Genomic DNA, 143,690 nt, shown 5'->3' with positions numbered 1-143,690 from the left:
TCAGTCTATACTATACCAGCAGTTGTCATGTGATATTATTCTAAAAATTTCCCATATATGAAAAAATGTTTGAAAAAATATTTATTATTTAATCAGTTTTGTCATTAGTTAGCATATATCTGTTCTTACAGAACTACAAAAGTTAGCAAGGAAGAAACTTGCCTTTCAGCATCACTGGGAAACAGGCATGGTGACTTAACATCAAGAAAGTTTTATATTATGTATGAACATAACTCACTTGAAAGCAGCAGGTGACTTAATATTATATATATTTTGTTTTGAATCTTTTGCACCAAACTGGCATAATCATCTATGAAAAGCAGAGCACAAAACATTTCCAAATGCTTGCATTATATCACAGCTTCATTAAACATTTATTAGCATTTCATTTACTCCGTGTCATATACAAAATGGCCTGAAGGTTAAATAATGGAGCACTGCATGAAATGTTCATGAAGAAGCACTCTACTGTGCACCAGACCCACTTTGTACTTGTATCACAGAGAAACTGAACTGACACTGAACTTAACTGAAAAATTCTAGTCTCATGTTTCACCAATAAGGGGCACCAGCTGACCAAGACATGCTGATGAACACTTGACAGTTCCTCAAAGTCAGCACAAGGACTGCAAGAATGTGGGGTGTTGTCAACAAATGATGAAAACAGGCGGTCTTATGTAACTCTGTTGAGTGATGAGTCATGTGTGATACATCTGGAGAGAGAACATTTCATGTTTGATCAGTCCTTTCTTACGCACATTAAAGAGTATAAAATTAGCACCGTTCCTTCGCCAGCCTCCGGAACTGAGTCATCTTGTTGGCTGTCATCTCCTCCTGTAAGGATATAATATAAAGTTACCTGAAGGAAAAGAACCAAATGCTTTTAAAATCTTCTTTGCCTAGAATTTCTTACAGTATTTTTAATGACTCTCTTTTTCCCCTCTCACTTTTTATTGGAGAATGGTATATGTTTGATAAACATGCACACCAGGTCTTCCAATATTTATTTATGGCCTTACAATTTTTCGAATTAGTTATTTGAGCAAAGGATTAAAATGCCTATAATTCTACTTTACACATTTCCACAGAGTTGACCAACCCACCAGAAGCAAATGAGCTTATTGCTTGTGTGTGAGAAACATCTCAGAGATGAGTCATTTCAGCTTTCAGTCTGTTGTTGACATCAAGACTGACCACAACAGACTGGCTCGCCTCTCCACTATTCCTCGCTGTAATGCAGTCAAGCCAAAAGACAGTGCTCAAAAAAGCATTATGACATTTTTACAATGGAAAGACAGCACAGAAGCTGCCTGAAGAGTTAGTAGTCATGCCTAGTAGTAGTCATGACAAAACTTAATTTTGACGAACATTTTAAGACGTGCTGAACCGTTGGTACCCTCAATGTGTCGCTAGGAGACTGTCACTATGAAGGTGCTGACAACACTTGTCAACCAATCAGAGCACGATAGTGGAACTTTTCAACCAATCAGAGTAATTTCCAAGAACATTTCAGCCAAAAGACCCCTTTTTCATTGGAGCTGGTTCCGGAAGTATTTTCCATTTTCCATTCATTTTTCCCATAGGGATTTTTAAAAAGGTCTTTGTTAAAGGGTTAATTCACCCAAAAATGAAAATTATGTCAGTAATTACTCACCCTCATGTTGTTCCAACCCCATAAGACTTTCGTTCATTTTTGGAGCACAAATTATTTTTGATGAAATCTGAGAGCTGGCTCACTACTTCATAGGCTGCTGGGTAATTGATATCTGCCAGCCCAGAAAAGTTAGTAAAGACATCGTTACAATAGTCCAAGTGACTACAGTGGCTCAACCTTAAGTTTATCAAGCACCGAGAATACATTTTGTGCGCAAAATAAAAAAATAAAAAAATAACGACTTTATTCAACTAATCATTTTCTTCTGTGTGGGCCTCGTAGTGAGTTCACATAGTGTAACAGCGCAGCGCTTCTGGATTATACGTCAGAACGTAGGCTCACTATTGGCCAGCATCACACACGACCAGCGTCAGCGTCGGTCAATAGTGAGCCTACGTTCTGACACAAAAAGTATTCTCGTCGCTTGATAAACTTAAGGTTGAGCCACTGTAGTCACTTGGACTATTTTAACCATGTCTAACTTGTTGTTTTGTCTTTACTAAATTGTTAGTATATTTGCAATGTACTATTGAAAAAGGGAATATATTTAAAATATAATAAAGTATACTTTTTTTCACTGGGGTATATATATAACACAACAAGGCTTTAAAAGCAGACTAGTGAGTTGATGAGTCAGTGTTATGATGAAGCCTGTGCCTTTGACCACTCAGCCCAAACCAGAGCCTGAGCCTCAACAGCGTTTCCGCTCCACCAAGCACTACCCCTTTCCTAAGCGCCAGGGTCCCCATCCTAAGATAACGGTGGATCCTGTGCCACAAGAGGAAGAGGAGGGGGCTAAGTCCCGCCACGGCCGGACCACCCCCCAAACAGCCCCCAAACAGAGTTTGCCTTCCAAACCCCTGTTCAGTTCCCTGTGTTGGAAGCGATGTGTTTTTTGCAAGCATTGGGCCATGCCCTTATGAAACGCCGTTGAAGCAAATCCTCTTGCAAGTATGCCAGGGGGATTGGTGTTTCTCAGTGGATCTGAAAGATGTCTACATTTATATCCAGATAGCCCCCCATCACAGACTGCTCTTGAGATTTGCGTTTTGAGGGGCTGGCTTACCAGTATACTGTTCTCCGATTCGGACAATCTCTGGCTCTGCGTACTTTCACAAAGTGCATGGATGCGTCCCTCTACCCTCTGAGACAGAAGGGGTGCGCATCCTGAATTACCTCGACGACTGGCTTGTATAATTAAAGATTATCCCACTAGATTGTGGATGTGATTGTGCTAGCTTATGCTTTGATGGGCCTCGAGTGCCACATCGGAGTAAAGGCCCAGTCCACCTGAGGCATGGCCTCGTCCTGGGCTTGGTCAAGTAGAGTATCCATTGGCGACATCTGTGCGGCGGCCGGCTGGTCCTCGCCATCCACCTTCACCAGATTTTACAACTTGGACGTCCCAGCTCTACAAGCACGGGTTCTGTCTGTTTAGCTTGGCTTTGACCTCTATGCGAGCTCAACACACTAGAACTCTTTACCTTGTGGCTCCGACATGGCGGTCTGAGTCCCTTAGTCTCTGACGAGTACCTTGCCCTTAGAGTTCTCAACGGGCCTGAAAATTACAACCCGACCCGACCCGGCCCGTGGCTTTTAAAGCCGGGACCCGATCTAACCCGACACATCAACATAATTATCTGCCCGAACCCGGCCCGCGGCCCGACCCGTTGAGAACTCTACTTGCCCTATCTTGGCCTAAGACACTTGAGGATAAGGGCCCTGAAGGCAGCAAGGCTAAGGCCATAAAATGGATGTCACTCTGCAATTATAGCACGGCGCTATTGGACTAGGTTCCCAATGCATCTAGCTACACAATACAAGTGAACCGTATCGATAGGGAACGTACTCGGTTACTTACGTAACCTCGGTTCTCTGAGATAACTGGAACGAGTATTGCATAGCTGGCCATGCTATCATGCTGCACGACTTGGCGAAATGCCAATTTAAATAGATGGGTAGCCCTGCCCATTTTTGGCAGGCTTTAGCTGCGTGATTCAATAAGGTTTCAGTATTCTGAGAAAAAGGAGTTTTCCCCAATGCATCTAGCGACGCAATACTCGTTTCCCATTATCTCAGGGAGCAGAGGTTACGCTATTAACAGAGTACGCTTTCATGTTTTTGTTCCATTTAATGATGTTTTTCAAGGGTCGGAGTGACTGACCATTCTTGTTGTGTAAGACCATCTACCAAAAGGAATACATGAACACATAAGATATGAATACCGGCCGAGGTTGAATGAATAAACAAAGAGAGCCACATAAACAGTCCTCACACGGCTTCTGCTGTGAACCACTGTCCTTGTTACATTGCTCTCTCTGCTTTATTCTGTTTGTTTTTTCTACTTTTCCTCTTTCGTTCTCCGTCTTGCGCAACTAAACTCAATAGTTTGATTGTATATGCAATCCAAGCATCCACAAGATTCCACTGCTTGTGGAGCCACTGCTGAATTAAAAAGGTACTGACGAGAACCCAGGTTTTTTTTTTTTTTTTTGCCCTCTGGCCTAGAGCGGATCAAACCCTGTTTGAGATGTTATATAACCCATGTTCTCTCTCATATAAGCACATCTTTTTACACTAATCCACTGTCAAAATGACTACACAAATGTAATCTCCTAATACATATGCAGAGATATATGCTATGTGGATTAAAAAGTAACCATAAATAGCTGATTTAAAATAAAACCAGATATAGCAGGGTGAATTTTGATTGGCTGCCAACGTTTTAATCGTTCATCAGCTGTAAAAAATAAAAAATCATTATGAAAGTGCTTCCAACAGTGCCATTACTCATAGTTATGATGTGTACCCGTCACATTTAGAAGTTTTTAAAACAATATATTTTTATTATAGTTATCATCCTTGGTGTGAATGGGCCTTTAGACAAGTATGATATGCACTGCTCTATAATATGCTATTGTGAATCTGTGGTTTACACTGGCACAGTTCAACAGAGACTGAAAGACTCATAAGAGGGAACATAGCAGTGCAGATTAAGTAATGTGAAGTAAGGTCAACTGCTCTGAGCTGGGAGCATTTTGGGACATCAACCACCGTTGACCAATCACAGCATGAAATGCGAATTAGCTGAAGGCTCTGGTATTTGATTGGCGGTGGGATCAGGGCCAAGCACCACTCTCAGCTAAACTCTTCTAGGAAACTGTTGTTCTGAGACAGCATGTTTTTTAGTATACACGAGGGAGTAAAGGCTAGTCTAGAAACAGGTTTAACACCACAAGTCTGTGGCAGACATTTCAAGAAATCTCTTTTTAAATAATATGATAATTTCACACTGCTTAAATTTATTCTACCACTTATCTTCCTTATGTAAGTGCTCTTAATGCTGCTCCATGGGTGTAAAGACAGCACAATGGGAATACTAAGAGTCAAGAGCAACACTAATATGCTGTAGGCTGTTTATAGTTGCTGTTTCAAGGAGAGATCCACAGAATATTTTCTTCAGGTGGAAAACAAAATGTTTACTACTTATCTTTATATAGGGTGCACTCAGTCTGCAAATTGATTCAGTGGTTACTTAATTTGACTGAATGAAAATTTTATTTTCATAAAAAGGTAAAATAATAAGATTTTAAAAACATAATAACCTTGGCTTCCTCAATGTTTGTTAAACAACACTGACAATGATTTGGCTGACACCTTTTTCAAAAATGAATTTTTACTTTAAAACAAAATGTTTTGCTTTTTTTTTTTTTGCAATGGAATAATTATAAAAGTTAATTACGTTAAGATTCTTATACCAGCATTCCTTTTTTTCAAGAATCATTATTTTTTAATAATCTCAAGTTTCACCACTTAGATTTTTTTGGGCTTGACAAAAAAGTGTATTAAAGTAATTTTTGAAGGAATTTCTTTTTCAGTGTATTTTGAATTGCTTCAAAAATAGATAGGTTGGCAACTACAAACACAAGTTACAATAGTATTTTCTTCCTTATTATGACTTATTCAATTGAAACGGCTTCTTGAACAAGAAAAAATGTAGGGCGGGGCTTGATTTTGTCCATCTGGAATTGATTGGCTGGTTGGATGGTTGTGGTTTGCTATTGGTTGAACTCATGTGAGTGACAGGTTGTCCCGCCCTCACACCAGTTAACACATCATCAGAGACGAGAGATGAGCTGAAAGAGGGAGGGGAAGTTATTTGGATTAAAAATAATGAGGGCACATGGATCTCATGATTATGGGTAGTGGAGTTTACCACCAGAAATTAAACACAAAAATAAAAAATTAAATACAAAAATGACTTCTACAGAAATTCATTACCAAACAATCTCAGAGGTCATGGTAGATCTGTCTTGAAAGCTTTATACATAACTGCTAAAAATCAATTTTTTAATTTTTTCCCCCCTTCTGGAATCCGACTGTTGCGCTTTATACAGGTCTTAACAAAAAGTTATATATTCAGTAAGTCTTAAAATAACCTCATCATTGTCTGACGGTCTTGGTGGGAACAGCAAATCTGAAATGAAAAGGTCCATTGTAATGAAATGAAACATTTAATTGCATCAGCAACGAACAGAATGTTCTGAGCCTTCCGGACAGTGAATCCTCAAACATGCACATGCGGGAAAATTAGGTCATCTATATCTGTCCTACCCCACTGATTATGAATGTATTATGCAAGTTACACAGCGCCTATTACGTAACTGCAGTCGTGCACTCATATAGTCCCTCTGTCTCTTTTGTTCCCCCTCTCATTCCCAAATGCAAGGGGTAATGAGATTTTGCCGGCTTTTTACGCACAAAACACGAGTGACAATAATACCTTCCATAACCCAAAATGCCATTCGGCGCCAACAAAAAAGATTAGTATTTAAAGGAAGAAAAAAGTCATAAGAGGACAAACAAGAGCCTTAAACCATAAGCAGACATTCCATGTATGATTTATTTCATGTGTGAAATGTGATGTGAAAGATGAGAGGATTATGGGAACACATTTACAGCTTATCCTTTGAGAATGCAAATCTTAATACTGTACATATATTCAGTATTCATATAAAATATGAACTGCAAACTCAGAATATTACACAAACCAATTAAATATGTTTCATAACACAAATATACTTTGTGTTTAAACTCACTTTATTAACCAATGTCTTTACTGCTGACCTTCAACCACACTAATTAGCAAAAATGACTTTAGTTAAACATCACATTTGTGTTACTTTTTATTATTGCTGAAGTAATAGTGTTTAATTGTCTTCTGCGATCCAGAATGGCAGCACAGCTGAAAGGCTTGTTTGAGCTGCGCTCTCTACTGTACAGGAGTGAATTTGCATTTCCTTTAGCCTGAGGCTTATTTATTTCACTTCTGGGGTGAAAGGGCCTTTGCACTTGCCAAAAATAAACTTTTTTTAAATTATTTTTTATAAAAAACAAACAAGCAAGCCCAGGTAAGAAAAAGTAATGCAACAGTAATGTAATGCATTCCTTTACATAAAAAGTAACCAAGTAACGCAATTAGTTAAGCTTCTTAACTTCTTCAGATAATGTTATGTTTGCATTTACATTTATTCATTTAGAGGACGCCTTTATTCAAACCAATTTCCAAATGAGGAACATCACAAGCCTTTTGTCATATGGAGCCAACAGTAATCATTGGATACAATGCCAAGTTGAATGTATGAGCTAAACCACAAGCTAGCAGAAACAAAATGCAGAAAAGAGAAAAAAGCATTTTTAAAATGGAGGATATTTATGCATATCAACTTTTTCAGAAATATTTGTTTAAAATAAAACCATAAATCGCCGGACAGGTGTAGAAAAAACTGCTTTCAACCACTTTGCAATGTCCTATCAATCACCAAGAAACCATCTATTACATTCAAACTAACTATCAAACTGGTTTAACTTCTCTTTACTCATTTACTTTTAGATTGCTCAGTTTGTAGTATTTGCTTTGCTTGTATTATATTTTATGAGAAAGGTGGCTTTGATCAAAGGATGCCTTGAGGAACATCAAAAATGCCCTCCATAACATGCCGTTACGCAAACCGAAAAGCCATCAAGAGTATTTTTATCAGCTCCACTTAAATGTACATGACGATACTAATGTCCCCTTTTGAGTTGTTTATGATTATTTCATAACGCTCCTAGTTCCAAGCAACTGGCGATGGTTGCCATAGCAACATGTTGACGTTTTTTGGATCCAGAAATAGAAAGATAAAGGAGGGAAGGCGTCTCAGGCCGTGTCTTCTCCTCAGGGTAACAAACTTTTTTTGGGGGGTGGGGGTGGGGGGGAAGCATCTGCTCTTAACGATGAAATGAAATGCCTATAGAGAAGATATATTGATTTCAATGCTTTTTAGCGTGTTGTTTGGTCATTTTTGTGAGTATGAGATGATATAGTGTTAAACAGTACAGTGTTATGTGGCAGAGGATTGAGAGAAAGCAATTTAATGTCTTTGTGAACTGAGACTCTCTTGTACAAGCTAAACAACAGATTGAGTCAGATTCTATTTATAATCTGAGAAATGCAACTCAAGCCCTGCAGAGAATGCTCATAAATTAAAAAATATAGGGTACATAGCCCATAAATATATCTCTCTGCCCACTCTTTAAACCGGACGTTTGCACATACTGTGCATACTGCAACTAAAGTGTATGGACACTTAATATGAAAGTTTAAATAAAAATATATATACGTATATTCTGTCATAATTTATTCACCCTCATGTCGTTCCAAACCTGTAAGCATTTTTGTGTTTTATCATCTAATAAAACATCATCTAATGCAATGACAATAGTTTGTAGAGCCACTCTTGTTGTGTATCTGTATTGTGTGACCAATCATTTTCATGAACAGATAGTGACTGTTAAGCTGTTGTCATTTAACTCCATGGCATTGCATCCAAGGAGAAACATATTTCAAAGTTCAGATCCTTATGCAAGGAGAAATACAAAGAGAAGGAAACAATCAGTGATTCACACTCTCTTCCAAGAACAATAGAAGTTCACACTGCCTTTCAGTGGCAAGCTGAATTAAAGCAATTGTTTTTAAGGTGTTATATAAACTGAGATAATGTAGAACTTACAACAGGAGGCTTTGTTTGTATGTCTGTGTGATGTGTGTGTGTGTGTGCGTGCGTGCGTGTGTGTGTGTGTGTGTGTGTGTGTGTGTGTGTGTGACAAAACCATACTTATGTAATTTATCACAATTAGGATTAGATGAAAGTGTGTATGTTTATGTGTTGATTTTTACTGCATTTGTTGCAAGATTTTTTATCATCGCTATAATCTTATATATAAGATCACCACTATCATCTTACAGATGTATGAACGAACCGCTCGTTTTTAAAATCTTCCGTCAACTGGCATTTGTTATGACATCCGCTTCAAACATTATAATAATATAAATAATAATTTGTTACATTTATATAGCGCTTTTCAGGGTACTCAAAGCGCTTCACATATGGAAGGGGGCAATCTCCTCAACCACCACCAATGTGCAGCATCCACCTGGATGATGCGACGGCAGCCATATTGTGCCAGAACGCCCACCACACACCAGCTTATTGGTGGAGAGGATAAAGTGATGAAGCCGTTAGGACCCACACAGACCACAGGGTGAGCACCCCCTACTGGCCTCACTAACACCTCTTCCAGCAGCAAACTGGTTTTTCTCAGGAGGTCTCCCATCCAGGTACTGACCAGGCTCTGCCCTGCTTAGTTTCAGTGGGCAACCAGTCTTAGGCTACAGGGTGATATGGCTGCCGGCATTACAATGCTCATGATAACTTTCGTTAAATCTACAGTAAGTAAATCCACTTCACAAGTTAATTGCTCTTCGACAGCAATGCCATAGAAATATGAACGACCGCAAAAACGGAAGTTTAAAGACAAAATTCTAAAGATTCTAAATTCTGCACACTTGAAACTGGTTGTTCCTCTGGCACATAAGGTCTATAGACCTTATGTGCCAGAGAAACGAGGGCGCCGCCATCTTTAGAATATTGTCTTTGGACTTCCGTTTTTGCGGTCGTTCATATTTCTATGGCATTGCTGTCGAAGAGTAATTTGCTTTTGAAGTGGATTTAAAGTTAACGAAAGTTATCATGAGGATTGTAATGTTTAAAGCAGATGTCTTAACAAATATCAGTAGACCGGGAAGATTTTAAAACGAGCCGTTAATTCATAAATATGCAAGATCGCTGTGAAAATACAGACCGGAAGTCAAAAGACAAGGAGCGGAGCGCTGAAAAGGGGCGGGGCTACATAAGGTCTATTAGCACAACAGTTCTGAAAGAAAAATATTCCATTCATTTTCTCCATAGAGAAATTCTAAATTTAAACAATAACATAAAACCTCAAGAAAGATTTATCATGAGATTTTGTTTTTACATATTTACAGCCAAAATAACGATCAGTAACTGTTTTGCACGTGAACTGCGCCAAATAGCGAATCTGTGTCCACCCACTATTGTGAATGACGTAATCGAGTTCCCAACACTCTAATCTACTAATGCCTATAGAGCTCGGCAGTGATGATGTATTTAAATGTCAACCCAGAAGTTTGCACCACCTTCTCGACACAAACCCAATATATTTTGCATCAGCTTTCGGATTTTTGCAGAAAATAAGCTCTATGACCAACAAAAGTTTATGATACTTAGCCTACATGTTAAGGTCATCATGATAATCTTTACAATTTGATCACAACTTTTGTAAAACACATTTATTCTTATTCTTCATTTTATACTTTATTTTTAAATGTATTGATTGTTTTAAATGTATTGATCATCTTACTCTACTGGCACTCTATTCATTTTGCACATACACAATACAAATTTTCGGGGGTTTTCCGCCATTAAAGAACAGAGAAAGGGGTTTGCAGTTAAGCCGCTCCCTCACATGAACTGGTAAAACCTTGTGGAAGGTTAAATGAGGATGTATTGCTTTTATTCTTGCGGATTCAGTAATTCTTTGCCTTGAAATCATCTAAAAGAGCAGCACTGTCATTGTCAAATATGTGACCCTGGATCACAAAACCAGTCTTATGTCGCACGGGTATATTTGTGGCAATAGCCAACAAAACATTGTATGGGTCAAAATTATAGATTTTTCTTTTATGCCAAAAATCATTAGGATATTAAGTAAAGATCATGTTCCATGAAGATATTTTGTAAATTTCCCACCTTAAATATATAAAACATTTATTTTTGTGAATGGATGCATCATGCAGCACTATCGCCAATAGAAATGGACAACTTTAAAGGCGATTTTCTCAATATTTCGATTTTTCTGTACCCTCAGATTCCATTTTTTCAAAGAGTTGTATCTCAGCCAAATATTGTCCTATCCTAACAAACCATACATCAATGGAAAGATTATGTATTCAGCTTTCAGATGATGTATACATCTCAATTTAAAGAAAATTACACATAAGACTGGTTTTGTGGTCCAGGGTCACATATAGTGAAAGCTTATTGATGAAATAGACAACCTGTCACACGAGATCCACCAATAGCAAACCACAACCATCCAATAAATTCCTCATGGACAAAATCAAGCCCCACCTTACTTTTTCTTGTTCGAGAAGACGTTTTACTCATATACAGTATATGTCATAATAGGGAAGAGAAGACTAATGCATACAGACCTAGCTAAAAGCTAAAGTAGCTACTAAAAGCTAAGTAGCTAAAAACCTTTAGCTAAATAAACTGACCATTTTCCACAATTAACAAACACAAGACGTCAAGTAGAGGCCTTCTACTTGTTTGTCATAAATTATCTAACTATTTGCTCAGAAACATTCCTTTTGCTATATGCAGACCCTCTTCTTTATATGTGATGAGTTAATGCATAACCAGACTGGAATGTCATGTCAAATGGAGTCGCTACATCTGGACCTGTTTCTGCGATGACCTGGATCAATAAGAATTTTCACATATGCTTAAGCAGAGCGTGTTTGCCATGCCTCAAGCGTTCAGCGCACCTCTTTCGCCACACAGTGATAACCCTGCCCGTGTGTCTGTTTACTAGGTCCGTTTGAAGGGTAGACTGAGGTTAAGCAGCGAAGTGTGTCAATGTGTTAAAGCCTGAGCCGGTCTGGATTAACTCAGGGCATCTGCTACAGCTCAAACACACACTCATACACACAAACACAGATACAGAATTCGCGGAACAGCCAGCTTTTACTTAATTAACGGATTGTTCTTCCTAGAATTCTTGGTATTAACATTTTCATGAAGAACAGAATGTTTATGAATGAACAAGCATTTTTTTAGGGCATTTAAAAACTTGCATAACTAGCCCATTAAAAGGTAAAAACATAATTATGTTGTGTGATAGAGATTAAATATAAATTGCAATATTGTAAAATGTGAATGTAATGCGGTTAAAGGTTATTTAAGGAGACTGTAACTTGTTCACTGCATTGTCTCAACTACCACAATGTTAGATAGGTGCCCTTTCCCCCAGTTTTTCTGCCTGAACAGCACTGTTGTTATTGGACCAATGACAGTCAACCGTGGTCACAGGGAAACATTCAAGTTTATCATAACACATGAACCATCGAGAGTACAAAATGTAAATGTTTTAGCATCAACACAGAATATTTATATGAGTTTAATCATAATATTGCCAACTAATATGTATTTACTGTATACACTACATATACAAAAGGTAAATATGTGTAAATAGCTTTACAGAAATATATGATGTAAATTTTTATAATCTTATAATCTTAATACCTTCCTGCCTTATAGTCGCATTTACCAGATTTTGTTGATCTTGGAACAACATTCCAAACAACCAATCAGATTTGAGGGACAAGTTCAGAGTTTGTCAATTTTAGGCTTAAAACCAGGGTTAGGTGCTTCTAAACATTCTTATTCATTTCTTTTCCCTCTGATTTTAGGAATTTTAGTCATGCGTTAGGTTTAGGACAAAATTTCAGACATTGTTGTTCCAGGATTTAACTAAATATGTTGATCCACGAACATGTTGCACTTGGCAAAATCACGATGCACATATATTGCTTCATGTATACAGTATACTGCATATGCACGTATATTAGGATGTACTAATCCAACTTTTTTTATTATTATTTTTTTTATATCTTTTTATTGGAGAATCAAGGATGTTACATTTTACAGGAAATGAAACAGTTCTCCAGTTTCATTTTATCTTAAACAACTAAACCCCCGATAATAAATCGCTGTCATTAGCAATTTACCATTAAAGTGACTTACATTTTTTCACAAGAAACTATCTTATGATTTCAGAAGACTTGGAATAGAGTCATATGGAGCACTTTTATGGTACTTTAATCATGTTTTTGGCATTTTTTAGCTTTTTTAGAACACAGAAACTATTTAATTTCAGTGTACTGGACATTCTGCCAAACGTCTACATTGCTGTTCCACATAAAAAAGAAGAAAAGTATGGTTTGGAATGACATTAGCGTGAGACAATGACAATTTTCATTTTGGATTCAAAATTATTCAATCACAACAGTTGTATTGGGTGGGTGAATGGATTTATAGATACATGTGTGTGTGTGTATGGAAATCCCATGTGTTCCCATGAGTTCATATGGTGCCAAAGTGTTTTAGAGATGGCCTGAGTCAAGTGTTAGTCAGCTTGTTGCTATAATAAACAGTTTGGCAGAACAAAAATGCATCTTTACATGAGAACATTGCCTAGATCAGGCCATGCCAAGCACAAGCTACAATAAATTCTCATGTACAAATCTGCCTCGTATAGTGTCAGTTGCGACAGCGGATAGACCTGAGTTGATCTGATCACTCTAATGCAGTGTGAAAACACTGTGGCTTCTCGCAGATCAAGAGCAAGAGGTTACACACTGCTTTAAGACAGGGCCATGCTATAATTAGCGGAGTTGTTTGTTTGTTTCAGCAAGACGAACATACTGCTGTTCCTCACGGCATGCAACACAAACATGCATGCTGTCAGTTTTGCTTTCCCTCCAGTTTTTCAGTGCTAAGAGCTGTTGTGTAAGCACAAACTGTCTGAACAGTAGTGCGTGAGTGTGAGGTATATCAGGGTCAATGAGATTAAAGAAAACAAATTTGAAGGATTTATTGCATCATGTTGAACTGTCACATTTTAGGTATTGTTGTCTAACAAACCCCAGATTTTACTCCAAATAGGCCTGTAAGAACTCAACTTGTCTGATTTCACATGCGGTCTTCATGTAAGAAAAACAAGCTTCACAGTATAACATATAAAGGAAAGTAAATTATGAAGCACAGACTTTTATCAAATAAAGTCGTCACCTTTCGCCTAATATAATTTCTCAAATAACTTTGAATGTTGTAGATGATGATGCCTCTATAATAAGCCAATACTTTTATGACTTGATTATAATGAATGATTGCATTACTTGCTATATTAGGAGCTATATTTCATTAAAAGTGTTTTCTTTCTCATTATGCTTTCATAAAGGTCTTTAAATAGGCTACCATTGTGTATGAAATGTGCTATATTTATATATTTATTTATAAATAAACTTGCCTGCCATTATGGCAGAATTTCTGTATGCTTTAGAAACCAGTTTTAAAAAAAACAAAGAAAATAACCAAAATTCCTAGTACTGGGGCAGTACCATGGTAAAGTGACAGTAGCAGATTGTATTTTGAGATATATAAATATATATATATATATATATATATATATATATATATATATATATATATATATATATATATATATACAGTGAGGAAAATGAGTATTTGAACACCCTGCTATTTTGCAAGTTCTCCCACTTGGAAATCATGGAGGGGTCTGAAATTGTCATCGTAGGTGCATGTCCACTGTGAGAGACATAATCTAAAAAAAGAAATCCAGAAATCACAATATATGATTTTTTAACTATTTATTTGTATGATACAGCTGCAAATAAGTATTTGAACACCTGTCTATCAGCTAGAATTCTGACCCTCAAAGACCTGTTAGTCTGCCTTTAAAATGTCCACCTCCACTCCATTTATTATCCTAAATTAGATGCACCTGTTTGAGGTCGTTAGCTGTATAAAGACACCTGTCCACCCCATACAATCAGTAAGAATCCAACTACTAACATGGCCAAGACCAAAGAGCTGTCCAAAGACACTAGAGACAAAATTGTACACCTCCACAAGGCTGGAAAGGGCTACGGGGAAATTGCCAAGCAGCTTGGTGAAAAAAGGTCCACTGTTGGAGCAATCATTAGAAAATGGAAGAAGCTAAACATGACTGTCAATCTCCCTCGGACTGGGGCTCCATGCAAGATCTCACCTCGTGGGGTCTCAATGATCCTAAGAAAGGTGAGAAATCAGCCCAGAACTACACGGGAGGAGCTGGTCAATGACCTGAAAAGAGCTGGGACCACCGTTTCCAAGGTTACTGTTGGTAATACACTAAGACTAGGGGTGGGAAAAAAAATCGATTCTTAGATGAATCGCGATTCGGGACGTGGACGATTCTGAATCGATTCACAAATGTCAAAAATCGATTTTCTAAAAAAAAAAAAAAAAAAAAAAAAATCTAATAACGTAACATTGAAGGAACGCAAAAGGCGGAACTCTGAAGCGGACGTGCAGTGCGCGGACAGTCTGGGACGCGCACATAACAGACACGCATGATGGCTGAGCGCCAAATTCGAACGGCACCAGAGAATGTCTTCGTTAAAAGCTAACGAATGGAACATTGGCAATTTCATTGTGATCTATTTAGTATTTTTTTGTATGAGAGCTAATTTCTGTATTGTTTAGTTTTCACATCAATATGCTGTGTAAACCGATCTGATCTGTATGCAATATGTGCAATGCCAGTCACAAAAAGTTACATTTTGACTGTAAGTTACTCTCTGCAGAATGTTCATTCACTTTCTTTGCTATTTTTGATTGTGGTATACAGCAAACATTTCAAGTCATAACTCTTTATTATTTAGTTGTGTATAAGTCAAGAGCGACTTTGTATGTTACTAATTATTCAGAATATGCATAAGTCCACAAGCATTATACGTTATGATAGCTTCTGGTACATAATTCTATATTTTTGAACGAAAACTGTTTGTGATTTTGCTACAGCAAAATGTTTTTTTTTTTGTCTGAAGGATTATATTGCTCATTGGAAATAACAAGAGGATGTTGGTTAGAAGTCTATTATTAAATGCTAGAGATTCAGAATATGCTGAAGTTTGTATTAATTTACTACAAGTATGCTGCTAGTACAGGCACACATTTATTTTCCTGTTGGTTCTCAGCAATGTTGGGACATATGCTGGCAAATGTAACCTTACAGTTGACTTGCCAAATCACTTCCATTTGTTTTATTAATACAATTAATATAGGAAGTATTGGAAGTAAGTTCGTTATGGGTCATCATAAATACTTTGCTTTAAAAGTACCAAGTAAAAATATTTTTTCAATGTTTTTGATAAAAGGCACTTCCCTGAGAATTGAACTTAAAGACACTTTAATGTCTCCGTTTGTCATTCTGTATTGCAAAGCAGATGAGAGTAGATCATGATCAGAAACCTGATTAGAAATCATTATGAATAAAATCGAATTGTTTTGAATCGAAAATCTTTTTGAATCGAAAATCGATTTTGAATCGAATCGTGGCCTCAAGAATCGGAATCGAATCGAATCGTGAGATGGTAAAAGATTCCCACCCCTAACTAAGACGTCATGGTTTGAAATCATGCATGGCACGGAAGGTTCCCCTGCTTAAACCAGCACATGTCAAGGCCCGTCTTAAGTTTGCCAATGACCATTTGGATGATCCAGAGGAGTCATGGGAGAAAGTCATGTGGTCAGATGAGACCAAAATAGAACTTTTTGGTCATAATTCCACTAAACGTGTTTGGAGGAAGAAGAATGATGAGTACCATCCCAAGAACACCACCCCTACTGTGAAGCATGGGGGTGGTAGCATCATGCTTTGGGGGTGTTTTTCTGCACATGGGACAGGGCGACTGCACTGTATTAAGGAGAGGATGACCGGGGCCATGTATTGCGAGATTTTGGGGAACAACCTCCTTCCCTCAGTTAGAGCATTGAAGATGGGTCGAGGCTGGGTCTTCCAACATGACAATGACCCGAAGCACACAGCCAGGATAACCAAGGAGTGGCTCTGTAAGAAGCATATCAAGGTTCTGGCGTGGCCTAGCCAGTCTCCAGACCTAAACCCAATAGAGAATCTTTGGAGGGAGCTCAAACTCCGTGTTTCTCAGCGACAGCCCAGAAACCTGACTGATCTAGAGAAGATCTGTGTGGAGGAGTGGGCCAAAATCCCTCCTGCAGTGTGTGCAAACATGGTGAAAAACTACAGGAAACGTTTGACCTCTGTAATTGCAAACAAAGGCTACTGTACCAAATATTAACATTGATTTTCTCAGGTGTTCAAATACTTATTTGCAGCTGTATCATACAAATAAATAGTTAAAAAATCATACATTGTGATTTCTGGATTTTTTTTTTTAGATTATGTCTCTCACAGTGGACATGCACCTACGATGACAATTTCAGACCCCTCCATGATTTCTAAGTGGGAGAACTTGCAAAATAGCAGGGTGTTCAAATACTTATTTTCCTCACTGTATATATATATATATATACACACACAGTACAGGTCAAATGTTTGGAAACATTACGATTTTTTTATATTTTTGAAAGAAGTCTCTAATGCTTATCAAGGCTGTGTTTATTTGATCAAAAATACAGAAAAAAAACAGGAATATTGTGAAATATTATTACAACTTAAAATAATAGTTTTCTATTTGAATATACTTTAAAAAAATAAATTATTCCTGTGATGCAAAGCTGAATTTTCAGCATCATTACTCTTCAGTGTCACATGTGACATCCAGAAATCATTCTAATATTCTGATTTATTATGAGTGTTGGAAAGTTCTGCTGCCTAATATATTTGATGAATAAAAGGTTAAAAAGAACTGCATTTATTCAAAATAAAAAAAATATTTTCTAATAATATAAATCTTCTTTACTATCACTTTTTATCAATTTAACACATCCTTGCTGAATAAAAGTATTGATTTATTTCAAAAAAAGAAAGAAAAAAATGACTGACCCCAAATGACTGACCAGTAGTGTATATTGTTGTTACAAAATATTTCTATTTTTTTAAAAATTGCTTTTTTTTTCTTTCTTTTTTTACTTTTTATTCATCAAAGTATCCTAAAAAAGTATCACAGGTTATGAAAAAATATTAAGCAGCAGAACTGTTTCCAACTTTGATAATGAATCATCATATTAGAATGATTTCTAAAGGATCATGTGATAGACTGGAGTAATGATCCTGAAAATTCAGCTTTGCATCACAGCAATAAATGATAATTTAAAGTATAATAAATTGAAAACCAATTATTTTAAATTGTAATAATATATCACAATATTACATTTTTTTCTGTATTTTTGATCAGATAAATGCAGGCTTGATGAGCAGAAGAAACTTCTTTCAAAAACAAACAAACATCATGTTATATGGCACTGAATGGTGTTTCTGTTTACCCATTGCATAACACTGTGTTAACGCAGTGCACGCAGTTCTTACATATCTTTACAAAGCAATTTAGTTTTTATCCAGCCAACATTATAATTGTTTTATAGCTTGTTGTGGCATTAACCTCAGTGCTATCTTGAAAAAGGATAGCAGGTCGCGCGTCACTGGTCTAAATATAGTTTCCGTACCTTTATTGAGGACAACAGTCGCTTTTAAGGACAAGCGAGGAGAGTGAAAAGGGCGGGGGGAGATTGAGCAATATTACTTAATGCTTTCGAAAAGATTATTCTGACGAAATCTGTAACGAGGGAGAGATTAGAGGGAAGAGGAGGGTCCTGCGTGCGTGCGTACGGAGGGGGGCGGTCCGTTCATCCACTCACACACACACATGTGGTTCAGTCGGGGTGATGGAGCGTCCTCGACTGAACCTCATCAAGCAAAGGCACAAATAGGGGCCGCGCGCGTTGCAGGCGGAACAGACGCGGAACGGTTGAACGACGCGAACAGTGTGTTTGACTTCAACCGGCGACAAGCGAAACCGAACACCGTGCGTTTTCTTCTGAGGAGAACCAACCAAATTCTCTGCGGATCTTGATTCACTGAAAACGATTTCAACTGAAGACCTTTTGAACAATTAACCACGCGGCGATTTATAATGGTAAAATCCGTTTTTGTAATTTCATATGTTTGAAGATATTTTTATATTTGTGTATAAATCTATAGCACCTACAGTTGCTGCCATTCATTAAAAGTTGTATGACTTGTGCTCGATTAGTTTTATTCCTTTTTTTTATTTATTTATTTATTTTATTTGTAGATTACGCCTATAAGTCTAAATGTTTAATATGGACAAATTATAGATGTTGGGAATGTTAGTTGGAAAATCCTGTTCCGGTGTTTTGGGACACGTACCTTATCAAATGATGTAGTGAGTTATCATTAATGGTCCAAGTGGAGGCTATCATTTTATTTACTGGTCCAAAGATGACTTGGACCATCTAGACCAGTTAGGAACCAGCTTACATGTTCCAAAACAGCTACCAATTTAACATGGACTTTAATTTATTTTTAAATAAATTTTTATTTATTTTATTTATTTAAAAAATGTATCATGGATGAGTAAGAATGTTGATAATGGGATGTTAACATGATGCAATTCTAGTGCGGGAGGCTCTGGATATGATTGGTAAACTTGGCCTACTTTTTTTTTTTTTTTTTGGATATTTACAATGCATTTAATATATATTTAATGCATTCTAAAATATAGTTTATTTTAGCTAATTACAAAGTTATTGTGAACTTTTCACTTTTTTTACTTTATATTGGAGAAAACAATTGACTTATGTTTAGTCCATTGATTTAGGTTTTCTTAATTTGTTATTTATTTTTATAGGAGTTCTTAATATATAGCTTTGTGTATATTAAACTATTTTTGGTAACACTTTATTTTACAGTGTCCTTGTTGCATAATGTTACATGTACTTACCATAGTAATAACAGTAAATTATGCATAATTACATGCAACTAACCCTCAACCTTATCATACCCTAACCCTATAGTAAGCATATGTTGTTAATATTACTCAGTACTTAAATATATAATTACACTGTAACAGTGACATCTTAAAATAAATTGTAACTATTTTTTTTATCTGTAACAATGTAACAGAACAGAATGTTAAGTAAGGCAGGATTTCATAATGAAAGTGACTCACTGGGACAGGAAGATGATAAGACTCACTCACGCACAAGCTGTTCTGCAAATAGGTCAACACAGGAATTCTTAGAGGCGGCACTTCTGGTTTACATAAAGTAGCTGCTTACTGTTGTTAAAAATACTGTTTTATGTAAAGAAATTCAAGTGCGATGCCTTACATGATACGTGCGAATGTTCATTTTTTGACGTCACTTTGCATAAGATGGCTATATAACTGTACAGTTGTTAACCTGATATATTATGCGGTGTAGTACATACTGTGCTTTGCCACTGGGAGGTAATGAAATTACATAACATTGTGTTGTAACTGATCTTACGTAACTGTTCTTGTGTTCTTTCTGCCACCAGGTGGAGCCACTGCTGTGTCAATAACATCTGAAATTGACCTGAAAACCACACGCTCAGAAACACAACAGAGACTTTTAACACTGCAATTGAGAAAAATAAATAACTTCAAGATGTATGAAGAGTCATCTCAGGAGATGAGAGAGCAGAACGCTGGAGTTCTGAAGGCTGTTGAACCCTCCACCAGCACAGGGTTGCTGGGATTAAATGTGGCCGCTCCCAGCAGCACAATGTCTTTTACTGATGAAGCCGTGTCCATCCTGACCTCAAGTAGTTTGCTTGCACGCTCGCTTCTGGGCCGAACGTCGGCTCTCAAACGCGAAGAGGCCGCTTCAGCCAGCGCCAACTCAGCGAGACGTAAGCGGGAGTTCATTCCTCATGAGAAGAAAGATGAGGGCTACTGGGACAAGCGCAAGAAAAACAACGAAGCCGCGAAGCGTTCTCGCGAGAAACGGCGTGTCAATGACATGGTGCTGGAAAACCGCGTGCTGGGTTTGCTCGAGGAGAACGCCAGGTTACGAGCAGAACTGCTTGCACTGAAATTCCGCTTCGGCCTCATTAAAGATCCCTCGAATGCTTCCATACTTCCGCTCACGACAGGAACCTGCGTCCCACATCCTTCAGCGCCGCATTACTACCTTCCACGTGGGGATGGCGCTCACCATGCGGGTCCAATGTTGTCCAATGCTCAAAGTGGGCCGCAATCTGGGAGAAGCATCAGAGATACAAACAGTATGTCAGAAGATTCGGGTTTCTCCACGCCTAGTGGGTCCAGTGTCGGTAGTCCCGTCTTCTTTGAGGACAGACTGAGCGATCAGGGAAAGTTGTCCCCACATCAAGCTGATGAGCTTGGCTATGAGTCCCATCACTCTCCAACTGATGTTTTAACAATGGGACACGTGCCCATGTCATCCAACCGGATGGAGTCGATGGATAGTATGAAGAGCCTTCCGCACAAGCTGAGGTTCAAAACTCCAGGCGGCGGAGAATGCGACAATCTTGGAGAACGGCAAAGTCCCGTGCTGCCCAGAGTTCACAGCCTTTCGGGGACCAGCGAAGGAGCGAGTTACTGGACACAGCAGGAGGGAGAAGACACCCGAAAAGTCACACCACCGCCACAGCAGCTGCAGCACAGAAATTACAGCCACAACATGAACCCGAACGAATCGCAATACCAAGCCGAAAACAGCATGCTCAAATCTCAGCTCAGCTCTCTCAGCGAGGAGGTGGCCCAACTCAAAAAGCTCTTTTCCGAGCAGTTGCTCACCAAAACTAATTAAGACATTGTAAAAGTTTGAGCAAACTGGAACATTGCAAATACTCTCAGTCGAAGTCATGAACAATGAACATCCGTAGATCAAAAATCTAAAGAAAGCAGCATGTGCATCACTACCTCTTCACACTCGGTCATAACCAAACGAACCTTGCATATCCACCTTATTTTGAGAGCTATTTTCCGTGAATGTGTGACATTTTTTATTCGTTAGCCACTATACTGTAAGTAAATAAATAGAAGAATCATAAGTACAAAAAACAAGCAGCGCAGCAGACTGTTTTTGTACAGCTAAAAGAACGAAGTGAATGACAACGGAAACCTCGCACATTCAAGTTACAAATGGCCGCACCCGCTTTTACGTTAAAAATAAGGTGGATAATGACTTTTTTTAAACCCATTTTTCTTCAACTCTCATTCAGGACCGTGCAAGAGCATTCCAGTGGCATCGGGACACGTCAGCTACAACACCTCACCTCAATTTGTTCAGTTCCTCTTTTTGCCTCAAACACTGTGATCTTGCTCAAAAACACCTCAGGCGGTAAAACAATGTCTGTTACTGTACGTGTAAAATGAAGCATAGCATCCTCCGTCGTAACGTCATTCCTTTATTATGTGCCAACACTACTTAAACACCTGTCAGTCAGCGAGAGGAGATACGCCGTGAGCCTGATAGTCTTCACACTGTAATGTTCCTCCTGTGGTTTGACAGATTTATACGGTGACTGCTGTGGGCTCATGAATGAAGTGTAAGAAACTTTTTTTGTATCCTGATTAATGCAGAACGGGAAACACCAGGAAGAGGCAAATAGTGGAATCAATTGTTTATTGTCATCGTCATGAACCAGTAGCAACTTAGCACTGAATGACTGCATCATTTTTATTTTTTTCATACAGATCACTTATCTGACGTTGTCCAGATAAGGATATTATCATTTGTAACTACACTGTTACTTGTATTTTGAAAGTGAAAATTCTGTTGTCTTGTGAGTTCTTGTGTATTTGTACGGTAAATATACATTATATGTTTGTGTCAATAAATATTTTAACTGTTCTCTTGTGCATTTGTTATTAAACAAGATTAGCCTAATATATTAACCTCTATGTGGTTGTATATACATACATACATACACGTACATATTATTTATATATATATATATATATATATATATATATATATATATATATGCATATTTTTTACAGTCTATGATACATACACTGCCTGGCCCAAAAAAAAAAGTTGCTGTTTGGATTTAAATAGGCAAATGATTAGATCATTATTTCAGTGATTTTTATGTTTCTAGCATGTTGTATATTTGGCAACAGTTCTTATAACCCTAATTAATGGAGTGTGTAGCTTTTCATTTCTTAAACGGAAGAATTTCTAAAGGAAGATACATCATGGCCATATTCCAGGATGACAATGATTCATCAGGCTCAAATTGTGTAATAATGGTTGGGAGGGAACATGAAGAATCATTTTCACACATGAATCGGCACCTCTTGAGTCCAGACCTTAAATTCACTGAAAATCTTTGGGATGTGCTGGAGGAGACTTTACAGAGTGCTGGACTCTTGCATTGATGGTGCATTGACCTCCATCAAGAGGTGCATACTTTTTTGGTCAAGATCTTGTATTGAAAATGCAAGAGTCAAGCACTTTGTAAAGTCTACACACTTTACAGTCTACTCACAATTTTTGAGCCTGATGAATGTTGACAATGTCATCCTGGAATACTGTCTGTCTGTGTGTGTGTGTGTGTGTGTGTGTGTGTGTGTGTGTGTGTGTGTGTGTGTGTGTGTGTCTGTGAGTTTGTTTTCATGACAACTGAGGACATTTTTATGATAACACACCTGCAAATGAGGACACTCGGGAAAATACGTGATTTATGAGGACATTTTGGGGGTCCTCATTTTTCAAATGGCTTTAAAAACATACTAAGCAGTGTTTTTTTTTTAAATGTAAAAATGCAGAATGTTTCCTGTGATGGGTAGGTTTAGGGATAGGGGCAGTGTAGGGGGATAGAATGTACAGTTTGTACAGTATAAAAACCATTACGCCTATGGAATGTCCTCACAAATCACATAAACATGGCTGTGTGTGTGTGTGTGTGTGTGTGTGTGTGTGTGTGTGTGTGTGTGTTTGTGTGTGTGTGTGTGTGTGTGTGTGTGTGTGTCCTGAAAGACAACTAACAGTGGTTTCACAAGTAATGTTCTTTTGAAACATCAAATTCTCTTGCATTCGATTACGAGAACCGTCTCTGAATTAGTCAAATTCCCAGAATCAGCCAGATAGACAGGTTTTGACATGTACACATAAGCAATACTCACAGAATATCACCTCTGCTTGGTATTCATCAAGATTTAACAGTAATAGCAAAGCCCTGGAGGCAATGACATCTTAGATGTCTCAATATACCAGCTCAGATGTTGATCGTGAGAAAGCTGGTTCATTTTAAATTTATTTTTTTAAACGCATTCACAGTTCCTTATTCAATAAATATATATTGTACATGTGCTGTGGATTGAGATATGTTCGAGATGTTTCTTAAAAGATTGTTGGGTAAAATGATCTGTAAAAATGAAGCATGCGCAACAATTAAAGGGGCATATATAATAAAGAATTCATGGCTTCCTGAATAAAAATGAAATAAATCTTATTTACAGCAAATCAAAAGCAACAAATATATTTGTCTATAATTCAATTATATTCATTTTCTTCTGTAACTCTTATTTTTCAATATACAGTATTTACAGGTCTATAACGCGTCACACATTTATTGTTGCAACTCTAACACAATCCACAAGAGGTCAGCAAATAATTTTGTATTTCCAGTCAGCGCATACGCACGGCATTAACCGAACTACATCGACACACAGATTTGTACGACAACATCACCTGATTCAAGGTCAAATTACACCTTGACATTTCCCTGTACTTCCTTTACTCTAAAAATAAACACCTGACACCAAATATACCCAAATCCCCTGAGAACTGAGCTCCTCTGAGACCTTTCTGGTGACGTAAGAAGATATAAATAGCTGTGAGAGTCTATTTAAGGAGCTGGACTGACACAAAGCTTTTCTTGAGCTTCAGTGTTTATGAGCCTTCTTCACTTCCAAATATCCCTGCTTCCCTTCCAAATACCCCTGCTTCCCAGTTAATTTCCCCTCCTGGACAGCCCTGTTCCACTAATCCACTGACCCCTGACTGGTTGATCTTCATCACTCTGCCAGTCAAAGGGAGGCTGGGCCTGACGTTAGGGGGTAGCGCGACGGTTGCCATGGAAACCTCCTCCAGACGATGCTGGGAGGGGTGGGATTGGGCGATGAAGGCAGGAAGGTATGGGGGGAGGGGACAGTGAGCCAAGTTCAAGGTCATCCTCACAATACTATTGTGTTTGTGACTTCCTAAAATAGTGCTAAAATAAATAAAATAAAAAAATAAAAAATAAAAAAAATAAAAAAATGATAAATTAAAATAAAATAATAAATAAAATAAAATACTATTTTTTGGACCATTACGGTCCAATTTCATTATATATATATATATAATAATTTGAGGTAAAAGTGCCCTAAAATAGTGACAAGATATCTTAGTACTCTTCAAAATGGCCTTTATATTCTTGCAACAAAAAAAAAACAAAAAAACAATTTTTTTTTCTTATGATTTCGTGGTGAAATTTGACCCAGACATTTCTTAACATTCTGTACAAATTATTTATCCTAAAATAGTCTAGCTGTCTCTGGATTCACCCAGACATGCAGCTAAATAAAATCAGCTGTTCTGTTTATGGAAAATTGGGTCAATCAAATTGCATAATGCTTGTATTTGTTTAGTAACTACTTTAAAAAAATCTGGAGGGGATAAACATCACAATTAAAATGTGAAGGAAAGTGTTATGTGCAATTTCCCGATTACATTTTTAACATATTTAATAGTGGAAGTGGAAAGTTGCATGCAACCTTAAGTAACAGCTACATGTTTTCTAGCCTATATGTCAATCTTATTAGGAATATCACACTGTCCTATATCCGAGAGCAGGTCGGGCGGACTGCCTGATCCCTCCCAGTTATGCACTCACAGGCTTTCGGATGGATGAGGGAGGGACGGAGGTGGGGGTAAAAGAGAGAAACAAAACGTGACGAGGCACCCGAAGCGTCCTGTTATGCAACCGCTGACCTACTAACATACATTTCTAAACAGAAGCAGCTAGCGGCAGGATACCGGAGCGCCTCGCCAACACAACACAAGGAACCAGGGCAAAAACACACGGGCTGCGGAATCCATGCGTTCAGGACACAGCGTGTAGTGCGTGTGTGTGGATCACCTCGCCTTTCCATTCAAGTCTTAGGCTGATACAAAGAGACTAATAATAACCATTGGGCGCCAAATATTTGGACACACACACAAAAGCCACAAAAGGTACGTTTGCTTTACTTCTTTTAGATGCGCGCACACTGTATGTTTACAACTGCATGGCTGATGCTTCTGCGTGATCTTGCGGTAAATTTACGCGGCTATGAATTAGATGACTGGAAATAATCAGAGAATTATATTTGTAGTGAAACGGCTCAAGCTCACATCCAGATAAATTCATTAGTTTATGTTTAGTGTTTACGCACGCACGTTACAGATTGGGGATGTTGCTCAGTGTGCGTGTTCGCAATGTTAAGGCGAGGCCAGGACCCCTCGCGACTGTTGACAGGACATTTAGCACTTGATGCCCATAACATATTTTAAATGTTGCCCATGCACAATCATTCACCATTAACAAAAGTTTTCGGAATTGTTGTTTATTTAGGGTTAGTAATATTACCCTATTTTATGATTGGTAAGTGCATTAAAAAAAAAAAAAAAAAAAGGCATTTTTTTACAGTTAGAGTTAGCCTACAGTTAGTTCAGGGCGCACCGCTTATGACTTTGATTAAAACACCAACAAACATAATTACATTATATCGCCGGAAATGTCTTGATATTATGTTATTGAATAATGTTCGACAGTGACATCCTAATGAAAGTGTTCAATCCAATTGGGTTAGGAGGTTAATGCGGCGGTTTGGGAGGAAAAATCCAGGACACACTTCTCGCTGTCACGTGTAGCCGTGCTCGGTAAAGGTTAACGCGGGTGTTTACGTTAGAGGAGTCAGACCTGTTAACTCTTTCCTGGTATCCAGACAGGAGCAAACCAGTTGGCAACCAAATGCAACTTTCTTGCATGTAAAATGTAAATGTCCAACTACAAGTCGGAAAAATTAACAACTCTCGTTTAATGTATTAAGATTTAATTTTGGTACACATTGTGCGAATTCTTTGACATTTTGGGGCATTTTCTGCCGGAAAGCAAGCGATAGCGGTTATTTAGTAATTTTTGTGGTTACTGTTGTATTTATCGTGGTCAGATCACCTAATGCCCTCGCATGGTATAAGCTGTAGCCTACTTAAACTTTATACTATTGTTATTCATCAGAGAGTTCCCTGTACCTGGGTGTAAACTGATTTACCGAGGTCCTTGTCTTTGATTAGGCCTACATTTTTATACAGTACAATTTACATGAGCAATATTAGGTTAAGTCACAATTTATTTTTACCCCGATGACACCCGGTCTATGCTTCAAATAGTATGCATAATATAATGTTTTATATCATAAGCTCTAGCATCACATATTTTAGATTCAACAAAAGTGTGTGTGTGTGTATATATATATATATATAGATAGATAGATAGATAGATAGATAGATAGATAGATAGTAAGAAAACATGCACCATATGACACGCATGATCAGCTTAAAATTTGTGGATGTGAGATTGCTTGACATCTAGCCTTTTTTTCTGACATAATGCAGTCTTTGTGTAAAGAGTTACATAATTGAGAGAAATGAGAAGTCTAAATCTAAAAACAAAAACAAAGGGTCTTTAAAGCATCAGGGGGCATCAGACGAACTGCTTTGTGTGCCAGCGCAGAATGTAGGTCATAAACCTGGAGAAAGCACTCCCTCGTCTGCCATAACAAAGAACAAAGCTTCTGCCAGTTTACTGATCCGTGCAGCTAAATCTTGCATATTGGGAACTGCTTTAGCAACAATATATAAAAAATAAATAAAGAAAACATTGGTAGAGTGTTAAATTGTGCAGATAAATCTTTCAGATTGCTACACATAAAAGCATATTTGTTTAGTGCAGTGTCATTCTTGATTTACGGTGTTTGAGTGTGACCAAGTTTACTGACCTCTTTAAGCTATAAACACTCAATTGGTGGATTTCTCAAGATTTTTTTCTAGTGAAAGAGAAAGGAAGATAGGGATGAGGCGTGTCGTTATTGTGCCGATGTGGCTAACAGGGAGAGGCGAATTACCATTTAGTTTTGTGGGGCAAGAGAACACATGTGACTAGTGAAACACATGGACTCGGTCAAAGCATTTATTTTTTTTCAATAGAGGATGATATGAGTGTGTTTATAGAAAGAGTTGGCCTGGAACTCCTCCTGCTTGTCCAAGGCCTGCCCTCCTCCTACTGGAGAAGATAAAGACAAAAAAAAAAAAAGAGGGCTCCCATCCCACGTGCCGAATATTACATTCCGCCCCAGGGTCAATTACATGGCCACAATGAAATCCAGCTCCCCGCCTTCACCCATTATTTCCATTACTGAAACGGCTGTAAAGCAACACATGAAACATTTGAGCTGAATTATAGTTTCCAGGCCTCGCCCAAGTTAAGTCTACAGTGGGCCAGACATGCTATTTCTTCCCTGATGAAAGCGCAAATATAACCCATGTCCTATATATAGGGCAAGAGTGAAAGTGAGTTTTATTGGCCCATTACAGTTTTAAGTTTATCTAATTGCATGTCATCAGTGAAGTCGGTTATTAGAAATGATTTCATTGATCCATGTCACATGATAAATAATAGCAGTTTTGAACAACAGACAGACAGGTGTCTCATGTCAGAGTCTTTATGATGGTTTGATTGTTGGTGATGTAAGATTTCAATTATTAGTTGCATTGTTGTTAATGCGAGGAGATACTTTTTAATGACTCATGGGTGTGGTTGACAGAGTAAATAACTCATCCACCTACTATTTTTTTCATAGCCTCTTCCTTTTTCTCCGGTTTAAAGGAGGCACCGTAGCATTTACATTTATAATAATTAAATTTCTATTTAAATTAAATACCATTTATTTCAGTTGCATTCGAAAAATGCATGTAACAGTAATAGTGCTCTGCTCACTGTAAGCCTGAAATAAGTATTGGCATTTCTGAGTAATCTGAACTGATTCAGTGAGAGAATGAGTTGTCTGATTGATCCCAATCCATGAATCCTGTGCTCAGTTCAGTCTGATTCAGCAGTCGATTTGGCAATCACTAAAAAGAACTGAATCAAGTGATTCATTCACAAGTATGACAGTATGTTTCATAGTATAATACAAACATCCTAGGAAAACTCTGAATACTGTGCCAATATTAATACATTTGTTTACATTTGATTCAGTCTTTCTGTTTTCCCAGATAATTCGGAAATTGGCACTTATCCCTGATGGATTTTTTTTTCTTTTGTTAGGTGTCTTAGAAAGCTCCTATGTGTTTGTGTAGCTGGCATTCAATAAAATGTATTCTCTTTTTTTTCTCATACTACTTCATTTAGTTTATCCTCAATCCATCCCTCACCTCTCTATTTTTAGCAAACACTTCAATTCCCTTTCTGACTTTATCTCTCTCTCTCGTGATGCCTATTGCACTCCTGACCTATATTTGAGCACAAGGGAAAAGAGCCATTTTTTTCTCGCTAACCACCCAGTTTCTAGGTTAGTGGGTCATTCAGGGAGGGAGTCTCTTTAAGCTTTGCACCTTACCTGAATGACCATAAACCTGTTTAATATCATTTACATTTAATTAACAGTGCACTTTATTGACATACTTTATTCATATCGTACAATAATTAGGAGATGAAACATCACAGATTTGGCCATATTCATTATGCATTACCAGACTTAACCAGAAAGTGTTGATTGAAGCCATCAGAAGAGGTTTAAGCTGTCTCTAGTTACGTAATGTTCCCTCAGATGTCTGGGATGAGGAGACCATAACCCATAAAAAGGGAAGCCAGATCACAGGATTACACTACATTAGTGCGTAATTTCTGGTGCAGATGTCATACTTATTGCTACGGAGTCATTGTGCTATTTTAGATATGCAAGTATCTCTCCTTTAGAAAAAGATAAATATAATGCTTTTACTCTCAACTACAAATTGTGATAGTTCACTTCTTGTATTATTAGAGAACAGTGGCCTCATAAATTGGCCTTATGAGTTTAATATTACTGGGATACTGGGACCAGTTATTGCAGCCAAACTGAGCAAACTTATAGAAAAAAGGAAATCAGACACTTTAAGTTAAACAACAATATCCTGACATTGCAACAGGGAGTTGTGGCTCAGTTTAGGTCATGAGGGGATTGCAGCAAATGTGGAATTACCCACTGGCTGCTGAGTTAATCATCACTGGAGACTCCGCTTTTCCATTAGTGCCCACTTTTAAATGGATGAAACAGTTACCTCCCCTGGATCTGAACTCATGTTGATGGAATGTTCCCTTGGCTCCCCTTTTTTTCCAGAAAGGCCTGACCTATATTGCAAAGCTCCCAATCCCCAGATCATAAAACCTGACTTGCCTTTTGCCTGACCTCGGTTTATCTCCCATTATAGTAATTATTGTTATGAGGTTTTCTTGGCTTCTTCTCATTTTTAGCTCAAGTATGCTTCTTTCGAAAGTTCTCCTTGAAAGTCTTTTAGTGAAGTCATTAAAAGATGAAGTGTTAATGTTTTTAAATTTTGGTTTCTCATTGCACATTGGGGCACCAGGCTCCTCGGGCTGTGCAGCCAAGAGGAGATGTGTTGTAACATTTTATGTTAATGTTTCAAAAGCCGAAACCTCTCGCACTGATTTCCTCTGAGAAGATGATGTAATACGGGATAAGGTTTCAAAATGTTAAAACAAATCATGCGTTCATTGCTAATGTTTACCATATGTGTAGTCATGTTTGCGGAACACATGGATGGAATTCTCTTGCTGGAATTCTGTACAAAGGGTGATGCTGAACTAGGAAACTAATTTTAGGTCAGTTTCTTTAACCGTTGGTCCTCCTTGACCAAAATAATCACTGACAGCGTTCTTAGCCTTGGTCCCCCTTGCATCACAAGAGTCCAATGTCTAGTCAGTGAGGTAAGGTCAAGGGTCGCAGACAGACAAATCAATAGGAGTGTTAGCAGGTCAGACAGTGGTTACTGGGCAACAGAAAACATTCTGTGGTTGTCAAGGTTGAGCAGATGAAGCAAGAGAATATAACAAAGGCACAGCTGAACATTCCTCTTCTAAATCTTATGATTACCCAGCCATGCAGAGAAGTGTGGAGAGTTGAATTAAAAATGAAAAACTACAACAAATTAAAAGATTTATTTAAGTGCCTAAAGGCAAACTATGAATTGCTTCAGCTTTCGAGAATTAACAAATATGTATTTTTCTCTTTTATGTTTGCAGCCTTTCGTCGAACAGCTAGCTGGAGGGCTTTGAGAGCAGCAGCACCCCCCCCCCAAGAGGCTGGCAAGCTGGGGCAGACCGAGTGACCTATATCCTCCAACACGCCCAAGGCACTGGGACACTCTGTGGCATGATAGAGCCCTGTTACATAAAGGAACAAAAGTGAAAACAAAGAAAAAGGGGGTCAGAATCTTTTAAGTAGTTTTGGCCACCTTCTCTGTACTTTATTGCCCCTCGTTTGGCTTTGACCAACATTGTGTGGCAAGAGAGTAAAAGATTTTACTCACTGAGGAATTATTCGGGTTTGTTAAATGCAGGAGACTCATAATAAAGTGCACCTGTTCTTGCTCTTCTTAGCCAACCTGGACACTTGATCATCAAGGACTATTTCCTTGCAATTCAAATCAATGAGGTTCAGCTTTTCAGAAGCTAAAAAGCCTCATAAAGTATTTGCTGATCCAGCTACTTAGTTGAAGATTCTCCAATATACAGTACATCAGGATATCCTACAGGGAATCTTGTAACCACCTTTACCCCATCCCCGTTTCTTCTTTAATTTCCATTATCGGTGGTGAAGCCGAGGATGGAAAGTTTGAACTTACAAATCTCAACAAATTCCAGTTCTAGCAAAACCTTAGAGAACACAGACAGCTTTTCAGACTACAGCGATCTTCTCCATTCACCTCAAAGCAACCCTCGCCAGAGCCGCCTTCTCAAACCAAAGTCAAACAACATGAGCTGTCGACGCAAACGTGAATTTATCTCAGATGAGAAAAAGGATGCATCCTACTGGGAAAAGCGACGTAAGAACAACGAGGCAGCCAAGCGTTCCCGGGAGAAGCGACGCTTTAATGACATGATCCTTGAGAACAGAGTTATGGCACTGAACGATGAGAATGTACGCCTAAAAACTGAACTTTTACAGCTTAAGCTCAGGTTTGGTCTGATAAGTACAGCCTCCTACATGGAAAAGAGTCAGCAGATTGGTGGAGCAGTCAATGGAACTTCTGGGGGCAACTCATCATCATCCTCTTCCTCCAGTTGCTTCTACCCTAATGGTTACTCCAGTGTTTCTCAGATGATGATAAACTCTGATTCTTCTGAAACAGAGCAGTCTGTTCGAGGGGATGGGCATTTGAAATTGACAAAGTACTCCCCACGAGGTTCCCTCTCTGATATGTCTGATGGCTCCTCTCGGGACAGCCCAGAGCCAATGGCGTATGACATCAAGCAGGAAGGGATGGGTCTAGAGATGGACATTGTCAATAGCACCACCGCACAGTTAATGTTCAACATTCATTCTAGACTACCAGCAGTTCTTCACCAGCGGACTTTTGAGCAGGGTTATTCAGCCAACCAACAGAAGCAACAACGTCAGGAGACGGTTGAAAGTTCTGACGTCCCACAATCTGCTCAAAGAAGTGTCATCTTATACCGTTCTAGCAGTGCCTCGTATCCTGTAGAAACTCAGGAAATGATTCCAAAAGAGCAGCAGAACCTCACCCAGCTTACAGAGGAACCAACCGAAAAAACCTTGGCAGAGGTGTCCAGACGGCTAGAGAGGAAGACTTTGGACTCTCCTCATGACTACACAGAGGCCGCCGAAAGGCAAGCGTACATTGCTCAGCGACAAAGGGTCGATGCTGCCGCCCCAAATCTTCTGGTGAGACCCGAGGATGGAGATGAAACACAGATGTACCACTGTTCAAATAGCCCCAAGGAAAACGACGAGCCACCGGTGCTGACCTACGAAGGAAGCTTGAGACAAGAAGAGTACTATGAGGCTCACTCAGGAAAGGACACTCCCTCAAGTGACGGGGATCCCCGCAGCTCTGATAAAGAGGGCTCCACAGATGATGAGTCTCCCTCTTCCTCTTGCTCTGATACAGGCAGCTACCACCCTCACATATTCATGACCCAGAGCTCCTTTTCACCAAGCCAGTGCAAAGATGGCCAAGCGGAAATCAAAGGCACTGCCCTACCCCACAAATTGAGACTCAAGCACAGAGCTCAGAGTGAGGGCACAGCATCATCTCAAGACTCGCCAATGACGCCACCTGCTAATTTCCAACCATTACCTCAGCACCCTTACCTGGCCTTGTCTCAATCTGGCGGTCAGTCGAATGCAGGGTTTAGCAAGCAGGACACTTCGGTTGGAAGCATCGAATGTGGGAAGAAGGAATCCAGCTTGCGTAACAGTTGCAACAAGAGACATGACTGAATGGGAGACCATAGGACTCACTTGGGTCTTGGTATAACCCCAAGAGACATTTTATAAACCCTTTGAGGTCCCACCTTCATCCTCTATCCTTCGCCCATTCCCTGTTCGTATGGCTAGGAATAATAGAAGTGGACATTACCAGAACTACATCAGGACAGAACCTGATGCATTGTACCATAATGTATAGACTTACCTTTTGTTGGTTTGGTTTGTTTGTTTGTTTAACTTCCTCTTAAGGTTACAGTGGCAATTTTATAACAATGAAATAGGATGACATGCTATTGATCGCACTTACCTGTATTTCCTGTGCTGCACCAAGATGTCAACATAAGAGTACATTCAATTCAATAGCAATATCTACAATTTGTGAGGCATTGTAACGGATTCTTGTTGTAAATAGGCAATTTCAAGTGCCCCTTTCTTAGTTTTTGGCCACAACGAAACAACAGAACATTTGCAGGTGTCTGTGCACCATTTTTAAACATATCAAACATCAGAAGATTCAGGGAACGTTCCCTTGACCAAAGAAACATGGCTTTAATTTCATACCTCTCTCTGCTCCCTACCTCTGTCTGCTTTTCTAACTAGTGCTGCCCATCTCTTTTCCCACATTCAACAGCCTAGCCACTGCTCCTTCTTGATCAGGCACTTGGTTTGTATGTATAAAATGTGATATAAATATTATATATGAATATATTTTAAAAAGAAAACAAAAAGATTACATGAAAAAATATGGAGTTCAGCGACTAAAGAATTTTTCTTTGTCAAAAATACTGTACAATATCAGTGTGTTTGCAGTGCCACTTAATATAAACTCCTTTTTTTACTTTACCAATTTGCAAATAAATATTTTTTTGGAAACTCTCCTTTTATAGGAAAATGACAAAATGCCCCAAAGCCTTTACAGATACATTAGCAGGTTAATGTAGTCTCCATGTCATAGATACAAAAATTTTTTTATTGCAGTTATAACTAATTGAAATGTCTAGTCTTGAAACACTGTTTATCGTTAGATGTATTTTCCAGATTTAAAACATTAAAACTACCCCAAAAAAATTACATTTACCTTCCATTTTATGTAGCCTTTTTATTTATTGTTTTCCTAGTACATCCACTGATGTAAAACATCAATTAGCTTCATAACCTGTTATAGAGTGAACTATAAAACAATTTTTGTTCTGGATGTAATGCAAAATAACTTTCTCTTCCTCTCTGGTTATGAACGTGAATGATTTGCTCTAATGAGCATGGAGTCTACAGGAAAGCTCCACCCTGCTTACATCAGTATAAATGGATGATTACTAGCATAATGTCTCAGATCGTTTGCCATTGAGGCCCCCAGTTTAGCAATTAAGCTAGCTGATACTGCAGTTTTTTCACTCTTTAACTGGTTTGCTGACTCACTCACTAGTCAGCTGCTGCCCTGCATATGCTTTCCTGCTAAAATGAGGTTTAATTAAAGTTGTTGTTTTTTTTGTTTTGTTTTTTTACTTTTAGAAGAACGCTTGTATTTTTTCAGGTAGCTCAATTTTAGTCACAACTGCCCTTAAATATTTTTCAAAATAAGTCTACATGTCATGTTAACTTATGGCACTTGTGTATAAATGTAAAATATTTTTTTTTTCTCAACACTGTATTGTGCTTTTTGAAATGTTTTTGGGGGCCAAGTGTTGTCCTTTTTATCACTAACTGCGTCTTTACTTCCTGTTTACTGTGATTTTGTAATTGCTCACCACAATGTCACCATATCCCCCTTCGTCCTTTCAGTATGTTTCAAACTGAGTGATGTTTGATGTTTTTTTTTAATTATTATTATTTCTTATGGTTTTATCAAAAAAGAAATAACGAGCAAGGCTTGTTTGCTGTTATTGAGTAGACCATGGCACTGCTTTGAAATAGATGCATATTGTAAAAACACTAATATTCAGTGCTAGGTTTGGGTGCATTTCAAAAATTCAACAAAAAAAATTAAATAAAAAAATGTTGTTGCATTATTCATGCATTTGTCTTTTTTTTAATACTGTATTTACTTAGTTATATAATTACATAACTGCATTATATTTTGCAACATGCAATTATAGCCTTATCGAATCAAATTTATTGACACCCGATTACATAACTGTTTGCTTTCTAAAAAGGATTTAACTCAAGCTGAAAGAGATTAGTAAACAAAGGAAATACTTAATTTCCTATATCCTGTTTTATTCTGGCTTAACATTACGAAAGGGCAGAAATGTTGAACATCTTGCTCCGGCCTATCATGAGATACTGACACACTGACACACATCAATCTAGCTTTACCACAGGCTTACGTGCCTTACGTAACTCTGACCTAGTTACTCGATGTGCTGCTTAAACATGTTATGCAGATGTGTTCAGCAAACTGATATGTACACGTTGCACATTGATAGTTTCTCATAATGTAACATGATATGCAGAACACAATGTGCGTATTTGAGACAAGCGCTGCATAAACATACACACAAACAATGTAGTCAAACGGGATACAATCTGTATCTTGCCGTTTCTGATTGGCTCTACCAGCAGAAAAGACTTAATTAAACCCTTATTTCCCTAGTTCCTTCATGTTCGTGTTGCATGAATGTACAGAACAGCCTGTCCTGCTGATGAGAACATGCACAGGTCAGCAGATCTATCAGGTGTTTTTAGTTTTAACACCTCCCAAGCCATGCCAAAGACAAATCCATGGTGAGCTAAATCAATTAAAAATCTCGGTTTCCCAAGAAAAAGATTTTCCTATTTTTATGCAACTCCCTCAAACTCCTCAGAAAATATGTTGGATTTATTTTCAGGTGCTTTATGACTTCTGCTCAACAATAAGGACGGCCCGGGGTCGGTGTGAGACAATATAATAAACATAACTAATATAGATATGGTTGGACAAATAATTTATAGGGTTTGGAGGCATCAGTTAAATTTAAAGTTTGTTAATGAAATCAGTAAAATATAACAAAATAACACCAAAAAATTACATACTTGTAATAATATCATATTTAGATTTTAAAATATTCATAATCAGACAACAGTTAAATTTGTATTGATAACATAATTAAATAATATTCACAAATTGCCACTAAATTATTCTTAATTCACTGACTCTTCCATAATTCTTCTGGTGTTCCTTTTAAATGTTCCTTTCTAAAACAGCCTATTTCTTATATACGTTTGTAAAGGACATAATTATATGTAAAATTAAGAGGCCATGCACACGCATAAACAAATAAAATGTAATCTTTTTATTATTTAAAATATATTTTTTTAAATAAATACAAAACTATTTATTTAATTTTTTTGTTTTAATTATTACTTTAATTTATTAATTACTTAAGTCATAATTAATTTTTCATCAACTTACGAACTTCTAGCAGTTCCTTCACCAAAACCCTGATGTAATGTAGCCTAATGTTCAATGCATTTCATGTTGTTGATAACACATTTAACATTTTCTTTCTTCTTTTTATTTGTATTTTTATATCAGTATAAAGATTATCCTATTCAAACACATTAGGTCAAAGGATCTAAAAGTAATCAAAAAGTAGTCAGATTTTATTATGTAAAATTTGTAATGTCGTCACTAACCACAATTTTCATCATGTAATTTGTATTCAGTAATAGACTACCGAGTCCTGGTTTACTTTAGCTAAATGAAATAAACATACAGTGCCAGTATCAATGAAGCATCAAAATGAACAGCTCTCGTTGACTTGTGTTCTCTGAATCCATTGTCCTTAAATAAAACTGAAGCCCTTGATCTGATTACATTTCAACAAGGAAAATGTTACACAATCTGTGAGGACAGACATAGAAGCAGAGAGCCTGGTCCCGAACACAGAGCTGACATAATGAGTCTGGCAGCGAGAGAATGAGGGATTGGGCTGAGGGGATTTAGATCTCTCCTGAGACACACCGTCTGATCAGAAACACTCTGACCCGGTCCACACTAAAAACAAGCGGCGCGACACAACAAAACTAGAACACTCTCATTACAATGAAGGCTTGTTTTGTAGATGAGGCCCAGATAAGGTCTGTTTTCTTCACTAGAAAGACAAGGCAAGGCTATGGAATATATGTAGAGAGAGTGATTTTATTTTGGGAAAAAGATCTGTATCTTTTCACATTCACTAAAAGTTTAAAAGTTTTTGGGTCGGTGAGATTTTTTAATGTTTTTGAAAGAAGTCTCTTTTGCTTTATTTGATCAAAAATACAGTAAAAAAAATAGTGAAATATTATTACCATGTAAAATAACTTTTCTATGTGAATGTATTGTAAAATGTAATTTATTCCTGTGATCAAAGCTGAATTTTCAGCATCATTACTCCAGTCTTCAGTGATCCTTCAGAAATCATTGTAATATGATGATTTGATGTTCAAGAAACATTTCTGATTATTATCATTATTATATGTTGAAAACAGTTGTGCTGCTTAATAATTTGTGAAAAAACATTGTTTTTCAGGATTCTTTAATAAATAGAAAGTTCAAATGAACAGCATTTATTCAAAATAGAAATGTTTGGTCACATTATAAATGTCTTCACTGTCACTTTTGTCCTTTCCTATCCCAAACTTTTGAACAGTAGAGTATATTTTAAATGGATTTCAAAATCTATGATGGCCTAGAAATGTTAAAATATATTAATGCAATAAATATATAATTTTAGTTAGTTTGTTAGTTACATAACAAAACATTTATTTTAAAATTATACTTAGCATATATTTGCAAGTCGAACTCCAAACTGTAGCTATTTTCACTGCGTGCTAATTATGATGTTCTTTTATAAAAGCCTATATTGCAAAAGATCATGTTAATAAATAGGATTACAGTGCTTGTTAATTTGGGCAATGAAAGAAACATGTGCTGCCAAAGTGAGCCACGTGAAATAGGCCGATGCAACCAATGCCAGCAGCCTCATAACTACATGACTGCTATTAATAATCACCTCTTTGAAGTCCGTGTCGTAACCTGCTTTGTGAGGTTAGAAACACCATTGCAGTGTCGGAATAGAGGTGGGGCAGCAGGTAATGTTCCCCGAACAACAGCAGTGGAAACAGTAGCACAAGTCCTATACAGATTCGGCTTCCCCTTTGTCCCTCTTTTTGTGACTGGAGCGCATGGAAGCTTGCATAAACAGGTCAGTTGAAAAGTAGGTCAGCGCTGAAGGGAGGGAGGAATGAGAGAGAGAGAGTTGGTGATGGACATGAAGTGAAAGTATTGGTAGGAAAACAGAAGAGAGAGAGAGAGAGAGAGAGAGAGAGAGAGAGAGAGAGAGAGAGAGAGAGAGAGAGAGAGAGACAAGCGGGCCTGTCCTGTCGAGGAAAGCTCATGGTAAGCTGAGGGAAAACAGTCTTCTCAAGTTACCTGGTTTATTTGGAACTGCCGAGAGAGGTCAACGGATCAGGCCACTGCTGCGTGTGTTTGTGCCATAGCACAACGGAAATACTGTGCACTGGGTTTTGGCTCGCTGTAAGCTTTCCTCCACATGGACAGGTCCGCAGAAACACCATCTGACCGCCCTCTGCAAGCTCAGTCTACAGACAAAATTGACATAAAACTATTTATTTTATTAATGCAAATTGCTTGCTTGTTCAAACAGAAAGCTAAGTCTGCTGAGTTTGGCACTCATTCTGAAAATCATAAAATAAACACCTTTTTGCACTGTAGATCTAGATTCAACTAATCAGCTGCATTTTTATGCAAAAAATATTTTTTCAAAGTTGTAAATAAAGATGATTGGAATGTGTTTTACTAGAAATGCTATTTCAACTTCAAAATTTCACTTTTATTTAAATGCGTTATTTGCTGTTTCCCTGTAATTATTTGTGAAATTCAAAAGCAACTTCTTAGTGAAAGTTGTTTTCACAATAATATGTTTCAGTGTTCCCCAAACAGAACTAAAATGCTCATAATTGTTACCTAGAAATAAGTTAGACTTATTGTAGAGTCACTTAGATATTCAATTCCTATAATAATTCATATTTATATATTTATAATAAAATTAGGCTGAAATGTTTGCATATGGTTTGCATGTGGTTAATCGTGGTTCTAAAAGTTATTATTATTATTATAGATGCGCAAATTCATCAGTGCATATTAAAATGATTCCACTTTCTCCATCTCTAGTAAAAAAAAAAAAAATACTGTGTTAGCAAACATGGGGTTCAATGGGTTCTATATAGACCTTATGCACCAGAAAATAATCTTTAGAATATTGTTTTTGCTAACAATAGCAATAAAACTTCCATTTTAGCGGTAGCTCTGTATATTTCTATGGCATTGCTGTCGAAGAGTGATTAACTGGTATAGTGGATTTATTTACTGTAGAGTTAACGAAAGTTATCATGAGCATTGTAATGTTTCAAGCGCATGTCATAACAAATGTCAGTCGACCGGAAAGATTTTAAACCCAGCGTTTCATTCATAAATCCGTAAGATCTTACGTTCATGCTGTGGAAAAACAAACCTGAAGACAGAACAGAACCCTTTAAGCTTCTATACAGAACCTTTTCTTCTAAGAGTGTGATTGACTGTGAGCGATTGCCATATTGATGTTAGTATCTATATTCATATCCACATTTAGAGTGTACTTCAAAGAGTACACCTGTACATATGTAAATGTCAAAAGAAAAATGGTAGTACATAATACTTTTTGTTTTGGGCTGCTATGTTTTTGAAAGGCCTTTTTATGCAACTAAGACAAAAACTAAACACTAAACAAAAGCGTTTGACCTGCTGCAGTGTGTCCTCCACCCACACAGACAAACACAAGCATGTCATCATGAACACCGATCACACACGGCACTCCCTGTTGACTGTTGACCTGACTTTTTTACTCCACAATCTGTGACCCAAAATCATATTTTACAATCCCTATTACAAACAACTGCCCATCATCAATCATTTATGTGTAATCAGTAGTGCAGGATATGCTTCGGATGTGTGTTATGGAGTCACGGACACTAAAGGGTCAAGGTTTGGTTGGTTTTCATGGCCCAGTATTATTCATTAACAGCATTTTAGAATGTATTCTGACGAAATTTCATTTTTTATTATATTCTAGTAGATGTTTTGGCAGTGTCTGATACGTTTTGTATATTAAAAACACAATCAGTTTATTGTCAGTTTGCAAACATTATGCACATGGCAATAAAAATCTGCCTCTGCCTGGAAACTGGGCTATTTTTTTCTCATTATGCAAGTATCGGTACATTAATAACAATATAACAAAGAAAGAAGGCAATGAGGCCTTGAGATTAAGAGAGACTAGTTTAATATGAGAGAGAAAAGGGTTTTATGTGTTTGGATATAATTCAAAACATAAACATGGACTATATCTCGTCCTGCTCGGTTTCCTTCCTGAAGCCAAAAACATTCCCCCACCTTCTGTTTTTCACCTTCCCGTTTATCCCTCCTATAATGATATGTAATGTGTGGACCATGCACACTTCTGACTTATTTTTATTCAGTTAGTTTTACAGAAACGGTGAGTACAAGGTCTAAAGAGTGTGCAAAACAAATGCAAGGCAATAAATAAATAAATATATTTTTGTAAATTCATTAATGTTATCGATGTTAAAAACTTGTAAATTGTAGGATTTTATTTTAAAAGTCAAAGTTCAGAGGAGGAGGATGCTGTTAAAATTTACTATGGTATTCATTTGCTCAATTGCATCTGACATACAAGTTTGTAAATATATACTGTATATATATATATATATATATATATATATATATATATATATATATATATATATATATATATAATAAAAATATTGAAAAATATATTTTTAAAATACTTTGATAATGTTTTATTTTAAAACAGTTTAAAATGTTTTTATAATATATATATATATATTTTTTTATTCTGATCAGCTATATTGAGCTTCAGCTTTGAAAATTTCATTTAGATGAGAATGAGTCACTGTTTCAACTACTTTTTCCTTTTTCATGAAAGTCTTCATTTGCATAATGTAAATGTAAAACAAATGCAGTCTTAAGTTACATAAAATATGCCTAAGCTAATGATAAAACCCCTTGCTGTTCTTCCCATTACGGTTCTAGCTTAATTGGTTTACGTAATACAGTAAGTAAATATACATAAAAAACAAGCAGCTCAGACAGATTGCACAACAGTGTCAGTTTTTAGTAATGCAAGCCTCTCATGATGAATGTGTGTGTGTGAGAGAGATTGTCTTTGTTTATATATGCACAATGTCTCATACAAGGAAGCAGAGATCAGCTTTTCAATAGTCTAGCTGGCTTTGTGCCCATGTGAGTTCTGGGTTTACTGTAGAAATATCACTCCAGCTGTTTTTGTTTTCATTTTCCTATTTGTATCCTGAAATTAGGTCAGATGGCCCACGTGAGGCCAGGGAACGTGGATGGCGGACGGAGAGCTTAATGACTTGTTTATCCGTGCCTTTATAACTTGACACTGTTGTACAAGTCTGACTCACATTCTCTAGTATTACAGTTTTGATCTGCACATGCAGACTGACCCGTAACCGACAGAGTTCTGTGTGAATGAGGAAACATACACACCTTACACAGAACAACAGCTGGAACATTCCTGTCATGATGACTTTTTAAAACATCAACAGGTACACAGAACAGGATGAGCGTTTAAGCAGAAGAGAGACAGACAGACAGCATTCATTCCTAATTAAATTCCTTCTTAAATATTTGCACAGCTAAACAAGCACAAACATGTCCTAAATAATATATATATATATATATATATATAAATATAAAATGATACATATAATTTAGTAGATTTAATAGAAATAATGTATTTAAATAAAATTACATTTTTTTTTTATTAAAATGTTTTAGAATATTTTCTTGTTCAGTCCATGTGTTCACTTTTGCATATTATTGGGCTTGTGCAATTTAATATTTTTGTGTTTTCATATTTTCATTTAAATTGATTTTAAGTTTCAGTTAAGTTTTCAGTTTCACTTGATTTGATTTTGGGTCTTGGAAGCAGAAAATAATAATCAAATAATTAATAATTCTTTATTCTTTATTAAGATTTCAAGTATATGTCCACTGAAAGCCTAATGAAAAAAATAAAAAGCTAAAAGCAAGGGAAAAAATCTAATTATTTAAGTAAGAAATACTTTATATAATTACACTAAAAATTATATGATCAATTAGTTATGACAACATGTTTTTACAATGTTTTAACTATTTAAATCAAAATAACTTAAGCAATTTTCAACTCATTTTTATGTAATTTAGGTTGAAATGGCTTAAACATCCAAATTCATTGTACTTAGGCTAATTTAAGGCAGCAACTTTTTAGTGTACTGTATTTAAATTTCAAAAATTAAAAAGTAATTAAAATGTATATTTTGACTATATATACATACATATACATATATATATATATATATATATATATATATATATATATATATATATATATATATATATATATATTTTAAGCCCTGCGTTTTTGAACCTTTTGATTCTTGGAGGGGTTATTTGACAAACATTGTTTTTCCTTTGTAAAACTCCATAAAAACATTGTAAAGCAGACTCTCTAAAGTGGTTTAGGAAATAGGAATTATAAACTGTGTTTATAGTCGGAGAGTAAATGACATTTCACAATATCGCAATATTATTTGTTTACGCAAGTAGGCTACACATGAGCGCAATTCACAATTTTATAGTTTCCTTATTTTGCAAACAGCAATGACACTCAACCTTGATTCCAGTGAAAAGCCTTATGGGATTGTTTAATGTTTTGACCGGATAGCACACCTTCCTGTAACGGTCACTTTGAAGGACCCTTCAGAGTGATATGCTGTCCTGTTAAAAAGATGTTCCCACTTAAAAAGCCCTGAATAGACTTTCCAAAAGCCGTCTGGATCACGGCCTTTGTATATATAAGCGTTAGTGTGGCGTGTTAAATGTTTTTATTCAACACTGGCTAGGCAGTTCAGAGGCTACAGCAGAATGTAGGTCAACTCCTCCCATTCTGGCCGTCACCTCCTCTCGCGAACACAGAACCTCAAGTGAACCCACTCGTCATGGCAACGAGAGGGCAGCCAGTCATAACGCAGCTCAAAAGAAGGGGCGTGGCCAAACGAGCAGCAGACATGGGCATTCCGATTCGTTCTGTGTTCCATCTCCCTTTCTTTCGTTCCTCCCGCTCTCTGCTCTCTTTCCAGTGAACTGGAATCGTTTTTCTAGGAATCCTAGAGTGCATTTTAAGGCGGAGCACATGTCTCGCTTTTCTGTGAAATACAACAAATTTCTGGCATGGCCAGAGCACTTATCTTGTCGTCTGTCTTGCTCGGCACATGTTGACACTTATTTGCCCTTCAACATTTTCTCCTCGTACAGTAAAAAAACTGTATTTTCAGCATGTATGCTGTGAACAGTGGAGCTTAATTTCTTTCTTTTTTTCTAATTGAGAATATATTTATTTTAAATCTTCAAATGCCAAAGTATTACAAAACCTATCAAGGGGTGAGAAAATCCATTTCCTACATGTCCAATCCAAATCCTTTGGCTACAGGGACTCGTAACTCATGTACTGACATAACTGGCGTACATTTACATTTATTTGAATGTTGATGTTAATGTACATTGCCCCGTTTTACATGAATTAACATATATGAAGACATTAAGATAGGAAATAATAATAAAAATGAAATAAACCTAAAAGAAAATATATTTATGCAAATACTAAATATATGTTTGAATCTTTTTTCAGCAATATATTGGTTGTATATTTTAAAAGAAAGTCAAATTACCAGTGAAATGTGAGGACATTTGGCCCTCACAAGTATAGCTAAATGAGCACACACACACCCCTTGGGTTTCCATGTTTTATGGGGACTTTCCAACGACTTGATTTTTTTATACTGTACAAACTGTATATTCTATACCCTAACCATAAACCTACCCATCACAGAAGTTTGTAAAATATTATCACAAAAGCTTTTAAATTGTAAATCATACTCCACAATTTGTACTGTATTTTTTATTTAAAAAGTGCAGCATTGGTGTGCATAAGATACTACTTTCAAAAAGATTAGAAAAATCTTTTTTTTTTCCAGATTTTTGACATATACATATAATATATGAATGTGTATTGATACATTATATAACTTATACATGTAAAATAAAGGGAAGAATAACTTTCTTGAAAGAGTAAAGGACAGAAAGGGAATGGATGCAGGGTGCATGACATGGAAGAAGGGATGAGGGATGGGTGGATGTTTTCCGGTGTTCTGCATGGAATGTGAAAGCTGGCGTTTTAGGAGAGGCCCAGCTGGTCATGTCAGACAGCCTTCGTTTTATGAGTCTCGAGTCTTCAACGCACACGGCTTACAGCTACAGCTATTATAACTCTCTTTTGAACCTTATCGTGATATTTTAAACATGCAGGAAGCATTAATGCCTGTTGAAAAAATTTAGACCACAAAAAGCACACAGCACATATACAGCAAGTACTCTGAAATGAAACACTAAAAGGAAAGGTATGTACAGGAAAACCACATTATTACTTTTCCTCTAGCTGAAATGTACAACCAATGGAATCTGGGTTTTATTTTTCATTTTTAAAGCAGATGTATTGCATGTGTACAGGTCAGGTTTGACGACCCTTGTAGGAAAACCTATTGGCGAACACTGCAAGTAATTTGGCAAAACGCAGACCTCTGAGTGGTTTGAGGATCCTGAGCTATGCTTATGTTCACCGCAGGCTTGGCGATAGAGCATCTCTCTCACGCTCTCTAAATGTCTCTTTCATCACTGCCTGCATTTTACAGATTTTTCAGAGTCCAACTCATATCCTGTAGAGATTTGGAAAAAAAGGGGGGTAATGGAGTACATGAAGAAAAGATTTAAGGCTCAAGAGAAACTGTAAGCTCTGTGTGTTTGCAACATTCTCATTCTAGATTGTGCAACTCTTGATGAAAAACTCTTCATACTCTTCTCAAAGTGCTAGTCAGACATTATGACTCACGACAGGTGTTGTCAGGTGATGAAAGACCCCACATGAGAAATAGTCAACAGACTTTACTAGTGGCGGGCGGTATGACCAGTTAAAATCAAAGGACTAGTTAAAAAAAAAAGAGCCTAGACTATGGATGGACCCCCTACTCACCTATCAATCAACCAGTGCACTTTAGAATTTTTTTTTTAGAAAGAAAGAAATAACTTTAAAGTAATTAGTATTACTCAAGTAATACTTTTACTCAGCAAGGATGCATTCAATTCATTTAATGTGACAGTAAAGGCATGTATAATGTCGCAAAAGTTTATAAATGACAATAAATAAAAAAAATCAAATAAATGCTGTTCTTTTCTATTTTTCAATGCCTTTGCGCTCGCTCACAAAATGTTTTGCGTTTCCCCAAGAAACTTTGCGTTCACTCACAAAATGTTTTGCGTTTCCCCAAGAAACTTTGCGTTCACTCGCAAAATGTTTTGCGTTTCCCCAAGAAACTTTGCGTTCACTCACAAAATGATTTGCTTTTCCCCCAGAAACTTTGCGTTCACTCTCAAAATGTTTTGCTTTTCCCCAAGAAACTTTGCGTTCACTCTCAAAATGTTTTGCGTTTCCCCAAGAAACTTTGCGTTCACTCTCAAAATGTTTTGCTTTTCCCCACGAAACTTTGCGTTCACTCGCAAAATGTTTTGCGTTTCCCCAAGAAACTTTGCGTTCACTCACAAAATGATTTGCTTTTCCCCCAGAAACTTTGCGTTCACTCTCAAAATGTTTTGCTTTTCCCCAAGAAACTTTGCGTTCACTCTCAAAATGTTTTGCGTTTCCCCAAGAAACTTTGCGTTCACTCTCAAAATGTTTTGCTTTTCCCCACGAAACTTTGCATTCACTCGCAAAATGTTTTGCTTTTCCCCAAGAAACTTTGCGTTCACTCACAAAATGATTTGCTTTTCCCCAAGAAACTTTGCGTTCACTCTCAAAATGTTTTGCTTTTCCCCAAGAAACTTTGCGTTCACTCTCAAAATGTTTTGCGTTTCCCCAAGAAACTTTGCGTTCACTCGCAAAATGTTTTGCTTTTCCCCAAGAAACTTTGCGTTCACTCTCAAAATGTTTTGCTTTTCCCCAAGAAACTTTGCGTTCACTCTCAAAATGTTTTGCGTTTCCCCAAGAAACTTTGCGTTCACTCACAAAATGATTTGCTTTTCCCCAAGAAACTTTGCGTTCACTCGCAAAATGTTTTGCGTTTCCCCACAAAACTTTGCGTTCACTCACAAAATGTTTTGCGTTTCCCCACGAAACTTTGCGTTCACTCTCAAAATGTTTTGCTTTTCCCCAAGAAACTTTGCGTTCACTCTCAAAATGTTTTGCGTTTCCCCAAGAAACTTTGCGTTCACTCACAAAATGATTTGCTTTTCCCCAAGAAACTTTGCGTTCACTCTCAAAATGTTTTGCGTTTCCCCAAGAAACTTTGCGTTCACTCACAAAATGATTTGCTTTTCCCCAAGAAACTTTGCGTTCACTCGCAAAATGTTTTGCGTTTCCCCACGAAACTTTGCGTTCACTCACAAAATGTTTTGCGTTTCCCCACGAAACTTTGCGTTCACTCACAAAATGTTTTGCGTTTCCCCACGAAACTTTGCGTTCACTCTCAAAATGTTTTGCGTTTCCCCACAAAACTTTGCGTTCACTCACAAAATGTTTTGCATTTCCCCACAAAACTTTGCATTCACTCGCAAAATGTTATGCATTGCCCCAAGAAACTTTGCGTTCACTCTCAAAATGTTTTGCGTTTCCCCACAAAACTTTGCATTCACTCACAAAATGTTTTGCTTTTCCCCAAGAAACTTTGCGTTCACTCTCAAAATGTTTTGCTTTTCCCCAAGAAACTTTGCGTTCACTCTCAAAATGTTTTGCTTTTCCCCAAGAAACTTTGCGTTCACTCGCAAAATGTTTTGCTTTTCCCCAAGAAACTTTGCGTTCACTCTCAAAATGTTTTGCTTTTCCCCAAGAAACTTTGCGTTCACTCTCAAAATGTTTTGCGTTTCCCCAAGAAACTTTGCGTTCACTCACAAAATGATTTGCTTTTCCCCAAGAAACTTTGCGTTCACTCTCAAAATGTTTTGCGTTTCCCCAAGAAACTTTGCGTTCACTCACAAAATGTTTTGCGTTTCCCCACGAAACTTTGCGTTCACTCGCAAAATGTTTTGCTTTTCCCCAAGAAACTTTGCGTTCACTCTCAAAATGTTTTGCTTTTCCCCAAGAAACTTTGCGTTCACTCTCAAAATGTTTTGCGTTTCCCCAAGAAACTTTGCGTTCACTCACAAAATGATTTGCTTTTCCCCAAGAAACTTTGCGTTCACTCGCAAAATGTTTTGCGTTTCCCCACAAAACTTTGCGTTCACTCACAAAATGTTTTGCGTTTCCCCACGAAACTTTGCTTTCCCCGGCAAAATGTTATGCATTGCCCCTTTGCGTTCACTCATAAAATGATCTGCGTTTCCCCACGAAACTTTGCGTTCACTCGCAAAATGTTTTGCGTTTCCCCACGAAACTTTGCGTTCACTCACAAAATGTTTTGCGTTTCCCCACGAAACTTTGCGTTCACTCTCAAAATGTTTTGCGTTTCCCCACAAAACTTTGCGTTCACTCACAAAATGTTTTGCATTTCCCCACAAAACTTTGCATTCACTCGCAAAATGTTATGCATTGCCCCAAGAAACTTTGCGTTCACTCTCAAAATGTTTTGCGTTTCCCCACAAAACTTTGCATTCACTCACAAAATGTTTTGCGTTTCCCCACGAAACTTTGCGTTCACTCTCAAAATGTTTTGCGTTTCCCCACAAAACTTTGCGTTCACTCACAAAATGTTTTGCGTTTCCCCACGAAACTTTGCATTCACTCGCAAAATGTTATGCATTGCCCCTTTGCGTTCACTCACAAAATGATCTGCGTTTCCCCACGAAACTTTGCGTTCACTCACAAAATGTTTTGCGTTTCCCCACGAAACTTTGCATTCACTCTCAAAATGTTTTGCGTTTCCCCACGAAACTTTGCGTTCACTCGCAAAATGTTTTGCGTTTCCCCACAAAACTTTGCGTTCACTCACAAAATGATTTACGTTTCCCCACAAAACTTTGCGTTCACTCGCAAAATGATTTACGTTTCCCCACAAAACTTTGCGTTCACTCACAAAATGTTTTGCGTTTCCCCACAAAACTTTGCGTTCACTCACAAAATGTTTTGCATTTCCCCACGAAACTTTGCATTCACTCGCAAAATGATTTACGTTTCCCCACAAAACTTTGCGTTCACTCACAAAATGTTTTGCGTTTCCCCACAAAACTTTGCGTTCACTCACAAAATGTTTTGCATTTCCCCAAGAAACTTTGCGTTCACTCGCAAAATGATTTACGTTTCCCCAAGAAACTTTGTGTTCACTCTCAAAATGTTTTGCGTTCCCCGAGAAACTTTGCGTTCTGATTACCATCACAGGAATAAATTACATTTTAAAATAATAATAAAATAAAAAACAGTTATTTTAAATTGTAATCATTTCAAACACAAAAACCTTACTGAACTGAAACATCTGAACGATAGTGTTCTGTTCACCAATGTAGCATTTAATTAATCAAAATACAATTAAAGATAAATATTTTAAAATAAACACTGGTGATGGCCAAGTGAACAGCTGTCTACAGTAGAGATCATACATGTATTCTACACCATATTCTCTCCTGGCATATATTATTAATCCTACAGCTGTCACTGTGGGTTAATGTATGACATTACATACAGGTCAAAGGTCAATCACTGCAAAACGTTAGCTTAGCATAAAAGGACTCAAACAGGCAGCACCTGCTTATAAAGAGAAAGTGATGAGAGCTCAGGCAGCAGACTAAACAAGTGGTGCTTCCTTTATAGGTGAAAGGGCAAATAACAAACATTTTTGCAGAGCCACATGAGCCTGAGAGGTTTTTCTTGTTTTCTTGTTCTGGTTCCATTTATCATTTGTGCATTTTCTAAGAACATCTTTCTAATTTATAACCACAACTTCTTAGATCGTACAGTACATTCCCAGAAGAAAAACAAAAACTATCTAGACATGGATCTATTCATAGAACAGCCCAAATCCTTCCATATCTGCGTGTACCATCTGTTTGACATCAAGGAAGCTCTAAAAACATACTGTAGAAATTTACTCCATGTTTTTGGGATTCAAAACATGTGCTCTTATATTGCAACATCCAACACCACTTGTTTTATTCAAGATAGCTTTTCTGATGTCAACAAAAACAAGATTCCATTCAAATTAGTTCATTATTGGCAAGTCAGCACTACACATTTTGCACTATACATCTCAACAATGGTAAGAAATAAACACGTAATATAAAAGTGAAATGTAAAATATGAATATCCCCCGTTTCAACACTTTTACATTCAAGTGATTAATTGATGAATTAATCAAAACTTGCTCTGATACTAAAGATATCCATTTCAAATAAATGTTATTCTTTTAAACTTTCTATTTAATGCATCCTGAAAAAAAAGAGCATAAGAAAAATATGTAACAAAAATATTAATTGATTATGATTGGTGAATTTCTGTATTTTTTCTGTATGTCGCAGCTAAACTGTATAATTTAATTAATTCCTACAGATCTCTCATGAAATAATTTCAAATCACTATTCTCAAATCACTATTTAAATACTTTTTTTATTAGTTGAGTAAAAAGCATTATCGACTGACTGGATATTACATACTGTCAAGGACATAACCATGTCTTGAACATTGGGGTTTTCATTTTGTTGTCATACTGTATTTTCATACTGTAGTTGTGAAATAATCAATGTAAACTATTTGCAAATAATATTTTATTTTAAAATATGCACACCTTCACTCTTAAATGCATGTCTAATATGTAAAACATTTCTTGTCATCACATTCAGTTATGAATTAGGCTTTATCAGCAACTCAACAAAATTTGATGAAGTTGAGTAATTTGAATCGCAGGACATTACTGTCAGTCATTTACCATTTCTGTCATAAAACAGTTGTCATATTCAATATTTAGCCACTTAAATCTTACCATGCACTCTTTCACAACTAAAACAAAGTGTAACACTGGAATTTGCATTCATCTTCTGTGAACAGTAAGGCCCGCCTTCTTTGACTTGATTGGCCATCTCAATCATTTTGACATTGACGAGTGCTGTTATACTGCTGAGGCAGACCAGGACAGTAATGGGAGTTACCAGATAGGCTATAACAGAGGGACGTTTTCAACTGTGTAACCCGATTTGCTCACATCACAGTGGTGGTTGTGTTAACGTGTGGGGTCAGTTAAGGGGCTTCATTTTCAATACATGATTTAGGAACACCCAACAGTTGGAAAATGCCCACAAATTTAGAAACGCCCACTTTTGTTCAGCAGAGACCTTAAACTCGTCCAGCCTGAAAAGGTATCTTAATTTTTTTTGTCATTCTAATAACAAACAGAACGGGGGGGGGGGGGGGGGGTGTTCTAATTATTGGGGTTGTCTCGATTGGTTACGGCCCTGCATACGGTAGCCTATATGTCAACTTCATTATATTGTTGTTTAGTTTCTGCAATTCATATGAATAAATGACTTCCTTCTAAACCCGAATGTGATTTCATATTTCAGATGACGATATACGTAGGAAAACATGTTGTAATGAAATTCAGGGGAATTATTACTCAAATGTTTGAGGAAATATACAATTGCAAAGTACAAGGAAACAAAATTGTGAATCACCAGCGATTGAGCTTTACAAATGTGCTTTTAGCATTTCATTTATCAATTTAATTTCACAGAATCGTGAATCTTTTAGCACTGCGTCTTTGCTTACATGGCGGCTGGCCAAGGGACAAGGTTTTCTTGCAGGTTGAATAGTTTCCCTCTCACGTGTACCTGTTGACCTGCTTTCATCTCGGGCTGCACCCGGACTTTGATTTGTTAATAATTCAACTCAAAGCCTTATCTCCATTTCACAACAACAACTGTGTTCAGAGCCAAATAAGGGATAAGAGAGAGACAGCATAAACAGTTTCTGTAAACCATAAACGCTATGGTGAAGTCATGAGGAAATAAGCCAAGTGTAGCTTTATGTTTGCGAAGCACACGTGACTACGGCAGAGAAGAATGAGGGGAAACACACTAAACATTATCTCATCGTTTACCGTAACAGATCTTAATATACCTGGATCAGGTGAATCATCTCTAGCTCACACATGTAAACGCTTCACGTGTTGACACGGCGCTGTTGTGTTACATTAACTATTGTTAACTAAGAACCCCAAAAAAGCAGGCTAATGGATGTTAACCTAATTGTGACCTTGGTTTGTAACAAACTCGGTTAGTAAACAAACATGCCCTAGTTCAAAAAGTCAGACGATGCGGTATAACCGTAGGTTATCAAAAAACAAACAAACAAAAAAACAGCTATAACCTATATTAAAATGTTATCCCATTGTAAACTGGGCAAAGTTATGAAGTATAGAACTTAGACAGCTTTAGAGGTTCTCAATTTTGTCAAAACCTGCAGACTGACAGGTACCCATTTTTTTTATTCATGTGCCTCAATGTTTAATCAAAATAATTTTCCCTTCCCCTCTTGCAGCTCATCTCTTCTCTTCTCTGATGATGTGTTTACTGGTGTGAGGGCGGGGCAACCTGTCACTCACATGAGGTCAACCAACAGAAAACCACAACCAGCCAATCAAGGAAAAGGAAAAGTCACCCACAGTTTTCAAAAAAAATAATTAAATACATGATTTAGAAATGACAGAGAATTTGTGTTGAAATGCTGGTGATGTCAGTGTGCTTACTTTGTAAAGGCAGGGTACCACTGATAACCTTAGATGATCTGAAAAGTTAATGTTTGCCTGAAATGGCAACATTACAAAACTAAACCAAACATCACTTCTCTCCATATTTAAAACACATAACTGATTTTGTTTATGTCTTTGTTCAACGGCATGCAAAGTCAAACAACCTCACAATAAAACCCGGTAACCTTATTTCACTCCAGAGAGCAGAAAGGGAGAGGGAAAGACCTTGAGGTTATATTAATGGCTTCCGTCCGGCTCTGCCCAACAGACAGAGGTGTCGGCTTACACGGCCAGCCCTCGTTTACATGCCGAACCGCTTCCTCGCCCTTAATTCAAACACCTGAGGGAGGGACACGGCTTAAGCCGTCCCCATGTGACAGCGAGTTCACATGCACCGGGGAGAAACGTGTTACTGTAACACCTTGTCGGAGGCCAGAGCGGTTATGTAAAGGCCTGACGGCCTCGAACACTGCCAAGGGCACTGCAGGGAGGGGCAGCGGGAATAGAGGAGCTATGTGTGTCAGGATGGGGGTTGGGAAGCGAGAATGTATCAGCTGTTGTTGAGACCGGAGTTTTCACACTGGGCCGTGCATGCAACTATTACTTTTGGGTTTTGAACTTTTTTCAGAAATGTTTCTAATGAGACCTGAAACTATATATATATATATATATATATATATATATATATATATATATATATATATATATATATATATATATATATATATATATATATATAGCAATATATAAAAGATATGAATCATTGTGTCTGTGCGTGTGAGTTTGAGTGTGAGTGAGTGAGAGGTTAAGTGAGTGAGTGAGTGAGTGAGTGAGTGAGTGAGTGAGTGAGTGAGTGAGTGAGTGAGGGAGTGAGGGGGTGAGGGAGTGAGGGAGTGAGGGAGTGAGTGAGGGAGTGAGTGAGCGAGTGGGTGAGTGGGTGAGTGGGTGAGTGAGTGATTGAGTGATTGAGTGATTGAGTGTGAGGTTGAATGAGTGAGTGATTGAGTGTGAGGTTGATTGAGTGAGTGAGTGAGTGAGTGTGAGGTTGAGTGAGTGAGTGAGTGAGTGAGTGAGTGAGTGAGTGAGTGAGTGAGTGAGTGAGTGAGTGAGTGAGTGAAAAGTTCAGTGAGCGAGTATGTGAGAATGAGTGTGAAGTTGAGTGAGAGGTTGAGTGAGTGAGTGAGTGAGTGAGTGAGTGTAAGTGAGTGTAAGTGAGTGTAAGTGAGTGAGTGTTTAGGTTAATCTTGGTTAATCTTGGATTACAACAGCGAGAGCGCCTCCTCGTCACACGAGCTTTACGCAGAAATACGTCACATTTCCACTATCCATAACATAAAGCCTTCTGAACAGCCTTATGGGTTCAGTTAGCACAGTGTTTGTTTTAGGCTTAAAGACTGTGGAATAATACAGCAGTCAATGTCAAAAATCTGAAGTACTTAAATAAGAACATTTAAAGAGCTTTGAGGAAATCATTTACATGCGATTAAACTAAACATTTTTGAATGGATTTAAAGTCTTGTTGTAGACTTTAAGTTATGCTTATTACTAGATGCAATGAAAATGAGAAGCAGAATTAAAATTTGGGTTTCCCGCATACGTGCACTTCCACACAACATACTATGAATTTTAAAAATAATACACTTCTACATTACTAATATTTTATCAAAGATTGACTATTGATAGCTTTCTTTCTGCCACGGGAACACTTTGTAATCATGGTTCCATTTTTATGTTTTATCTTAATGTTAATTTTTTACATTTATTAATACATTATTCAAATCAAAAGTTGTATCTGTTAATGTTATTTAATGGATCTGAGCTGACATGACCAACAATGAACAGCTGTATTTTTATTAACTAACGTTATGCAACAAATGCGTTGCTCATTGTTAATGTGAATTAATGCATTAACTAATGAGACTTTGTTGTAAAGTGTTACCATTTAAATTAATTGCACACAATGAAAATTCCATAAAATGTTTAAGAATTGTGTTGCATTGGTGCACGCACATTATTTAATTAAATTGTAATTTTTTGGGGTGTTGGTTACATTGATCTCCACTGAGGATTAAAAGGGAGAAAAGGAGATACTAAATAAAGGTGATTATTTGTTTTATATCTGTCCAGACCAGCATAAGCAGCAGGAGATGTGACTCATTTGGTGGACGCAAATTACAGAGACTGCATCATCCCACAAGGGAGATTCCATTTATTTTTGTCCTGTATGGAGACAATAGTACATTGGGAACAAATGTAGCATTTTATTCCCAATCATGTGGTTAGCAGAGGAACAAGATCACTTATAGGTTAGACAAATCTTCACAGACAAGACAAGTAACTACACGACATTTTGACCATGACCTACATAGCTAAATACCATGCACTATACTCACTTCAACTAAAAATAAAACACTTAACATCTCAAACATGATTCATGTGAAGAAGAAAAAAATCCCAGCCGAAATGGATTTAGAGTATCTCAGTCTTATGCTCTTATTCCATTTCAAATAAATGCTCCTTATCACTGTTTCCCAAAATATTAAGCAGCAAAACCTGAGAACCATTAATAAGATTAATAAGAACCATTAATAACTGAGCCCCAGTAATAAAATAAGCATATAGAATAACTTTTGACCATAGTGTAGTGTAAACATGTTTTTTTTAATCCAAATGCACTTACAAATCGAAGGCAAATCGATCAGGAATAACAGTGTTTGGATTTGTTTGAAATTGGATTGTTGATACAAGAAGGTCAAATAAATCCCTGCAGGTAACTCACGTTCACTGCAGAGAATCTAGTTTATGACGGCTAAAGCATTGATAAAAAAAGCACAAAGAGTAAAGAGCTAGGTGTGCTGACAGAGAGAGGCAGACAAAGGGCCACCACGTGAAGGGAGAGTGTGTGCCGTCTTCAGGCCATGTGCTGCTAGCAAGCGTGTGTGAGAGAGAGCGGCCAGCGTAAGCAAATGACTCATCCTGAAGGAGCCCCTCCACACACGCGCTCATGGTAAATGAAAGCACGGAAAACACATTAAGCCATCATCTAAATGAGAGAATAGCAAGGATAGAAGTGGAAAGAAAACAACAGTGTTTTTCATCCTCTTTTTTTCCAAAGAGGGATAAAAATAGCATAAACACAGCAGCTGAGCTCCAAAGCTATATGATCTGGGCACTGGGCAAACGTTCAGCACGACCCTTGGATGCAACCATTGGGTGGCTCCTGAATAATAGTTGTGTTCATCATTATAGCTATAGAAGTCTGCTTCCCTATTGTGACATATATCCGAGTGAAACAGCTTCTCAAACAAGAGAAAATGCAGGGCTTGGTTTTGTCCATGAGGAATTGATCGACTGGTTAAACGCATCTTTTGACTAAATTTGGTAAATCACATTGATTTTCATACTTCACTGATTTTGCACATGCATCTTGTAGGGGAATATTTGCCGGTTTCCCCAAACAGACCTTCTCAAGCTCAGCAGGAGAGCATGGAGAACGTTGCCCGGCCCTTGCTTAATCATTCCACAGATCCAGAGGATTTTAAGTCTGACAAGACATTTCAAGGAGATTTATCATCCTGTCTTTTAGCCACTGAATAGTTGATTTGGCTGTGTCATCATGTTGAAAGAAGAGCCATCTAGAGCAGGTTTTAGATTTTCCTGTAATCTGTATCATCCATCTTCCTCTCTATGCTGACAAGAGCATCAGACCCAGCCGATAAGAAATACTCCCACAACAGGGTGCGAACGCTATGGTATTATATACTTGGTTTTCATCAGAGCTGTTATTAGCCAAAATGCTGATCTGATTACAGAAACTTTTGCAAAATTGCCAAGTACAATTGATCACAGAGGTCAGTAACTTTGGAGAGCACCACATAGTGTAAACACTGGCACACAAGAGATAAATATTATATGTGGATATATGTTAGATGTAACGATACCCTCATGTCACGATTCGATACATATCACGATACTGAACTTGCGATACGATATTATTAACAAAAAATGTACTGTTGATTAAAATGGTAAATTTGATATTACATTGTGGGTGTAAATGAATAGGCTTGGACTTGGTCCTGATAAATCAATGCACAGGACAATAGAGACAACAGAATAAAAATATTCATGATTCTGAAGCTGAAAACACAGAATTATTTTAGATGAAAATGCTTGCATTCTGTCACTGCTAGATATTTAAAATAATGTAACAGCCACTTTTAACAAAAGACAAAAAGGTAACAAAAGACATTTGGCATAATGACCCACAAATATTCCCCCATTGCATTATTATGCATTATATTCAACATTATATATAGCAGTTTAATGTAGTACTGACACAAACTCTGAAAATTGCATTTTTTACTCAAATAGAAATTTTATTTTGGTTGAACTATATACACTACATATTGTCACTATCCACAATACATGTTGTTGATTTTTTTATTTTGCGATACATTGTGACATGATATATACTGTTACACCCCTAGTTGATACCTTTTTTTAATACAAAACAATATATTTATAGTATATTGAAGTGACGCAACATAAAATCAGAACTTGCCATTTAAGCTAATTCTGATTTTATGTGTGTCACTTCAATATACTATAAATATATTGTTTTGTATTAAAAAATAACTCAAATATATATTATATATTAGGGCTCTGAATAGATTAAAAATTCTAATCAAAATTAATCGCACACTTATTGTGAAATTAAGCATACACCATTTATCTTGTTGAACAGGTTCATTTTGTCATCATTGGCTGTATGCAGCAAAGTAAACCATCAGATTGAAGGGTGATTTATGTGTCTTTCCTATATTTTCTTTACATTAGTGCTGTTTTGGACAAATTGTTTGAATGAATTTGCTTACTGGGTCACTGGACTGAAAACTTTCCCCGAGTTTAGCGGCTTCCCTGACCTTACCTAACCTGATCGCAAACAGAAGCAAAATCGGGTAAAAAGGGTTAGAATACAAACAGAAATTTCTGCCTACCAGGGTTACATGTGCATTATATATATTTATATATGGGTCAACTGCTTTACTCATGACTGTAATGGCACACATTAAGAAAATATTTACATCACCGAGGGTGTATGGATTAGACTTGCATATGTTTGAAACAATAAGTTTTTTTGTTTGAGCCTTTTGATTGTGAGCTGGTACTGTCAGAGTAAGTGTACGTGAAGACTGTGTGTGTGTGTGACAAGGTTGTTCTTGCATGGGGACTTATTGTTCATGAGACTCACCCTGTGATTCAGCCCATTCTCTTGAGAATGTTCTGCTTTGACTCTCTATATCCTCTTGCATCTGTTTTGAGTACATGTGTGAGTTCCTGTTACATGATGTGCGACAAAAGTATGAAATGACAAATGTAGGTGTGTTTATACGTAACAGCATGAGTAAATGTATGTGTGTGTTTGCACGTACACTCCCTTAAACACATTCCTGCATCCAGGTGTTTGTGTCTGCGCGTGCTTCATTATTAAAGGCAATTGCTTTCTCAAAATAGAAAGCATGTCGGGTAAGAAAAACAAAACATGGATTACAGGAATAGTCGTGTGAGAAATTTGATAATATTTAACGTTGTGTAAAAGCTGGAGGTCAGATAGCCAATATTATTTTATTTTTTTATCACCATCATAAAACATTTACCTTGTAATATTTGTGTGTTTTATGATTGCTTTCTTACGGCTCTTTCTGGACAGCTCCAGTAATGAGTTGGTGAAATCAAACGTGGATAATAAAGTCAATCCCTTTCATTCTGAATGCATGCAAATGATATATATGACAAATATACAGTAGGACAAATAAATGTGAGTTCAAATTTTGAATCGTTTTTTTTTTTAGCTCTTAAATTACATTTGGTCCTCCCAAGATCTTAAATGCATGGTCAGAAGTTTGGGATCAGATTTTTTTTTGGAAAGAAATTAACATTTTTATTCAGCAAGGACGCATCATATTGATCAAAAGTGACAGTAAAGACATTTATAATGTTACAAAAATATATATATTTCAAATAAACGCTGTTCTTTTGAACTTTCGATTCATCAAAGAATCATGAAAAAAAGGTTTCCACAAAAAAAGCAGCACAACTGTTTTCAACATTGATAATAATCAGAAAAGTTTCTTGAGCATCAAATCATCATATTAAAATGATTTCTGAAGGATCATGTGACACTGAAGACTGGAGTAATGGTGCTGAAAATCCAGCTTTAATCACAGGAATAAATTACATTTTACAATGGATTCAAATATAAAAAGATTTTAAATTGTAATAACGTTTCACAATCTTACAGTTTTACTGTATTTTTGATCAAATAAATGCCTTGGTGAGCAGAAGAGACTTCTTTCAAAAACATTAAAAATCTTACCGACCCAAAGCTTTTGAACAGTAGTGTAGTGTATGTGCACACACTGTTATTTATGACGCCTTCTTTTTATTAAACCGAAAGTTTAGATTAGATTACACATCAGTAGTGCCAATCAAAATAATCTGTTTAGATTGTAACTTTACTGAAGCGGTCAAGTTTAACGGCCTATCTACACTGAGAGCATAAAATGTGGCGCATTAAAGCTAGAACACCCCCATTGTGATAAATAAATAAAAAAATCACTGTAATGCTCGATTTCATCATTCTAGTTGTGTCATGTCGTTCAGTTTCGGTGTAGACACGGTAAAACTGTCAGGCGGCTGGGTCTGATTAATCGTGGGGTGCTCCGTATCCCCGTCCGCTCCCACGCTGCGACCCACTGAGGGCCTGTTGCACTGACTCAGGACCTGCTCTTGTCTGGCCTGAAAACCCCACAGACCTGCCAGAGAGTGAGTCAGGCGTTTCCACCCAGACACACTGAACATGATCAAATGATTCTCTGTTCTCTGTATCTTTGTATTAGACTCTTTGACATTATTTGGTTTGAATACGTTCTCCTCACCTCTGCCATAAAGTTAATAAACTTCACTGACTCAAGGTGTTTGGGATGAGACATCATCTCAGTACAAAATGAGCAGAAAATATGCACATGTCCAACATAGAGCAACCTAGATGACAAAATAGTTTGATTATGTTGACATGTTCTAATAAGGCTGTGCCTTTTCTACCATCTAGTGGCCAAAATGCAAAATTTCATTTACTTTTCACTTCAGTCAGCCTTTGATATAACAAGAGTAAAGTACATTTTTTTGTTTGTGATCTTTATATATTGTAATTATTCTGTTTTTGTCACCGTATAGCAGGTACACACTTTGCACTGGATCCACCATAATTTATTATTGCCAGGGTTCTTACTCTAAATAAATAATTGCTCAGTTACATCACTGACAGCATTGACTTAAAGACAGTCATCTGTCGCCACCTACTGGCGTGATGATGTAACTGCAGAAAGGGTTGCTGCAAATGTGAGATGACACAAAATACTTTAGTACTAAGTATAGCACGTTATTTTGAGGACAGAAATGCTCCATGACTTTGTCACACCTTTGAAGTGTAGCCTGTTGATATTTCTGGTTTTTTTGCATAACTATGGGAACCCTGGAGTAAAGGGTTTAGTGTTCAGGGTTAAACAGGGTGAAAACAGCCAATATTTGCATCCACCTCACTCACCTCCTCCATGTCGCCTGTCAATCCTGCCTTATTTCCATCCACCTCCACTGTCTTTATTTGACCTGACAGTGTTAAAACAAATAAATATAATTTGACCGTTGCTTAAAAACTAGCAAAGTTTAAAAGGCAATATGCGTTTTTAATAGCCTACTTACACGAGTCTTTGGCATTGAAATGTCTAATGTCCGTCCTGTATCCATCATTCACTTTAACCTAAAATACTCGCTCCTAACTAATTAAACCACGGTTTAAAACCACGATATGCTCGCGGTTATTTAACAATTGGCTTTCAATAAACAAACGACCGATAGGCTTTTGCTGCAAATCTGCAATTTATTGTAATCCGTATTGTTTCTCTCATCGAGTCGCTTTGAAAATTGCTTCAAAACACATTCAAACAGTCTAGTGAACGACACGCGAGCTTTTACAGTCAGGCCCCTGTTAATCACTACAGATCACGTGGTAATCAATTACGTCTTCCAACGTTTAATTACTCATTGCCTGCCATTGCGTCTTTTAGTTAATTCATTTTGGTAATTGTACTGTAGGCCTACATTGTTTTAAAAGTAATTTAGTCTCTTCTCTATAACCTATGTTGGAAAAAAAAATGAAATACCGCAGTTCTTGGCACATAGGCCTATGTAAGCCCTTTCCCACCACATACGAAAAATATCATGCTTTGATTAATAGGCTAATTATAAAAGTCTGACAATATAATTATGACAAAAAACCTTAAAATTAACTATGTAGGCCTAATAATTATGAGATAGTCAAAATTAACATAAAGTCGATATTATGAGATAAAAATATATAAATATGACAAAAAGTCAATTATGATATAGGAATTCGATTTTTTCATGCCACAGTGACTTTACATCTCAATTTCAACATAGGCCTACTATATCATAATTCCAACTTTATATCTCATAATTATGACTTAGCGTCTGATTGGACTGAAGGAATGAGGAAAAAGGTTTTTAAAACAAGTTACAGGGTTATGGCAAGTCCATTTTAAGTCCACAGGCCATAATTCAGTACATCAGGATCAGAAATATTAAAAGTGTTGGACTGCGTAGGAAACCCAACACTTTCAGGTTTCTGCTTAGGCCAAAGTTGTGCCACAGACTCAGATGACAGACTCCTTCTACAATCACAGTCATTTTTTCAGAATTGAGTTCAGATTTTCTTTATTTATTTCTCCATGTGATCTGTTGAGGTCACTGAAATCTCAATGCCATCCTAGTAAAGTCTTCAAGATATAAAACTGAACAGGTGCTTTAAGATTTGTTAATCATAGCTTAATATAAGGCTGCTTAGGTGTCTTTCACCCAGTCCTATACCAACATTTGCAAGTGTGACTTTTGATGCTTCTTGCTTGTGTCAGAGACCTTTGAGTGTATTCAGACATCGTAAGCATTTTATACCAGCTCATTTTCACAATGCCTCTCCTTCCATCCACATCAATCTGTGCATAACCATCTTTCCTCTTAGATCAGCATGTAGATTGCGCTCATGGTTTCACTTCATTTACATGTTTTTTTACATTGTTTTTCAGAAACAATTGCTTCAAGTCCATCAGTGAAATGTTGCAGGGTTCAGAAAACATTGAGTTAAAAAAAGAAATAAAGAAATAAAATAAAAATAAAATAATAAATGAAACATTGCATTAAATCTAAAATTTACAACATAAACTAACATAAATATTGCAGTACTAAAATATCTACATTTCAAACATCTTATGTGACAATATAATTTATCTTGTTAATTTGACACTGCAATAGCTTGTACAGTATAAGTCCGTAAAAGTAGACTGATTGTGGAGAGTCAAGTTACTGAATTTTGTGCAGATAAAGGAGGATACAAGACATAGTGGTGTAAAAATATCAGTAGAATGTACAGTAGGTCAGCCACACGGCCTCATATAATAATAAATCAGAAATAATAATTTTGTAAAAATTGGATTCATCAAATGACATGTGACTGAAACAACAACATGAAGGCGTGTCTCAGGAATGCCACTGCTCCTGTTTTGGAGCGGCTCGTCTTCCGGCATCATGATGGTTTAATGAGAAGGAACACTGTGAATTGATGATGTATTAAACTAGGCAGTTTGTGTAGACATTGAAAAAGTCTCATTCCAGGCTTCTAGGTGTCCGATTGTGTTTCAATTCCAAGTAAGTGCATTATCATGCAGTGGATCTGGTTAGATGGTCTCATGACAGAGCGGAAGGTCATTGAAAAGCATTGCTCTATCCCATTATCACTGCACTGAATGTGAGGAATTCAAGAAGGTGCCGTGTTTGTTATCTGTCTCGTCACTTAAAACAATTTACAGGGTTATCAGTTCATGAAACTCAACATGTGATATTTCCATTGCAAAGCCCTTCAGTAAACATAATTGGCACGATATTTACATACACTCTTAGAAAATAAAAGGTTCAGTCTGGTTCCATAGAGAACCCTTAGGTTCTTGACTTAATTGTAAAGAACATTTTATGCCAAAATGGTTCTATATAAGGAGAAATGTCTTCATTTCCAGTGAAAAAGTATGTTTACAAGCTGTTTAAGGCGTAACATTTAAAACAAAATGAATTAATTTAATAAAATGTTCTATAAATGAAGTGCCTGACAGAACAGAACCCTTTATGGTTCTAATCTTTTCATCTAAGAATGTTCTTGATTTTATCATGCATGATTCATTACTGCATGTTATTCAAAAAAATGAATTATAGATCAAAATGTTATAATGTCACCAAACCCTCAAATTTAACCTTTCACAATCCAATTAAATGAATTGATAAAACTTGTCCTGTTTCAACCAGAAAAACATCACATTATGGAAGTAAAATAGCTTGCGAACGCGTCTCATGAAGTTTTCATCACCTCCCAAGGTGAAATGTGGACCAGAAATAGTTTTTTATCGTCTTCAAATGACTTGTTTTCGGTCTCACACATCTCTATTTGTGTCTGAATGACGTGTCTTCAACAACTGTTTGCACAGGAAAAATGAATCCTGCGGAAATCAAGGCTGAATTCGCGGTTATTTCGTTGCTCGTCCTGATGACAGTGAAACTGAGCGTATGAGTTGCTTCCGTTGGCCTTTTGGGCATCGCCGTAGAACAAAGTCATAGTTGGCTGATGTAGACATGGCGTAAAATACGTTGGCCTTTTCTGGAATATGCAACTCTACAACAAAAAACACACATGGAAATGGTGAGTGTTGCACATGTGAATTATTTTGAATAAAACCAAAAAAACTTCCATTCATAGTTTTCATACAGTATACACATATAGTGGGATTCAAAAGTTTCTCTATTTTAATAATGACAAGTTTAATTTATTTAAACCAGTTTTCAGTACCTCTGCCTTGGGCCAGGAGTTGTACAAGGGTGAAATCCTGCTCACTAACATCCTCCAGGTTGTGTTTTTGCAGAGCTCTCTGGATCACCTGGGCCGTCTTATCCTGACTGGTCAACTGTGTAAGAGATCGTAAAAACCACACAAGCCAGTTGAGAAAGAACAGAATTCACTCCAGTTTCTGCTAAATATTTACAGAACTCTTTAAGAAAAAAAAGAACTGCAATCTTCCACAATCTTTAGTAGTGATATCCAGCAGAAGAGGATATAAATGTTGACTCAAAGAACAGGTTTTGAATGATGTGGATTTCTGCACAAATGACTCTTAGATCTCATTCATAAGAGTAATTATATTTATATTTAACAAACAACAACATTGTATTGTTTGTTATATTTAACAAACAATCAACATACAATCAACACACCAGCCTGGTAACATTTGATGATGATTATGATTAAGTAGCAAATATAAAAGATGCTAATTTGCACCTATAAGTAACATTCAATGTATTCTTCTTCAAGCCATTCTTAGGCTTTCAGTAATTGATACTAATTAAGATGAGTATGACCTAGAACATTTCATCATTGTTTTTGTTTTTTTGGTAGTGCATTAGTTGCAGAGTAAAAAGTAATCTCTATGACAGCTTACTTCAATTTTGATAGTCTGAACAGCAAATTGCTGTTTAAGAGGTGCTTTTTTTAGCCAAAATAATTAATGAAAGACTTAAATAAATAAAGCTATATAATTATATATATAATCACTGGCAAATTCTTGCATTAATGTCCCTCCAAATTGGCATAGAGAAGTGAGGATAAGCTGTAGCATCATTTATATAACCCCTCCGGTTCTTCGGGCGGGATTTGAACCAGCGTTTCCGGCATGGGAGGCAGGCACACTAACAAGGACACTTAAGACAACAACCTCTAGCGTCAGTCGCCAGCGCCCCTCTTGAGTTTGACTCCCGCTTGGAGTGGTGTGAGTAGTACCGGTGGGGTAACATTGGTGCCGTGACCCGGATGGGAGTGAGGTTTAGGGGGTGATTGTTACGGAGGCCAGCTAGTAGGGGTTGAACAACGTCGACTAGTCACTGATGACATTATTAATGAAGAAATAAGCCTGCACCTCGAGCTGAGACTGAATGCGGGTTGCCTTGTGCACAGCTATGGCATATGACACAGCGTTGCCCACAAGGCAATTGCTCCTACATAGCAGCTTATTTTTATCAGTTCTTTTGTCTTTGGGTCGTTATATTCCTCACGGATTTCTGCTCGTTCTAAATCAGATACAGATTAAGTGGCACAATAAAGGCCCGTTCACTCCAAGAACGATAACTATAAAGATAACTATTAGCGTCCACACCAGTGGATATCGCGAGCTCGTCACACCAGGATTGATTCTGATTGTTTTTATTGTTCATCAGCTGGATAAAATCGTTCTGAAAGTGATTCCAACAATATCGTCTCTCTGTGTCATTATTGTTATAGCTGTGGAGAGGACTCTGCTGTTCTTTAATATTGGGAATGATTTTTAGAATTATTTCTTTATCGTTATCTTTATAGTTATCGTCCTTAGTGTGAACGAACCTTAGAGATTTAATTTATATTGCATATATAAATATTAGTGAGATGCATTAGTGAGAGAGATTACGTGTAAAAAAAAGCTACTATCGGCACCGACAGGATTGCATGTAAATGAATTCTTCCTGGCAATGTCTCTCTACTAATAGTGAAGCTGTGGGTTTTAGTAATATGTATAAATATAATATATAATATATGTGTATGAAATTCTTCTTTCAGACGAATACAAGATTCAGAGTTATATTAAAAAATGCCCTGGCTCTTCCAAGCTTTATAATGGCAGTGAATTGCTGTCCATAATTTTGAAGTCCATAAAAGTGCATCCATCCATGATAAAAGTGCTCCACACGGCTCCGGGGGGTTAATAAAGGCCTCCTGAAGCGAAGCGATGTGTTCGTGTAAGAAACATATTCATATTTAATGCGCTACAAAGTAAAATTCTAGCTGCCGGCAAAACGGACATACGCAGTCTACTTGCGCCTAAAGCGCAACTTATGCAACTCATGACGTCAGCAGTAACGTAGTGCGTCATGGCGTAGCGTAAATATCAGCAGTATGTCGCATTACTCGCATAAGTTCCGGTTTACACTTAAGTGGAATCCGTATGTTAGTTTGGCCGGAAGCTAGTTATTTTACTTTATAAAGTTTTAAATATGAATATTTTTCTTACACGAACGCATCACTTTGCTTCAGAAGGCCTTTATTGACCGTGTGGAGCACTTTTATCATGGATAGATGGACTTTTATGGACTTAAAAACAGAAACAGCAATTCACTGCCATTATAAAGCTAGGAAGAGCCAGGACATTTTTTAATATAACTCCCGAATGCATTCGTCCGAAAGAAGAATCTCATATACACCAAGGATGACTTGATGGTGAGTAAATCATGGGCTAATTTTTATTTTTGGGTGAACTATCCCTTTAAAGCGAGAGCATTAAAGTTGACTACTTGACTAGTCTGTGCAACCCCTACCAGCTAGTAAGAGCTGTGTGAGTAAACCTCACTCCCCTGGCCTCAAGAAGCTGCGTTCTTAAGTGTCCTTGTTAGCACGCCTCCCATGCTGGGAATTAACTGTACAAAACCTATAGTTGCTGATATCAAAAAGTCTTAAAAAAAAACACTGTCCCATGGGAAAGAACTTACCAGTATGCTCTTGTACATGTTGCCATTGTTGCAGAACTCCACGCTGACCCTAATGATGCAGGAGTCGTCCACCTGTCTGTTGTAGAAGGGCAGGGTGGTCATCGAGATTGAGCGCTTATGGCAGGAGACCAGGTGAGGGACAGCTGACGCTGAAGAAGACGAGGAGGCGGGAGATGGATTAAGATTGAGGTCATGCTGAGAGCTGGAGGATGAACTAGACATAGTAGAGGAATCAGGAGAGGAAGACGAGGGAAAAACCTCGGGCATGTTCTGAAAGCAAATGGAAAGAGACTAGAGTTGAAAGGAGAGTCACATTTTAGAGCCAGTTTCAAAAAGACAACGTCATATGACACCATAAACAGCACCATAACAATCTCTTTCAAGTGTGAAACAGTTCAGAACTGCTACAAATGGATTTGGACTATTAGATACAGACGAAAATACCAGGTGAGCTAAACAATCATTATAATGACTGAATGATAATACCATATCAATACGGCTAAGCAAATTAACGGACATGAAATGTTGATCTGAGTTTAAATTATTTAATTACGTGAGAAGGATAAAAGCATATGAGAGACATGAAATAAGATCAGCCTTGTAGAATATAATCGATCATGGGTTTGATTCCTGATAAAGTGTAGCCTGAATGCAAGAACACAAATGCATAAACGTAATGTTGTGAAAGAGCATACAACACTTTGTTGACACTTAACGAAACTCAGCAACTTCAAATGATGTCATGGAAGCGATTAGGGCCAAAATTTTCAAGCATTTGAAGTATTTGAGTGCTGACGTCAGTATGTCCCTGAAAATACGGTGCAAAGTTACAGAGGGCATGACTGCTGACACAGAGATGACTACTGTGCTTGAGTCATGTTGGCGATGAAAACACATGTCAGAGTGGTGGGAAATTAAAAACAGAACACTGACGATGATAATGTTTTGATGACCTTGAAACACAAAAATGGCCACGGATGCACAATATATATCGGTGTGTGTGTGTGTGTGTGTGTAAGAGTGTGTGTGTGTGTGTGTGTGTATTAAAATGATTTAAATGTTTCTACCAAGATACACAAGGGCAAAATAAAAGCTTCTAAATTATTAAATATAAAATTGTATGTGCAGTACCGGTGATTCCTCAATTTCAGAGCTGCTGGATCCTGACGAGGACACACTGATCTGATCTGCGTTCTTTCTGGAGCCCTCATTTCCTGACAAGAGCCTGCGAACATAAATTATTGCTATGTTAAGTCACATTATCACTGTTGCACACTCTATTATGCTAATGAAAGCTTGCAGCTAATAGGATAATTTAAGAAAACTCAAGAAATTCTATCTGCGCCCTGACATAAATTAAAAATGGAGTTCAAACTGATACTCACGATGAGAGCTTTTTGGTGAGAGTTTGGTGACTCCAGCGGCTGTTGGATGGAGAAGTGTCATGAGGAGTCTCCAGCTGTCTGGAAAGTTCATAGCTGAGGACAGTGACACAACAAGCATGATTAAGATAAAGGAAGGGATCTCGTACCAGAATTCTGGGGAATATTTTTAAGGTTGCAATACTCCTTTGTCAAACTTTAGGCTGTAAAACACATTTTATTTTATTTCATTTTATTTTTTTATTTTTTATTTTTGTTATCAATTTTATTTTATTGGTAACACTTCACAGTAAGGTTTTATTAGTTGATTGAGTTTACTACTTAACTAATAATGAACAATACTTCTGTCTACAGCATTTATTCATCTTAGTTCATGTTAATTACATCATTTACTAATACATTGTTAAAATCAAATGTTGTATTTGTTAACATTATTTAATGGACTGAACTAAAATGAACAAACAATGAACAGCTGAATTTTTATTAACTAACATTAAAAAAGATGAATAAATACTGTAACAAATATGTTGTTCATTGATAGTTCATGTTAGTTAATACATTAACTAAAGTTAACAAATAAGACCGTATGAAGTATTACCATTATTTTATTTTAATTTATTTTATTTATCCTGTTTTGCTATTTACTGTACATTTAGGATTATACTTAATCCTGTTGTTTATTGTTTTCTGTCTTAGTTTCTTAGTTACCTCTCCTGTTCCGACAGCTGTTTCTGACTCTGTAGCCAGGCAGCGATCTGAGCATGACGGGGTAAAACATACTGAGAACACGAGGCCTGCAGCTGACGGATCTGCCTTAAAATCTCAAACTCCTGTAAAACAGCGGGAGTGATTCCCAAGAAATGAGAGGCATAGCAACAATATACATAGCAAGAGATTAAAGTGAAATAGAGGAAACAAAGACAAAGACTGTTAGCATGACTGTTATGTAACACACTCCGCACAAATAATCAGTCATGAGATTAATATCAGTCTGCCTTCAGAGGAAGAGAGTGCTTTTTAAACATAAGTCTATCTCTACGGCGCCGACGTCAAACCAAAGCTTTAAAGAGGACTTCATGTCTATTCAGAATGGGCTCTTACCAAATCTATAACAACAAGATCTGGACAAAGACTGCTTTGGGTACATTTAATTAGACAGTTAAGAAGATAAACAAACAGAAGGACTCACCCGTCTCCTCTTTTCAAAATTAATGAGGCCACCCTGTTGATAATAAAGGATGTACAGATATTAATCAAAATGATACGTTATGACATTACTTTGCGTGTGAAACCAAATTAAAAAGTGATAAGAGAAAAAGGACATTTTCAAAAGAAACTGTGAGTTATGCAAACATCAGGGCATTGCCACTATAGGTGTCTGATAAGATGTTTTAAATGGTTATTACGTAGTTGCTATGTGGTTGCTAGGGTGTTCAGGCTGGTCACTAATGCATTGTTAGGGTGTTGTGCGTGATTTCTGTGCATACTGTAATGCAGCTACTATGATGTTCTTAGCTAATTTTCTGCTTGGGTTTACTGTGTGTTGCTAGGGCGTTGCTAAATTGTTGCTATGGTGTTGCTAGGGTGTTCTGAATGGTCATTAGGACATTTCTAAGTGGCTGCAAGGTGTGATTTTAGCACACAGTTATGCGGCTGGAAGGGTGCTCTCACATTCTCTGCTAGGGTATTATGGCTGTTGCGAGGGTGTTGCTAGGTGATTTCTAGGGTGTTCTGGATAATCACTAGGACAGTGGCTGCAATGTAGTTGCTAGGGTGTTCTGAGTGTTTTGAGTTCCTGCTCTCTGCTGAGTATTCTGGGTGTTATCACATTCTCTGCTAGTGTATTCTGGGTGTTGCTAGATTGTTGCTATGGTGTTGCTAGGGTGTTCTGAATGGTCACTAGGACATTTTTCTAAGTTGCTGCAAGTTAGTTGCTAGATTGTTCTGTGTGTTTTAGCACAGTTATGCGGCTGCTAGGGTGCTCTGAGTGTTTTTTATCACATTCTTTGCTAAGGTATTCTGAGTGTTGCTAGGGTGTTGCTAGGTTGTTGCTATGGTGTTGTAGGGTGTTGTGGATGGTCACTAGGATATTTCTGAGTGGTTGCAAGGTAGTGGCTAGGGTGTTCTGTGTGATTTTAGCACACAATTATGTGGCTGCTATGGTGTTTTGAGTGTTTTCTCTGCTAGGGTATGGTTGCTGAGGTGTTGCTAGGTGAACAAAGTGTAATAGTATGAGCACCACTAATAAAGTCAAGCACTCCGCCATTCCTAAACAAACATGATTCCAACCTCACCTCCACAGTGTCTGGCAGGGCAGTGTCCAGCATGTTCAATACTGTAAGGTACGTGCCCAGGTATGGAACTGTTCCTCCAGCTGAGCTCTGGAAAAAAATCAATCAGCTATTAATCACCTGAACAGCATCACTGTAAAACATTGATTATTAAATATAAAAAAGTGTGCCATCTGTCATCTTTACCATCTGTTTTGTTAGAGGGCATCTCTTGGATGTTTTTGGGGTATTGTTATCCATGTCATCTTGACTCCCATCCTATAATATGTGAGAAACAACATATAGTCAAGGTAACATTTGACACTCTAATAATCTTAAAAGTACATAGCACATACAAATACTGGGTGAAATAATCAATTCATAATTAGATTGTACTACTTTTCTATATTTTGGGGCCAGTAAAATTGTTTTTGAAAGAAACTAAAACTTGTATTCAGCAAGGATGCTTTAATTTGATCAAAAGTGTTTGTAAATACATTTATAATGTTACAAAAGATTTATATTTCAAATAAATGCTGTTCTTTTGAACTTTCTATTCATCAAAAAATCCTTTACAAATGCGTCACAATTTCCACAAATATATTAAGCAGCAGTTTTCAACATTGATAATAATAAGAAATGTTTATAATAGTGCTTTCATGTGAACACTGAGATCAGATCATTGCTATAATAATCCCATCAGCACACTCTGGTCAAACAGAGAAGTCAGTGTCTCAGCACCTGTGTCTCAGTTTATAATAACATAAGTGGATTAAGAGAGAAAAGAACTCCAAATATGAGATCAAATGTGTTCCACTTGAAATTATAAAAGAGCACTTAATTAAATTCACATGGTGCAAGAAGTGACTTCAAATCTGGACCGAAAACAGCAACTCAAGGTTGATTGAAAGCATTTAGATTATTGTGTTTATAAAAAAAAAAAAAAAACATCAACACTAACAATCTTTATGTGTGTGTGTGTGTGTGTGTGTGTGTGTGTGTGTGTAATGACAAAACCACATGAAAAAATGACTAAAATTTACTAAAATGAAAACTATATAATATATATATATATAAACAGATAACATACATATAGACATATATATATATATAAAACAAAAATGAAAGCTAATTTAAAATATTAATAAAAAATCTAATCAAATTAATTCAAATCTATCATAAATATGATAGTACATAAATAATACTAAAATAACAGACACTATATATGCATGGCTTACATCCACAAAGATTTCTCGGCTGGTCAGAACACAGTTCTCATCAGGGAACGTTTTGCTCAGGTTCTCAAAGACAGACACGGCTTCTCTGGAAATACAGAATCAGAGATTTACAATGAAATATGGCCAAACCATAATGCTTCCCACCAATGGCTCAGGGTTTTCTACAAAGTACTTGCTGGTTAGAAATATAGAATACAAAGCCAGCTGTATGAGACTATAGTGACAATAAAAGCCAATTACATTTGAAGGATGTGTATCTGTACCTGCTCACAGCAGACCAGGTCTTCCTTAGTCTGTAGATGGGGTTGGACTGAAGGGCAGATAAAATTGCCTTAAGAGAGGAGAAGTTCTTCAGCTCTCTGCACCCCTGCGTGAAAAGAAATAAGTCTGAAGTCTTTCTTTAATACCTAATGATATTTTAAAGGTTCCTACTTTTGTTTTGGAGGTCTCCCACAATAGGTTTACATGCATCCAAGGTCAAAAACACTTTCATTTATTTTCTCAATAGACATTGCAGCATCAACTCTTTTCTGTAAAAAGGGCTTACCTGTGCGACCCCAACCCATTTTTCAATGACTCTGGCTCTTTCTGTGGTTGTGGAGGAAGAGGCAGAAGACGAGGGATGAAGCAGAGAAGTGATGACCCAGTTGGTGACTGCATTGAACTGGGTGATGGTGGCCCAAACAGTGGGTGAGAGGTTCTCATTCTTGTCTCGTTGGGACCACACACAGCCCAGACACTGGAAAGGGACTACCTTCATGAACAAGTCCTACAACATCAGGAACACCAACATTACAAGATGACTGTCATCATGATCATAAGCATGCAAGCAATGAAACACAGGCACTCACGGTATCCATACGGGTGAGCTGTTCTGCAACATCTGTGACGGCAAAATCCATGAAATCTGCAAGGTTATCTGAGTCAACGTCTTTCGCCTCCTTGTTCAAGGCTGGTTCTTCTATATAATCAACTGGACAATCTGCCACAATATCTGGATGTGCAAAAGACAGAAGAGCTTAAACTGTAGTTGGCTTCACTTATTCAAGAGGATACATGTCAATCCATATACATTTTTCAGCCTATAACAATAAATAAAATCTTAAAATGATGTGCACAACAAACAAAAAAATAATCGCACAATGACCTTCAGTCTGGAATTTCTTCAGGAGCGCGTCATAGTGTTTAGCCAGGGGGAAGAGAGCGGGGCATCCTCTCAGCTGTAAGCACATGAGACGCAGGGAAGAGTGCATGGGAGGATCCCTGAAATCATCACTGTACTCGTCCAACCACATCTGAAGCAAAGTCCACAAAGAGCTACAGTACGAGGGAATCAGGAAAGAGGGGAAAAATAAATAAAATATTGAAGCTGTATTTTCAAAATTGTACATCCGAAACCCTACGAAATGAGCAGACTTGTTTAAAGTTGAATTAAATCGAGACTGAACTGACTTCAGCTGAATAATGACAGTGCTTTACATCATTGATCATTATTTTCCTGTTTATCACTGTGAAGATGCTTTGAAACAATCTGTATTGTATAAAGCGCTATATAAATAAAGGTGAGTTGACTTGACTTAAAGATCCAGCATGTAATTTCTCCACCAGTATAGTGGCACAAAACATAATTTCAGAAATAATTATGTTTCCTCTATTTGCTATTGGTTGGATAAACAGATAGGCCCTACCAAGACTCATTTAATCAAGGTCTACTGGACATAAAAAAAGTGTCAAACATCTTATTGTCAGCATATATTTTTACCTGTCAGGGTAACTGGTGCTGTCAAGCGAAGAGGCAAAGTTGTCCCTATTAGAAAAGATGAAAAGGTATACTTCTTTATAAATAGTATTTATATAAAAACATTAACAGTATACTGTAGTGCTTAATTATTTTAAGACATCTTGTCATGAACAAAACAGTGTTATAACAGATAGTAGCTATAAAGACACACCTTTTCATTTGACACATTCAAGAATGACTGACAGACTGGTGCAAAAACAGCATATAACTTTTCCTTATTAGTATTTGTCTAGTTTTACAGTAAAAAACAAACAAAACAAAAAAAACACTAAATATCCTTAAAACAAGATGAATTTACTAGAGAAGCCAAACTGCATAAGATTAAGACTTGTTTTCAGAGATCTAGATCTTGAATTTATTTATTTTTTCCTCAGCTCAATGGTGATTAGAGATAATTAATCTAGATTAAAGAGTTTGTCAAGACACACATTATGTTGAGAAAGTAACTTGGCTGACAACTTTTTTTAAAACGCTGGCGGGGAAAGAGTTAAAAGTAATGCTTTTAGATGCAAGATTCAACCAAGACGAAACAGGCCTGTCTGAACAGACTTTCACAACCCATGTGTTAAATCAAAAGTGTGAAAAATAGAAAAAAAATCATTAAAAAAGGGCCTAATTAATGCAGTGTTTCTCATAAAAAAGGTAATAAATGAACCCATAAACCCACCGAGACCAGAAGTAACTCATGAGTTCAAGTGTATGAATGGGTGCCGTCGTCACCGCCGTCGGTGTATGAATGAGTGAGTGAATGGGTGAATGTGAGGCAATGTAAAACGCTTTGGTGGCCATAGGTCTGTGAAAGCGCTATATAAATGCAGTCCATTTACCATTTACCATTCAAGGAAGTGATCAGTGATGACGTACTATATGACTTAATGGCATAGAGAAATCCAATACACACAAACAGATAGCCAAATACAGCCTGCTATCGCAAACACATATTTCCATATGCACCTCTGAACACACACCTCTGGAAGAGCATCTCGATGAGTTTGTTGGAGCTGGTGAAGGTGTGATACGTGGACAGCAGTATTCTGCCGTAGTCTTGATCCTGACAGCAGGGGTCCAGAAGGTGAGAGACCAGCCTGTCCAGTGTGGCCGCTTTTAACCTGCGCACTTTACATGTGCGGTACTGAACGAAAGCCTCGGTGGGCTCGGCTGAGTGCAGGACCGGCTCTCTGCGCAGGGTGATCCCAAACACCGCCCCGTCTTCATGCTCCTCGCCCCACTCCTGAACAGGCTCCTTTGACAACAATACAAAATACATTACTAATAATCATTGTATTTTTCAGCAAAAAAAGAGTAGAAAATGAAGTAGAAAATGCCTTTTCACATAGCAACCACCCAGGAACGCCATAGCAACTGCATAGCAACACCCTGGCAACCCACAACACGATAGCGTCATGCTGGTGCATTTTCATTCTCTTCATATAGCGACAACCCAGAAACACCCTAACAACTGCATAGCAATGCCGCTTCACATAGCAACCAGCCAGGAATGCCCTAGCAACTGCATAGCAACACCCTGGCAACAGATTTTTTTTTAATGATTTTCTATATTGACTTATACACATTGTTCCAAGTCCATACTTAGTCTTATGTTCCACAGAAATCCAACAACAACAAAACAAATTGACAAAATTTGTTTTAAGAATTGAATAAGGGTGAGTAAATAAGCAAGGACACTATACATCCGTTCATAATACCTTAAATATACACTACCATTCAAATGCATTTATTTGACCAAAAATACAGTGAAAATAGTAATATTGTGAAATATTTGTACAATTTAAAATAACAGTTTTCTATTTGAATATATTTTTAAAGTAATTTATTCCTGTGATCAAAGCTGAATTTTCAGCATCATTACTCCAGTCTTCAGTGTCACATGATCCTTCAGAAATCATTCTAATATGAGGATTTGAGAAACATTTCTGGTTAATATCAATGTTGAAACCAGTTGTGCTGCACAATATTATTGTGTAAACCATGATATTTTTTTCAGGATACTTTGATGAACAGAAAGTTCAAAAGAACAGCATTTATTTTAAATATAAATCTTTTGTAACATTATAAATGTCTCTGTGATCAGTTTAATGCATCTTTACTGAATAAAAGTATGATTTCTTTTTCTTTTTTTTATCTTACTGACCCCAAATGTAAGAATAGTGTACACGCTTCCCTTATTGATTCATTTACATTTTAAAATGTTTATATTATAAACATTCAAGTCAAGCAAAGAAACCATAACATAGCTACTAAACGGACGAGACATGTTCTAAATCAAATACTAAGCACACTTTTCAACAAAAACCCTTCCCATTACACACTGTTTGTAAAACAACACTGGTGACTGAACTGTCAGCTAAAAGCAGCATGGATTTGCAAACCACAGACACGAGGACAAAGAGTCATTATTACAAGCTTCATCTGGCTGACTAGCAGCTGATGTCACTATAACATTAGGGCAAGTCCACACCAGCACACCTGAGGGATTTTGAAGTCAGGATTACCTCTTTTGCTGAGTATAGGTTGTGTGTTGACTGTAAACAACTATTAGAAGCGGGTATGACACTGAAAACTATCAATTACAGCCCATTATTGACGGGTTAAACGGATAAACAAGAGGAGAGCTGAAGATGTGAAAACACAAGCAAGCAAAACAAGAGACTACTGTTCAAATCCAAAGCTTCAGGTGGATGAACATGTGCTTGAAGAGAAATAAAGTCAAGAAAAATAGTCAAGAAAAGCATGTTACTATGCAGTTGCTAGGGCGTTTCTGGGTGGTTGCTATGTGAAGAGTGTATGAAAATGCACAAGCATGATGCTATTGTGTTGTAGGTAGCCAGGGTATTGCTATGCAATTACTGGGGCGTTCCTGGATGGTTGCTATGTGAAGATGCATTGCTATGCAGCTGCTAGGGCATTTTAGGGTGGTTGCTATGTGAAGATGCATTGATATGCAGTTGCTTGGGCGTTCCTGGATGGTTGCTATGTGAAGATGCATTGATATGCAGTTGCTTGGGCGTTCCTGGATGGTTGCTATGCGAAGATGCATTGCTATGCAGTTGCTAGGGCGTTTTAGGGTGGTTGCTATGTGAAGATGCATTGATATGCAGTTGCTAGGGCGTTTCAGGGTGGTTGCTATGATACATTGATATGCAGTTGCTAGGGCGTTTCTGGGTGGTTGCTGTGTGAAGAGTGCATGGAAATGCAAAAGCATGATGCTTTTGTGTTGAGGGCTACCAAGGTGTTGCTATGCAGTTGCTAAGGCGTTTCTGAGTGGTTGCTATGTGAAGAGTGTATGAAAATGCACAAGCATGATGCTATTGTGTTGAGGGTTGCCAGGGTGTTGCTATGCAGTTACTAGGATGTGTCTGGGTGGTTGCTATGTGAAGAGTCAGAGTGTTTGAAAATGCACAAGCATGGTGCTATTGTGTTGAGGGTTGCCAGGGTGTTGCTTTGCAGTTGCTAGGGCATTTCAGGGTGGTTGCTATGTGAAGTGGCATTGCTATGACGTTTCTGGGAGGTTTCTATGTGAAGAGTGTATGAAAAATGGACCAGCATGATGCTATTGATTTGCCAGTTGCCAGGGTGTTGCTATGGTGTTCTAGGTGGTTGCTAAGATGGTCGCTAGGGTGTTCTGGGTGGACAGGGAAGTTTTAAACTCTTGTTTTAGAGCAGTGGCTTTTTGAAAAAGCTCAGCAATCGCTAATAACTACAGCTATCGTAACTTATAATCTTCATCTTTGAATATAACATGAGTCTGTCCTTATGAATAAGCAAAATGGGGTGTCTTTTGATCTATTCCAGTGAACAAACACTACAGCTAATAAGAACCTGTCTGCAGCTCAAGAGGCAGAGCGTTTCAGTTCAAAGGACATGCACCTGGGACTCTGTATTTTCAACCTGGGACACAAAACATAGCATTATATATACAAAACATATCATTAAAGCTGCATAATATGACACGCACAACGTTCCTGTTTCTCAAAATCAATACCTGCTTGCATTTTTTAACCTTTATAAGCCATTTTTAAAATCTTGTCCTATTTCAAACCCATTCTGGTTGCTCTTTCAGCTCTATATCTCCAAACTGCACATTAATAGTTGGGTCATTCCTGGAATTCAGTAATATTTCAACTTGGATTTTTTTAAACTACATATAATTAATTTTCTAAATACACATTAGGCACATATCAAATCAAATTTCTTGTTATGAAACAAACATCTACAGATACGTACTGCTCATGTGTCCCTCATACCAATTTAATAACTACAAATGTAACATTTATGATAACATTTTAACAGTTTTATGGGGCTGAAGTTAAAAATAGACAAATTGTGTGTCTGTGGTCTCTTTATTGTGTAAAAAAAAAAAAAAAAAAAAAAAAAGTATAATAATTCAATTTAGATGTTTAACTAAAACCAAAAATGTTATTGTGCTGGTCTTGGTCCTAAACATGTCAGGTGGTAATCAGCAAGAATTGCCATCATTTTTAATCGTCTTCCCTATTTTCCCCCCCAAAAGAATAGTTGGGAATAGTGTGACGGGGTTTTTAATTCAAATTATTCATAAATGAAATGAAAAACTCAACCCTGTCACAAGTTCAAAACAATGTGAAATATACATATGTGACAGGGTTGATGAGTGTGACGGGGTTGAGGTTTTTTTTTTTTGCGCAAAATGGCCATTGCTCCGCGTGTAGTGTAGGAGAGTAGACCATGTATGGCAGCAATGAAATAAGTAGGCTACATTGTGTATACTTATGGATTAAAATAAAATTGAGAAAAATTATAATTTTATAAAGAGTTGTTAAGCTTGACAGTACCCTCCCTCCTGACTATAATACACCTCAAAACAAGAATTAAAAACTAGGATACTACTTACAATCTTCTTCAACACAGTTAAAGAGACCTGAATGATGTCATTTCTGGTAAGTAATGTCACATATGGGTGGAGTCTAAATTATTATAGGTGGAGAATAGTTGGCGTGACGGGGTTGAGTTCAGACAGGGATGTAACTTTATAGTCTGTTTTTTTTTTTTTTACAAAATACTTCCTTCTTTTTTTTAAAGAAAAATATTTTTCACAAGAAAGTAACAAATAAATTCGTACAATATTGCCAAAATTAAGTACAAATTCAGTAAAGTTCCTCAGGGACATGACAAAATGCTTATAGTGTACGATAGAAATAAGACATTATTTTATGATTGTAATTATATAAATGCATAACGGACATAGGCTACTGAAGTATTGTGCAAAGCTTTTAACATTTTATTTTGGTGAACCGGGGGACTGAATATATTTCTGGGGAACTGAAATATTACTGAATCTCAGGAATGACCCAGTTACTGTAATGTCACATTCATAACATTTTTCATTCGATCACACCAGGTCATGGGCATTTGCCATCTGATAGCAGGAAGCACGAGAGAAATTGCTACTGTATTATTCAAGGAAAAGTAAAAGAATAACATTTTTGAACAAATATCACTATGTATTTTATTTGACGCCCAACAAACATTCCTGAGCTATTCAACAAAAGCTGTACTGGAAGTGCTGCTGACTAGGTCATTTACTTCGGCTTAATGTCTGTTGTCAACATTCACCCAAATCCCACAGCAGACAAAACAGAGGCACATGACACGCACAAACTGGGCACAAACTGGTGGCTGTTGTAGATTAGACAGTTCAGAACATACGGTACATCACAAGCTAATTATACAGCACAATAAGACATTTACTTACTTTACTTACTTAACTTTACTTACTTGCATTACTTACTTCATTTTGAGTAATTGTATACTCTACTGAAAAAAATAACTAATTTCAGCAGCTGCCTTAAATTTTAAAGTATAAACAATTTTGCTGTACAATTCACTTTAAATTAAATTATATTAAACTTACCTAAAAAAAAACAAAAAACACATCTCGCATAACTTAAAAAATTAAATTGAAATTGGTTAAATTATTTTCATGAGAAATGTTTTTATGACTTTATGACTAAATCATATTTTATTTAGTAGGGTTAAATCCTATTTCTGTATAGGCCTACTGTATATATTTCTGTAGACATATACTTCTTGTTATTATGTATATGACCATTTATTTTAACCCAGTAACACCCAGCCCCTCTCTCTCTGACCCACATTGAATGGCCTCGTCTGTCATCAATGATGTATATCTGTCAGGTGCTGGGACAGCACATTTTCTAAACACGATCTGTTACTCTATTTAAAGTGCATTCAGGGCACAGCAACACACTGCATTAAACACACACACACAACTCGATTCATAACACAGTTACATTATGTGTAGCTACTTTACATCAGAAATAAATCATTCATCGTCTTACCATTGTCAACTCCCATTTTCCCATTTCTACGAGGATGCGTTTACGATATAATCCTTTCCATCCTCACGAATAACCATAAAAGTGAAAATAAAATAAAAATAAAAATTAATTGCACTATAGAGAACAGAATTATTCGCTAGAAAAGAAACATCTTGAGAGTTGCATAAAACGTTATTTATAGTAGCCTACAGCTGCATATTAAACAGATGTTTAGAATAATAACAGATTATCAAAGATATATATTAAAAAACGATTATTAGATAAATTCTCTATAACTTCAGAAGCGCCAGTCTAAAATCCCCATCATGTTAAAATATCCTTCCTTAGAGGCAGACCGACCGCACTGATGTGTCGTTTCACCTGCGCTCATAAGGGCATCATGAAGTGGGCGGTGTTAAAGAAGGAAGTCTACTGTACGACACAACACTAGAACGTTGCCATTATATTCAACACTGAACGCAACTGGCAGTCTTTAAATCGATTTTTCGAAGGGATTCGAATTCGATTCGAATGAATTTTTGACTGAAAGTTTCGAGGCGCATCTGTTGATCTTCCTCTCGCGCGACCCACGTCATGGCGCTGTCAGCTCACAGTAAACTATCTTAAATGTGTTTTAAGAAAGAAAACGAAGAAAACACGAAGGTTATTTTTGAAGTATGTGCCACTATAAAAGTATATTGAAGTTATTTAACCCTTGCTTTGATACGCTTTTCCAGCCTTCAGTTCAGTCTGATATTTACACGCGTTGGATTAGCGAACTGTTACTATGTCCCACGTCATGAGAACGCGATATTAAATCAATAAATAGGCTATTTATTCATTTTTGAGTTGTGAATATTACGTTACTTCATTTGACCTGAAAAAAAAAAATCTTAAAAAGGTCACGGATTAAATATATATAGGCTAGGCTACCTATATATATGGGGGTTATTTTTCAATAAAAATTAACATAGATGTACTTGCATATCTAAAATTACAAATTTCAATACATTATAAAGGCTCTTCTATTCTATTTGAATTATTACTTCTATCCTCCTCATAAAGTACAGGGCTCGAGATCAGAATGAACCGCCCGAGGGAAAGGCTTTTCTGGATGGCGCACAACGGAGGCCAGGAGCTCGTGCGTGCGTCCCGTGGGCTCTGTGTGACGTATTACTGTCGTCACTCGTCACTGCCGAGCATCTCATCTAACTGCGGCTTAGTTTCCAAATAATAATTTACACTCTGTTAGAGACAGAGACGTATAGTATGTGCTTCATTAATATGAAAGCAGGTGTCACTCTAAAAAGTGATGACACCTGAAAAAAATGATGAAAAAAATGATGTTGCATCTCATAAGTGAGAAGCTAAATTAGGTGAGAATATAATTAGGACATGGTTAACATACTGTAAAAAAAAAAAAAAAAAAAAAAAAAAAAAAAAATAGCTAGAGGCAAAAGCCACAAAACCGATCCTAATATGATGTCATTTTCGCTGTGCACACATAAAACCTATATTCTGTGTTAATAAACAATAACTTGAAATCTGAGCTGTGGATTGAACTCTAAAAGTGTATGAGCTAGGCTATATAAAACTGAAACCAGCCCCTGGAGATGTGGCTATCATGGCAAAGCATTCACACGTTACTATGGGAGCTGAGCTTCTGTAACCTCTATTGTTGAGGGAATTCAGTCACTTTGAAAACAGTGTAACCTAGGATGATTTTTTTTAATAACACGGTTATTTGTAGCGCAACAGAACTTCCTTATGGGACACTGTGATTTTGTGGTTTATAACTTTTCCCAATATTCGACTGTTCTTTTTTAGAAACCATTTTTATTTTCTGGTTATAAAGACATAATTGTAACAATTCGATAGAGTTTAATAAAGAGATCTATAAAGTCGGCATGAAATGGAAGTTGCAATAGTCTTTCCATATTGTGATGTCGATTATGGTAGTTCAGGTTGGGTTAAACACATACGAACGTCACCACAAATTCATAAATACGAGCTCGGTCCTGAGTGTATGAGTTGGTGGCGTGAGAAACGTGGCCTAATACCACAATATTTAGCAGTGACAGGCTTTTTTTTTTTTTTTTTTTTTTTAAGGCCTACAACAAAATAAGCTGTAATTGCCTGCACAAAATATAATAGCATTGCGATATAACAATATAATATGTAACGATAAAGTTTACAGTGGCTTCAAATGAATTAAAAACATAAAACAGCAAAAAAAAAAAAAAAAACTGATGCACATTCTTTGTTCTTCATTTTCTAAAAGTAGAGTTTAAAAATCTTGCTGTATTTAAGTGTAGGCCAGTTAAGAGAAGTATAGGCTACACTGCCAACTTACTCCGATGAAAGTGACTTGAACACAACTGAAGTCATGAACTGGACTTCACAACTTGTAATTATGAACTTCCCAGTAGTTAAAGGGATACTCCACTTTAAAATGAAAATTCTGTCATCATATACTCACCCTCATGTTGTTTCAAACCTGTATGAATTTCTTTCTTCTGCTGAACAGAAAGGAAGATACTTAGAAGAATGTCAGTAACCAGACAGTTTTTGGTACCATTGACTTCCATAGTATATTTTTTTCCTACTATGGAAGTCAATGGGACCTTTCTGTTCAGCAGAAGAAAGAAATTCATACAGGTTTGAAACAACATGAGGGTGAGCGTATGATGACAAAATTTTCATTTTAAAGTGGAGTATCCCTTTAAAAGCTCCTGTAGGCCTACATCTGAGTTAACTGTCTTCTTGAACAAGAGTAACTGTAGGGCGGGGCTTAATTTTGCTGGAATTGATTGGATGGTTGTGGTTTGCTATTGGTTGATCTGATGTGAGTGACAGGTTGATCCCACCCTCGCACCAGTAAACACATCATCAGAGAAAAGAAGAGTGAGGGGAAGTTATTTTGATTAAAGATTACATGGCACATGAACTAAAAAAAAAAAAAAGTGCACGGATAAATAATTTATAATAAATAGCCTACTGCAATATTCCGTAAAAAAATCAAGAATTGTTCATTTTGATTAAATGGTGACTTTAAAATTAAAATTGGTCAATTTCCCTCAATTCACCCTATACTGTTCTACTGTATTTTTGATCAAAAACATGTAAACAAAAAACAATTAACAATAAAAATAACAAAATAATGAAATTATTTTCACATTATTTTAGACCTGTTTTTCTTTTTCTTTAACACAAATACATTTGATAATTCAAGTTTTCTCCAGTTCACAGCTTCTGTAAAATATAGCGACTTCTGTATATAAAATAAACAGCGCCACCTAGTGGGTAACTGAAAAATGAGAAAGTTCTACAGCTATTAAAAACGTGGGTGCTAAAATGAGCATTTGATATGGAAGTTAATTCACATTTTTTTATGTTCAAGATAGATAAAAAACATATCAATAAGGTCTCATAAACAAGTTTTACACACGTTTTTTTTTGTAGAAAAGTCTTTATTTACCATGCATTGAGGCATGCCAACATGTAACAAAAATCTTAAAACACTGAATAAATGAACACCTTTCAAGTCGAAGTCTTTAAATGTTTGAACTACATACAGGCACTTCTTATTATAAATGTACACAAGAACACAGATTTAACTCTTAGGAACATAAACGGATGATCTAATATTAAAGTAAACGTACCTGAAACATTTAATCATAAACATTGTATTATGATCGATTACATATATATAGGCAAAGAAAACATCATTTAACAATCCTTTCCAACAGCAGATTGAACGACACCAAATTGTGTTTTTGTATAAAAACCATAAATATAAACAAGAAAAAGTTAATATCAAAACCTATATGCAAACCTAGGGCGAAACACTTCCTAACATTTCTGGTATTCTTTAAAGTGGGCATTAAAATGCTTGTCAGTTATTTAAATAAATCTTCTGAAAGCGCCTCTAAAAAAGCAGAGGTGTAATTTTACCTAATTGTAAAAAGAAGTTTTTGGTAGTGTTCCTGCATTATAAATCTCAATGTATGGCTGAGACACGGAGGACAATCACGTTAGATGCGTTTCATAATTAATATGACTGTCTCTGGCTCTCTAAGGCACGGTGAATATGGCAATGAAAGCGATTTCAGGCACCTTCAGTTTTTCAAGGCCTCACAGAAAACATGCACGTACTGTACGTATAACCCTGACCGTCGGCGTGGACTAGTTGGCCTGGTTCTTCTTCTTCAGAACATTGAGAAGGTTATCAGACATCAGATAGGGTCGTTCTGAGCTGCCGTCGTTCCTCTCCAGGTCCTCCACTGCGATAAATGGAGAATGTGAGAAAAGAGTTGAGGAATAAACAAGCCATGGTCTACCTTTAGCCATAGGAGGAAAGGAAAGTGACAAACTCCTCACACACAAATGTAAACAGACCTAAATAACACGTTGCATAGTATTTATTAAAGATAAAAAAGGACATTAAGAATGAAAGCATCCAAAAGACAGTTGAAAAGGCAGCAGACAAAGTTAAAGGCATCTCAAGAAGGCAACACGGTGTTTTGGTTTTCCAAAACCGGATGCAAAGTGCAACCAAAAACAATAACCAACCTTAAAGTGCATTAAATAGATATGGCTTACAATCTACAGGAAATACAGAAATATTATCAGCCGTTTAAGAGTAACATTGGATGTTCAGTCTATCGTAGAATAAAACAGCAGCAAGTACATTTAAATAAATAAATAAATGCATCATTCATCTGACAGTACAGACAACTAAAAACACTGAATCACTAACTTTGATATACAGTGTAAAAAATGATATTACTCACAACAAAGTTGTAAATGAAAAAAATATTATTGGAATATGTATTAGAAGAAAATACTATTTAGGTCTTTCTACTTCAAAATCTCGTGCTTACTTCCACGTGTTACTTGCTGTTGTAATTATTTGTGAAATTTACTGATAATTTCTGACCTAAAAATAAATCCTACACTGGAAAAAATGAAGTAGAAAGACTTACTTAAACATACTCCAATAATTTTTTTGTTTTATTTACAACTATTCATATTATAACTATGAATTGATTTTTTGCAAAGCAAAAGGCTACTTTAAAGTCAACATGAAATCAACATTGACCGAACATTTTTGCACGATTCATTGGTTGTTTACTCCACATACGTTTATTAAAACGTAATATTAAGCCCTTTTCTTTTTCATATAGAGACACTTTTCATCATCCAAGTGCCACTATTGTTTTTATGGTTAACACTTTGCAATTAGGTCCCATTAGTTATGCTGACATTAACTAACAAGAAGCAATATATTTGTTGCAGTATGTATTAATCTTTGTTAAAGTTAATTAATAAAAAACACAACTGTTCATTGTAAGTCTGTGATAGTTCAGGTCCATTCAATAAAATGAACAAATACAACTTTTGATTTTAATAATGTATTAGTAAATCCTGAAACTAACATTGACTAAGATTAAGAAATGCTGTGGAAATATTGCTCATAGTTAGTTCATGTTAAATAATGCAGTTAACTAATGTTAACAATTGAAACCTTATTGTTAAGCATTACCATTTTTATCATTTAAAGGAGTCCTATGACACTTTTATGTTTTCCTTTTCCTTTAGTGTGTAATGGATCTGTATGTGCATGTATACGATCTGTGAAGTTATAAAGCTTCACATGGTTTCCCACAGAGATTTATAGCAGAGAACACTGATCCAGACCAGCCTAAATGGCCTCGATTGAAGAACAGATATAACTACCTTGATCATCTACGACACAATGTGAAATATTAGCATAATGCGACCCTAAGACATGCTCAAAGAAAGGCGGCGAAGCTTCACTGAATTGCAGTCGTCATGTCGCAGAGACGCTGTGTGTTTGGATGCGACAGCAAAACCACTGGGTTTGGCCTTCCGAAAACTGATGATATCAGGATTCAGTGGTTACGTTCTTGAGCAATACAACCCAAACAGCTTCCTGAATCTGGGAGAGTACAACTCCGGTTATATGTAAAGACTACTTACTGAGGAAGTAATATTTTTCCACTTATTACTGTTAAATTTTCTGCTGAAATCACTTGCAAAGTTGCCTTGGGCTCGAACTGATCCGAGAAAACAGACGACATTAACTGTGCATTTACAATTGCTTTAAGCCTAGGAATCTGAAGCTCTCGATAATGGTAAAGGGACGTTACATTTCCGACACACGTTTGGTGTTTAGCCAATCACAATGCAGCGGGTCTGCTGGCCAATCAGAGCACACTGCGCTTTTTAGAGGGACGGGCTTGAAGAAATCAGCGCGTTTCGGACAGACTGGGAATAGAGGCGCTGCAATAATATACAGTGTGGAAAATAATGTTTTTTTGAACATTAAAGCATGTTAACCTACTCGATTACACCCAATACAAAATAAGAATGAACTTTTAAAATAGCATCATATGACCTCTTTAACATCCTGTTTCATTTGGAGAAACATCACATTATTTACATGTGGGATGCGAATGTAGTTTCATGTTGACTTCATTTTCAAGATCAATTTCCCTGTCTATCTTGTGTTAGCTTAACATACATTATTCATTATCAGTCGATTGAACACATGATTAGTTAACTGCAGTTATGATTTAATCTTATGACCATTCAGTCTCTTAATGTAATAAATTAGATTATATTTTCATATATTACGAAAGACAACTGGGAAACTTTCAACAGTTTTCAATTGTTTTTGTCGGGCTCCGTCAGCTGGATGGTCTCGTCATGTGAAGCAGGGGTCCGAGCCGCGTCCGCGTCCTTCATCAGAATGTCGTGCAGCGATGCAGTCATGTAATACGGACGCGCTGTGGAGCCGTCATTACGCTCAAGGTCTTCACCTTTATGTGGCGTTAGTGGGTTTAGTAATGAGTGTGTGATTAAATGATTAATGTGTGAAATTTAGATTGTGAGGAAAATATATTGAATATGAAGTATAGAAAAACCAAAAGAGGAATGATGAGAAAAGTGTAGGGAACAACCATAAAGAGAGAAAGAGAAAGAATCAGGTTATTATGAGATGAAGGGAAGAAAAGCACCATAGACAGATTAGAAACACCTCATACCAGAATATATAAGTGAAACAGAGTAAATTCTCAGTCTAGCGAGCCATATTTATTAAGAGCAAACCGAGCTACATGCACTGCCATGCGTAGTAAAGAGTCATTAGTGACATAAGGCTTCTTCCAAACAGATATAATATTTCCCTGAATGCAATGCTATAGCATTTTTAAAAGGATCAAAAATGACACTTATAAGTGTGGACCTCGAAGGCTTGATATTTATACTTGAACTACCGGATTCTGAGGTGAAAACACTTATTAATGGCAAGTACTCACAGAAGCAGAGGAAGAGTGTGTCCACACACATGGCGTAAACGCTGAAAAACCCATGGGCGATGAGGTAGGAGCCCACCAACACGGTCTGGAGAAAGAACGTAAACATGTTTCAGTTGCTAAAGACAGGTAGCATACACTGCCATCCAGAAGTTTTTTTTAAAGAAATTTACACTTTCATTCAGCAGGGATGCATTCAATTGATTAAAAATGACAGTAAATACATTTACAATGTTACAAAAGATTTCTAACAGAATCCTTAACAACATCAAAAAATCACGGTTTCCACAAAATATGAAGCAGCACACCGGTTTTCAACATTGATAATAATAATAAATGTTTCTTGCGCATCAAATAATCATATCAGAATGATTTCTGAAGGATCATGTGACACTGAAGACTGTAGTAATGATGCTGAAAATACAGCTTTGATCACAGGAATAAGTTACATTTTATAATATATTCAGATAGAAAACAGTTATTTTATCTGGTAATAATATTTCATATTATTACTGGTTTTACAGTATTTTTTATCAAATGAATGTTGCCTATAGCCCTATTCAGATAATAATTGTTTCTCATGTTCTGACTCTCAAACCACTTACCAAAATAGGAACCCAGTAATAATGGAGACTGGGTGCAGCACCCTTAAACGCATCCGTTTGTCCTGAGAAGAAGAAGAAAGCGAAGATCCCTGGGAGGAAAAAAGATGGAGTGAGATCAGAAAAGCCTCAGTTCAGTCTTATTTAATCATGGTTTCATTCTCTCCAGTCTAAAGCAGAAAACTTACCCACAAGCCCAACAATAAGGAGTTTTCCAAGGAATAAGATGAAATCAGTGACCTTATCCAGGACTACAACCCTGTGACGAGAGAGAAAACATCTGTAAAACATGCTTGAAATTCATCCAGCTCATATAAACTTCCCAAAACTAGTGATCTGCTAATGATCTTGCCTTGCATTTGTTTATTAATTGTTGCTCTGCATATGCATAGTACGTTCTTGCGGTTATCAGCATCACATATCATTGTTTGTCAGTGTTTCACACCGTAACAGTGATGCTTTTAAGATACTGTGTCAATTTAAAAATGTTAAACCCCTGTATTCAGTTCCAGTCTCTTCTGAAGTGCAGTGTCAGGGTTTCACTCACCTGATTACATTTCTCATCAGGAGAAAGAAAGCATCACTTGCTGACCGGCAGAAGTTTTTACCGTATATGGCCACCTGTGACAGAAGAGACACTTATTCAACAAAGACTGCGTATGTTATTAAGATTCCCATTCAGTCTATATTATTACATTAAACACTTCAAAAAAAGGAATCAGCAGTCAGTTTAGTTCAGGGGTGTCCCATCCTGCTCCTGGAGGGCCACTGTCCTGCAAAGTTTAGCCTCAACAGTCCTGCCTGGAAGTTTCTAGCAAACACATTTGATGAAAAGCCTGCAACCTTAGCCAAAAAGAAAAGCATAACTCCTGCTGACGCTGTGGTATGCAGGGAAGGAGACCAGAGGCCATTTTTTTTAATGGATGTCAATGGAGGAGAGACTTCACTACGTTGAATAAACCACTTTTGTGAGAAAAATAGCTTATTTAATTTATCGACATCCATCAGCTAATCTTCAACATGTTTGCTCTTAAACTTTCATTTTTGATTGAACTATTTTTTAGTTTACACCAAAAAAAATGCTTTTTTATAAGAGAAGTCACTAGCCGCGTTTCCATTACCCTTCAAATTGTGCAAATTGAAATTGCGAATTGAAAATACGACCAATGGAAACACGTCAATTTCGCAAAAACTCACAAAAAAGTTTACGCTCGCATGAGGTGGTTTTTCAGGCAATTCGAAAAAGAAATATTTCACAAAACTGCAATGGAAACAGTTTTTGCGTATTTACAGGTCACCTGACGTAGATGACGCGGTGTGTTTGGACAGAATACGAGACAGAGTTCTTTATTAAATTCATAAAAGACAAAAGAATTACAGGAATAATGGATTCTAAACCTCAAATAAATGCCACAATCAAGACCTCGAAGCAGATATGAGAGAGAAACACCCAGAAACACCTCATATGTGCCACTCACAAGTATAATAAGGGTCGTTCCTTACCATTAATGCTTTGAAAACACACACACATCTCCTTTGATTAATAATAATGGCTAGTACAGTGGCTGGGATTAGTACATAAACCTACCAACATCTGTTGCCATGGTTTTTGGAATGATTTTACTTATCACGAGAGGAAAAAATGAAGTTTTAGTTGCATAACATCGTTAATGGAAATGCCGTCATTTCGAAATAGTTTTGTCGACATTTAGAAAGAAAAAAAAAGAAAAAAAAAATAATCGCAAAAGTTTTGCGCAAATCTGTAATGGAAATGCGCCTACTGACAATTGCGCGACAGGTATGATTCAGTTTACGCCACTTCTCATTTATTTCTATGGTATTCGCAAACAGTGATTGACTGTCACACAACTCAATTCAATGACGTCAAGGCTGTAATGTGATTGTTTATCAAAGCACATGTGATCCAAGTTAGCCGTTACACTTTCTCCAATGGTAGAGCCATGGACCCTCATATCTCCTAATAATAAGAGCATGACTGAATTCAAAATCGCCCTCTATAGCCTCACTCCTATAATCACTATTCCCTATGTAAGTCCACTAATACAGCTCACTTGAAGAGGTCAATGAAAACGAATGAGTGAATTTGGACAGCTGTTGAGTGTACACTTGTTATTGCAGTGCATTGTGGGATTGAATGAGTGCACTCGGTTGGTTTATGGTGAATGAGTGCACTCGGACGCCACTAAAAATGGCTGTCCTCTCAAATAATTCCCTATTTGAGGGTATAGGGGCGATTTTGGAATTTAGTGAGTCTGAAGACCTTGATTATCTGGTTCAGGTGTGTTTGATTAGGGTTGGAGTTGAACTCTACAGGACAGTGGCCTTCCAGGAGCAGGATTGGAAACCCCTGGTTTAATTCAATCAGTCCAAGAGTTTCTGCTTTAAATAATACGATGTAGTGTACGACCACGCACCATAATGTAAGCATTCCTGTTTATGAACTTGATGAACTTCTCCAGGCACCAGAAGCAGCATTTCAAACAGCACAACAAGAACTTGGCGAATTTATTCTCTGCTCCTGTGGGCAGAAGAGTTCACAAACAGATTACAGTGGGCAGTGTGAGATATGGCAAGGGATAATTTTCACCGTGGCAGGGTCTCTAATCGCCATAAAAGGGCTTATTTTGCGATAATAACCAGTTGAAGTTATTATGTGAACAAGGCTGCAGAGTGATTCGAGAGACATGAAACTAGAATATGTGACAATGGTCAATTATTATTTTATTATTAATAGTTAATTATTATTTAACAGTCATTATACACTGTAAAAAAAAACAATTTTTCGAAGTTGTAAATGAAACAAATATTAATAGAAAATGCTATTTATAAGAAAATTCTATTTCAGTCTTTCTACTTTCTTTGCAATTAACTGTAAAATTTACTAGCAGTTTCTGAGTGAACATTTTTTCTACTTTCAGTGTATGCACACATATTGCCGTGATTAACCTATCGTAATCAACCGAGTTATGACTGACCATAAACGTTCTGTTGAAATGTTTTCTCTTACTGTACCTTTGAGTTTGTGGTCAATATACTCCAGCAGAACCCTGATAATCTGGACGATGGCGAGGATGAGAGAACCAAACGCCAGAGAGCCTGTGTGATACCTGCGTGTGGACAAAATGCATCAAATTTATAAATTAAATCATCCCTAGGACCCGAATGACACACTTTGCTAACTTGCATATATTTTTTTCTAAAGCCGTACCTGAGGGATCTGCCCAGAGAGGCACACAACGGGAAAGCGGGGATGTGGTCGGGTTTTTTTAAAGCCCAGTAGTAGGACGCAAACGCTCCTGCCAGAGTCATCTGACCCAGAGCAGTGACAAAGTTGGCACACCAGAAGAAGAGGAAGACGTTGTAGAACTGAAGGACGATCAGGTATTTGTGATACGGCGTTTCCCCACCGTAGAACGCAAACAGGCACTCAGACCGCTGACATTCTTTCTTCATAACAGAAAGACTGTAGTTCTACAAGGATCAGGGAAATGAGAAACAGGGATTATTCACTTACTTTAAAACAGACTAGATTTTTCCATCAAGCTTCAGTACATCCACAGAATTTTATTCCACGTCAGACATTTATATAAACTCCAATAAACAAGTATCATTCTTTATATATATAAATAAATAAATTCTTTGTAGTGTAAAAATAAGAAAACCTTTGCCTTCAGGTGTTTGGGTAACTGTTTTCAAACAATAGTGCTGCATATTAGCTGATTTTATCAATATATATTTATAAAGTACTACATATTTGCATTAAAAAATAGAATTGTGCACCTAATATTTTAACACTATGACTGAACTCAATAAATAAATAAATATACATTTCTGCATACACACCTCAGGGATGCAGGTTTGTCTGGCATATGAACATTCTGTTTCGTTGAAAACCTTATAAACAGGTTCACTAGATGTAGAGAGAAAACTGACCAGGGCGATTAAGGACTAGTACTGGTGCAATCATGACACACACATATACATATACACATACATATACATATATATACACATATATATAACACTTTTTACAATATATAAATACTTGCTTGGTGCTGGGAATGTTTAACTATAGCATTGCTATCATAAAAATATCCCCAACTTTTTTTTATCTTATTATAAAATAATCCATTACAAACCATTATCCCCTGCTGGCAGAAGCTGTAAACTACACCATTATGAGGGCAAAAAGCATCTGTCTGTACTGACGGTCATACAAAAGTCTGAGTATCTGTGTATTCTGATTAAATTATTTATTTAAATTTAATTGAAATGTAATGCAAATTGAATTGAATTAGATGTTTTGGCTCATAAATGAATAGTTCACCCAAAAATGAAGCAAACAGTTGATGTACCCCATTGACTTCCATAGTATCCAAAAGTCAGTGGGGTCCATCAACTGTTTGGTTACCCATATTCTTCAAAATATCTTCTTTTGTGTTCAGCAGAAAAAAGAAATGCCTACGGGTTTGGAACAACTTGAGGATGAGTAAATGATAACATAATTTTAATTTTTTGGTGAACTATCCCTTTAAAGGCATGTAATGGATTAACCTTTTGCCCCTCTGAACTAAGAACTATTTTAATTTAGATTTAAGTGAGTGACTATAAGATGCAAGTTCCTGTCCAAAAGCGCTAACACGCATTAAAATTTCTGCTTGAGTCTTGAGTGAAGGATACACTGCAGTGACACCCCAGTAAGCGATGACTATGGTCAGGAGGAAGAAGGTAAAGATCGGGTAGAAAAGTGATGACATCACATAACCGATGGCCCTGAAAGAGGTCAAAGAAAACCACAATGAGGGTAAACAAGGCCAATGCTAAAGCACTAATACAAACCAAAGATTAAAAGGTAAAATAACCAATATGCCTATAAAATTTAATAATAGCCAAAATCCTGCGAAAAATACAAACCTGCTGGCCTCCTTAATGAGCTCAACAGCGATCCGGATTCGGTTCCTGAGGAAGATGAGGAGGAGGATGATGATGAGCTCCAAAATAGCCAGAATGATTACTGAAGAAAGAAACATGTGTTACTTCAGTGCCTTTACAATAATATTTAAGTGTTACTTCAGTGCCTTTACAATAATATTTAAATGAAGCTTAAGTATTTTAATTGCATTTATATTTACATGCGAATCTATAGCCAAAATGCATAAAAAATACTTGCAAAGTTGTGAGATCCAATCTAAACTAAATGTGATTAGAGAGAAAAAAAATGGCTAGCTATCACCAAATGGTAATAAACAGACAAATATATTCGTATACAGAAAATGTGAGTGGTGTTTTCTAATGTTTAATTCACCACCACAAGTCTAGATTGTTGTGGGTGGTTTTCAGGGCGTTTTCACGCGTTTAGGGTGTTCTGGGTGGTTTCTTCTTTCACTCACGATCATGTTGTTCTAAACCCATAAGACACAAATGAAGAATCTGAGAATCATTAAAAATATCTTCATTTGTGTTCTGAAGATGAACAATAGTGTAATGGATTTGGAACGACATGTGTATGAATACATTTTTGGGTTAACTCAACCGAACCACTGTGCTCTTTTTTCATTTTATTTTTAAAAAATTAATCTTATTGGTCATCCTTTACGTCTGTACGTCGGTTTCACAAATATTTAACCAATAAAAAGCATTTAAAAGAAGTTGTGACTAAACCATTGGAGATCTCTGCTTGTTTGCAATGCAAGGGAAAATAAAGAACTGATGTTTGTGCAAGTACAGCATTTTATTTACTCAAGAAACACTAGGTCCATAAAGGCTAATGTTTTTTTGCATTTGAAGAGTGGATAATAGTCTTAGTCTTTGCCATCTAGTCTAGAAGCAAATAGTGTTTTAAATATCTATAGTTATCTAATTTTGATCATGAGATTCCAACAAGAAAACTGAGACCCCATATAGCTAAAATAAACATTATTGTACGCTGATGGTCAAAAACCTTGTAACTCAATTTGAGCTTGATTTTCATAAAATGTTAATATTATAATGAAACGTGCAAGTGTCTGACCATAGCTAAATAAAGCCACAATACCAACTTCGACGACAGTGTTTAATTAAATACGAGGTTTCCGCCCGACATCGATGATATGTAGATTTGTTGTTTTAACATAACCAACAACAACATCATATTGTGTTCTTACTTGACTTAAGCTCAAGTTTCATATTAAATGGGATAACTACTTTCAACATAGCCTAACATCTAGGTTTAAATGCCATTTGAAGCAATGCATGTGTGCAATTTTGTTATATTTTTTATATAGTGGTGTGCCGTGGGATTTTTTACTAATCAAAATAGTGCCGCAGCAAAAAAAAAAAAAAAAGGTTGGGAAACACTGGGTTACCACAAGTCTCTGTGATATTCCGACCAATATGGCACTCCTTAAAGGGATAGTTCACCCAAAAATGAAAATTCTGTCATTGTTTACTCACCCTCAAGTTGTTCCAAACCTGTATGAGTTTCTTTGTTCTGCTGAACACAAAGGAAGATATTTGGAAGAATGTTTGTAACCAAACAGATCTCAGTCCCCATTGACTACCATAGTATATTTTTTTCATACTATGGAAGTCAATGGGGACCGAGATCTGTTGATTACAAACATTCTTCCAAATATCTTCCTTTCTGTTCAGCAGAACAAAGAAATTCATACAGGTTTGGAACAACTTGAGGGTGAGTAAATGATGACAGAATTTTCATTTTTGGGTGAACTATCCCTTTAAATCTTAGTCAAAGATTAGTGCAATATCAGTTACGTGCCAAATTGTTTTTCGACCCCATATCTCTAACCTAAAATATAAGCAAATAAGCAGTGAAGCAACTCACTGAAGGCCAGCCAGGTCTGTCTGATGTGCAGGTAGACGGAGAAGTCGGGCTGGAAGCCCAGCTGCTGTAGAGTGATATTAGAGCCAGCCGCGTCCTTCATATTGACATACTTTACGCTGCAGTGAGCAATACCTGTTTAAAGAACAGACGGACGATTGACCGGTTTTATGCATTTCTGCAGTATCATCAGATGTACTGCAGCAGATTAATGCATCTTAGTGTATGAAGACTGTACCATAGGCAATGACAGCGATGACCAAGAGGATCATGACCCAGACCATGATTCCAGCCAGATACCGCAGGAGAACGATGAAGATCAGACTCAACACCACAGCAATCAACAAACAACTGCAGAAACAAACAGATTAACACTCGTTCACAAGCTAAACCACTGCAATTATCATCAACTTAAAACTATTTACTAGTTGCTAGTTTCAAAGCCAACGTTTCTAATTTTCCTTCAATTTAAGTACTAAAATTACTAAAACTAAGACTGAAAATTATTAATTTAAAACTGAAATAAACCAATAAAAATCTATTAAATAGACATATTACTAAAAGCATAATACTAAAACCAACAAAATGAGACAAAATTACTACAACAAACTAATAAAACTCCAATAAACTGGAAAAAAATCAAATCTAATAAAAAAAAAAAAAAAAAATACTCCAGTATACTGATGACATTAAAAGAACACTGATTCAAATGTTAGCACTAAAATTTCTACTGAAACTAGAGAAAATATAATCACTAAAATAAAAAATGACTTACACTAGGATCCAGTACCAAGACTTTGTGTAATCCTCAAAGATCTTCATTGCAACTTGTCGACCCTCCATGACTATTGTGGCGTTCCTGCGATTGTCAAAGCAAACATGGATTTATAATAAATAGCCCCCTAGAATTGCACTGCAATCGCATCTGCAGTAGTGGCATGCAAATTAGTTATTTTCTTGCAAATGTATGTTTGAGTATGATAAATATGTTTACTTCATCCCAGCCACCAGGTCTTTGGCATTTCTAGTCTTCTCTCCATCATTAAATGTCTCTTGATCGCCCACGGTGATGACTTCACCCTTTTTGCCCAGAGATGGAAAACACCGTTGCAAAACTGAAAAAAAAAAAAAAAAAAAAAAAATAGCATTATGTAGCAGAGACATTAAAACTAAATTTGCAATTATTCCCAATAAATATTAAAAGTGTAATAATAAGCACAAGAGTCTCACATGGCTTGCTGGAAATCAGATATGCAGGGCACAGTTTTTCGGTCAAAATTTGCGTCACAGGCTTTAGAGGGAGACAGTATTGGTCAGTCATTCATTAGACATTTACAAAAACTAGATACTTGCACACACACACACACACACAAAAAATAAAATAATAATTATTATTTATATATGTTACAAAACTAACTTACCTTCGTCCCAGGTTCTTCTCTGCAAAATTGTTTGTATTCTTTCCAATCGAATGGATTTGCGAAGGCAGTTAGCAGAGTCATAGTGCGATTAGGACATTTCTCTACACACACCTAAACACAGAAAGAAAACAATTTGATATAAGATATAAAGTTTTAACAGGGTTTACTGCCCCAAAAAAAAAAAAAAAAATCCTGACTTATAACCTTATTTTATAAAGATGAGACGTCAGTGCTAAAAAAAGACAGACTTCATACTGGAATGCTATACTGCACATCACAGTGAAGTGCCTATTGTTTATGATCTTCTCAGTTCTCGCGCATGCGTCGTGGCGCTCTCAGAGGCCCACACGCAAGAAAATGAATAGTTGAATAAAGTTGTTATTTGTGTGTGTTTTTTTGCGCACAAAAAGTATTCTCATCACTTGGTAAACTTAAGGTTAAGCCACTGTAGTCACTTGGACTATTTTAACGATGTCTTTACAAACATTTCTGGGCCGGCAGATGAGATTACCCAGCAGCCTGTGAAGGAGTGAGCCAGCTCTCAGATCTCATCAAAAATATCTTAATGTGTGTTCCGAAGATGAACGAAAGTCTTACGGGCTTGGAACAACATGAGGGTGAGTAATTACTAACAGAATTTTCATTTTTGGGTGAACTAACCCTTTAATGTCATCATGAAATCAAAATGGACACCATTCCCTTTGTTAGCGCACATTACTAGTCTTGTGGTGAACGATTAATCTATGCAAGTTAATACACCGAAAACATTTTGTTTGTCGTGGTAATCTTTAATCAAAATCTGAATATGTGCTTCTTCTCTGAAATGGTGTTCCTTCTCTGATGACGTCAGTTTGACGGCTTGGGTTGAATATCTTTAACACCTCCCCTCCAACTTTCAGTCTGCTATGAGCGAGAAATGGAGAGGAGGTGCCCTGCCCTCTATTTAATACAACACATCACAACTGTTCATCCGGTTCACTGGGACTTTAAAGTAGCCGAGGGGCAAAATGAGGGTTGACGTTTTATATGCAAATATATATGGTTTTGTGTGTGTGTGTGTTTGTGTTTGTGTTTGTGTTGTGTGTGTGTGTGTGTGTGTGTGTGTGTGTGTGTGTGTGTGTGTGTGTGTGTGTGTGTGTGTGTGTGTGTGTGTGTGTGTGTGTGTGTGTAGGTTTGTTCAAAAAAACATTAACAGTATAAGTGAGCCTCAAGGAACCTATTAAAATAATAAAAATAAAAAAATAAAAAGTAAAGAAAGATAAGTTTAGCACATTGCATTGTGGGATACAGTATTCCCAACAGTGCTCTCTGGTAGTACACTGCACATGCAACCATGTCACCTTTATTTATACAGCACTTTATACAACGCAGAATGTATCAAAGCAACAAGAAAACTAAACCATGATGCAAACTTCATAAAATATGACAAATTCTTATTCTTCAAATTCTGCTGTAAAAAGACATTAGTGTCATTATTCAGCTCAAGTCAGTTCAGTGTGGATTCAGTTCAATAACTGTAAAGTTCATCAGTTTTGAAATGAGTTCAGTTCAGCTGTAAGCAGCTCTACAGAGGGCAATAAGGGTCGATATTTAGCTTGAGTCAGTTTAGTGTTAATTCAGTTTAATAAAAGTGTCAATGCAGCAAAATTCATCAGTTTTAAAACACATTTGATTCAGCTATAAAACAGCTCTGCAGAAGACAATAGTGTCATCATCCAGTTGAATTCAGTTCAAGTTTTGTTCTCATTTCCATTGTATCAGTGCAGTCACTCAATTCATAATATTACTGAATATTAAGTCTCTTTTAAACCCGAAGTTAAGCAAGCCAAAGGCGACCCAAACTCAGGTAACAGTAATGGCCAAATTAACAAACATGGCATGATTTTTTTAATCCAGGCGCCTTACAAATTAGATTTGTGGATTGATATTATGCTAACATTTTGTATCCAGCTCCTTCTGCTTGTAAATCGGGATACGAGCCGACAGCATTAGGAGGAAATGCCCATCATCATTACAAAAAATTCTCATACTCTGAATTGAATTCTGCAATAATAGTATGAGTAGTAAAGTAGTATGCCAATCCAAAAATACGGTAGGCACAGGGTGGAACAGATGGGGTGGAGAGGACACAAACCTGAGGGGTCGGACACTGGAACTCTAGGAGGACCATGGGGCTGGCGCACTTCATCATGTTAAAGTAGAACAACAAGGGCTTCTTCCTGTTACACACGTCACAAATACAAAGGTTCAATTAAGTGAGGCTTTTATTAATTCATTTCACTGATACAGTGCTCAAAATTGTAACTTGGAAAACAATTTTTTACTGGAAAATGCATTTTTATTATATGCGAGAACTGCATGATTCAGGATAAATTGAAAGTGGATTTTTTTGTGTGTTTAAAATAGAGATCACGATTTTGAACAGACAACTACACAAAATAACGTAATTCACTAGAGGTTCTGGCAAAATGTTGATTTTTGCAGTCTATTTAAAAATATTTTATTTATTTTTAAATCGTTTTGAATGAATGATTCAAAGACTGCTGGATGAATCAGTGTTTTTGAACAAATCTCTTCAATTTGAATAATTTCAAATGCATTTTTTAACAGTCACAAATCCTTAAAAACCAAAGGTAAGGTTATATGATGTGATGTCACTAATGATGTCAAACCTGGAGAAACAAAAGTCTAAATAATCTTAAATTTGTGAGACTTACTCCAGATTTCCCTGGCCACAGTACTGTCCCATGCTGTCTGTGGGGTAGATCACCTTCCTCGGGTCACCGTGAGTCCAGGCTGAGGGTGCGAGACAGAAATGATGAGTATGTCACACGCACACACACACACAGCTTTTAACAGATTTTAATACGCTTTTTGTGTAGCCATTACCTTTCCAAAACCATATTGGATGTGCGAGTATGAGAGAGTTAAAATGGAGCAAATTTTAGAGCAAATAGATTAGGAAATATTTTAAATATCTCCATAATAAGGCTTTTAGCCACCTGAATCACGCAGTCCTAACATGCACACAGACAAACGCTCATCACACACAAACCAATAATAAACACTACATATAACATTAAAGGGTTCATTGTTACACAGTACCCAGTTCATAACACTATTGCAGACTGACTTACCCAGTATTCCCACTGCGATGTAGCCCACTATGGCCACGATGAAGAAGATACAGCAAATGATGTCTGTACATCCTCTGTGGTGCAGAAAGAAACAGTCTGTTACAACATGCTTTAAAACTATAGGACAAATGTATCAATGTCTTATATGACGAACCAACATCAAGCATTGCTGTTTGCAAAGGTTTGATGTCAGTGCTGATAAACTCCACTGGTTATTGCATATCTCTTGAAGAAAGGATTTTTGGCAATTAACAACTTTGACTTTAGTCTGCTGTATTGCTATGGGATTGGAATTTGGCACACAAGCATTATCGACTACTTTTATGAGTGTGTGAATATTCATCAAATAATCTATTTTATAATCTCTAAGTCAGGTTTGGAATGACATGAGAATGAGTAAATTATGACATTTTGTGTGAGTGTGAACTATCATTTTAATGTTTAAGCAAAATCTAGTTATTAAAAACAGATCAAATCAGTTTGATTCTTACCTGTTTTGGATGGGCCCTTTGAAGTCGGGGTCATATTTTTTGGGCTCTCCTGTGAGAACAACAAGGAGAAACTAAATTAAATACAACTCAACAAAAACAATCAATATTCCAGACATTGTTAGACCACAAGGAAACCATGTTAGATTTCATTACAGACAACCACTCACTTGCAGAGCATAAATTTGATCAGTCAGGCTTTTGATAGCCCAATTAAGCACAATGTAACACACTTTGTGAATGACTGCTGATCTACAGCAGGGGATTTTCTTCAGCGCACGCCTGGAAAATTACATTCCAGCCCAGTGAGTGAGCAAGAGCTTCTGCTACATTGTAAATAACCACCTAGGACACCCTATCAACCATCCAAAACACCCCAACGCACAGGAACATGTTAAAACCCACTCAACCCATCCTAACATTGATATAGTGACTTCTGCAAGGGCAAACACCACTCACATTTCCTTCAGAAAATTAAGTCTAGTTGTGCCAGAAACAACAACGTCCCACTCCCACGCGCAGTTGTTTAGGAAATATTTCCCAGTTTACAGCCCTGGAATGGAGCCTCCTATTACAAAATACCACAGAAAGGGTAAGGCAAGCATGCTTTTAAATGCAACATGACTTCTAATTAATGAACATTTGTTGCTGCTTGTCAGTTAACATCTAGAGCCAGGGGGTTGTTCCTAAAGTAAATAAGACATGTAGTATGAAATGTTGTGCTAAACAGCTAGCCTAGTAACCAAGCTGCCCTGTAAAGTTAATTTAGCTCAAACTATGAGTCACCTGGAAGTATTTGGATCCTTATGCCACACTTAAAAATATCTGAATGGCATTGTATAAGAAAAGAATGTCAATCCAGCTGCATTTGTTTAAAAAATATAGATTGCACAAGCACAATGTTAAACCAACAGATTTCAAAACAAAGACAAAAAAATATGTGGAGACTCTCTTTTTTTTCCGAACCACTTTGAAACCAGTTCCAGTTCCTTACAAAAATGGCTAAAAAAAAGTGAAGTAATTAATTTCAGAAAAGAGAAGTAGAAACTGAGCACAGCTGCCACTTGTGTTGATAATTTTGGATCTACTATAAACGTTAAGTCAGTCCAAATACTGTACTTTTTGAGGCCACTGAACTCCCATCTTGTGAACTGCAATAAACTAAGAACAGATGTGCAAATGCTCATTCGCCAACCACAGAGCTCTGGTGTGGAAAAAACTGGTACAATCTTTCCATTTACTTGTAAAAAAATGTCTTGTGTGTACTGGAACAAAGAAAATCTGCTGTTTAGGTCTCAGACATCCACGAAAAACATGCATAATACCTTGCCCAAACACATTTGATTACACAACACTTTTTGCAAAAAGTGATCAACATAATGACTTAATGCACTAAATGTACTTAATTTAGTAATTAATTTAGCAGATGCTTTAGTTTTATGCAAAATGAGAACCACCAGCAATTGGTCATAAGAGCCAACAATATCATTCACAGTACACAATGTTAAGTTTAGTATACACTAGATTAGAAAAGCAAATGTGAAATGCATTAAATAGTAGTAGTAAGTGCCTTGGTTTATAGTTAAATGCTTATAGCCTTAGTTGCTACTATAATATCATTCAGCTTTATGCTAAATAAGTAAGCTTCATTACAATGTTTTCTTCTATCTTGGAATGAACACAACTGCTGAGGATTGCTAAACTGTAGGCAAACCCTCACCACTTAAAGGGAAGACACTGCCATGGGAATTTCTGCTGTGGCATCTGACTGTAAACATCCACGCCCTAGTAGACACGCAAAGACTGAGTGCTTCAGTTCCCAGGCAGACCAGGGTATTGTGAAGATGGACAAAGGCCTAGTATGACACTAATGCAGTGTTAACACATCTTCCAATGCACTAAATGAACGCAAATGGCTAATGGCATACAAGCCAACAGTAGCGCCATTAGAGCAGCCTCTAAAAACTCCCAAAGCACTCTCTGAAAACAATGCTGTAACTGGGACACAGTAGTACACGGTACCCTTTCAAAAGGTGTACAATTTACCCTTTAAGGTATTAATGTGCATCCTATAGGAGTAAATATTGCAAAAAGGTGTACCTTTTGAAAGGGTAACTCCCAAGTGACAGTGAGAGTCACTGAAATATCCCACGTTATGGGAAACCATTTGAACCAACGTCTGGACATAAAAACCAGGCTGACCACACAGAAAAGATTTGGATTCAGCTAAACACTCCCATTTTTACCATTACTCATGTAAGACACAACTTTACTTGTGGTCAGTTACTCAGAGAGAGCTTAAAAGGGTTTGTCCACATGTCAAAACCAAGAAAACACTTGCATACTAGAGGAGATACCATCAAGTGACGTTACCGTTTTTTTTGTAAGCACCTTCCTCTGCAGGCATATTTATGGTCAGTGGCTCTGATGATCTGATATTCCTTCCTCACTGTTTAGGGAAAAGTCCTTCACCCGTCTATCTGACTTTAACTTCCTGATTTCAAGCGGGAAACAGCCTTCCACTGTTGAAAACTGGTTGAACAGGTTTAAGCTGAACTAAACACCACCTTTTCAAGCAAGAAAATATTGGATTTCTCTCATTTGATCCTTCTAAACTTGGCCTGGTGTCCTTTCTGAACTGTTTTTAAGTTTTCTTTTGTCTCTGAAGGACTAAACGGAGCAGTTTTGGGTCTCTAACATCAGGAGGGATCAGAGCTGGGCGTCACGACAATAGATTTAGATTCATTTTGTCTTGCAGATGCTGGTGCAAAGCAACTTTATCGTGCAAATATCTCTCGAACCATTACCAACATGAGTGGAATCTTTTGAACAAACATGAGATCTTCTGGCTTAGGTCACAAACAGCCTGCTTTCGGTTGAGGTTTATCAGTGTGTGAAATCAATGCAAATATGCAAACAGGTGGTACATCAAAAGGTGAAAAAAGAAAAGCTTCCCATTGGTTTCACACTTTCTATTGGGATCTGTGCTCATGTGCATCTCCACTCATGCCGATATAATGTAATTAATTAAAGCTAGTAATGTCATTTCATTCATTCTTTAAAGCGACAAACGTTTTGGCTCAATTTTGCTTAGATTCAGACAAAATTAAAACTTAAGAAAATTAAACTGATATCAATCAAAATCTGACTGCATGTTGCCAAATCTGAGGAAAATGTACAAAGTTTTTGTTATCACTGAGATACTATTAAAGTTTGTATTAGTTTGAAATTGAATACGTTTGGGATGTTTAATATTTTATTTTAAGTTACAAAAATGTTTTTTTTTGTTAACTAGCCTAATAACCCTTTCAAAGGATTTTTACTATCAGAAAAAATATATACATTTTACAAGTCCTCTGCCATCCTTTTTCTGTAATTATTGTAATCACTTCTCTATGGAGCCCTTAAAGAAACAAAACATGAGATGACAGGAAAAATAAAAAGTCAAATATTTTGCGTTTTCTTGTAAATGTTGTACGTTCCCCCAAGAAACTTTGCATTTACTCGCAAAATGTATGGTTAAAACTAAGTTAATTGTGTGTTATTAAGCAAGATTTTTGATGTGAAGCTGCAAATAATCATCATTCATTAAATATAGCTTAATTTTAAAGAATTCAAGTCAGAGAAAAGTGGACAAATGTCCAAAATGGTCGTTGCTCATGAAAATACGCACTGTTCTTAAATGAGTAAAGTAAGAAATCAAATCAATAGCACTTCCATTAGTCTTAATGACTAATGGAAGGAAAGCTGCTATCAGCAGTTCAGGATATGATCACAAGACGTCTAACTATTACTGTAAATTAAGCGAAGACATTTCAAAAGTCACCTCACAATTAAGATTATATCAAGTGGAAAGGATCTGAAATGCCATGTTGGTTTATATGAGTCTTTTCCTGTCGTCTGGCTAACGAGGAAACAAAACACTTTGCTCTCTGATAAATTCAGGATTGCAAATTCTCATTGTAATTGTTCATATTACTTTTACTGTACAGCACTTTGGAGTTTTGGAGGTGCTTTATAAATAAATAAACACAATACAAATTAGGCAATATAAAAATATATTTCGGTGCTCGCAAACTATTTGAGAAGTTCCACTGAATGTAAAAGTCATCCCTTCCCTAATTTGAAACAGCTGCAGTCGCACTCAGTCCCTCAGCAGCAGAAATAGCACATAAGTACAGCTTAAAGTTTAAAATTAAGAGGTAAAGGCCTTATTTTATATCTTTAGAAAGCGCCATCCTATATTCCACCCTTTAATTACCAGTACATGCACTCCCAACTCATGAGACCAGACTTTGTGCTCTATGACTTTGGTTACCAGATATTTTACAAGGACATACGAGTAAAACCAGGGCTGCATATTAAAGCAAAAAAAAAAAAAAAATTCAACACATTTGTTCCAAATACTGACTTTTAACCTAATAGACAAGTAAAAATGTTCGTTTCCAACAGAAATCCAGGAGAGAAACCATATGCAAACTATTAAAACAACCACAATTGACCCTTTCAATGGTTTCCATGTTGTGTCCAATGAGATGATCATACTCTCAACAGCTGTGTGGTTTCATTTGTCTGTATGTAGTTTAACCCTGTGGCACAACTTTAGTTGTATTTGCTTTGACATGATCTGGAAACACAGTTATCTTATCTAACAATAAACACGCCCACCTTCTATTTCCAGCCACACAGCTTTATTTGTTAGGCTTTAATAATTATAACAACTAAAAAAAAACTACTGTTTTCATATTTCCAACTAATATGAACATATAAACAAACACATGAACACATGAACATTTCAGCCATGCTGTCACATGTGATGAAAAGCACAGCATTTTTTTGGTCAACCACCAAATTTACAGTAATTAGAATAAGTCAGAAACTAAAATGAGTGACAAAAGCCACAATGTTTACAGATATAACTGTTAGGAGTAAGAACATATCTACACAAAACATGAGGTAAAGTAGCTAAGCAAATCCCAAACTCTGACATAGTAAATAACGGGGGGTTTAGGCGTTGCCTTACTAACACAACAGCTTTAACACTCATAACACAGCTGTTTTTTTTTTCACCTTAACACGGCATATAGAGTCAAAACGGGTAACAGTTGTTCTTACTATTATTAGCGGCGGCGAAGTTATTAAAATGAATTTCAGTTTCTGTTTGGTAGCGTTAACATTTTAGGAGGACTCTTAAAAACACCAAATCATAAACTTTCAATACAAACACCAGCAAATATAAAACCGAAATAAACTTGCCGTATTTTGGTTTCTCTTCCATATCCATTTCAGGTTAACATGCATGTACGAACTGTGGTGGACTATTCTTCTTGGTGGTCATGCGTTTCAGTCCACAACAAACTGCAGAGCAGACTAGCGAATTCATACGAGTCATGAGAGAGAGAGAGCTTTGATTGGCAGTTATTTTAACCAATCACTGGGCTTTCTGCTCTCTGACAAGTGGAGTTGAGTGGCCAGTAGAATCCTGCTTTGAATCCTACGTCCAATCTTTTTTTTTCTTCTTCTTTTTTTTAAGGCTCTCTCTTTATTGAACAATTATTCATGTACAAACGATAAGGCAATATTATTAAATCTTTACATAAAAAAACATACAAAACAGGTGCATGAAATAACCACAAATACACAGAAAAATAAATAAATAAATAAATAAATAAAATAAAACAAATAAAATAAAATTAAGGGGCTAAGGTTTTTCTTTTACATCATATTCTTCTATGGTGGAAAAAATACTAATTGCGTTTTTCTTTTTTATCACTTTGAGGGCTTTTGTATAAGAAACAAATTCACCATGAAATGCACAGAACATTGGTTTCATCTTTAGGTATTTTGATTTGTGAACATAAAATTTTCCAAGCATGAGGATATTGTTAACCAGGAAGTTATCTTTGTTATTGTTCATTATAAGACAATGTCCTTTGCAGTGAGTCTTCGAGGTGAGGTATCTTTGGGTAAAGCCAGTCATAAATATCAGACCATAAGGCCTCCGCATACATACAATGAAAAAACAGATGCTCTGTGGTTTCAATATCATCACAAAATAAACATTTATTTGAGTCAAATCCAAATCGAAGTCGTAAATATTCACTCGATGGATATATCCCATTTAAAACTTCTTTAACTTTTGGTAAAAGGAATTTTAAATATTTGGTTCTAAGCATGTGAATGGTGTCTTTTGAGAAATAATGTGAAATTGAGTTTCTATAAGCTAATATAGGAAAATAAATGTTGTTGAATTTGTTTCTAACAGTTTTGTTTGAAAGTTGGCTTCCTTTAAAATCACGGCCTTCAACTAAAAGTGCTGGGATATGTGGGATCATAGAGACAGAATAAGAGAGAATTTCTTTAATTAGGCATACAACAGAATTAGGGATGGCTTTAGTAATAAATTCAAATTTGGCCCGATTGCAAATGAGATTATACTTAACACAGAAATTTTCATATGATATAATTTCACTATTACTATCAATTAAATGGGACACTGACCAAATACCTTTCTCCATCCAGTTCTTGTCAAACAGTGATTTGTTCCTAACCGTAATATATCTATTATTCCATAACGGTATATTGTGTGGTGTAAAATTATGATTATATAAAATCTTCCAGTATAACAAAACCTGTTGATGAAATTTGGATAATTTAATTGGCAGAAGTTGAATGGTGAAATCACAACTTAGTAAAAATTCTATTCCTCCTTCTTAAACAATTCTCTGGGAATATGAAACCAAAAATTATTGTGATTTAAAAAGGATTTAAACCAGTAAATGTTCAGGGTCCCAAGAATCAAAATCAATGGCTTGTAAACCTCCGTCTTTATAATCTTTTGTCATCTCTACCCTTCTAATGTAATGTGTTTTCTTCCTCCATATGTAACCAAAGTTAAGTTAACCTGATTTATTTTTTTAATGGCTCTATTTGAAATAGCTATTGTGTATGCAGGATAGATTAATCTCGAAATGCTTTCCATCTTAGTCAAAAATACTCTACCTAATAAGCTTATATATATCATATCACGCCATGATATCGTAAGATACAAGGTAATGGAGCCTTTTATACATTTTCGTGTTTCTTTAGAAATAAATAATGCAAATGGAGTCTTTAAACGCCTCAGATGTAAAGTTATTCGCTGTCAAAGTGACACCAAAATGAATGGGAGTCAATGGGATGCTAACTAGTGATGGGCGGATCGATCCTGAAGTATCGATACTTCGATACTGACGTGGTATCAAAAAGGATCGATCCTCACATAAAAATATCGATTTTTTTTTACCAGTAATTTTTTATTAATTTAGCACGCAATTCAGTGCCTAAAATAAGCTTCTAAGTGGAAAAATAAGCGAATGTTAGCGGATAATTGTGTAGGATAGAACTTTTTCTCCTAGTCATCTGGATACAAGACGAAACCAATCAATCACAGAGAGCGTTCGATGCTGGTGCTTCGCTGAGCTCACAGGCCCAGTGCGTTTGGGAAACGAAGCCTTGCTTAGATGACAGAGAAACAATCGGGAGTTATTTCGCAATAAACAAACCAAAAGTGTACATAACGGTTCAAAATGTTGACGTCAGTTAGATTTTAATGAAATTAATATTTTTATTCAACAAGGTTCGATGCATTAAATTGATCAAAAGTGACAGTCAAGGGTTTTACACTGTTAAAAAAAAATCTACTTCATATAAATGCTGTTCTTTCAACTTTGTTCATCAAATAATTCTGCATAAAATGTATCATGGTTTTCACAAAAATATGAAACTGTTTTCAACATTGATAATAATAAGAAATGTTTCCTGAGCAGCAAATCAGCATATTAAAATTAATTATCATCATGACTGGAGTAATGATGCCGAAAATTCAGCTTTGATCACATGAATAAATTAGTTTACTTTGGCATAGAAAACAGATAGCCTATGTTAAATTGTAATATTACAGTTTTTACTGTATTTTTTGATCAAATAAATGCAGAAGAGAATTAAAAATCTTACAGACCCCAAACTTTTGAACAGTAGGCTAGTACTAGTAGGCTAATACTATAATTAGGGTAGTTTTGTAAAAGTCACTGACTAATTACAGGCGAGTTGAGAGCACAAATCACAAAATATGTAGGCCTAGTAGTCATGAAAACATTTTCAGATTTATCATATTAATGATGCATTCACCTCATAAATCATGACACACTGCTCTAGCACAGGAAAGTGCATACAAGTTAAAGTGCATGCTTTTAAAATTAAAAAGTATTGGTATCGGTATCGATATCGGCGATACTGGCCCTGTATTTACTTGGTATCGGATCGGTACCAAAATTTGCAGTATCGCCCATCACTAATGCTAACAGCAGGTGATGGTCTGCTAATCAATGGCGGCGCCCGGGGAAGCTCAATGTTTTATGAAACATTGCCACCCTGAGGAGAAGCAGAGCCCGTCTACGGACATTCTCTGGGAGAAGGGTCTGGCTGCAGACTGTGGGCGACTGGAGGATCACATTCTCTGGCATCACTCCCAAACACAGGAAACACGTCACTTCCACTTAAAAAAATGCGCGGGATTTTTACATTCCACATTTACTTCGCCGTGGGGAAACATCAGCGATTTTCTCCCCTTCTATCCTGCACGCGGCAACTCTCTCCGATCGGTTACATCCAGCCGCAGCCGATGTCGAACACACCTATTCAAACCAGGGGAAGTAAAAGCTCACTGTGATTTTGTTCTGGTCGCTTTTAACGAATCGTCAGGAAAAGGTCCGGTTCAAAAGAACAGCTCGTTCGCAATTCTAAGCATCAAACACGTAAGTTACTGTTTAAGTTTCAGGTGAGGAAAAAAGTTTAATAAGATTGCTTAAAATGTCTTTTTAGTATTTAACGGCGTGTAGTTGTTTTATATTTGCTGATGGACACAAGCCATCCTCCTGGTGTTTGTGTAGGCTTATTCCTTGTATTAAAATGTTCAGTAACTTATTTGTATTTATTTATTTTGATGCAAGGGAAGTAACGTTAGCTCACTTCAGAGCCAATGGGTGGAGCTCCACGTCCAGCTTACTCTCTCTGGACATCTCTGGGGCTTGTACCATGATGGTAGTTGAACAAACTCAGGGTTACAGAATTAGTTTTGAGTTGACAAAAACAAACCAGTCCAACCAGGCTTTGTTGGCACCATGATGTGGATCATCGACTTTCTCTGTCAACTCAGGCTTTGACCCTGAGCTTAGGTGTGACATCAGCAGCGAACAGCCAATCACAGGCTGAGAAAGAGAGAAACTGAGATTCATTTCTCGCGCGAGAAGCAGCGCGATTCACTTCTCTCTTCTGCAGAATATTAAAATATTAAGAATTTAAACAAATTAAAACAAAGGACAACTAAAAGAAAAAGTCTTGCTATAGGTTATCAGTGCAAGTAAAAGTTGTGAAGTTATACAGTTGATAAAGGTATAGAGAGAATTGAACATTTAAGCTCACATGTAGTCATTTTATAGTTTTATCTATATTGATTCTAAAGCGTATTTATATTACCTTTATATATTTATTAATTTACTAAAATTGTACATGTGATCAATTAAGTGTATAGTAATTACATAATATCTAAATCATACAAAATTATTGTTCTAAATAAGCATTACTAAAAGCCAGACGATTTTGTCTTTAAAAATCATTTGCTGTGTAGTGACCTTTAATTTAGAGTAGAAACAGGTGGAGTGACTTTATTGCATCAGACATGTCACTTTGCTCACAGCTGATTGGTCCAATTTCAGTTGGGGATCTCTTACCTGGAGCATAACCTGCCCTGGACCAGGTTAGCCGTGGAGCCTAAGTTACTATAAGCGATGAACACTGCTAAAAACCAAACCACTTTCATGGTGCCTAAAACTCAGGGTTTGTGCAAACTAAACTTAAACATACCTGGCTAGCCACCTAAACCGGCTTCATGGTATAGGCCCCAAAGTGTAGCTAGATATGATTTAGGTTGAGCCCCACCCCTTAGATCCACAGAGGTGGAGCTTGACTATGGTTCTGCTGTGAGCACCACCCACTTGATTAAATGAGCGTTTAAACACCAGAAGGAAAGAAACTCACTTGTCTGAATTTTTACTGATTTTAGGCAGAACGTTTCATTTTAGTAGTTATGTATATCTCAGTATAGATTTTGTTTAGAAAGTTGAGGGGAAAAAAACAAAGACCAATTGTAACTGGTTAACATATTATTATACTTATAATTATGTTTAATAATAATAATAATAATTATTATTATTTATTATTATGAATACTTAATATTATAATTTATAATTTAGGCTAGTTTTGCCTGTCAGTAATTGTCACGCGTTTAGCGAGTTGCATAACGTGTTCATGAGTTCATGCATGAGGTTTGAATATTGACAATCACATGGGATTGTATTTACATTAATTGTATTTAGACTTGCTGGATATTCTTCTAATCAACATGTTTCTTCTGTCTTCGTTGCTTTCATCTTTTTGATTAGGTTTTCAAGACTTGCAGTTTTTCAGCCACTGAATGAAAACAATGGATCAGCTGCGTAAGTTTAAAATTACACTCCAACTCATGTCCACCACAGGCTAGCAATTAAAAATGTAGTTCATACAAAACATTCTGCATTAGCTCATAATGATGCATAAACTGATCTTCAACTAATGTCATTTTTTTATGTCATTTCAACACATACTGTACAATGCAAAACTATGGAAGCTTATTTATGCCACAGAATACAAAAGTAAAAAAAGGAAATGGTGACTTTTTATCTCAGAATTCTGAGGGGGAAAAAGCCAGATATAAACTCACAATTCTGACTTTTTTTTTTACAATTACGATTAGTTTTTATCTCACGATTGTAACTTTATATCTCGCTATTTTGAGTTTATATTTCACAATTCTGATTGTGAGATATAAACTCGCAAGTTACCTCCTTTTTTATTTTTTAGACAGAACTGAGCTTCCAATCAAAACTCCACTGGCTTAAATGCACAGTCAACACGACTCTTAAACTGGAAAAACTCCTTGAATGGATGTTTCCTCTCTGCAGTATTACTCAGTGCATATTGGGAAATATTTTGGTTTAACTGTCATTTGTTTTTCAGATGCTCAATTTGTGGACTGTCACAGAGCAGATCTCATCCAGAGGGTTACTGCTGTGATGCCCATTGCTGATGGACTGATCGCTGATAAAATAATTCACCCTGAAACATACTCAAAGATTCGGGCAGCTGCTACAAATATGGAAAAAATGAGAGAGCTCCTGATGGCTCTAAACTATGACAAAGCAAAATCTGTTTTTTACAATTTGCTTGAAACAAATGACCCTTTCCTGGTTAAAGATCTTGAACAAAAAGGTGAGAGAGATTAGGAAATACTAAACATTTAACAAGGCAACAATACCAAACACATACAAGGCAAAACCCCAACTGGCCATGGCACAGATTCTAACTCTGAATGGATATTTATTCTCATGTTAAATATGCTTTTGCTACTTCTTGGATTAAATTGTGAGTTTGCATAATAATAATTCCATAGTCAACAAGTGCTACATTATGCTGTTGTGCAATTGAGATATACAACTTTAAAAGTAAAGAAATGTTTTGTAAATAATCCTTGGAAAAACATTTGGAACATGAATGACCCTCTTGGTCTTCTATATCAAATATTTTCTTATATCATTTATATTTTTGTAGGAGTTCAACAAGGGATTCCAAGGTCTTTGGCACAGCACGGGAAAAAGCACTCGAAAAGTGAACCTCTCCCTAAATGTGCCAAAACTGAGGAAAAACTAATCCCCAGGAGGAACAAATCCTCCAAAAGACATGATACAAAACTAGAGGAGCTGTTAAAAGAGACTGACTTTGAAAAAGTAGGGAATCTCAAATTTAATAAAGCTGAGAAGTACATGATTAGCCCTGAAGGAAGCGGCACACAAGTATATATTGGCTTGAGTGAAGATGGCATTGAGGTGGCCATTAAACTAATAACAAAGAACCCAAAGAACAACAAACACATTGAAAATGAACTGAACCATTTGCAAGATCTGAAGCTTGAGAGCCCGTATATCGTCAGGTATGTGACCTTTGCAGAGGATAAAGATTTTTACTATCTTGCAAGCCGGCTTTGTGAATACGATCTAGAGGACTACATGGACGATCTTCGTCTCCAGGAGCAAAAGGACAAAGACAACACTTTGAGGAAAATAGTGAAGGAGATGCTTCTTGGCCTTCAAGTTCTTCATCGCGCTGGAGTGATACATCGTGACATAAAGCCTAGAAATGTTTTGATAGGTACAAATATATTTTTTTTAAATCTCAGAATAATACAAATGATTCTATACAAGGTTTGGAACGACATGAAGGAGAGTAAATAATGTTAGAATTTAACTTCAATTCAACGTATTCAAAACTAACATATTTCTATTATTAGACGAAGACAAAAGGGCAAGGCTGGCTGACTTTGGTATCAGTCGTAAACTGGAGGAGGGAACAACCACAGTGTATACTGTTAGAGCTGGTACACGAGGCTGGGAGGCAACAGAGACCCTGAATCAGACCGAAAAGGGCCGTTACAAAAGGAGCTCAGACATCCAGGTTTGTGAAATACAATGAATCAACTGCAGTCATGCTAACATGAGACCATCTAGCTAAGAGGATTTGATTATCAGTTCAGTTAATAGAAATCTTGATTTCTTGCACTTTTCCAACTCTAATCATGTCCAGTACTGTGCAGTTTTCCCTGTTAACTGACAAATGATCCCCATTTATTGTAGGTGGCGGGAATGTTGACCTATTACATCCTCTCTGATGGGAAACATCCTTTTGGAAATGGCATAGACTGTGAGGTGAACATTTTTAAAGGGGAATATACTCTTGACGATGTCCGAGACAAAAAAGCAACGGATCTCGTAGAATGGATGATCAACAAAGACCCAGAAAAGAGACCAACTGTCGACAAGGTGTTAGATCACCCTTATTTCTGGGATGATAAAAGGTAAATTGTAATTAATTTTTGATGCTCAGGAAAAAATATGTTAAGAAAAACTTCTGCTGCTTATTCTTGCTTTTCACTACTGAAAGTGGCAGTTAAATTACACTGTAAGGTGTTTTTTAACTATTATACTTATGGTAATGATTTATCTTCTGCCTAGTCTTTCACTGCATTCTTTTACTCTTTTACTTCTTTCTCCCCTTATGCGTTTATTTCCAGTATTAAAGTTGCTGTTTCTGCCTGATACTCTGACAAAAGTTGCTCTTCACTGACTGGCAGGATCTTGTTTCTAGACTTTGGCTCTTCATTATCTTGGCATCTATCTTTCTGCATCAGTTCTTGAGACGTCTCTACAGTGTGCTGCTTTGCTGCCTGTTAGTAAGAGTACATTGCTATATCATCATATTAATAAGAGTAAAACTGTGTCAGGGAAATCTTCCATTGATAAATTCCCTGACTAGCCCTGATATATGCACCAGCTTTTTTCTCTGAAAGTAGAATTAGATCAATGTGTAGAATTGATGTGGACTCACACTTACTGTTTGCCTTCACAACAATGTTTTTCCTTCAGGATAAAGGAGGTCCTTCACAATCTGGGTAATAAAGAGGATGTCCAGGATTACAAGAACTATGAAAGCAATAAAGAGCTTTATGACACTGTACAGAAATACACAGAAGGAAAATCCTTTTCTGATTGGCAGTCAAATGTGAGTAAAGACTTCTTCAGCAAACGTAAGAGATGTGTTTTCCTCTCCTTGCCAAAGGGTGTGTTTGGACCATTAACAGCAGCTTCTCAACTAGCAGGTAGCGACTTCAAATTGGGTTGTAGCTCTGTTCTGATTGGACAGAGCTGAAAAACAATGCTAAATAAATAGTACAATGTAACTAACCATTAAATCAAGTATATTTAGGATAGTAAAAAAAACACCAGGCTTATCAACTTTTAAAGGGAGAGGAAACACTTCCCAATTCTTTTGTTGTTTGTCAAAAGATAACTTACAAATTCATTAATTATGCCCTCATAAATCATGCAACAAACTGAGCAAGGCAAAGGAAAATACAAACCAGACCACATTCATAGATCGGCATGAAACTGAAGTTGCGATAGTCTTTTCTTTATATTTATTGTGTAGGTCTATATACAAGTATAAAACGGATTCTTAAACAAGGAAAAATGTAGGACGGGACTTGATTTTGTCCATGGGGACATAAACACAAACATAAATATTGAATATTGTTATAATTTCCCACTTCTATAGATTTACATATCTCAACTATGTCTCTGGCATTTGTATTAACAATTTGAGAAGACTGCAAAGGATTGGATGGTTGGTTAGATGGTTGTGGTTTGCTATTGGTGGGTCTCATGTGAGTGACGGGTTAATCCGTCCTCACAGTAAACGCATCATTAGAGAAGAGAAGAGATGGGGGAAGAGGAAGGGGAAGTTATTTTGATTAAAGATTGGGGGGCACATGAATGTAAAAAAATAATATGGATAATGGATAAATCATTTTTAATAAATACTGCAATATTCACTATAACATATTAAATGATTATAAAAACAGTGTTGTATCGTCTGGATGTTTGCTGTCATTGTTTCCTTGATTTCTTGATGTAAGACTCCAGCTTTGTATTTGCAGGCTCCTAACACATGGACAAAAATTGGCAAAGGTCTTCCCAATGACTTACTTGGCCTATTACGGTATTTGCGCAATGCACTGGGACATCAGTAAGTACAAAAATAGGGAGGGGGGGATTTTACAGGTTACAGGTTTAACAAAGACAACCTAAGTAGTTTCTGCATACATTTTTACAGTGTTTTACAGAAGGTTCTGTAAATTAAATTTGTATTTATTATTGGATATTATTTATTGTATATGCTATATTGTAAGATTTAACTGTTCTAGTTTGTTTCCAATAGGGAAAAACTCTTCTATGCAGAGAAGATGATTGATGAGTTCCCAGATTTCCTCATCAGTTTACACCGGTTGGCTACTGACATGGGCTGGGAATATTGAAGAGACTGAGAAATGTGATGCAGACAACTATAGCCACTTCCACTGCTTTGCACTTAATGTTGAATAATGATGTTTTTATGAATAGCCATCGCCCAAATCTAAACTCCACAATATTGGTTTCAGCTCAAGGCTGTTGATGGTGGGTTCGAGGCCTGCGTATCTTTGCTATCATGTTTTTGACTAATGTCAATATTGACATTTTTTACTTGCTGTTTATATGTATCGAATCAGTAATGTAATGATTTTAATACATGCTTTGCTTCCTTTTCCATATGAATGTCATTCATGTATTGTGAAATGGTTTGTACAAGCAGCAGTCTATAGTCGCATCCCAATTCAGAGGCTGTATCATTCGAAGGCCGATTGCGTCACAGGGGCTGATGAAGGTTGTCCCAATTCGAAGGCTCATTTAAAATTATTCCCATGAAACGAAGGATACAACCGATGGATCCTTCGCAGCCTTGCCTACCCCAGAATTCATTGCGCACCAGTTTTTGAGAGAAATTGCCGAATTACACTTGCGTAAGTATTGAGTTTCAGCTTACTCAAATATAAAAAAATATAAAACTTATATAAAGCTGTTCAAATGTTGGCATGTCTTACTAAGATGCCATTGTAGTTTTACTCTTTATTATATACAGAAATGGACCATGATAAAAACATTTAGACAGGTTGTGAAGCTCGTTTTGTTTTCAGACAGTTTAATATAACTTAAAAAAAAAAAAAGTCTAGTACAAATGTTACTGTCACTCATCAACGGCAGCTGTCACAGTTGATAGACAAGAACAATCCTCCGTATAGGCTAGAGAAGACCGTCCCATTTAACAACTCTCGGTCTGACCTTTGCAGCCTTCGAATTACTGGAATGCAGCCTCTGAATTGGGACACAGCCAATGACCTTCTGAAGATCATTACAAACACCTGTAATTCATTCAAGTTTTTAAATTGTGTTTTTGTACATTTCATGTAGCCTTATGTTCTTATGGCATTTATAGTGTGGTTGTGTTTCTTTGTATTTTTCTAATTAAAAAGTTTTTTGTTGTTGTTGTTGTTAAAAATATTAAAACTTCCTCCTGTGCTTAGTTGGGATGACCTCATCAGTGTTTTGATGAGGAAAGTTCGCGTCAGGAAGTAACCATAGCAAGGTTGCTTGTGCTTGAGAAAATAAATATCGTCATAATTTCAGACTTCTATCCTTAAATGTGTAAAAGCATCACCAAGGTAACGTTTCAACAGACCAAATATAACCCCAAAAGCGCGAGTCTTTCCACAGCAATATAACGGACGGGTAAAATATCACTGTATACTGTAGGCTACAGCCTATCTGTATTATGTAATTTATGTTGCTTTAATCAAAAATGTTCATTAACTTAAGCATTACGTGATATTATTTCAAAGTGATTTCCGTCATTTTGACAGATTATAAATTGAATTTTCCTGTGAAAACCTGGAAAGAGACGTGAGGATTTGAGGAGACGATAGCTGTGTCCCAATGTGAAGGCTGCATCCTTCGAAGGCCGCAGACTTCAAGGATGCAGCCTATGAGTCCTTCGAAGGACGCACCATGTAGCCTTCCTAGGATTTCCTAATTGCGCAACCAGGTGTTCCCGATCTAATCACCGCTCCTGGCGCCTAGCAACGGTGCGAGAGGACAGCTGCCATCCTGATATTTCATTTGATATAACAGATCAAACGGCTATGGAGCCAGAATTGGTTATTGTCATTTTTATGTTCTATATTTTACTGGAGGACATGGCGAGGATGTTTCAGCCCCGTCGCTGCCAGGTCATGTATTTTCGGTTTAGTCCTGTTTGAATATAATTTAATATAAAAAAAAGTCCAGTATTTCTCCCGCTGGTCATCGGCAGCTGTCACAGTTGCCAGGCGACAAGAACAATCCTCCGAAGGCAAGACCGGTCCGAGCGCTTCAGGTGCGCCCTTTGATATGGGACGCAGCTGTTGTTAGTAACAATTTGTTAATATTGTGACAATAGGCCTACATTTTGTTACTTCCCAGGGAACGTTCCCAGAACATTCACTAACGTTCTTTAAAAGTTGTGTACATGTTAGTACAAAACGTTATTAAAATAATGTTTTTGAAACATTCATATAACGTTATTAACATTCTTGTAACATTGAGAGAAAACGTTCTTAGAACAACGTTCTTGGAACGTCTTTATGACGTTATTTGTGATTGCTGAACGTTCTCATAACGTTGATAGAAAACGTTCTTAGGGACTGTTCGTTTTTTATTTAAGGTGCCACCGGAGGAGTTTTGAGATCTGTTCTCAAAAAAGACATGACCCTCCCTTCGCCAGCAATAATTTTTTTTATGACCCTCCAAAATGATTGTGAAAAAAGGCATGACCCTCCCCGATAATTTATTGATTAGCCTTCGGTGGTTTGCGCTTGGCAAAGATGTTCAGATAGCCATTGTTTTTTTTTGTTTTTTTCATTTTTCAGCCATTCTCATCTTAGGGCTCTAACGATAGACCAAACCTACGATTCGGTTCGTATCACGATTTTTGATTTTAGATTTGAAAAAATCATGTTTTCGGTGCTGATGCGGTGTGACTCTTTCAATATTTTGCCACCTATAAAATTAAAAGATTTTTTGTGTCACGTCACATGTGTATTTCACTCATATTAAATATAAAAGGCATGTGTAGACTGATTTTTAGCGCAATTTTCCACCGGACAAAATTGCGATTTAACTCATGATTTCTGGTCTGTGCGTACCAATCTTGCACTTCTATCTACTCCTCAACCAGACCACCTAGAGACTTCGGGATTTCGGCATTATGTTAAGGAAGGTCTAATCTTGGGAACGCACAAAAAAAATCCAGGAAAAGATTTACTCTCTTAGTGTTGTGATCCCATGACGTGAGAAAATTGCGCTAAAACACTCACCGAGTTTTTATTACTTGTTTTCTAATGTCTTGACTCCTTTCTTAAGGGAGTATGGATATATTAACAGATGTTTCAAAATATTGGTATTAAATGCATTTTATGAGAATTTATATTTCAAGTTTTGACTGCAAATGTCACGTCCATAACACTGGAATCGAATTTATCCTCAACTAGTTTTTGTGGTGTAGGTCTACGTATTTTATTATGTTAACTTAAATAATACTAGTAATTTAAAGATGTGGTAGCCCTACATCTTACATATCGTGGGGTGGGAGATATTGACAAAAATGAATATCTCGATATATTTTTCCAATATCTCGATATCGATATTCAGGCGATATTTTTGCCATCCTTCAAATAAATGTGTGCAAACTGGCAAAGAAGGTCCAGTTGGTCTTATGACTTGCTGCATTTGACCTATTATTATAGGCTTTAGAAAAAAAAAAACAATAAAGGAGCTAACTAAACAGAATCTGAGGTAGCCCCTACTTTTTCCACTTACAAAAAAAAAAAAAAAAACGGAACTAGGCACTTCTTGCAACAGTGATTATTAAATCAAACAACATTGTTGATGATAAATTAAAAGTAAAAAAAAAATTTTTCAAAATGCTATAAATCCAACCATTTTTTTCCCAAAACGCTATAAATCCATAATTTTTCCCAAAAATTGATGGTTTGTCTTTTAAAAAAAGTATTTTGTCTTTTATTTTTCGTGTTTGCATTTTATGAGGAAAAAACAATATTACTGACAATTCTCCATTATGGACGCGAGCGCTCTGAAAGCGGCACTAAAAGACTTTCAAACTTTCACAGAGACCTCAAAACAGAAAGCACAAAGCCTTTCTTTAAAACGAATTTCGTTTTGTATTAATTGTATCTTAATTTTAATATTTTTTTCATTAACCAATTTCCATTTAATACATAAAAAGTAAATAGGCTAGCAATCACAACAAAAGGTGCTTGAACTGGAGATTATATCATCATGAACCGAACCGTAGCCTACTCGCCTCACAGGCCTAAAAAATGTGAAATATATTTACAGAAAGCTGGTTCTAAACATAACCATCCAAAACAAAATAAAACTAGCTTAATAAATGTGCATTTCTCCGGTGCGTTCACTAGCCTACTGCGAAGATCGCGAGTCAATAGCCTATCGTCGACTTCATCTTTGAGGCCGACACAGAAATGAATAAACAATTAAAATGTCTTATTGCAATATTTTACATATTCATAATCATTACTTTTGCTGGTTCTTTGAGGCAGCTTTTTAGGTTTATGGCGTTTTGGAAAAGAGCTCTTCACCGTTTCACCAAGGCACAGCGGCCCTTCAGCACATAAGAACAAAAAGAGAAAAAGCACGAACTTACTAATTACGAAACTTTGATGTGGTTGAACAGATTAAACAGTCACAAATTCTTCTGCAACTTAACCCTTCTCAGTACGAGTTATGAAGGAAGAGAACAGCATTACAGTTTTCAGCTGTCCTCCTCTGATGATTGCTGTGTTGTGACTGAAAAAGTGCGTGCAGGAGCACATGCGCAAAACGTAGGTTAGTAAATTGTCCTTTAGTAAAATGACATATGATAAAATACAAATAATTCATATATCATTTTACAAAACGGTTTTGCGCATACATGTGCTTCTGCGCGCACTATTTCGAATTTACGAATGTGCGTTTTTGACGACGCGGGACCATGGGCTGGGCCACTCGGAGGTTGCTTCCGGGAATACTGCCCTACAGTATTAAAAATCGCTACATATAATTGTTTAGAAGGTTAAAGTGTGCGTAATTTGTTTTCTCTTTAACTTCTTTCAGCTCTTTTCATGTTTGGGGGGTCGGATTGGAAAGTTCATTATTTGCTCGTGCTTTAAAGCTTTGCGGGTAAACATTTCATTGGCATTCTGTTCTGACATGATGCACTTTTTCTGAGCGTGAACTGAAGTGCGCGCGCACTGTCAAACAGCGCCAAACTGGATTTTTGTTGGGTCAGACCCATCTGAAATCGAAGGGGGGCTGATAACACAACATGGAGCTAAATGGAAAAAATAGCACCAAACAAGCCACTTTCAAATGCTGCTGTTTTCATGAATATAAAAGTTGGGTGACCCTCCCCTCAACAAAGAATAAAAAGACATGACCCTCCCCTATTTTCCTCCGGTGGCCCCTTCCATAAATACCGAACGGTCCCTTAGAACAAGGTTTTTGGAACGTCTAGGCCTATATGACGTTATTTGTGATTGATGAAAGTTCTCATAACGTTGATAGAAAACGTTCTTAGAACAAAGTTCTTGGAACGTCTTTGTGGCGAGCAGGATGAGGCCGAGGGCCGTGAGAGAGCGGCACGAGGCCGGTGGCGTGATTATTCTGATGAGCTACACCTGCGAGACGCACCGGTCTCGTATCTCTCACGGAGGAGCGGAAGCATAAAGGAGAAGCGACGACAGTGAAGAGGGAGAGAGGAACAGGCCTGAGTTTTATTTGATGTTTTGTTCCTGTTTTGTGTGGCCAGCAGTCGTCCGCGAGGGGCTGCTGGCTTATAGGCTACTTTCATTTTTGTATTGGTTTATTTATTTATTAAAATATTTTATACCATGGTCTGGGTGAATACATGATTCTGATTGGCTGCAGGGTGTCCGTTAAAAAGTGATAATGGACACCTAGGAAAGGCATCCCGTCAATTTGCCTGATGACAGTTCTAAATGATTGCGCTGGCTCAAACTCACTGATCAACTGCTGCGTCAGGTCGCTGTGGCCACGTTGCTTGGCAACGCCTGTATACGGGAGATATTAAATAGTGCGCTCAACTTAAAAAATAAAAACCCTCACGATTTTTACTCTAAAACACATTAAAGTATTATTAATTGATTAAATATTTCTTTCTTTCGTAAGTAACCATGGTATAAGCGGGTTAATCCCCTTCGAGGTGTCCATTATCAGGTATTAATGGACGACGGCGGAGGCAATTTCTAGTAAGAATTTAATTAGAGAGCTCTCTAATTGTAATTGTTACTAGTAATAATTGAATTAGAGAGCTCTCTAATTCATTGTAAAAAAAAAAAAGTTGGGTCAACTTAAAAAAATAAGGCAACTTATCGCAAGCTCTTTTTTGAGTAAACTCCACAAACGGGGACTGAAGTCCACGCAACTAAAAAAGATTACGTTAAAATCATAAGTTGCTTCAACATAAATAGTCATGTTTAGCTAATGAATAAAAGAACAAAGTATTTTTAGTTGGCTGAACACAAATGGGCCTATATTAGGCTATAGGCCTATATTGATTTATTATATATTATTTAAATAGTTTAATTAAATAAGAGACAGACCATAACACGAGTCAGATAACTTTTTTTATTTAAACAGTTTGTGTCTGATGCACAACAATGACATTATTGTAGCAAGTCTTGAATTTGTTAACTCAATGCATGGTACTTACCAATGCATGTTAAAGAACATCAGCCTGAAGGTTCAGTTCACCCAAAAATTAAAAGTCAGTCATCATTGATTCATACAGAAGCCCTGAACCGCAAGGTGAGAAAAAAAAATAAAGAAAACTTATCTCGTTATTTCGACTTAATAAGTCGTTATTTCGACATAATATCTCGTTATTTCGACTTAATAAGTCATTATTTCGACATAGTCATTATTTCGACATAGTAAGTCGTTATTTCGACATAATAAGTCGTTATTTCGACATAAATATCTCGTTTTTACGACATAATAAGTCGTTATTTCGACATAATATCTCGTTATTTCGACATAATATCTCGTTATTTCGACATAAATATCTCGTTATTTCGACATAATATCTCGTTATTTCGACATAAATATCTCGTTATTTCGACATAATATCTCGTTATTTCGACATAAATATCTCGTTATTTCGACATAATAAGGGGACATTCTAATATGCATTAAGCTACATTTAGCGTTCTTATAATGAGTTTCTATGGGAGGAAAATGCTTAACGTCAAATTAAACGCTTTGCGTTCATATTCTGGACTTATCTGATTTTTGTAGTAGCCTATACTTTATTATGATTTTAGTATCATATTGATTAATAAATGCACGCACAATTATCCGTGAACTTGATAAATGTTGCAGATATGTTTTAGGCTACTATCCACAAACAAATTGCTTTCAATTATGTGTGCAAAATTCAGAATTCAACGAATGCAGTGCAACAACAACAATAATAGTTAAATTAATATTAGTATTATTAATAATAATAATAATAATAATAGTCGCAGTAGTGCTAGGCTAAGGCAGTGCAAGCCAAGTCAAGTAAAACATAGTTTCTGATCTGGCCAATAATGACCAAGCACATGAAGCAAAATAGGCTATCTGCGATTGAGTTGTGTAAAGTTAACAAATAAACCAAATCTAATAGATAAAATATCAAGCTGGCTGAAAGAGCAATACTGACAACAAAACTAGCACAAAACTATGTGTAATTGCCAAATAAGTTTTTTTTGCCATTTGCCATTAATATGCAACGTTTTAGAAAAGTATAAATTAGTAGAATATCCAGTGTTATGAAAACAGTAGGTCAACATAACTACAATGCATTCTATAATTCCCGGTCTTATTCTGCTCTCTAGTGGCATATCGAAATGAATACAAACCTTAACATATTTACTAACAGACCAAACACAGTAAATAATCATACTAATAAAGTATATGTACAACAAAATCTGATGAGCTCAGAATATACGCGTTTAATTCCACGTTAAGCAAATTGCTGAATACACTCAAATGAGATCGACTCAGACGTCAATAAATGGACGCGCAAATTATAATCACTAATACAAAATAAAACAAAAATGTCTTTTATACACAAAAATGTCTCTATTTGTACAAATTGCTGCACATTCGTTGAATTCTGAATTTTGCACATTTGAAAGCAATTTGTTTATGGGTAGCCTAAAATATCTGCAACATTTATCAAGTTCAAGGATAATTGTGCGTGCATTTCTTAATCAATATGATACTAAAATCATAATAAAGTATACTACAAAAAAATCAGATAAGTCCAGACTATGAACGCAAAGAAACTCTGTTTTACTTGACTTGGCTTGCACTGCCTTAGCCTAGCACTACTGCGACTATTATTATTATTATTATTAATAATACTAATATTAATTTAACTATTATTGTTGTTGTTGCACTGCATTCGTTGAATTCTGAATTTTGCACACATAATTGAAAGCAATTTGTTTGTGGATAGTAGCCTAAAACATATCTGCAACATTTATCAAGTTCACGGATAATTGTGCGTGCATTTATTAATCAATATAATACTAAAATCATAATAAAGTATAGGCTACTACAAAAATCAGATAAGTCCAGAATATGAACGCAAAGCGTTTAATTTGACGTTAAGCATTTTCCTCCCATAGAAACTCATTATAAGAACGCTAAATGTAGCTTAATGCATATTAGAATGTCCCCTTATTATGTCGAAATAACGAGATATTTATGTCGAAATAACGAGATATTATGTCGAAATAACGAGATATTTATGTCGAAATAACGAGATATTATGTCGAAATAACGATATTTATGTCGAAATAACGACTTATTATGTCGTAATAACGAGATATTATGTCGAAATAACGAGATATTATGTCGAAATAACGACTTATTATGTCGTAATAACGAGATATTTATGTCGAAATAACGACTTATTATGTCGAAATAACGACTTATTATGTCGAAATAACGACTTATTAAGTCGAAATAACGAGATATTATGTCGAAATAACGAGATATTATGTCGAAATAACGACTTATTAAGTCGAAATAACGAGATAAGTTTTCTTTCTTCTTTTTTCTCACCTTGCGGTTCAGGGCTTCCGTATGTGGTAATGTCACTCACCTAAAAAAAAAAGGATTTTTTTTTTTTTTTAATCTGCAGATGCACTATGACCTTAGGCTAACTCTTAATAATTTAACATAGGGATCTGCTTTGGGAGTTAAATGTATACAGCACACCCAAAACTGATAATTCTGTCATCTTTTACTCTTCCTCATGTAATTCCAAATCCATATGACTTGGTCCATAACAAAGATTTTTTTTAAAGAATGTAGGCTACAGATTGCTCTTTTACATACAGTGGAATCAAAAAAGATGTAAAATCATAAAATTTGTCAATAAAACATGCACAGTTTCCCAATTGACAACTGCATCAAAAACAGACTGATGTCATAATTAAGTTTATGATATTGATAACTAAAATTATAAAGTTATTTACTTATTGTTTTCCTCTCTATATGTGTTCATTCAAAGTAGATTCTCATGGTCGATGTTACAGATACACGAAAACTCCATGGAGATCTGTAAAAAACGAGTCAGTTGGAATCACCACAAAGTTTTACTACTATAAGTAGCCTATTCTTAAATTGTTCTAAAGAAATAATAATTAATAATAATCTTTAGAAATAATAATTAAAATAATAATAATATTGACAGTTGCTATTAAATGGTTTACCTCATCCTTTAGAAAAAGTGCAGGTGGCAGGCCATCTCTCTCTGAACTCCTCAACTAGTGTAAATGCATAATGAGCAAACATCTCATTTGATATGACAAAACATTCAGTTGATTATAAAAATGATAAATACCAGACATGTTCAAGTCCCTAAAGGCCAAGTCAAGTCTAGTTTGTACCTTTTTTTAACAATATTTCTTTCAGCTAACCTAGTAATTGTAATTAAGTGTTTTAAACTTTCAAAACGGATTTCTACTTCAAAAATGTCTAACATAGCACATCAATTATTACTTAAATCATTAATGAATTAGTTTAAAATAAAAATTTTATTCACAATAAAAAAATATTATTTTTAAAATACATAACATTATGCCATTTGGAATGCAGGGAGAGTCACCACGAGAAAAAAACTAAACGTGCTGTGTATTTTGAGCTATTTGAGCTGCCGTAGTTTGCTGTAGTTCTAGGCAGTGATGGGTAATGTAGTCTTCCAGAGAGCGCCGGCGGTAACAGTAAACAACACAAAGAGCAATTTTTCCGTCAGTGTGTCGTTAATACATGCCTTTGACTCTTTGGAAACGCTGGATTGAATAGGCAGGATAACATCAGCATTGGCCTCTTCCAGTATTAACGTTAGTTGGTCAGAGTTGGTAACGTTAGTGATGTAATAGCGGCCTGTAACAGTGATGGTGAATTACATCAGGCCATCAGTTTGGGAAGAGCACAAAACATCAAATATGGCAAATAACATACAGTCGATTATAAAAATGATTAATACATACCAGTGATTCTGCAGAAACGCTGAACTGAAGGCAGCACTTCGCTACCGACTTCTCAACCGTCTATGCTTCTCACCACCAGCTGCAGACAGAGACCTAACCGCCGAGTCTCACACTGTGCATGCGTTCAGGGTTCAAACTGCGCACGCGCTAACAAAAAACGCGGACTTCAATGAAAACTAAAACTATTTAGTTTGAACAACAAAACATTGTACGTTTTCATCATTTAAGTAACGAATTTGTTGAATCAACTTAGTATGATGCATGAACACTTCCAATAAAAATATCTGTTCATTTTACTGTTTTATGTTTATTTGGAGAACTTTCAGTAAGTTGGATTTTTTACAGTGTTGTAATTCTTACTAGTAACAATTCAATTGTAGAGCTCTCTAATTGTAATTCTTACTAGTAAGAATTCAATTGTAGAGCTCCATAATTAAAAATGAATGGAAGTCAATGGAGACATATGACTAGTAAAAATTAATTTGTAGAGCTGTGTAATTGTAATTCTTACTAGTAATAATTGAATTAGAGAGCTCTGTAATTGTAATTCTTACTAGTAATAATTGAATTAGAGAGCTCTGTAATTGTAATTCTTACTAGTAGTAATTGAATTAGAGAGCTCTGTAATTGTAATTGCTACTAGTAAGAATTGAATTGTAGAGCTCTCTAATTGAATTCTTACTAGTAAAAATGCAATTACGACGAGTAACGCTGGGTACAATTTAAGCTAAAACGGCTTGCCATAAAACCCCATTCAAATGAATGGCAAAAGTGATGTCATTTGTCCTAGGAAGAATGTCTTTGTGGATATCTGAAATGTATGGCAAGCCGTTTTAGCTTAAATTGTACCCAGCGTTACTCGTCGTAATTGCATTTTTACTAGTAAGAATTCAATTAGAGAGCTCTACAATTCAATTCTTACTAGTAGCAATTACAATTACAGAGCTCTCTAATTCAATTATTACTAGTAAGAATTACAATTACACAGCTCTCTAATTCAGTTCTTACTAGTAACAATTCCAATTACACAGCTCTACAAATTAATTTTTACAAGTTATATGTCTCCATTGACTTCCATTCATTTTTAATTACGGAGCTCTACAATTGAATTGTTACTAGTAAGAATGCAATGGCAGAGCTCTTTAATCCAATTATTACTAGTAACAATTCCAATTGGAGAGCTCTCTAATTCAGTTGTTACTAGTAAGAATGTAATTGCAGAGCTCTTTAATTCAATTACAGAGCTCTGCAATTATACATATCTTTAATTCATATTTTTACTAGTAAAAATTCAATTGGAGAGCTCTGTAATTGCATTCTTACTAGTAAGAATTTAATTAGAGAGCTCTCTAATTGTAATTGTTACTAGTAATAATTGAATTACTATTCGACTAGGTGTCGAAACTGCACTGAAACTCACATTTGGACCTTCAACCCGTTGGACCCCATTGAAGTTGTTCATGCAGTCTCATGCAGAAAGCAGATCTTCAACCATATACATCTTGTGCGAGCCAAAGGTCAAGGCAACAGTGAGGAATCACTGGAGAGTTTGAGCAACGGACAGCCGGCTGCGGGGAAGTGGTGGAGCGGGGCTGGCCCGACGGGAGTGCGCGTGGAGCAGCGGGAACCAGAGAGGAGGCCGCTTCCGACGGTGTGGTCGCCGAGGAAGGCGAGCATTCCCGGGCGCAGGGTGACCCAGAGGCTGGTCGGGGGAGACCAGGAGCTGCTGCTGTGGACGCCGGGTGAAGCTTTGGTTCGCGTGAACTTCGTTGGGGTCGGTGTGGTAGCCTAGTCACTGAGTGAGTCACTGAGTGGCTCTCTGACTCGTGGCAGAGCGACTGCCGGTCCTGCGTTGCTGCTCAGATTGTGTTTTAGGTAATAACAAACAAGATGGCCACAAAAGAAATCAAAAAAGACATAGAGGAGTTAAAAGCAGCCATGAATATGATGGGTGATGAACTGGCTACTATTTTGAATCTCATGAATGAAATCACAGATCTTAAGAAGCAAAATGAGGAACAGCAGAACAAGGTTAACTTCTTGGAAGCTTGTGTATCAGACCTGGAGCAGTATACTCGAATGAACGATGTCTTAATAACTGGATTGAAGATTAAGCCACGGTCTTACGCTCATGCTGTGAATGGAGAGATGCGAGACGAGAGTGCGGACCGTGACGATTCAACTGAGGCTCAGGTAACAGCCTTCCTCCATGATAAAAATATATCTATAAACAGACAAAATATTGAGGCATGCCACATTATTCCAACAAGGAACCAGAAAGGCAATCATGTCGTTATTGTCCGCTTTCCTAACAGAAAGCATAAAATTGACCTGCTCAGACAGGGCCGTAAATTGAAGGGCTCAAATGTTTATATTAATGAGCATCTAACTAAAACAAATGCAGAAATTGCAAGAAAGGCAAGGTTCTTGAAGAAGAAAGGGATCATTCAAGCTACTTGGACTGCAAACTGCAAGGTGTTTGTTAAAATGAATGGCACTCCAGAGCAGGCAAAAGTTATGAGTAGGCTATCAGAAGCATTGAGCAGCTCGAAAAGTTTGAAAGTAACGTTAGTCAGTAGAGCAAACTCCTAGGAGTTTGATCATGTAGCTTTCATATTATTTTCCTTCTACCATTGTTGATTCAGCAGCTTTTGTCATGTCTAACAATTTGATTGATTTTCAATATAGTAGATGTTCTGATACTGACCAACGTATAACTGACTTTGATATGAATATCGATTCTGAAAATAATTTTTATGATAACTTGCATAACAACTGTGGCTATTATACAGAGCAACAGTTTAACAATAATATCAAACACGAGCATGGTATATCTATCATTCATTTTAATAGCAGAAGTCTGTATTCTAATTTCCAGAGTATAAGGGAATATTTAGGACAGTTCAAGAAACCCTTTAATATTATAGCCATTTCTGAAACGTGGATTAATGCCGATAGGGGCATGGATTTTGAGTTGCAGGGATATGAATTTAATTACGTGAATAGAGAGAGTAGTTGTGGTGGAGTGACGCTTTTTGTTGACAAAGGTATCATTTACAAAGTTGTTGAAAACATGGCAGTAGTCATTGATGATATAATGGAGTGTATTACAATAGAATTATGTATGGAAAAAACGAAGAATGTCCTAGTTAGTTGTGTATATAGGAAACCAGGATCTAATATTAAAACATTTATGGAAAAAATGGAAAAAATGTTTAATAAAGTAAAGCATAAAAACATTTATATCTGTGGGGATTTTAATATTGACTTATTAAACCCCAACAATCATAAATTAACAGAAGAGTTTATTGAAAAATTTTATAGTTTGAGTCTTTTTCCAATAATCACTAAACCAACTTAGAATAACAGGTAATGGTGCCACTCTGATAGATAATATTTTTACAAACAATGTTGAAAGTAATTCTTTAAGTGGAATATTAATTAATGATATAAGTGACCACCTGCCAATCTTTGTGACTTATGACTGTAATTATAGTGGAAAGAGAGAGTGTAACGAAATTAAATATAGGAGATTGAGAACTGAAGAAACTATATTTGCATTTAGAAAGGAATTAACTAAGTACAATTGGAATGAAATTGTACAAAAGGACTTAATAAATTTAATTATCCAGAATATTTCAAGGACAATGACATACAGCTGACAAATATGAATGTGGTGGTTGACAAATTCAATCATTTTTTTGTAAATGTGGGCCCTCAACTGGCCAAAGATATAAAGTATACAGGGATGAAATACTCTGTGATGGATCAAGTAGATAGAAATCCACACTCATTTGTTTTGGGAACTGTAGAAGGCAAAGAAATTATAGAGATTGTAAGTAAATATATGAATAAAACGTCAAAAGATTGTGATGACATTGATATGTCACTAGTAAAAAAAGTAATTGATGGAATTGTAGAGCCATTAACATACATATATAATCTATCATTTAAAACAGGAGTATTTCCTGAAAAGATGAAGTTGGCAAAAGTTATCCCATTATATAAAGCTGGTGACTCACATGTTTTTAATAATTATAGACCGATTATTAATTATAGACTTTCTCAGTTCTCAAAAATACTTGAAAAATTATTTGTTAAAAGGCTAGATAATTTCATTGATAAAAACAACTTACTAATGGACAGTCAATATGGATTCAGATCTGGTAGATCAACGTCTATGGCACTAATTGAGTTAGTAGACCGATTAACAAATTGTATTGAAAATAAAAAATATGCAGTAGGGATTTTCATTGATTTAAAAAAAGCCTTTGATACTGTTGATCATGAAATTATGTAAAAAAAAATGGAAAGGTATGGCATCAGAGGTGTGGGCTATAATTGGATAAAAAATTATATGGAAAATAGGAGTCAGTTTGTACAAATGGGTAATCATCGGTCAGTAAGCCTCAGTATTACCTGTGGTGTTCCACAGGGGTCAGTTTTAGGCCCCAAACTGTTTATTCTTTATCTAAATGACATTTTCAAAGTATCAAATGTACTTAAATTTACTGTTTTTGCTGATGATACAAATGTTTTTTGTTGCGGGGACAATCTGCAACAGATGATGGAAATGGTAACCATTGAAATGAATAAATTAAAACTTTGGTTTGATTCAAATAAGTTATCTCTCAATCTGAACAAAACTAAATTTATGGTATTTGGGAATCGTAATATAAATACAGATGTCAGTCTGATAACTGATAACCAAATAATTGAAAGAGTTTATGAATGTAAATTTTTGGGTGTTGTACTTGACCATAAATTGTGCTGGAAGCCCCACATCAAAAATTTGTGCATGAAGATGGCTAGGAGTATTGGTATATTGAGTAAAACCAGATACATATTGAACAAAAATACATTACATATTATGTACTGCACGCTTATTTTGCCATATATGTTATACTGTGTGGAAGTTTGGGGAAATACCTATAAAAGCAATTTACAAAATATTTGCACACTACAAAAAAAGAGCAATCAGGATAATAAATCATACTGGGTATTACGAGCACACCAATCTTCTGTTTTTAAATTCACATTTGTTAAAATTTATGGACATTGTTACATTTAAAACTGCTCAATTTATGTTTAAAGTCAAAGAAAATAATTTACCAGGTAACATAAGTGCAATGTTTAATGAAAGAGATGGGGGTTATCATCTAAGAGGATATTGTATGTTCAAACAACCTCTTGTGCGAACTGCTATTAAAAACATGTGTATATCAGTTTGTGGGGTAACCTTATGGAATGGACTGGATAATGACATCAAACAGAGTTTTAATATCATTCGGTTCAAAAATAGATTAAAGAAATCATTATTGGACCAATATAGATAAGCAAAGATTGAAACACAGGACTAAATCTGCAATGTGAAAGTGTTGTGGTTAAGGTATTGTTGTGAGTTATGTAAGATCTGAGAAAAATGAATGTATTAACTGCGTATTAATTTGCTTTGTAATATTATGTTGTTAAATAGGGGCAGGTTTAAATAAGCTAATTGCTTCTGCCTGCTCCTTCTCAAACAAATCTTTTTTTTTTTTTGGATATTATTATTATTATTATTATTATTATTATTTTATTTATGTTTTTATTACTTTTACTTTGTTTTTTGTTTTTGTGATGGTTGTTTTATTTTGTGGTTTTATTTATTGTTTAGTATGTTGTATAACTATGTTGATTGTTTGAGACAAATAATAAAGAAAGAAAGAAAGAAAGAATTAGAGAGCTCTCTAATTGTAATTCTTACTAGTAACAATTCAATTGTAGAGCTCCATAATTAAAAATGAATGGAAGTCAATGGAGACATATGACTAGTAAAAATTCATTTGTAGAGCTGTGTAATTGTAATTTAAGCTAAAACGGCTTGCCATAGAAATGTTCTTTTTGACTAGGCAAACTGAATTAAAGATATCTGCAACACATATCCAGTCTAGCTTTTAAATGTTAAAATGGCTTGCCATATCTAACAGCATTAAAAAGACGATTAAAAACTCTGGTTGCTCCAACATGGTGCTAATCAGTGCTAATTACAAGTTAACAGTTAACAGGTGCTATGTGATTTGATGATTTGAACACGCTCTGCTCCCGCCTAAAGTGTGATGCAGGCCTAATTTGCATACAGATATCTGCAACGTCATTTGACTAGTCAAAACTCTAATTCAAGATATCTGTAATTACATTTTGACTAGGCAGAATTAAAGTTACAGATATCTCAAATTTCAGATATCTCTAATCAAACTTAATTTCAAGATATCTATAACTTGATAATAGATATCTACAATTAAATTATGACTATCCCTAACTCCAGTTTGAGATATCTACAATGCCATTTTGACTAGTCATAACTCCAGTTATAGATATCTACAACGTCATTTCGCCTAGTCAAAACTTAATTTAAGATATCTGAAAAGGAACATGTAGATATCTTGAATTGAGGTGAATTAGCTTAAATTGTACCCTAATTCAATTATTACTAGTAAGAATTACAATTACACAGCTCTACAAATGAATTTTTACTAGTCATATGTCTCCATTGACTTCCATTCATTTTTAATTATGGAGCTCTACAATTGAATTGTTACTAGTAAGAATATGAATTAAAGATATGTATAATTGCAGAGCTCTGTAATTGAATTAAAGAGCTCTGCAATTACATTCTTACTAGTAACAACTGAATTAGAGAGCTCTCCAATTGGAATTGTTACTAGTAATAATTGGATTAGAGAGCTCTCTATTTAAATTGTTACTAGTAAGAATTGAATTAAAGAGCTCTGCAATTGCATTCTTACTAGTAACAATTCAATTGTAGAGCTCTCTAATTGTAATTCTTACTAGTAACAATTCAATTGTACAGCTCCGTAATTAAAAATGAATGGGAGTCAATGGAGACATATAACTTGTAAAAATTAATTTGTAGAGCTCTCTAATTGGAATTGTTACTAGTAAGAACTGAATTAGAGAGCTCTGTAATTGTAATTCTTACTAGTAGTAATTGAATTAGAGAGCTCTCTAATTGTAATTGCTACTAGTAAGAATTGAATTGTAGAGCTCTCTAATTGAATTCTTACTAGTAAAAATGCAATTACGACGAGTAACGCTGGGTACAATTTAAGCTAAAACAGCTTGCCATATTGCCATAAACTCCATTGATTTCAACTGTTTGCCTTATGCGTCAGATTAAGACGCAAAAGGCAAATTAAATTGACGCAAATAGGCAAACTAGTATAATAGGCCCTATGTCATCGCAATTTTCTAAAGATCTGGTAAGAAATAAGGCCTATTAAATTGATAATTTTTTTATAGCTACGTTTCTATAGCTACATAAATGTATTTAATGTCCATAAATCCCCTTTTTAATATTATCTGTAAAGACTTTTATCTGGGCTAGGCTACTTCCAGCAACTCCAAAGCTTTAAAATCCACGTGTGTATACATATATTTGCGTTTTTATAATGCATAATTAAATGATTGTGTAGGCCTACTGTGTATAGTTCTGGCCTGTTTCTTATTGTAAAACAAACAAAAAAAAGATTAAAACACACATTTATATTTATAGATTTGAGATCTTAAGGCTATTTTTACATTTGATGCCAGGGACATTAATAAATTAGCCTAATTACCAGCTCGCTATTAATGACGATCTGTAGAATCTGCGATATTACGTGCTTTTACGTGATATTACGTGCTTTTTTGTTCGTCAATATAGTGATGCCCATAGGGTGATGCCTATAGGAGTACCTTTGACGTCTTTCCTGTGACGCGGAAGGTACTTGACCATGCTTCAGTTTTTGACGCCCTGGGAATGAGAACGGGTTGCGAAATCACATCTCATTTTCTGATCTGAGTGGAACAAGTTAAACTTTAAAATGGTTTTGTTAATTAAAAACACATTTCACTGCTGCTGTGCATCTGTCTTTGTATTCTCTCTCTCTAAGGGCTTTGACAGCTTAGGTAACATCTCAAAATAATTAATACAAGAGAACAAAGAGCAAACGGATACAAGCATGTGTAAACTGTATCAATTGTAAATACTTTGTCTTATATAGGCTACTAGGACTTTTACTGCCTGTCACCAGATGTCATTGGATAAACGACTTCGACATTTGGTTCCTCCCACTCCACCTACACCAGCCACCCGTCAAGCTCTTCAAAGGCCACTTCGCTTGAGTTAAGGTAAGTGCCTGTTATACATTTAAAATCTTTTTAAAAAAACAAAAACAAAAAAGTTTAACTTTAGTTAATATATAACTTTAATCTTTAACTTTTTTAATATAGCCTATAAAATGTATACGGAGCCCACAAAAAAATTGGGATGGGAGAATTTTTTTTTTTTTTTCAAATCCTTTGTGTTCTCCCGCAAAACTTTTGCATTTCCTCGAAAATATATTTGCATTCATTCGGACTTGTCTCTCAGCCGCCGGCCCATAGGCCTAGAGACCAATTTATATTATAAAGCTCTTTTTTAGGGAAAATTGGGTTGAAGCTTGTTGCCTACGTTACTATGATTGTGAATTAGTGTCATTTCTGTTTTAACAACGTTTAGCTAACAAGTTATTGTTCCGCAAAGTTCGAATCTGTGAACTTACTGAACCCCTTGAGTTAAGCACTTACCGCATTTGTTTATATTTGAATCCAAGTTAAAACACTATGAACCACTCCATTGTTATCGTACGGAGCTCTGAATCACTGCCAGCGGGACATTAAACATGAAAGGTTTGTCCGAGCTCACAACAGGGTTTGCAAGGGAACTATATATATATATATATATATATATATATAGGGAAAATATTTTTTTCTCCCATCCCAAATTATTTTCCTCCACCACGTTCCTGGCCTCCGTATGTTTTTTTTTTTTTATAAAGCAGAAGTAAATATATGTTTCTGTTGTGTATATTGGTATTGATTCTTGTGGTTTATAACAGGGCTGTGTTTCCCAAAAGTGTCATAAGAAACCATTGATGCTTTTGGGAAACGCAGCCCAGAACAATGCTTAACAGAAGACAGAAAAACACCATATGTTTGAGTTATTTCACAATAAACATTTAGTCATTTTGTACATTTAGTCATTTAAACAAATTGAAATTGTAGCCTAAATAGTTTGTGTAATTAAACTGTTTTAAACTGAGTTTTAAAAGTTCATTCTAAGTTCTATTCTGTAACTAATTATAATGTAAATCATACACTATCAGTATAGAAAGGTTGCATTTTATGGGTGCAACAGCCTGTCATAGTGACCGTAGTTCAACTAGGCCTATAATATTTTGTATATTTCCATGGTTACCACTACAAGTAAACATTTTAACCATGTGTAAACAAAAATATAATCTAATAAATTCCAATTTGCCTTATAATGTTTAGTGGGTATCACTAACCATGTTACTCTTAGTAATTAAATAGTTTAAGATTTAATAATTTAAAATTTCAGTTTAGAGGTATCGTCTTGGTATCGGCGATACGGGCCCTATCATATCGAAATCCAAACCAACCAGTCTGACCAGTTTGGGCGTTTTTTCAAATAGCCTACGAGGTGCGTCTCAATTAACTCCCTAGCTTCCTTGGTCATTAATCATTATGATGCATAGGGAGATCCAGTCAGATAATTAAGTGCACTGTGTAATTTTTAGCGACATCTAGTGGTAAGGGGGGGCAACAGGAAGTCGTCTGAGACAGCAGAGAGTAGCCAGTTAAGCAATGAGGTTTCTTTACAAAAATAAACAAAGAAATTAAGTTTATGTCTTTGGGCAGACATGTAGTAGTTCAACCTACTTTATGCCCTCATACTGTGAATTCGGATATACTTCTTTTTACACATAGGCCTACTGTTTTCCCCTATTATAAGAAGTATGCTTGTGGGACTTTTTAAAGAGCAAACAATTCAGTGCACTGGTAGGATTTTGCAAATGAGAGAGCACTTAAAATGTCCGACTGCCTGATCAGTGGCCTTACTACTAGGGAGCTGATTGAGTTGATTCCACTGTTTTGATGGGCGTGTCGCATTCAAGACTTGAATGCAAATGCGTAGTGCTATGGTTGGGTAAAGATTTTGCATATTTAAATAATTTTCGCCATTAGACATCTGGAATTTTGAAAACTTCTGATGTGAAAAATATCTTGTTAAATAAACACTTGAAACATTTGCCAACAGTGTGAAACATTTATGTTTATTACTCATGCTTTATAAGTCTAAGTATTGCCTTTTTATATCATCTGTATAATTTTTCATAATTTTAATCATTTTTTGATACCATATATGCAGCCATGTGTTGTGTAAATTGTTTTGGATGTTTATGATGTATAAAATTAGACTGTATTGTTTGAGACAATTGGCCCAGTGATGTTGGTCAGTTTTAACGCTAATAACACAATAGATTTATTTCATTTGATTATTACTATGTTATTTGAATGTACTTCATTAGCTTTGTTAGAGTATTATCTAATGAGGATGCATTTCATTTGGTCGCATTCCTGCTGTGTTTTTTTTTTTTTTTTTTTTTTGAATAATTAAAATGGTCTCCAAGAACCAGCCTGACTGCTGACAAGTTCCCAAAGGTTTTCTTCTTCTTCTTTTTCTTTACAGGTGCTGTAAACTATGAAGATTTACATATTTTCAGACCTATATAGATTTGTTTGAACTTGTTTGGTACAAAAAAAACAGTTTTAAAGCTGGTATTTTTCTGAAATATGCTGAAGAAAATATAAAAGTGATTAAAAATAGACGTATAAAAGAAATGGCAATCAAGCTCTTAAATAATATAAAAGCTATGCATTTTAAAAATAAAGTTGGCAATTTATACTTAATTAAAAAAGCTGATTTTATTATTAGGACTTCAGGTGCAGTAACAGTATATATTGGGTTCTTGAATGATGGTACTTTGGTAGCAATTCATTGTGCACCTAAGAACACAGATAATATTGCCTATTTCACAAATGAACTTGATAATTTAAGGAATCCTAAGCTAGAGAGCAAAAACATAATCAAATATTTATTTTTAGAAGAGGATCGCGGGAATATTTATTTAGCAGTAACTATTTGGGATTATTTTCTGGATGAATACATTACAAATCTTCAGCATGATCCAGAAAAATACAAACTTAATGTTAAAGAAATCGTGAAGGGGATGTTTCTTGGCCTTAATGTTTTTCACCAAGCTGGAGTGATACACGGTGATATAAATCCTAGAAACATCTTGATAGGTATTTAATATATTTTCTTTATTTTCATTACACTCAGAATATCATAAATATATTTAATATTTAAAATCAAAACTCCCTTCTCAACAGATTCTGAAGTCAATGTTAGACTTGCCGGCTTTGGTAGAAGCCTCAAGCTGGAGGATTTGGAGGCAACAGAGGTCCTTACCAAAGAATATAATAATACAAAGAGCTCTGACATAGAGGTTTGTGAAATTTACAGCAGATTACCATGATTCAACTGTAGAAATGTTTTCAATAAAAAATTTGAACTTGAAAATGTTTAAAATTATGTCAACTCACATAATATTAATTAAGGCTTCATACCAGTGAAAAACATGTTTTGGATGGAATTAATGAAATTCAATTTAATGGGTCACTGAACCTAAACCACATTTTTGACCTGTTAACAAATGCAGGTTGCCCAATACTGAAAACAATGATAATGCTCATTGTGTATATTTTTAAGGGGAAACTGGTTATTTTTGCATTTCAAATCTGAGGTGTGAACACCAGTACTAAAATGGATAAATCCATCCAAAATGCAAGAATACAAATGTAGATCAGTATGTGCTTCACGGTCTGCTCCATTTATTACAGGATGCTGGAATATTGGTGTATTGGATCCTCTTGGGTGGGAAACGTCCTTTTTTGTCCATAAAGAAGCATTGGCAGAATACAAAGTACTTTCTTGAACCTCTACAAGATAAAGTGGCAATGGATCTTGTAGAACAGATGACCAACAAAGAACCGGAAAAAAGGCTGACCATTAATAAGGTCCTACGACACCCTTATTTTTGGGATAAAAACAGGTAAATTATATGTTTCAATGCCCAATAACCCTATGTTGTTTTCCTGTGGCAGTTAAATGAAAGTTCATTGCTATGCTTAGTACTTTAGTCTTGAAAGATTATTTTAATTATATATATCTAGATGTATTCACATTGCAACTGTAAACCAACCTGTAACAGAATGGACATTCATGCTGGTCTTTTAACCAAGGTTTTTCAATCAGATGTTCCTTAACTAACTCTTGCATTTATACATTTTGTGCTTGTGTCCTAATCTATCTAATAAATCTAAAAATAATAATAATAAAAAATATGTTTGTTGGGTTTGATGTGCATTTATGTTAAAGATATGCTTGTTCTGCTGCTAAACCTAATTGCTCTTTGCCTTCTCTTTTTATCATTCAGAAAAGAGGAAGTTATTAGGAAGCTGGGTGATCGACCTGAAGTCCAGTACTACATTAGTATCTCAGAAGCTTGCAAGATCAAGAAAACCGAAAAAGGTCTACCAGCAAGAGAAGCCGTTGAAAGGGCATGCAGTAATAAAAAAGTGTAGGAAAACATTTTTATTGGTGGTCTTGACTCCTGCTGTTTGGCCAATGATGCCTTTATTATTTTACCTTTATTTGAATTGAGTTATATTTCTCTCTCGTTGTTCAGACACTGTTAATGGCATCATTGTTTATGTGTTGCCAATGCTGTACAAATATATTGTGTGTTTGGCTTAATGTGCTCTTTGCCTGCTCTTTCCTTTAGGAGAGCTAAAGTCATTGAGATGCTTGGCGAAACAGAGGAAGTCCAGGACAAAACCTTTGCAAATCTTTCTAAGATTTGCGATTATGCAGAGAACTACACAAAAGGAAAAACATTTAATAAATGGAAATCAGAGGTTGGTAGAAATATCCAACAACATGACCCACAAAAACAGTATATTAGCTCTCCTTGCTGAACTGTTGTTTATAACATATCTTTAGTTAAGTAGTATGCCAAGACATCTAAGTTAACATCTGAGATTGATGATGTTCCTGATGATCACAACAGTTTTGTAATTGTTTACTACCTGAACATTTCTTGGTTTAACACCCTCGCTTTGTATTTGCAGCTTGAAGATAAATGGCCAGCCATTAACATTGACAATGGTACTCCAGAGGACGTAATTGGCCTGCTCCGATGTTTTCGCAACAACATGACACACGAGTAAGACAAAAAACAACAATTTATTTTTAAATCTGTCCTTGTCTTTTGAAAATGACATTTTTCCTCATTTCAAGTTGGTCTATTTTAACCAAGCAATAAAGTTTATTTGAAGCGACAAATAATTTAAATCAATTTGGTGCAAAATAATTGTATTGAGTATTTATGTTTCGGGGAGATTTAAAGCACAGCACAGCACAATGCAAAATACCTAAAATTTGACTTAATTTGTTAAAGCTTTTTGTTACAGGTTGAAAAAAGTTGAGCTTTTACATTTAAATGTGGTATAAGAGATTCCTTATATAATGCAAAACACTCCCATCTCAAGCTCAATATTGTTCTAGTGGTCAGAGACTATTTCTAACTTATTATAGTCAGTAAGTTACACAGTAAGATTTACAGTTAATGTTTAGTTCCAAAATTGTCCCAGTGTTACATTTTATTCTTAACTGTTCTCACATTAATATTTCAATGTATTTTGTTTCCAGATTGAAATTTGCTAAAGAGGGGCTCGACCATTTTCCAGATTTCTTCATCAGCTTACACAGATTGGCTATAGACATGAGCTGGGACTGTACCTGGTCTTAAGAAGAGCAAGGAGAACATCTGCACTGTGTTGTGAGTGCAAGTGTATATCTAATGAGTGATTATAATCACGGTATTAATCAATATTTTTCCTTCTGAATATCAAATGAGTTGAATGACTTCTCTAAGCTTATGAGATTTTACTTAGTTATAGAAGTTACAGTGTGATTACTGAAATGTCCATTTCTGAGTGAACAACATCATTCCCACAATCCTCTCTGAATTCGAGTGTACATTCGAAGTACACTTGCTTTAGCACTATTTCCCAAAATCCAATGTGGAGAGGACTGAGTGCGTGTGAAAGTGCGGGAGCTAGCAAGTTTAAACCACTTTACAGCTTTCTTATTTCTGCTTTAACATTTATCTCATAGTGTCAGGACTGGTTTGATCACTGCTCTTCCTGCTTTGTCTCTTAGGCTACGTCTACTTGGTTATGTTTTCCTGTATATTTCCAAAGCACCACAGCTGTGCAGCATTTGTAATCAGCGGCGCTACTGCGCACCTATCTCTCAGATGTTTCTCCGTTTGTTAATTTTCCCACACTTTTCCCACACAATTTTGCCACTTTCTGTGGCAACCACAGCTGAGCCGCAATGTAAGTCAAGTCATCTCCCTTTATATAGCGCTTTTAACAATGTAGATTGTTCTAAAGCAGCTGTACATTGATAATAGGAAATTAAAGTAAAGTGTTTTGGCTTTATAGCAGCTCTAGAATAAAGCTATTGTCCAGCTTAAGTTAGTTTGATTAATTCACTTCTGTCTCAATGATCATAACAGACACCGTTTTAACAGAAAACTTTTAAGTTCTTTCTACGCAAATTTCAAAAACGCAAACCAGTGAGAACGCTGATGGCGTACACATGCGTATTACGAGTTCAGTCTATAGGTATGTGGGTTAAATATATGTGCGCAAGCATTTAGTCCTTCCCTACAAACCCTCAACATACTACTTGTCTGGCCTTAAAATTAATAATACAGAATTTGTATCGCTTCCACGTAGCCACGCGAACCGGAATTATCCCGACAACGCTTTATCTGTAGATAGGTAAAGGGAGTGTAGTTATTGCTCTTGCTCACCTCTTTCACCTGATTCCCCTCTTGTTTGATTTCTCACACTATTTAGATTCCTTCTCTATCTGTCTTCTCTGCCAGAGTGTTTTGACTGTTTTTCTGTCACTCTTCAGCCTCTTAAGTATTTTTATATTTTTGTTAAGTTTTTGATCCTGTTTTGTTTCTCCTAGTCCTGTCCAGCCCTGCAGCTCAGTTTTCCCCCATCCCTTTTTGGATTTGCCTCTGTTGGACCTTTGCCTGTACCTGGATTAATCTCTTGGATAAGAATTGGACTGTCGTTTGCTGGTTCTGACCCCGCCTGCCTCTTGACCACTCTCCTGTCTTCGCCTCTTGCATTGTTGCCTTGTTGGACTGTCTACACGTTGCTGACCCTTGTCTGTCTTTGGACTACGTCATCATCTCTTCCCCCTTGCTCGGTGGCTCGGCTGTCTGATTAAATATTGTAATGTGTGTTGTGTTTTGGGATATTGTCTTGGCAACTAATTAATGAGACTGATTGAGAAATGAGAAACACCTGGGTGGGAGCTGTGTGTTGAGAGACTGAGGGTGGAAAAAGGTTTTGTACTGGAATGGAGCGCAAAAGACGATGGAGGAGGGCTCGGTTCCGGTTACATTGTGGACAGCAAGACGGCGGTACTCACCTTTTTTTTTTTTGGGAGGGGGGTGTCGTTCGCGGCAGGTTAGGGCCGCCGGCGATGAAGATAGATAGATAGCGGGTGCGGGGAGAGAGTATATAGGGATGGGAAGTTAGGAGTGCCGTCGCTATGCTGAATGCTGATGCTATTGAACTGCAAGAGCCCGGCTGGATTTTGCCCTTTTGAAATCGACTTACGGTGGGATCTACCCTTTTGTGACTGAGACTGTCAGACGTCAACGTGAGTGCTGAAGGGACGACACCGCTCACATACCCCTTCACAGAACGGTGTGGAATAAAACCACAAAACCCCTCTGTTAATAAAACTGCCTATTTTGATTGAAGTTGTGGTGGTGTGTTGTCTTCTGGTGCCAAACCATACTGGCTAAAATAGTTAAAGGTGATGGCAGCAGCCTATTAAGAAAAACAGATATTACAATATTGTTTGCTTTTACGTTGATTTTTTTTTTTGTCCAATAAATACAGTTTGAACTGATCTGCTCTTGGGTTCTCTGTTTTTTTTTCGTCCAGGCGTTTCAGCTAGTTTTGTTTTCTACCTTTTTTTGATCAATCATTACTTGCTTACTATAAAACATTAGAATATAGAGAGTATTATATAGATGAATTCAAATTAAATGAAATTATATTAATAAGGTAAATTATATGTAGGCTATATTATTTATTTTAAAATATATTATTTAGGCATTAATTCAATTTGATGTGTTTTACTAACAGCCAGGTGTTTTAATAATTTGTAGCATTGTTGTTAGCTAAGGAAGAGATGATAATTTGGTGGATGATTTAAAAATATTCCTTAATCATCTGTAGGTAGTATATGTTGATATTCTGTGCAGTAGTGAGCGTGAAGTGGAGCCGCGATATCAAGGTCCCGCCCTCACTTCCTCATAACTCATTATGTCAGTGTGAAACGTACTCGGTTACCTAATGTAACCTCGGTTCTCTCTAGAAGAGGGAACGAGTATTGCGTAAGTTGCTTACGCATCGGGAAAGTCTTCTTTCTTCGAGATCTGAAGCCAAAAATTATCCTTAATTTTGTATTCATTGTCAACGCAGTGCGGCAGCCGGCAGACCTAGGCAGGCTGTATAAGCGTGCTCATTGGCTGCTCGGCGGCAACTGCTTAAGCCTATCAGTGAGCACTCAGAAACGTGGCCACCAATGAGGGCCCTTCGCACCCTCCACACCCTTCTAACCGTCAGAATGGGTGTGGCCAGCGTGTATATAACCAGTGCTCACAGGCTAGAAATCTGGTTTTCGCAGTCAGAAGCGCAAAAGCTCGTGGCGCGACACGGCAGGTTACGCAATACTCGTTCCCTCTTCTAGAGAGAACCGAGGTTACATTAGGTAACCGAGTACGTTCTCTTACGAGAGGTTCTCTCGTATTGCGTAAGTTGCTTACGCATCGGGAACCCTTTGTCAACGCCGTGTGCGCCGAGCATCCAGCCCATGAATCCCGGGGAGACCGGGGAAAACATTCTGCTGGAATAGGTGGCCGGTCGGAGAGACGGGCCAACACAGTACAAAGCACTTCACTCAATATATGAAATAGAGCGGCGCGGCCGGTCTATAAGCGTATAACAGTGCAATATAGTAGGGCTGGCAGAGCGAGCCCACACAGTACATATGCTAGAATAGGTGGCCGGTCGGAGAGACGGGCCAACACAGTACAAAGCACTTCACTCAGTACATATAAAATAGAGCGGCGCGGCCGGTCTATAAGCGTATAACTGTGCAACATAGTAGGGCCGGCAGAGCGAGCCCATACAGTACATAAGCACTTATTAGGGTAAGAAAAAGAGCGACATAGTCGGTCTTTCATGAAGAGAATAGACCCCCCGCGCCACAGAGTGGAATACGGGCGGCCGGCAGCGCGGGCCAACACCGGAAAGCAGCGCGTAAAGGGGAATGAGAAACAGAGCGGTCCAGCCGGTCTGAGTATAAAACACTTCACCCCAAGTATCATTCCAGAAATATCGTCAGCATGTAAACGTAGTCTGCACATGAGAGACTGGGCAGAGCATATATGTCACTTACACTGACAGTAGTTTTGCCTGTAAGGCAGGAACTTCCAGGTTATAAAACCTCACGAATGTTGATGGGGAGGCCCAGCCCGCCGCCATACAAATATCGTGGATAGAAATTCCGCTGGACCAGGCCCACGAAGAGGCCATGCCTCTAGTAGAGTGGGCTCTGATACCCAGAGGGCACTGCAGGTGTTTGGAGGCATAAGCTGCTGCAATCGCGTCCACTATCCACCTGGACAGGCTCTGTTTCGAGGCGGCGATACCCTTGTTGCGTCCGCCGAAGGAAACAAAGAGCTGCTCTGAACGCCTGAAAGCGGCGGAGCGCGTGATGTAAACTCTCAGCGCCCGGACAGGGCATAGGAGGTTATCACTGTCCCCATTATCGGATGCTGGCAGAGCCGAAAGGGGCGTAAGGGGCGAAAGGGACTTGTGCCCTAAAAGGGGTACCAATCGCTTTGGGGACGTAACCGTGTCTCGGTCTGAGAATGACTTTCGAGTCATTCGGTCCGAACTCAAGACATGCAGGGCTAACAGATAGCGCGTGCAAATCCCCCACACGTTTAACTGAAGACAGAGCTATCAGAAAAACGGTTTTAAGCGACAGGTACTTTAAATCCACGGATTCGAGTGGTTCAAAGGGAAAAGCCTTCAGGGCCTCCAGGACCAAGGACAGATCCCAAATAGGAACCGAGGGGGGCCGCGGGGGATTCATCCGTCTAGCTCCTCTGAGGAAGCGGATAATGAGTTCGTTCCTTCCTATTGCCCGGCCGCGCGTCGTCTCAGCGAACGCCGCAATAGCCGCCACATACACTTTGAGCGTGGAAGGGGACCTGCCCTTTTCCAACAGCTCTTGTAGGAAGGAAAGCACCCGCGGGACCCCGCATGCGCGTGGATCCAAGCTCTTGGTAGCGCACCATTTAGAAAACACTGACCATTTAGATGCGTAGAGCCGTCTCGTAGAGGGAGCTCTAGACTGTGTGATCGTGTTCACGACCCCTTCTGGCAGGTCAACGGGTATCCGTTGATCACCCATGCATGCAGAGACCAACGCTCTGGATGGGGATGCCAAATCGATCCACCGGCTTGGGAGAGGAGATCCTTTCTCACCGGGATCGGCCATGGGGATGAGCGCGACAGCCTCACTAGCTCTGGGTACCAAGTTTGGTTCTCCCAGAGCGGGGCTACGAGAAGCACTGAGTGGTGCGTTTCCCTGATCCTCGAAATGACCTGTGGCAACAGGGAGATCGGAGGAAAAGCATACAGCGGGAGGCTGGGCCATGTCTGGGACAGCGCGTCCTCGCTTTTCGAGAAAAATTTCGGGCAGTGAGCGTTGTCTTCCGACGCAAAGAGGTCGATTTCCGCTTTGCCGAATAGGCGCCAGAGAAACTGGACTGTCTGGGGGTGCAGGGACCATTCTCCCGGGGGAATGTTGTCCCTGGACAGTCTGTCTGGACCGATATTCAAGTGGCCCGGCACGTGCGCGGCTCTCAGCGAGCGCAACGAGCGGTAAGCCCACACGAGAAGGCGTTCTGTCAGTTTGCACAGATTCCTGGATCTGACACCGCCCTGTCGGTTCACATAGGATACCACGGACATGTTGTCCGAGCGGACTAGCACATGGTGATCCTGTATGAATGGGAGGAAGCGCTTGAGCGCGTTCTCGACCGCTATCATCTCCAAACAGTTTATGTGGAGGCATTTTTCCTGGTCTGACCACAGGCCAAAAACCGGTTTGCCCTCGAACAGAGCGCCCCAACCTGAGGTGGAAGCGTCCGTCGAGATAACTTTGCGGTGTGAGATGGCTCCCATTGTCACTCCCCGCTGGTACCAGTCGGCCGCTAACCAGGGCTTCAGTGCTGAAACGCAGCTCTGAGTCACCCTGATTCGGATGCCGCCGGAAGCCCAGGCTCTGTGAGGCACTCGGGCATTCAGCCAGCGTTGTAGCGGGCGCATCCGTAAGAGACCCAGCTGAAGCACTGCTGCAGCTGAGGCCATACAACCCAGCAACCTCTGAAATGTTTTGAGAGGTGCGGTGCTGCCCGGCCGGAAGGACGCGGCCAGGCGTCGAATGCAGCGCGCGCGCTGTGTCGACAGGCGGGCCGTCATTGCCACAGAGTCCAAATCCAAACCCAGAAAAGAGGTTGATTGGCTGGGCACTAGCGAGCTCTTGGTCCAATTGACCGTAAGCCCCAGGCTGTCCAAGTGGCTTAGAAGCACTGTTCTGTGGGCGATGAGTTCGGCCTCTGACTGTGCTAGAATCAGCCAATCGTCCAAGTAGTTCAGAACTCGCATTCCCCGACCCCTCAGGGGAGCGAGAGCCGTGTCCATGCACTTTGTAAATGTACGGGGTGCCAGAGACAGGCCGAACGGCAGGACGGTGTACTGATATACCTGACCGTC

At 36.8% G+C, this 143,690-nt stretch overlaps 5 protein-coding genes across 9 annotated transcripts; 3 read left to right on the top strand and 2 right to left on the bottom strand.

The window, feature by feature from the left end:
* Positions 1–18,520: 18,520 nt before the first annotated feature.
* On the top strand, positions 18,521–22,530 carry nfil3-6 (nuclear factor, interleukin 3 regulated, member 6). Its single transcript, XM_084093896.1, has 2 exons — positions 18,521–18,800; positions 20,207–22,530. Exon 2 carries the CDS (start codon positions 20,317–20,319, stop codon positions 21,481–21,483), a length of 1,167 nt encoding a protein of 388 aa, XP_083950022.1. The 5' UTR covers positions 18,521–18,800; positions 20,207–20,316; the 3' UTR covers positions 21,484–22,530.
* Positions 22,531–25,662: 3,132 nt separating this feature from the next.
* On the top strand, positions 25,663–35,227 carry nfil3-2 (nuclear factor, interleukin 3 regulated, member 2). Its single transcript, XM_084125955.1, has 2 exons — positions 25,663–25,902; positions 31,013–35,227. The coding sequence occupies exon 2, from the start codon at positions 31,596–31,598 to the stop codon at positions 33,231–33,233; it is 1,638 nt and encodes a 545-aa protein (XP_083982081.1). The 5' UTR covers positions 25,663–25,902; positions 31,013–31,595; the 3' UTR covers positions 33,234–35,227.
* A 25,606-nt stretch (positions 35,228–60,833) lies between these two features.
* On the bottom strand, positions 60,834–79,142 carry LOC311093268 (ral guanine nucleotide dissociation stimulator-like 1). Its single transcript, XM_084130537.1, has 17 exons — positions 78,798–79,142; positions 73,407–73,681; positions 72,400–72,444; positions 71,785–71,954; positions 71,489–71,631; positions 71,185–71,406; positions 70,901–71,004; positions 70,638–70,722; positions 69,607–69,678; positions 69,424–69,510; positions 68,319–68,351; positions 67,838–67,959; positions 67,133–67,225; positions 66,879–66,972; positions 65,748–66,017; positions 63,028–63,142; positions 60,834–62,853 (listed from the first exon to the last, which is right to left on the bottom strand). The coding sequence occupies exons 1-17, from the start codon at positions 78,819–78,821 to the stop codon at positions 62,708–62,710; spliced, it is 2,100 nt and encodes a 699-aa protein (XP_083986663.1). The 5' UTR covers positions 78,822–79,142; the 3' UTR covers positions 60,834–62,707.
* A 3,091-nt stretch (positions 79,143–82,233) lies between these two features.
* LOC311090140 (choline transporter-like protein 2) lies at positions 82,234–103,994 on the bottom strand. Of its 5 annotated transcripts, none has more exons than XM_084125280.1 (22): positions 103,862–103,992; positions 98,609–98,657; positions 98,118–98,191; positions 97,698–97,776; positions 97,115–97,199; positions 94,981–95,091; positions 94,790–94,850; positions 94,554–94,674; positions 94,335–94,418; positions 93,798–93,910; positions 93,563–93,694; positions 91,654–91,753; positions 91,420–91,512; positions 90,583–90,667; positions 89,948–90,210; positions 89,752–89,846; positions 89,154–89,257; positions 87,266–87,339; positions 86,907–86,977; positions 86,722–86,810; positions 86,120–86,204; positions 82,234–83,059 (listed from the first exon to the last, which is right to left on the bottom strand). In XM_084125280.1, the coding sequence occupies exons 1-22, from the start codon at positions 103,887–103,889 to the stop codon at positions 82,962–82,964; spliced, it is 2,094 nt and encodes a 697-aa protein (XP_083981406.1). In that variant the 5' UTR covers positions 103,890–103,992; the 3' UTR covers positions 82,234–82,961. The 5 variants fall into 5 exon arrangements, with proteins under 5 accessions (XP_083981406.1, XP_083981407.1, XP_083981405.1 ...); XM_084125281.1 differs by lacking the exon at positions 103,862–103,992 and adding an exon at positions 100,997–101,132; XM_084125279.1 differs by lacking the exon at positions 103,862–103,992 and adding an exon at positions 100,979–101,111.
* Positions 103,995–107,300: 3,306 nt separating this feature from the next.
* LOC311084254 (uncharacterized protein) lies at positions 107,301–139,591 on the top strand. Its single transcript, XM_084116173.1, has 11 exons — positions 107,301–107,423; positions 109,087–109,140; positions 109,700–109,951; positions 110,291–110,887; positions 111,027–111,190; positions 111,370–111,590; positions 136,172–136,315; positions 136,520–136,652; positions 136,866–136,960; positions 137,446–137,575; positions 138,784–139,591. The coding sequence occupies exons 2-10, from the start codon at positions 109,119–109,121 to the stop codon at positions 137,543–137,545; spliced, it is 1,728 nt and encodes a 575-aa protein (XP_083972299.1). The 5' UTR covers positions 107,301–107,423; positions 109,087–109,118; the 3' UTR covers positions 137,546–137,575; positions 138,784–139,591.
* The last annotated feature ends 4,099 nt before the right edge of the window (positions 139,592–143,690 follow it).

Source organism: Abramis brama (assembly GCF_963993115.1).
Source record: "Abramis brama genome assembly, chromosome: 1".
Lineage (NCBI taxonomy): Eukaryota > Metazoa > Chordata > Actinopteri > Cypriniformes > Leuciscidae > Abramis > Abramis brama.
The sequence above is the reverse complement of the archived record's forward strand: the minus strand, read 5'-3'. Positions and strand labels throughout refer to the sequence as shown.

Bases quoted from the DNA above. Each gene is read 5' to 3' on its own strand.
- LOC311093268 (XM_084130537.1), bottom strand. From the start codon at position 78,821: ATGGGAAAATGGGAGTTGACAATG. The intron at 71,407-71,488 runs GTGAGTGCCTGT...CTGATGTTGTAG, and splicing joins AGCTCACCCGTATGGATACC to GACTTGTTCATGAAGGTAGT. The intron at 63,143-65,747 runs GTAAGTTCTTTC...TCTCTTACACAG, and splicing joins ACATGTACAAGAGCATACTG to TTGACCAGTCAGGATAAGAC.
- nfil3-2 (XM_084125955.1), top strand. From the start codon at position 31,596: ATGGAAAGTTTGAACTTACAAATCTCAACAAATTCCAGTTCTAGCAAA.
- LOC311090140 (XM_084125277.1), bottom strand. From the start codon at position 101,012: ATGCCTGCAGAGGAAGGTGCTTACAAAAAAAACG. The intron at 95,092-97,114 runs GTTTGTGTCCTC...TTCTGTGTTTAG, and splicing joins TCCAGTGTCCGACCCCTCAG to GTGTGTGTAGAGAAATGTCC. The intron at 94,419-94,553 runs GTAAACATATTT...TGACAATCGCAG, and splicing joins GACCTGGTGGCTGGGATGAA to GAACGCCACAATAGTCATGG.
- nfil3-6 (XM_084093896.1), top strand. From the start codon at position 20,317: ATGTATGAAGAGTCATCTCAGGAGATGAGAGAGCAGAACGCTGGAGTT.
- LOC311084254 (XM_084116173.1), top strand. From the start codon at position 109,119: ATGAAAACAATGGATCAGCTGC. The intron at 111,191-111,369 runs GTTTGTGAAATA...CATTTATTGTAG, and splicing joins AAAGGAGCTCAGACATCCAG to GTGGCGGGAATGTTGACCTA. The intron at 111,591-136,171 runs GTAAATTGTAAT...TTTATCATTCAG, and splicing joins TATTTCTGGGATGATAAAAG to AAAAGAGGAAGTTATTAGGA.